The 144,179-nt window shown below is 37.9% G+C and overlaps 5 protein-coding genes across 9 annotated transcripts in view; 3 read left to right on the top strand and 2 right to left on the bottom strand.

Annotated features, from left to right (window-relative positions):
- erh (ERH mRNA splicing and mitosis factor) overlaps positions 1 to 4,207 on the bottom strand; it is a 5,666-nt gene extending 1,459 nt beyond the window's left edge. The window contains exons 1-3 of the mRNA XM_060884154.1: positions 4,063 to 4,207; positions 1,691 to 1,778; positions 1,469 to 1,589 (exon numbers count right to left, since the gene is read on the bottom strand). Coding sequence (XP_060740137.1) covers positions 1,469 to 1,589; positions 1,691 to 1,778; positions 4,063 to 4,065 — 212 coding nt within the window. The 5' untranslated portion in view covers positions 4,066 to 4,207. The remainder of the gene's footprint in view (positions 1 to 1,468; positions 1,590 to 1,690; positions 1,779 to 4,062) is intronic.
- Positions 4,208 to 6,188: 1,981 nt separating this feature from the next.
- kcnf1a (potassium voltage-gated channel, subfamily F, member 1a) lies at positions 6,189 to 8,821 on the top strand. The gene has a single exon (XM_060883245.1). The coding sequence runs from the start codon at positions 6,389 to 6,391 to the stop codon at positions 7,838 to 7,840; it is 1,452 nt and encodes a 483-aa protein (XP_060739228.1). The 5' UTR covers positions 6,189 to 6,388; the 3' UTR covers positions 7,841 to 8,821.
- Positions 8,822 to 32,053: 23,232 nt separating this feature from the next.
- LOC132854388 (rho-associated protein kinase 2-like) lies at positions 32,054 to 74,087 on the bottom strand. Of its 2 annotated transcripts, XM_060882745.1 has the most exons (32): positions 73,674 to 74,083; positions 67,928 to 68,009; positions 67,263 to 67,363; positions 65,360 to 65,497; positions 64,302 to 64,562; positions 62,852 to 62,996; positions 62,272 to 62,410; positions 60,070 to 60,161; positions 58,284 to 58,443; positions 57,504 to 57,594; positions 55,276 to 55,364; positions 55,139 to 55,187; positions 53,922 to 54,057; positions 53,601 to 53,692; positions 52,995 to 53,241; positions 50,544 to 50,650; positions 48,849 to 49,008; positions 47,868 to 48,028; positions 47,255 to 47,439; positions 46,832 to 46,901; positions 46,227 to 46,330; positions 45,597 to 45,783; positions 44,700 to 44,793; positions 44,225 to 44,319; positions 42,281 to 42,469; positions 41,926 to 42,097; positions 40,331 to 40,398; positions 40,155 to 40,243; positions 39,838 to 39,916; positions 38,010 to 38,271; positions 35,754 to 36,012; positions 32,054 to 32,696 (listed from the first exon to the last, which is right to left on the bottom strand). In XM_060882745.1, exons 1-32 carry the CDS (start codon positions 73,770 to 73,772, stop codon positions 32,693 to 32,695), a joined length of 4,206 nt encoding a protein of 1,401 aa, XP_060738728.1. In that variant the 5' UTR covers positions 73,773 to 74,083; the 3' UTR covers positions 32,054 to 32,692. The 2 variants fall into 2 exon arrangements, with proteins under 2 accessions (XP_060738728.1, XP_060738729.1); XM_060882746.1 differs by lacking the exons at positions 32,054 to 32,696; positions 35,754 to 36,012; positions 38,010 to 38,271; ... (1 more) ...; positions 40,155 to 40,243; positions 40,331 to 40,398 and adding an exon at positions 41,450 to 41,718 and having other exon boundaries at positions 73,674 to 74,087.
- A 6,647-nt stretch (positions 74,088 to 80,734) lies between these two features.
- naprt (nicotinate phosphoribosyltransferase) lies at positions 80,735 to 88,913 on the top strand. 3 transcript variants are annotated; one of them, XM_060883981.1, is made up of 14 exons: positions 80,736 to 81,014; positions 81,644 to 81,771; positions 81,894 to 81,976; positions 82,425 to 82,555; positions 84,028 to 84,143; positions 85,986 to 86,179; positions 86,293 to 86,433; positions 86,510 to 86,594; positions 86,684 to 86,764; positions 86,854 to 86,956; positions 87,194 to 87,351; positions 87,849 to 87,956; positions 88,029 to 88,092; positions 88,482 to 88,913. In XM_060883981.1, the coding sequence occupies exons 1-13, from the start codon at positions 80,768 to 80,770 to the stop codon at positions 88,086 to 88,088; spliced, it is 1,635 nt and encodes a 544-aa protein (XP_060739964.1). In that variant the 5' UTR covers positions 80,736 to 80,767; the 3' UTR covers positions 88,089 to 88,092; positions 88,482 to 88,913. The 3 variants fall into 3 exon arrangements, with proteins under 3 accessions (XP_060739965.1, XP_060739964.1, XP_060739963.1); XM_060883982.1 differs by having other exon boundaries at positions 80,735 to 81,014; positions 86,296 to 86,433; positions 88,029 to 88,913; XM_060883980.1 differs by having other exon boundaries at positions 88,029 to 88,913.
- Positions 88,914 to 96,922: 8,009 nt separating this feature from the next.
- On the top strand, positions 96,923 to 99,554 carry hlx1 (H2.0-like homeo box 1 (Drosophila)). 2 transcript variants are annotated; one of them, XM_060884003.1, is made up of 4 exons: positions 96,925 to 97,513; positions 97,839 to 97,994; positions 98,232 to 98,416; positions 98,862 to 99,554. In XM_060884003.1, exons 1-4 carry the CDS (start codon positions 97,078 to 97,080, stop codon positions 99,171 to 99,173), a joined length of 1,089 nt encoding a protein of 362 aa, XP_060739986.1. In that variant the 5' UTR covers positions 96,925 to 97,077; the 3' UTR covers positions 99,174 to 99,554. The 2 variants fall into 2 exon arrangements, with proteins under 2 accessions (XP_060739987.1, XP_060739986.1); XM_060884004.1 differs by lacking the exon at positions 97,839 to 97,994 and having other exon boundaries at positions 96,923 to 97,513.
- Positions 99,555 to 144,179: the final 44,625 nt, after the last annotated feature.

Below are 144,179 nucleotides of genomic sequence, written 5' to 3'. Positions count from 1 at the left end.
CATCAGGGGAAAAGTAGAAGACGTTTAGACTGGAATATCTAATCAGACTAACCCAGTAACCCAACTTAGCAGCATTTCATCTCCTGAAGTGAAGATGAGAGAGAGACACAAACAACTGGGGAGGAGGAAAGAAGAAGAGGGAAGGGAGGAGGAAAAAAAAAAGCTTCACTCCAAGCTTGGAAAAGCATCGCAGTTTGGAGATGTCAGTGGGCTTGATGCGTTTATCTGGCTTTAAGAAAATAAATTATTATTCACGTCAAGACTATTTTGTTTCTATACTTCTTGTCACCTAAATATTATGCCACGATCAAATTTGTTCAATACATCTATATACAAGTATAAGGAAATTAAATATTCAAATTCTTCTTCGGCTCTCAAGCCCAAAGATTTTCATTGTGATGCATTCTATGGCCTTGCTGCTCCACAGAAATGATAACGTAGAGCTAATTTAGGGGAACTTTTTGGTTGATATGGTGACACTTTCAATAAGGAGAAATGTATTTATAGGAGCAGTTTAACATCAGCTAATTGTCAGGAAAGTGTTCAAAGGAATTAAGATTGAACAGAAGACAGGGGTTGACTGAAAAAAGGTCCTTATTGGTACAGTTTCTTTAATAAATGTGTTTTTTTCTCCACAGAAAGAGACAACTTGACATGCACTCATCTTCTGTCCCCTTAGTGAAAATGTATAAGGAGCTCATCTGTACTGCATTGTCAGTGAACGCTACAAAAAGTCCTAGTCTCAGCGCTAACTGTGGAAATTCAGAATTTATTAAACTTTATAATTTCCTGATTAGCTTGATAAAATACTGCTGAAAAATGATTGCTCGGAGTGGCATCGTTGTCAGAAAATGCAGAAAAAAATAGAGCACACAATTCTGGAGAAACAGCTCAAGATTGCTCAAACTACCACATGCACTGACCATAGTTGTGATTTCTCATCATTAGTAATGGACAATAAAAAGATTGGCACACGTAGCCATGTTACAGTTTAGCAAGAGAGAAAAACATTGTACATGGCCAAAAGGTTTCTAGACACCTGACCATCACATCTTCTCTCAAGTGTGTCACTAAACTTGATAGACACAGTTGTTTAAAATGTTACTGTACAAACCCTGTTCCAGCATGACAACACCCCCATGCACAAAGCAGCTCCATGAAGGTTGAAGGGGAAGAACTTGAGTGTCCTGCACAGAGCCCTGACTCTGATTCAACCCCACTGAACACCTCTGGTATGAAATGGAACTGGAGTCTCAACATATCAGAGTCATCTCACTTATGATCATAAATTTGCACAAATCCACACAGCTACAATCCAACATCTAGTGGAGTATCTTCCGGAAAAGAAGAGAAAAGTGGTGCAACAAGCACACGAGGTCATGATGCTCAACATACTACACAATTTATAGTCCTAACTTCAATGCCTCAAAGGAATCCTTCTTTCTTTTACACAAACACAGATACTTACACTAAACAGCTGAGGTCAGCCAGGTCATCAATGAAATCAAACAGCTGGCTGATGTCGTACGTGATGGACGGGCTGTTGGGGTTCATCCTTTTCAGATGCTCCTCATACATCTTACACACTCCTAGAAAATGGGAGGGGAGGATTTTTATTTTTTTTTATTATTATTTAGCAAAGCTAAAAAAAAAAAAGTGCAAAGTACTCATGTAAACTGTCTATACTCACCCTCCATGCACTCGTTCACAGACTCGTAATCGGCGTATGTTCTCCCCTCTGGTCTTTTGGTTGGCTGAACCAGCAGAATTGTGTGAGACTGAAACCCAAAAGACGCAATTGTGTTGAGATTAACAGCCAAAAAGACGCAATTGTGTTGAGATTAACAGCCAAAAGGACGCAATTGTGTTGAGATTAACAGCCAAAAGGACGCAATTGTGTTGAGATTAACAGCCAAAAGGACGCAATTGTGTTGAGATTAACAGCCAAAAGGACGCAATTGTGTTGAGATTAACAGCCAAAAGGACGCAATTGTGTTGAGATTAACAGCCAAAAGACGCAATTGTGTTGAGATTAACAGCCAAAAGACGCAATTGTGTTGAGATTAACAGCCAAAAAGACGCAATTGTGTTGAGATTAACAGCCAAAAAGACGCAATTGTGTTGAGATTAACAGCCAAAAAGACGCAATTGTGTTGAGATTAACAGCCAAAAAGACGCAATTGTGTTGAGATTAACAGCCAAAAAGACGCAATTGTGTTGAGATTAACAGCCAAAAAGACGCAATTGGGTTGAGATTAACAGCCAAAAAGACGCAATTGGGTTGAGATTAACAGCCAAAAAGACGCAATTGGGTTGAGATTAACAGCCAAAAAGACGCAATTGGGTTGAGATTAACAGCCAAAAAGACGCAATTGGGTTGAGATTAACAGCCAAAAAGACGCAATTGGGTTGAGATTAACAGCCAAAAAGACGCAATTGGGTTGAGATTAACAGCCAAAAAGACGCAATTGGGTTGAGATTAACAGCCAAAAAGACGCAATTGGGTTGAGATTAACAGCCAAAAAGACGCAATTGGGTTGAGATTAACAGCCAAAAAGACGCAATTGGGTTGAGATTAACAGCCAAAAAGACGCAATTGGGTTGAGATTAACAGCCAAAAAGACGCAATTGGGTTGAGATTAACAGCCAAAAAGACGCAATTGGGTTGAGATTAACAGCCAAAAAGACGCAATTGGGTTGAGATTAACAGCCAAAAAGACGCAATTGGGTTGAGATTAACAGCCAAAAAGACGCAATTGGGTTGAGATTAACAGCCAAAAAGACGCAATTGTGTTGAGATTAACAGCCAAAAAGACGCAATTGTGTTGAGATTAACAGCCAAAAAGACGCAATTGTGTTGAGATTAACAGCCAAAAAGACGCAATTGTGTTGAGATTAACAGCCAAAAAGACGCAATTGTGTTGAGATTAACAGCCAAAAAGACGCAATTGTGTTGAGATTAACAGCCAAAAAGACGCAATTGTGTTGAGATTAACAGCCAAAAAGACGCAATTGTGTTGAGATTAACAGCCAAAAAGACGCAATTGTGTTGAGATTAACAGCCAAAAAGACGCAATTGTGTTGAGATTAACAGCCAAAAAGACGCAATTGTGTTGAGATTAACAGCCAAAAAGACGCAATTGTGTTGAGATTAACAGCCAAAAGACGCAATTGTGTTGAGATTAACAGCCAAAAGACGCAATTGTGTTGAGATTAACAGCCAAAAAGACGCAATTGTGTTGAGATTAACAGCCAAAAAGACGCAATCGTGTTGAGATTAACAGCCAAAAAGACACAATCGTGTTGAGATTAAAACCCAAAGACACAATTGTGTTGAGATTAAAACCCAAAGACACAATTGTGTTGAGATTAAAACCCAAAGACACAATTGTGTTGAGATTAAAACCCAAAGACACAATCGTGTTGAGATTAAAACCCAAAGACACAATCGTGTTGAGATTAAAACCCAAAGACACAATCATCAGAACCTTGTAGAAAGCTAACTAGATTTAGCTCTGGCTAAATAATAACAATAATTATGATGATAATAATAATAATGCAGTTAGTGTAGGTTTGGTTATTTTACGGCCATGATTTCATCTAAAAACCTAACGAAAGATCACAACAGTGTGTAAAAGTGATTCCTTACAACCGGAAGTAGTGCGCGTAGGAAGTGAACAGGAAGCCATTTGGGATTCTGCCTGGGACTCGGGCTGTTTGTTAGCTAGCTAGCTAACTTGGGAACTAACGTTTATTTTACAGGCTAGTTAGCAACTGAGCATTGATTACTAGCTAACACAGTTTTGTTTACTGTATATTTCAACAACGTGTTAAAAAATAACTCCTAGCCAACATTTAATCCTCTGTGATCTTTACTACGAGCACGTTAATGCTAGCTGGTGGATTGGTGACGGTTAAAGCACGATGCTAATACATTACATGCTAGCTAGCTAAAGTGCACTTGTAAAACAAAAGCATACCGTATTCTCAACTGACACGACAGACAACATCTACACATTATTCTATATAAATAAGAAAATGCAATGCAAACGAAGTACGTACCATGTTTTGACCTAAAAGTGGCGAAGACAAGCGAGACTGTCGTTAGCGCTTGTAGCTCTTTTCTACAACAGCTGCGAATGTATGAACAAAATAAAAGTCTACTTCCGGCGACAACGGAGTTTACTCGGTTTTCAAAATAAAGGTATCGAACAGGCTGGAAAACAGAAAGAAAACTCAGAGAGATTGGCTTGTGAACGGTATTACAAATATTTATTAATTACCATGTTGCCCCATTTTCTTTCTGAATGAAGATATATAGGCTTAAAACATTAATAATATCGTATAGAATTGTAAATGTGTAAACATTTGTTAACAGGGCTGCTGGTGTAAATAGGCAAGTATGGCCAAGCCTCCTGTCTTTTTTAAAGATCACGAGACATCAAATGTGTATTTATATATTTGGCAGCTGTTTTTTTTCCTATTACTTTTTTATTTTTCAATTTTGTCAATTTGTTTAATTATTTTTATTTATTTATTTATTTTTTGCCTTTTTTGTCTATACAACACTGTACAGTCACCCTCCAAAAGTATTGTAACAACAAAGCCTGTTCTTTTACAAAGTTTGTTCTTTGAGATCAAACAATTTATATAAGAATTTAATTTCCTGATGCTTACATCCAGATGAGTTAACAACATGGCACCTTTGCTGGCAGTGAGCAAAGACATAGGAACAGATAAATACCATTTGGTTATAAATAAACAATATATGGTTTCATATCTCTTGCTCTTCAGGAGGTGAAATTCTGCTCAGTTGGGTTTAAGGTCTGACGACTGACTTGTTCAGTCTAAAACCTTTCACTTTTTCCCTGATGACATTCTTTCTTGAATTGACAGTGTGTTTTGGATCATTGTCTTAATGTATGATTATGTTTTCAGGAGATTTCAAAATGTACTGTATATTGTGTATTGTACATATTGTGTATTGTACATATTGTGTATTGTACATTAAATAATAAAATTATCAATGTGGAAACATTTAAGAGTTGAAAAATTGGCTTTAAAATGTCTTATAGTTTGACACATTTTTTATGATGTCATTGATGAGACCTTGTGATATTCTGCATTGCTCAACGGTTCACAATTAATTCTATTTTAGCCTTGTCGTTAAATTTATTAGTGGAATGTTGCTTTTATTTCTTTATTTATTTGTGCATTATCCTATTTTTTTAATGTATGCAATATGATTGAACTGCTGGAACCAAATTCCTTGTGTGTGTCAACACACTTGGCCAATAAATCTGATTCTGATTCAATGTAAGTTGAGAAAAATATGGAAATAAATAAACAATAAGATTAAGAAAATGGTTAATGCAGAATAAACAGAAAGGTTAAATGTTGTCCATGTGTCTATTTTACATTTATTTGCAAATAAACCTCTTTATTTAAACAGGTCATTGAATAGTATTTATTCATCAAATCTGAGAAAGGCATCCTCCCAAAGTCTGTAACCCATGCCAGCTATTTGTCACTAGAGGGAGACTTTTTCTATGTAATGTTGGTGTTGTGCCATGTGCGTAATTGCGCACAGATTCTCTGGTTAAATCCACTGGATCAATTTTACTGGATCAGGTGGTTTAGGGTTCATTCATTCATTCATTTTCTACCGCTTATCCGAACTACCTCGGGTCACGGGGAGCCTGTGCCTATTTCAGGCGTCATCGGGGATCAAGGCAGGATACACCCTGGACGGAGTGCCAACCCATCGCAGGGCACACACACACTCTCATTCACTCACGCAATCACACACTATGGACAATTTTCCAGAAATGCCAATCAACCTACCATGAATGTATTTGGACCGGGGGAGGAAACCGGAGTACCCGGTGGAAACCCCCGATGCACGGGGAGAACATGCAAACTCCGTGGTTTAGGGTTGAATGTAAAAAAAAAATACAAAGTTTTGGGAAAGGAATGCAAGTAAAACGGTTTAAAAATTTTCAATGATAAAGTAGGAAGAAATTCTATAAACAGTAAAGCATCTTATAAAGCAAATTGAAAACCCGCCCGTCTGTACAAAGCTGATCACTGATCATGCTCTCTCTCTCTCTCTCTCTCTCTCTCTCTCTCTCTCTCTCTCTCTCTCTCCCACACACACACACACACACACATACAGTGACATTCATCAGTGTTAGTCCTCTGTATCTCACTGGTTGCTTGTAGCTTTCTTTCTGGCTTCTACGTAAACACTGTGCCGCTCCACACTAAATACGCGAGGGCGTGATGCTGTAATCATGCCATTTGTATAATTTATTTCTTTTTCATTTCGTTCTATATGCGTAAACGCGACTTGGTTTAAACTACAAGGCACTTTCTTGCTGTGTCCGTGATGTGGGCAACGCCGAGGAGGACGCGGTCGGAGGCGAGCGAAGACGCGGAGATTGTGGTGAACGTGGGCGGCGTGAGACACGTCCTGTGCGCCAGCGTGCTTGAGCGCTACCCCGACACGCGCCTCGCGCACCTCGCCGACCGCGCCGCGGAGAGATCGTGCGATCTTTCGCGATTCTGCGACGACTACGACGCGGCGACGCGCGAGTTCTTTTTCGACCGCGACCCGGACGCGTTCAGATCCATTGCCGAGGTGTATCAGTATGGAGAGGTGCACATGGCTAAGGGTACGTGCCCGGTACGCTTCAGCAAGGAGATGGAGTTCTGGGGACTGGACATGGACCTGCTCGACGAGTGCTGCAAGAGCAACCTAAAGGAAGCAGAGGAGGAGCTGTCTGAGATTGCTGAGAAGGTCCGCACCATTCTGGACGACATGGAGGGAAGCCCTTCGAGCGGAAAGTGTAGGGCGTTCCTGTGGAAGCTCATGGAGAAACCGGAGTCATCCTGGGCGGCACGCACCGTAGCCCTTCTCTCGTTTCTCTTTGTGCTCCTTTCGTCTGTGGTGATGTGTGTGGGCACTGTGCCTGAGCTTCATGAGCAGGACATTGATGGAAATCGAGTTGAGAATCCAAGTCTGGAAGCCATAGAAACAGCCTGCATCGTTTGGTTCACGGTGGAGTACGTGTTGCGGTTAGCTGCAGCACCCAACAAATTGCGTTTTGCCATCTCCTTTATGAACGTGGTGGACTTTCTGGCTATTGCGCCTTTCTACCTGCTCTTGGTTCTGTCATACCTCGGCACTGCTGTGTTGCAGCTGGGCACCGTGCAGCAGGCGGTGCAAGCGCTCCGTGTAATGCGTGTTGCACGTGTCTTCAAGCTGGCACGCCACTCCTCAGGCCTGCAGACTCTCACCTACGCACTCAGAAGTAGCTGCAAAGAGCTCGGCCTACTGCTCATGTACATGGGCATAGGCATCTTCTTATTCTCAGCACTTGGCTACACATTGGAGCAAAGCCACCCGGAGACCATGTTCACTAGCATCCCGCAGTCCTTCTGGTGGGCCATCATTACCATGACCACAGTGGGTTATGGTGATATCTACCCCAAGACCACACTGGGTCGGTGTAACGCTGCCGTCAGCTTCCTGTGTGGAGTCATTGCCATTGCTCTACCCATACACCCCATCATCAACAACTTTGTCATCTTTTACAGTAAGCAGCGTGTGCTTGAGACTGCCGCTAAACACGAGATCGAGCTTATGGCACTGCGCTCCAAGGAAGGAGAACCTGTAGAAGCTGCTGGTTTGGAATTACAGAGATCAAGTCCATTGATGGGTGAACAAATGCCCTGGGACTATGCCAATCTTACTTCCCAAGGTGATGGCCACATTCCGTTACTCAAGGACGCTGGACAGAGAACAACATTTCAGAAATGCAACAAACAAGATGGATAACAGACAGACTGGAAGACAGGTTCACTGCTCAGTGCATTCATGGAGCATTTGGACCACAGTTTTCATTTAAAAGTTTTTACTATAATCACGTCTTGCATAGAAATAAGGAATAAGAAGAACAATTTTCCATATAAACCTGAAGTGGAAATTTTTTCCCACTGAAAATCAATCCAGAATTAATGTATTATTTGTTTTAACAAATTTCTAGTGTTAAATACTGTTCAACAAATAACAAATAAAATCGGTGTTAGATTTTAACGTGTCTTCAACTAGCTGATGCACAACAGAATTGTTACGCTTTTATGCTAAGCTCTATGGAGAATAAGACACTTAAAGGTGCCAAAAAAATAAAAAATCAAAGTGCTTCTGTTGTTGTGTAAATTTGTAAATTTCTACATTTTTATTGTTACAAACTATAAATGAAAATAGCGAATACAATTGAAGGGAGAATAAAAATGACAAAATATTGTTTATTTAAAAAAACAATCTTTAATTTCATAAATATTCTAAATATATTATAAATATAGGTTTTATGGCTACAAATTGTGCAAAATTCCGAGTAGATAAAACATAAGGATATTATAATTAAATAATATTTATATACCATCTTCTACCATCTTGTGAATTTCTGTAGTGCATGTATGCTTAACCCTAAATATTAAACAAATACTCAGAACCGCCTTAATTAAGTTATATAAAAATATTTTGTGGAAATACTAATCAAGTGTGTTAGATTTTTTTTTCATGAACCTCATCAATGTTGTCATTGTTGAAACTCCCTGAGGGGAAAAAAATCATTGATTTTCTTGTCAACCTTTGTTCTCTTATTTGACCCATAGCTAAGCACTTAAATGAGTTCAATTGTCCTCAAAGTAATTTATAGACGGTATGTTGCAATTTGCGTAGATGAGTCAGAAATAATAGAAATCTCTTTGAATGCTGAATGTTATGCTTTATGTAATTAAATGCATTTCATGCAGGCTCTTTGGTTTGTGCGTGCGTGTGTGTGTGTGTGTGTGTATACGTGTGTGTGCGTGTGTTTAAAGCCAGGCTTTTATGAGTGTTTAAGATGTGTGACCTGTGTGTGTGTGTGTGTGTGTGAGTGTGTGTGTTGGTTAAGAGAGCGGGTAGCGGTGGTGGGAGGAGGGGATGGGGGGATTTTACATTTTTCAGCAGTGCTTTGAGTGTCTCAGTATGTAAGCCATTTGTCATGTACTGTGAGAAAAGAGCGGAAGAGTAGGCGTGTGTGTGTGTGTGTGTGTGTGTGTGTGTGTGTGTGTGTTTGTGTGTGTGTTGACTAAAGCAAAAAGGCTTAAGTGAGGGTGATGCATGTTGTACTATGTCTCTATGGTATGGATGTGAAGTAAATATGTGTGTGTATGTGTGTGTGTATGTTTGCTTTGTGTGTTCATGCCTGGAGTCTGAGATATGGTACAGAGCTGGCACGTGGGTGGACAGATGAGCAGACACTCCTAATAGCCTGCAATCAGCCCACACCCCTCAGTCTTTTACCACACACACACACACACACACACACACACACACACACACACACACATACCCTTACAACAAACACTGTATGATTAAAGTATTCCTTGCATGCACAAGTTTGCTCTCCACATACAAGTCCTTTCTAGAACTCTTCATTCAGCCAGACACACAACAGACCCACATACTTCAGTAGATAAAAGCCACTGCTCACTTAAAGCTATGATCTAAAAGAAGAACATGCGTCACGCTTTGGACATTCAAAACAAATCTCTTCCTCTGTTTGAATTACACACGGATCAGGATTGGGTTACATACTAGATCAGACTCCACCCACTCTGTGGGTCTCTGGAAGCAGATTCAGCACATGAAATTATACCCTTATCAGAAAAAATACAACGGTTGATTCAAAAGTTCCAGCAGTGACCTTAAAAGGTTTAAAAGTTCCTAAGCACTGCGTTTACACTCTTAAAAAATCTCTGTTCCATCCATTGTTCACCAGGCGGAAGGGTTTCTATTAATATATGACAAGACAACATGAGACAATATAAGACTTATATATAAGACAATATGAGGAAGCAACTTGAGAAGAACCAGACATTCTCCTTCTGTGTAATGTACTACAATCACGGTCCACTTTAATAGGAACACCTATACACCTACGCTTTCATGCAGTTATCTAATCAGCCAATCGAGTGGCAGCAACGCAATGCATAAAATCATGTGCATACAGTAAACATCAAGAGCTTCAGTTATGATTACATCAAGCATGAAAATGAAGAAAAAGTCTATGAAAAGTCCATAAAACTATGGCATGGAGGTTCGTACCAGATGGGCTAGTTTTAGTATTTAAGAAACTGCTGATCTTCTGGGACTTTCCCACACAATAGTCTCTAGAGTTTATACAAAATGGAGTAAAGAGCTCACTGTGCATTTTTTTTTCATATCGAGTGTCTTAATACTTTAAAACATTTCTCTAACCTATTATTTCATCAGTCAGCTCTTTACACAATTCCACTGGACTATAAACTGTTGTAGAAAAGATATTATTCACATTGACATTATTTCTTGTCCGGTGTCACCCAAATGAGGATGAGGTTCACTTCTGAGTCTGGTTCCTCTCAAGGTTCCTTCCTCATATCATCTCAGGGAGTTTTTCCTCACCATCATCACCTCAGCCTTGATCATTATTTGATAGATGTTAGAAATAAATAGTAACTTAATATTAAACTTAAAAATTGTTTTATACGGTTTCTACACTTCTGTAAAGCAACGTCCATTGTTAAAAACTTACACAATAAACTGATACACAAATAAACTGAATTGAAACTGAATTGTACGGGGCACGTTGGCTTAGTGGTTAGCACGTTCGCCGGGTTCAATTCCCACCTCCGCCTTGTGTGTGTGGAGTTTGCATGTTCTCCCCGTGCCTCGGGGGTTTCCTCCGGGTACTCCGGTTTCCTCCCCCGGTCCAAAGACATGCATGGTAGGTTGATTGACATCTCTGGAAAATTGTCCTTAGTGTGTGATTGCGTGAGTGAATGAGAGTGTGTGTGTGCCCTGCGATGGGTTGGCACTCCGTCCAGGGTGTATCCTGCCTTGATGCCCGATGACGCCTGAGATAGGCACAGGCTCCCTGTGACCCGAGGTAGTTCGGATAAGCGGTAGAAGATGAATGAATGAATGAATGAAACTGAATTGTATAGAAATGATAACTCATCAGAACGAGTGCAATCCTATAAACATGCAGTTTGACATATTTTTTATTATTATTTAAAAAACAAACTGTAAAAAACTTCTGACCAATCAGAATCAAGTATTCTGTGTTAAAATAAATTTAAAAAAATTTAAATTATGTTTCTCTCTATCTATCTATCTATCTATCTATCTATCTATCTATCTATCTATCTATCTATCTATCTATCTATCTATCAGAATAATATTTTGGGAAGTCATTATCTCACTATCCTGATGAAAGTAAAAATGGAAACTGGTCATAGAAAACAAGGAGCTCGTTGAGGTTCGATCGTGGTTCAGACCTGATGATGAATCAGATGTTTACATGAAACAGCCGGCGTCTGATTGAAAGGCTGGTCTGCCATGACAGCTGGTGGGGAGACACTAGGCTCTGTCCTTAGCTGAATATAGAATGCCTTTTGCAGTGCTCATAATGCCGCTTGTGCTCGTGCTCCATTAGATTTTTTACTGTGACACATTTCTGTGTATGACAAGTGAAATCTACTTTTGTGTAGCTCGGATCTTATATGTCCATATAGATATGTACACATGTACAAGTCTACCGTGTTCGTTTTTATATGTTCAATATCTTTTATATTCTCTTGAGTGTAAGACACTTGGTTCATGATATCGGTATAGATTTTCATGCCACATTTATTATATAATATTAATATTTTGGCAATTTTTGGGCAATAATTTTTCATAACTTGTATTCAATTCAATTCAATTTATTTGTATAGCACTTTTAGAAAGAAAGAAAGAAATATATATATATAATAATAATAAGAAAAAATAAGAATATAAATAAATAAATAAATAACTCTGTCCAGGGTGTATCCTGTCTTGATGCCCGATGACGACTGAGATAGGCACAGGCTCCCCGTGACCCGAGGAAGTTCGGATAAGCGGTAGAAGATGAATGAATGAATTAATGAATGAATAAATAAATAAATACATACATACATACATTTAAAGTTTAGGAAATATTCTTAAAATATTTATTTAATATTTAAAACACTATATATCTATCCCTAATGAGCAAAGCCGGAGGCAACGGCTGCAAGGAAAAACTCCCTGAGAGGACATGAGGAAAAAACCTTGAAAGGAACCAGATTAAGAAGTGAGCCTCATCCTCATTTGGGTGACACTGGACAGGAAATAATGCCAATGTAAATAATGTAAATCATATAACTTATGATTATAATCAGACATTTTTCTGTCATCTGATTCCATATTGTTACATACAGTATTTTGAACAGTAAATTTCAATAAGATTGGAAATCCCTCCATTGTACAGCATCCATACTATTAACTTAATATGTATACTTATTATTATCTTATATTTTATTATATTATAGATTGTATTGTGAGCAACTGCGACTTAACAATTACTCCAGGGGATTAATAAAGTGTCCTGATTCTGATTATTCCTGATGTGATGAATGATTCTGGTGTTAATATGCTAGTTGGTGTTATATTGACTTTGTTCCTGTGAGAAGTTAGTGCCATGTTGATGTTACGGTGGGACAGCACTAGCAGAGAAACACTGGGGTTTATTAGAAGAAAAAAAATGTAAACCACCTCTTGCATAAGGAGTAAAAGAAGCATAAGGTCCGAGTGAGATTAAAAAAATGATAGATAAATGCTAGTTGGGGAGGTCATGAAGTAGTTTGACTCCTAACCCTAAGGTTGTGGGTTCGAGTCTCGGGCCAGCAATACCACGACTGAAGGTACCCTTGAGCAAGACACCGAACCCCCTAACTGCTTCATGGACGCCGTAGGATAAATGGCTGCCCAGTGCTCCGGGTGTGTGTTCCCGGGGTGTGTGTGTTCACTGCTGTGTGTGTGCACTTTGTATTGGTTAAATGCAGAGAACAAATTCTGAGTATGGGTCATCATACTTAGCTGTATGTCAACACTTACTTACTCACTTATAGATATGAATCTATCACTCGGGGTAGATTTATTTTTCCCCAAACCAGTGAACCCTTTTTTATTCTAAATCCTGTGGTAAAAGTTCTGAGTGAGATTTGATGCTCTGTGCACCTTTTAGTTTCCTACAGTTACACAGCTCGACATAAATGAAGCCTGTAATTCAGCACTGGGTAAGTCGTCTGTGCCAGAGTGATTTCAAGCAGGTCTGTTAGTCAAGAGAAATGTGCTTTTGCTGTCAGATGTGAGCAGAAATGAATTGCGCTCTAACAGGTGTCAATCAGGAGCGCCTCCGCATTGACAGCAACGTTAAAGCCTAATGAAGGAGCTGAAACGTGCGCGCACACGTGACCGCGCGCCCAGACAATGGCAACCCGCTCTAATTTATAAGAGTGAGTTGGCGGATAATGACGGCATTTATGAAACCCGTCTACCTTCCTTCAGTTTCCTAAGAGACTGAGAGAGAGAGAGAGAGAGAGAGAGAGAGAGAGAATGGCAAAGGTTGCAGACTGCAGAAGTCGCTATTAAAGCGTTATTAAAACACGCAAACTTTCCTCATTACAGGTGAGAAGATGAAGATTTTCTCGACTTTTCCCTCCTTAAAGCGGCGGACTGAAGCCTGTGGTTAAATATGGCAGCAAAAAATAATAACACTAATCAAGACCGACCTTTCAGAACCAGGGAGAGAGAAGGAAAAAAGCAGGGAAGTGTTTATAAAAAGAAGATTGCTGCTCTCTCTCTCTCTCTCTCTCTCTCTCTCTCTCTCTCTCTCTCTCTCTCTCTCTCTCTCTCTCTCTCTCTCTCTCTCTCACCCTCCCTTCTTCCCTCCTAACCCCTCTTCTCTCCTACTCTCTCACCCTCTCTCGCTTCTTCTCTCTCTTCCTCCACCTCTTCTCTCTCTCTCTCTCTCTCTCTCTCTCTCTCTCTCTCTCTCACCCCCTTCTTCCCTCCGAACCCCTCTTCTCAACTACTCTCTCACCCTCTCTCGCTTCTTCTCTCTCTTCCTCCACCTCTTCTCTCTCTCTCTCTCTCTCTCTCTCTCTCTCTCTCTCTCTCTCTCTCTCTCATCTGTGAGTAGATGTGAGCAGATGCAGGTACAGAGAGTAGGTAAATTCACCCTCCTCTCTCTCTCTCTCTCTCTCTCTCTCTCACACACACACACACCCTCCCTTCTTCCCTCCTAATCCCTCTTCTCTCCTACTCTCACCCTCTCTCGCTTCTTCTCTCTCTTCCTCCACCTCTTCTCTCTCTCTCTCTCTCTCTCTCTCTCTCTCTCTCTCACACACACACCCTCCCTTCTTCCCTCCTAACCCCTCTTCTCTCCTACTCTCACCCTCTCTCGCTTCTTCTCTCTCTTCCTCCACCTCTTCTCTCTCTCTCTCTCTCTCTCTCTCTCTCTCTCTCTCTCTCTCTCTCTCTCTCTCTCTCTGCTTGTCTGTGAAGAGGCCCAAATGAACACCTCTTTATCCTGCTCTGTTCTCTTACAATCCAGCTATTAAATTCCTTCAGTTTCAACCTTCATATACAGGTGCATCTCAATAAATTAGAACGTCGTGTAAAAGTTCATTTATTTCAGTATTTCAACTCAAATAGTGAAACTCGTTTATTATCTAAATTCAGTACAATACAATATATTGCATTATAGCTATAGAATAGTTTTGGTGCAGATTTATATGTCTTCTCACCTGTAAGAAATTACAGAAATTGCACCCAAATTCCACTCCAAGGAACACATCTAAAAGAGCTCATTCCTAAAAAGGTTTAAGGTTTAGGACTCTAAACGTATAAAGTTGATTCAATTATAAATATGGATACGGCAGCAGGACATTAAGCATCACCACGAACAAAGGGTCTACGTGACTGCGATTACCATTTAAAGTGACCACTTGGTTCATAACAATACCAAGCCAAGGTCCACGTGACTGCGATTACCATTTAAAGTGACCACTTGGTTGATAACAATTGTAACAATACCAAGACAAGGTGTACGTGACCATGATTATCATTTAAAGACAATCAGCTAGACAACAAGGTGTAGCCCAGCCATTTGGGAGACATTCAGTTCTTACACTCAATACACATACCAAAAGGGAAAACTGTATATAATGCTTGAGCAGGATTTGCTCTGGGTTCTTACGGACTCCGATGAACCCAAAGTACGTCATGTATTTTGTCACTGCTATGCTGGAATAAACTTCTTGTTCTTCATTAAGATCTTCAACATCATCGTCTTATTTTTACACTACACATTTTTTATTTCTTACACACTCCATGTTCATCATTTAAACTGTAGCCTACGATAAAGACTTTGAGAAAGAAATCGTAGTTAGCTGTTGAATACCAGAGGCCAAAAATGGAAAATGCTGAATCTGTTTTCTTGTGTCCATGTTCAGCAGTGAATGACATTTCTGCTCTCTGAGATGTTCCAAGTGCTTGTTCATAAGCAAATTTTTATCTTCAACCATTAAGATTCTGGGTAAGGTTATAAACAGAGGGGAAAAACACGTCTCACAGAGTCCTGACTCATTTTATACCAGAGTAGCGTCCAGAATTGACACTATTGAAACCGTCCAACAAACTGAATACACCAATGTGCTGGTAAAAAGGGTTAAAGTAAAACACCAGCTTGAAACACACAAAAAATTTGTGATGTTCTGATGCACATTTATTTGATTGGTGCTGTAGTAAATCCTGTAAGAGGTTATTGGTTGTGTGCCATGCTGACATCACACTGAGAAATTGCTAGCACTGTTATAATGGTGTTAAGTAAAAATCACAGCCACTGACAATACTGACAATAAGTGGATCCGTAACCCATTTAGACTGACAAATGCACCCACGGCTTTCCAACGTTGTATGGAAGAGTCTCTAGAGAATCTCTGAGATGATCGTTGTGTCCTGACCTCAACAACATGCTAGTGTTCAGCAAATCCATTGAAATCTATGACATCATAAGAGTCCTACAGTGCTTGAGACTGTATGGAATCAAACTTAAGTCTAGCAAGTATGTTATTTGGGGATGATTGCATCTTCTGAAGGAAGCAGGGTAGACACTAAGCCAATAAGAGCATTGAGAGAGAAAAGACCCAACTCTGTGGGTCAGTTGAGGACAATTCTTGGCCTCTTTACAGTCCACATTACAGCTTGTTGAAAGAAATGACCTAGACAGGGGTATTTCTACAGGCATTCAACGCTCAAAGTAAAAACTTGCTATGCCATCGAGGCAAACTCTGTTTTGGAACAGACAGAATTCGTTGCAGGAACACGACAACCAGACAGCAACTTGTGTTACCTGAAAGATACAAACAACACATCCTGAAGGAGTTGGATTGTGAAATGGGACATCAAGGGGTTGACAGTACCATGTCATTGGTTAGAGATAGATTCTATTGGCAAAAATGCTGTTGATATTTTGAGTTGCAGCTGTTTTAAATGGCCACATAAAGAGACTAGAGCTACACTTTGTCACTACTTACCCATTTGACATTGTCTCCATCAAAGTTTTGCACCTGAATAAGAGCAAATGAAGTTATGAGTACATTTTGGTTATAGTTGATCACTTCACAAGATTTGCTCAGGCTTATGCTACCATGTCAGTGTCTGCCAAAACTGTAGCAGACAGGATATTTAACGATTATGTGTTGAAATTTGGACCTCCCAAGAGAATCCATCATTAGTTGCCCAGTTGTGGGAAAAAAAAAAAGTTGTGGGATTACAGTGTATAGTGGCTGCTATTGGCCTGCCACTACAACAAGATCACGAATGACCCCATATCATCCACAGGGAAATGAACAAGTTGAAGTTACTCCAAATGTTGAAGAGCCTAACAAAAAAAAAAAAAAACAGAAAACCAAGGAAAGGGAAGACCCAGGTTTTGCACTGAAACCTGTTGCTACCATGTGATTACCTGCCAGTGGAGGTAGAACCCTGTGCACAACCAAAGACAAAGAAGAAAGGGGGGAAATCACTTCCCTGAGTAACAATGATTCAAGCAAAGAGGATGGTGACGATGAAGGACGTGGCTACTACTACTCACCAAGTTCAACAAACAATGAGTTGGAGGATTTACTCTTACCAGTTTACCTGAAAAGGAAAGGAACATAGTTAGTCCGGAAACAACAATAAATTATGTGGAAACACAGACTAAGAGGAAAACCAAACGAGAACCTTATCAAGGAAAAGATGGAACAGCTGGGAAACAATCTGAAAGTGAACCTGTTGAAACTGAGGACATGGATACAATTGAAATGAACAGTGAAGTAGAACAAGAACAGAGATTTCCAAAAAGAGAATGTAGACCACCCAAGGTATTAACATATGATTACTTGAGCATGCCTACATGCCACAGTGTAAAGCATAAGGAAATGGTACCTTCGCAGCACATGATGCATGAGGCATCAAGTTTGATCCAATGGACGTACCCGACACCACAGCCTCTATCCGTGTATGGATATGGACAGTGAACCACACTGAGGTATGAGAGATTAAGAACCTACGAAAAAAAAAGATAAAAATAATATGCAGTTATATACGGAAGCGTATTGCATTCACTTGAGGAAAAAAAATCTACTCTGTTTTTCTGAATTAACGACTTAATTATCTCAAAATTTCATGAATAAAAAGTTTTCTGCTCTGTTTTTCTGAATGAACGACTTAATGTGGATTGCATGGAAGTAAACATGTCCCGCCTTTCAAGTTTAATCCGGTTTTATTTTACTTTACTGTTTATTTTACTGTTCAGACGAAAAGAACATTCTGATCTGCTTGACGTTGCTGTGTTTCTCCAGGATCAGTTGAACCGATATGGTATGCTTCACGGATATAAGACGATGCATCTGAAATGCATTCAGGCTGGCTATGTGGTGACACAAGAGACAATCAGGCAATTGTTGAAAATACTGGATCCCCATGGAGTGCAACTGAGGCGCCGGAATCGTCTTCGGCGACGTTTGTATCATAATCCAGGCCCGAACTTTTTATGGCATGTTGATTCATATGATAAACTCAAACCATATGGGATCTGCATCAATGGTGCAATCGACGGGTTTTCACGAATGGTGATACGGCTACCGTGAAGCATACCATATCGGTTCAACTGATCCTGGAGAAACACAGCAACATCAAGCAGATCAGAATGTTTACTTCCATGCAATCCACATTAAATCGTTAATTCAGAAAAACAGAGCAAAAAACTTTTTATTCATGAAAAATGATCTCATAATTTTGAGATAATTAAGTCGTTAATTCAGAAAAACAGAGTAGATTTTTTTTCCTCAAGTGAATGCAATACGCTTCCGTAGTTATAAGCACATGCCTTTACTGAGAGACTTTGCATTAGATAATGCTAATACATACAGTATGTAAATAGATAATGCGTACATCAACTAGAATCGCGAAACAATGCACTCACCTGTGGAAACACTGTCTTTTTGAAAATAGAGTAGAAATTCCCTTGAGGGTTTTCACCTGAAAAAGAGGAGGGCCAAGTCGCTCAGATAATACACAATTTTTGAGAAAATCTGTGTTCTTTTCACTTTTTAATGATAAATATCTCCAACACCTCAGATGACGATTGCAATGGCAATGATGACATGAGCGTGAAAGTTGCATCGCTGGAAGTTGATTTTCTAGAACCGATTTTCCTTTTTAGCAAAGGAGAGAAAGTTTCATTTTAAAATATTATATGTTAGTATGGAAAGTTTACAAGCAAAAGCAATGCCTCGCACCAGCAGTGGTCTTATGTGGTGGTTTCTGGAGGCCTCTGAACGATTCTGCGTAGCAACCAAAGGGGTATAATTAGTAACTGTGCATCTTCTAGTAATTGCTTGTCTGTAATTGTCTGTGTATATTTTAAGTTGACCTTCGTACTTAGTAAGCTGGCAACTCAGTGTAAATTTATCCTGTGTGCATCAGCTGTGTTCACATCAGGTCCTTAGAATTCAGCCATGATCCCAGGCGCATGAACCGAGATGAAGTGTCACGAAACAATGAAACGAGAACGTCAATGCTCAACTACTAGCTAATGGCTTTATGTTAGATAAATTAAAATTTTTCATTAAATATCAGCTCACCGCTCACAGACTTGTAGACCACCGAGACAGAGAAATATAAAAAAAAGTTTACATTTAAAGATATTCAAGTTATTAATGGACAACTGAGAACAATTTATAAGCGCTAATGTGTCTGGGCTGCGTATGCCTACAGTATGCTGGTCAAGGAGAGCCATGAGGATTGTGAAGGAGAATATTAATGACTCAAAAGCTCTGATGTAGAAGAAGAAGAACAGAAGAATATGTAGAAGGGAAAAGAATCCAAATTGAGATCTGAAATGGTTCCAAAGACAAAAGCTGGTGTGTTGTCTAGGCTTCAGCTCCAAATTTCCAGCTTGACAACAACATCTCAAAAACCCCAAAAATGCAGTTATCAATCAGTTCACGTCAAACATCAAAATGATGAAAAAGTTTGAATGTAACCATGGAATTGTTGTTAGTTAGTACCAGATGGGCTGGTTTGAGTATTTCATAAATCCTCCTTCAGAGCTCCTGAGAATTATACACTCATCTCTAGAGTTTATAGAGAAACATTCAAAGCAAACCATTTGGTAGCAATATCCATGCCATGATCAAAGTAACAAAGATCAGACTTTTTCCTTATTCTAATGTTTGATGTGATGTGGTTGATGTATTAGCTAAGCAGTGCCATTGCTGGGCCCTTGAGCGTGGCCCTTAACCATCAATTGCTCAATTATATAAAAATGAGATAAAAATATATGTTGCTCTGTATAAGTGTATCTGCCAAATGCCATAAATGTAAAATCTGAAGCTCTTTATGTATACGTGCCTGTTTTTATTCATAGTGGGCATCGTAGGCATTATCTTTCTATCAAAAACATTGTAGACGCATCAGAGGTGCTGATAGCTTTCATGGACGGCTTGGACTATTCCCTGCCTGAACACCAGGGGGCCGTTATGTACATTACTGTGTTATGTTCACGCATGTTTGCCCCACCCTATCCTTAATCTGTTACCACCTGTGCACACCTGTTCCTTGTGTCTCAATGATTGTCCTCCCTATATATACCTGCCTAGTGTTCCCTAGTATTTTCCATGTGTATGTACATTTGTTGTTTTTTAATAAACCCCCTTTTTTTATGTTATCCCTGCATTTGGGTCTGATTCCATTCTGTGAAGACACCATTTCCCTGACAGCAGCTTCCGTGCACAGTTTTAGTTTTTAGGCTTCTGTGTAACTCAAGATGTGAAGAATATGAGAGAATGTCATCACATGCAGAGAGTAATCAGTACATGTCAGATGTTCCTGCAACCGTTTTATTTTGCTGCCTCCCTGGTAAGTTTTTGTCTTTTCTTTTTATTCATTTTGGAATGACGTCCTGTTCTTGTCGGTGTCACTGTCAGGCTACAGTTTCTCTATTTGTTGATGATGGATTTTACTGTTCCATGGTACATCGAAGGGGGACATGGTGGCTTAGTGGTTAGCACGTTCGCCTCACACCTCCAGGGTTGGGGGTTTGATTCTCACCTCCGCCTTGTGTGTGTGTGTGTGTGGAGTTTGCTTGTTCTCCCCGTGCCTCGGGGGTTTCCTCCGGGTACTCCGGTTTCCTCCCCCAGTCCAAAGACATGCATGGTAGGTTGATTGGCATCTCTGGAAAATTGTCCCTAGTGTGTGATGCGTGAGTGAATGAGAGTGTGTGTGTGCCCTGTGATGGGTTGGCACTCCGTCCAGGGTGTATCCTGCCTTGATGCCCAATGACGCCTGAGATATAGTTCAGAGAAGCGGTAGAAAATGAATGAATGAATGAATGAATGAATGAATGAATGAATGGTACATCGAATGTAAAGAAAAAAAATTAATAGCTCTGATCGATACCTTTCAAAAAGTGAGACACCATGCATGCTGTGTAGGCTTCAGCAGTCAGATGAAACCAAGAAGATCCTAAAGGAACAGCCTTCAGATCTTCATTTGGGGTTAATCAATATCAGTTCATTGACGACAGCAGTAATTACTTTTGAACACAAAGATTGAATGTGATGGGGTTCCTTCTAAATCAAGCCACACAGTGTGTTTACTTATGCAACCAAGTTATTGTATTTTCTTTCTTTATTATTTTTTCCTTTTTTGCAGGGATTTTTAGCTTAAATCTTATTTGTTTAATTAATTAATTAATTGCATTTTTTTAACACATCAATGCCTGCTGTGTTTTTGTGTCCACGTGTGTAGACTTAATATCCATTACATACTCTGTACCATCCACCCCGTTGACCAACCACGACTGTTGAACAGGCAAGAGGAAAGCAGTGGATGTGTATTTATATTATCCCAATAAGATACTACATGGGATTGATGTGGATGAATCCACTTGGAGACCATGATGATGGCTTGGAACTGCTACCTCCTTCGATGAAAGTTTGATTGCTTTGGCAGGAAAAAAATTGTGTTAAAACTATAAAGAAATTACACTAATGCTCATACACATAAGTTGTGCACTTTTATGACCCAGACTGTTGATGAAGCATGGCCCTCTCATATAGAACCCCAGCATTCACAATCTACATATTTATAATTCCCTTTTTGGTGCCAGTTCCTCCTCCATTATGTTGTCTTATTATTTTTTTGGCCAAGCAGGACTATTTCTGTCTCTTAAAGCTTCACATGCTTCTTTAACGAGTCATTCTGTTCCAACCGAAATGTATGTCGTAATAACAATAAATCCTATAAAAAAGGTAGACATAACAGTTGATGAACATCAAGATTACTAACTGTTAGTTATTTACCAGCCAGCTAATTAACATGCTGCCTTGCCAGCATGCTTGTTCTGTACTTAGGAGCAAAGATATAAATCAGGCAAATGGCCAAGGAAATCACTTCAAGGACATTGTTCTTGCTATCAAGTAAAGTTTCACTGAATGTGACCTCTGACTTTCGGAGGCTGGAAGAGAAAAAAAATGTATTGGTACTATGTGGAGTGAGACAGGCAGCCAAGAATGATTCAAGGGTGATTAGAGGTGAAGCCATTATTTCAACCCTGTGTAGTTCACTTGTGAAGGGAGTAATAATCCTTTCTACAAGGTCATTTGGACGTACCATAAAAGTGTGTAAATGATGCTCTTTAATCTTTAAGATGACATCCTTCTTCCCGTATCTGACTTCAGCACTTCATGCAACGCTTCACTCCTGCATTGGTTTGCGAGTAGTTTATTGTGGCCACATTTCACAACTCCCTGCTGCCTCCTATTGCTTCTCCATACACACCTGATAAATCAGGAAACGTTTAATTAACAAAATTGGCCATGAGTGACGGAAGAATTGGAGGAGAGGCGGTAAGAGAAGCAGGTTCTCGACTCTTGGTAATGAATTGCTGGCCTTTCTCATTTCTTCACCCATGGCTAAGTGTAATAGGGCACTTGCATGCTTTTGGGATACTTTAATGGGTGGAACATTAATTTGTTGATAGTGTTTAGGGACTTATTATAAGGTTCACGTGATCACCTTATTCCCAGTGTCAGCTGTGAGGATCACTGATGTTCTATTTCTATTTTTAAATACAGTCTAAATACAGAAAAATGTAGAAAACTCCAGTTAGGTATGTTTTATTAATTAGAAATTTCCCATATAAAAACTAAACATTTTTATTGGTCACATACATAGTCGTATTCAGTACGCCATTGCAACGAGGTGCGATTTGCAACTGTTTGTATTATAAACATGGAAGACAATGAAATGAAATAAAATAGAATTACGTTTACTGCTTTTAGCAGATGCCCTTATTCAGAGCCTTGCTCAGGGACCTACAACCTACTGGTCACTAGACCAACACCTCAACCACTAGGCTACCACCAACACAACAACAACAAAAAAATTGAGCCAGCCAGGATCAAACCTATCGAACCTAGAATCTTTTGATCCCAATGGCCCCTTAAGTTTAATAAGCATAAGTGTCTAGGGTGAAAGAAGAAAGTGGTGAAAGGTGCAGAAAATAAACACGTGGTCGGCGCAGTCGTGACGTTAGCCATCCTCACCTGCACCATCATGGATACAAAATGGATATGTTTTGTTTCATACTGATTCATGCTACCACTTCTGACTCACACCACAAACTCAAGAATAGATGTCTGTATTAATTTTTTTCTGTGGAGATTAAACCCAATTTTTTTGCTCCTTTTTAATAAGCCATGTTGTCAGTTCACTAACCAGAACAAAGAGTGTAAACAAAATGAAAAATCGGTAATGATAGTCACACTATACAACTGAGCACTGTTGTGTCAATGAGTTGAGGGATTCTGCAATCAGAGTAAATTAAACCCATGTGAACACAGAGAACAGGAAACTTGATTATTGTTATTTTTTGGACAAACATTTTTTTTGTTATTGAATTAAATTCTTGATGGTGGAATATAAAAATCTAAATATATGTGGGGAAAGAGCGTCTCCGAGGTTCTAGAGAGACACAAGCAGTGATTTCTACAACATTTAAATCAATTTTAGAACGATCTCCTGCATTATAATTCACTTGAGTTGGAAATTGACTTAATACACCTCTGTTCATTCAATAATAATAATAATAATAATAATAATAATAATAATAATAATAATAATAATAATAATAATAATAATTTATGATAGAATATGTGTGTATATATGCGTGTGTGTTTTTAGAGCTCATCTCAGATAATATCTGTGAATTCAGTAACTGTTGTGTTCTTTCAGTTGCGGGTTTGGACACTGCATCATTAACATCACACTATGAACTCCAAAGCTTCATTATTGTTTATATCTGAGCTGAATATTCCTTCTCCTACCAGTTTTGTGACTATGGGTTGACTAAAAGTGTGAGAAATCTAATTTGCTGCAGTATGTGGGCAAATAATTAAACCTAGTTCTGTAATCACAATCGAGTGATTTTTCAATCCAATCATATACATAAAATCTTAAATATTTTTATATATGCGTGTAACTTTTAGCTGTCAGTCCTATTGGCTAGACTCATTCTTCTTCGTGGAGATCGGATCTATTAAAAATCACTCTCTGACTCTCACTCATTTTCTACCGCGAACTACCTCGGGTCACGGGGAGCCTGTGCCTATCTCAGGCGTCATCGGGCATCAAGGCAGGATACACCCTGGATGGATGGCCAACCCATCGCAGGGCACACACACACTCTCATTCACTCACGCAATCACACACTAGGGACAATTTTCCAGAGATGCCAATCAACCTACCATGCATGTCTTTGGACCGGGGGAGGAAACCGTAGTACCCGGAGGAAACCCCCGAGGCATGGGGAGAACATGCAAACTCCACACACAAAAGGCGGAGGCGGGAATCAAACCCCCAACCCTGGAGGTGTGAGGCGAACGTGCTAAATCACTAAGCCACCCTGCCCCTCCATTAAGAATCAATTCTTTGTAAATAGAATAATAAGCCTTTATTTTGTCAGATCTACATTACAGCATAGTGAAAGTTTTTCCGCACATATCCCATCTTTGGAGGTTGGGGTAAGAGCGCAGGGTCAGCCATGATACAGCACTCCTGGAGCAGAGAGGGATAAGGGCATTGCTAAAAGGCCCAACATTTGCAGCTTGGCAGTTCTGAGGCTTGAACCCTAATCCTCAACCCAGAGCCTTAACCACTTTAGCCACCACTGCCCTGATATAATAATCAATAATAAAATAATAATCATATTATGAGTTTTTATTAATGCAGTTAAAGAATAGAAATCCACCTCAAAATAGTGAGGTACATACACATAGCACACCTTTTAACATATGGTCTTCAGTGGCAAGACTTTGACAGGAAGGAATTAGTGTAAAGTCTGTAATGAAGTCAGAAATGACGCTGATCTGTTAGTTCCTCAGGAGCTCTTGGTTACACAATTCTACTCGATTATAAACTGTTGAAGAAAGGACATTATTTACATTGACATTATTTCCTGTCCAGTGTCACCCAAATGAGGATGAGGTTCCCTTCTGAGTCTGGTTCCTCTCAAGGTTTCTTCCTCATATCATCTCAGGAACTTTTTCCTTGCCACTGTCACCTCAGTCTTACACCACTCAATATATTACTCAATTACCAATTACTACTTGGTCGAAGACGTGCCTCAGGGTCTAATCACATGGCCGCTCCAAGAGGAAATTCCTAAGGTGAATTCCTGAATTGACGGACCTAGCATTGCCTCGCGAATCAATCCACAGTCTGTCGCTACTGTGGGAACCATCCACAAACGCTTCCCTTTCTGATGCCCGGATCCCTGGCCAATTTGCCCAAGAGTTAGAGAATGGGTAAAGCAAGGTTTACCACTGCTTCCACTCTATGATTTTTCCTCAGAATTCAATAATGACTGGCACCAACAGATAACTGTCAACCTCCTTATGCATTCACCTTAACATCACCATTGGTGTATTTAACAGTGCCCTGCATTAAACCAGGCTTTTATTGATGGCCATATGGTTAATCACCGAGTTCACCAAGGCCTGATGTGTACTCCATTGTATACTCACTGACAAATGGTATGTTTATGCCCAATAGCAAGAATGAAGATCCTGGAAATGCCCTCATTTCTTTTTCAGTAGGTCCTACCTTTTTTAGAGAGCTGGAGTTGGGGAGACATCAGAGATGACATCAGAGGAGAGACGTTGGAGGAGGAAAAGCTGGTTTGGAGAACCATACCTCTGTGCCTGGAAGCTGGGATCAAGTAGGAGGGAAGAGTAGGATAGTAAGAGACTGAAAGTGCAAGGGAAAGGGGAGATTCCTGGACCAGCGATAGCTGTCTCCTAATCCTCCGCCAGCGGAATGGCTTTGTCCAAGCACCGGCTTAATGATCTGAGATTGGAAGCCATTATTTCATACCTGCCGCTAGTTTATAAATAGTGCATTTTTGATTCAGCCAAATGTCTAAGTATTTCAGCCAATTAAATTTTAATTTTGTTAAAATATGATTGCCTATGATGCATTTGCCCTTATATATCAGCAGGAACAATTATTTGGCAGCTCTGCTTACAAGTTTGTTTGTTTTATTGCTATATATTATGACGTTGTTTAAGCGATGGAAGTGTTTGTCTGTAAAAGATGATGTAATGCACATTTAAATAAGTAACTAAAGCAAGAAACCTGTTTGCTAGCTTTCATTGAAGTAACAAATTAACATAACTCCCACAAAATGGCTTTGAAATTTAAATGTTTCTGCATTCACCATACCGTGCATTTTGAAAACCAAATCCGTTGTAGCGCATTACAGTGTAGACGACGTCTGTGCATTTACCAAGGGAGCCATTATTTGTGGCTTAGTCCTTCTAGTACAGATAAAGCAGTATTCTCTATATGGAGTTACATTTAAAACAGCCAGCGTTGAGTTAGTTCTTCTTCAAAAGAATAATGCCTCGGTGACTTATGCAATGCTCAGGCGTGTTCTTTTTGTGGCTGTTTGCTCAAAGTAATTATTATACACACCGTAAAGTGACAGTGTGTTATTTAAGTGATAAGAGATTCACAGTAGCAGTAAGTGGGTTGGGGCTGAAAGAGAAGGTATTTCAAAACTAACTGTGGAGGATTGTTATGAGTCAGAAGTATTACAGAATTTTTTAGACATCTTGAACGTCTGATTTAGGGCTAATGTTTTTCTATCGCAGGTTTATAAAAAAAATTTACTCGATCTAATACATTGTTGTTTACAACGATTATTATAAGTAGAGCGGAGATTTAACAAAAATATAGGACTTGGATTCTCTGTAACATAACAAGCTGCATGTTTTTGATCAGTTATAACAGGAACTGAAATGTTTTCAAGTCTCTCTACAGGATTAAACATCTATAAATGGCTAAATGTATTGTTTTTATAACGTCTCCTTCAATTCAATATTCTTTAAATATTAACTTGTTAGTAATAATACGATTAACCTAAAATTGAACAATGGTATTTATCTCAAGCTAACGTTTATGTTTATTGACGTAAACAACAATACGTATTAAAAATTAATCGCCGGAAAACACATTGTAGCCTCCTAAGCACTAAATGTTCTCTTTTCCTTGCAAAGCAGTGACCCTACACAGAACTATCACACTGCAAATCATGGATCTGTTTAATTACAGACTATCCTTTTGCTTTGATACTAAATCCACAAACTGGGAAATGGCACAGATCCAAAAGCTCTTTTGTTTCTGTTTACCCACACCACAGTTTGTCTCCAGTAAAAATCACTGCTGTCCAGGCTTCACATAAAGGCTGTTGATGTGCCCATAAAGCAGATAGTCAGACAGGACACAAAGTGGCAGAAGATAGCAAAGCATCCAGAGATTGTAGCAGCTCCAGTTGTGTTCCGTGTCATGAAGATTTCAGACCTTCATTGAGATGAGGCCAACCCTGTGAGGATCCTGAGATGTTCCAGCTCAAGTTGTGTTCCACGTCATGACGTTTTCAGACATTCTAAGAGGAGATACTGTACCAACTACATGTGGTCTTTGAGGACAAAAACCCTCTCCTCATTACACAATTGTCAGACTGTATATTTATAATCACACCCTCAAGTGTCACCCAAATGAGGATAAGGTTCCCTTTTGAGTCTGGTTCCTCTCAAGGTTTCTTCCTTTTCTATCTAAGGAAGTTTTTCCTCACCACAGTCACCTCAGTCACCTCATACTTGCTCCTTGCGGATAAATACAAACAAATATTTTGATTATATTACATTTTTTGTATCATGTTTAAGTTCTGTAAAGCTGCTTTGAGACAATCTCCATTGTTAAAAGCACTATATAAATTTAAATTGAATTGAATCGAATAACAAGGTTGTCTGTATGCCATGTGCTACCACTACGACTTCTCACGTGATTAAATACATAGGTATATTGTACTGTAGTTCCACTACATCCACAGATCATTAGATTTCTTTTCTCTCATTTGCTATTCCAACAGAGGATTGGTATGGCACAATTAAGCGCCAAAGCATAGACATTGGACGTTAACAAAATGACACAGACACATACATGCACACACATTACAAAAGGTCTGTAAGGCAAATTGTGGCAATAACTATTACCACAGCAGCTGACATTTTCGAAAATGTTTGGAGAGAACAAGAGAGAGAAGGAGAGAAGGAGAGAGAGAGGGAGAGAACAAGTGAGAGAATGAGAGAGAGAGAGAGAGAGAGAGAGAGAGAGAGAGAGAGAGAGTTTTGTTACTATTTTTTTTAGTTTTTTTACTGTTTCCACAGTAAAATGGCCAAGATTTGTGGCATGAATGGTTGTCATTGTTGATCAGGGTTGAGTATAGAGGATCGTGGAAGCTTTTCAATCCGACTAAGTGAATGGGCCTCGATTTTGTCATGAAGAATACAAGAAAGTGGAAAAAAAAAATTCACACTATGATTTATTGTATATTAAAATAATAAAACCATGTTACAGCAACTTGTAGGTTTCTGAAGTCTGAGCTCAGGAGGTGTTGTGCTGATATAATGGAGTCTCATTAGTAAGGGATGGTGTGTGTTAAAAAGCAAAGCACTAAGCCATGCTGTCATTACAGCTCTGTTTAACTCATGTCAGTCATCTGTGTGTGTGTGTGTGTGTGTGTGTGTGTGTGTGTGTGTGTGTGTGTGTGTGTGAGAGAGAGAGAGAGAGAGAGAGAGAGAGAGAGAGACAGATGCACACTGCCAAAGTAAAAGTGTAGTCAAATGACTAACACCTGACAGGAACCATGTTAGACAAACAAAGAAGGGACACCAACATAGAATGAGAAAAGAAAGATTGAACGAGAAGAATTTACACAAGGGCAAATCAATGAATGTCTGGAGAGCTTTTTTTTGTGCATTCATCTAACAGGGCTCAGGGCATGGTTTCATTTTCATAAGTAACCTAGCCAAGGAATTGGCTGGCTTTAAAAATGCTGTAAATCGCTCACACACTCATATTCATTCTCTCTCTCTCTCTCTCTCTCTCTCTCTCTCTCTCTCTCTCTCTCTCTCTCTCTCTCTCTCTCTCTCTCTCTCTCTCTCTCTCGATATATATACAGTAGTGTGAAAAAGTGTTTGCCCCTTCCTGATTTTAAATTTTTTTGCACGTTTGTCACACTTTAATGTTTCAGATCATCAAACTAATTTAAATATTAGTCAAAGATAACACAAGTAAACACAACATGCAGGTTTTAAATGAAGGTTTTTATTATTAAGGGAACACACAATCCAAACCTACATGGCCCTGTGTGAAAAAGAGTTTGCCCCCTAAACCTAATAACTGGTTGGTCCACCCTTAGCAGCAAAAACTGCAATCAATCGTTTGCGATAACTTGCAACAAGTCTGTTACAGCGCTGTGGAGGAATTTTGGTCTACTCGTCTTTGCAGAATTTTTGTAATTCAGCCACATTGGAGGGTTTTCGAGCATGAACACAAACACTTTTTTGCACAGAGCAATGCAGGTTTGGATTTTGTTTTCCCTTAATAATAAAAACCTTCCTTTAAAAACTGCATGTTGTGTTTACTTGTGTTATCTTTGACTAATAATTAAATTAGTTTGATGATCTGAAACATTAAAGTGTGACAAACGTGCAAAAAAATTCAAAATCAGGAAGGGTGCCAACACTTTTTATATATGTGCATATAAATGTGTATATTTGTGCATATGTGTATATAACTGTGTGTGTTATATAAATATAATCAATTTTGGAAATATTGAGTGAGTGAAATATTTCTAGACATGTATTTGGTACGTGTCTGTAGTAAAGGTGGCTCATGAAGGTGGTATTAGTGTGAAAGTCAAAGCTCTGGAAGTTGATCTGTCTGAGCAGAAGGTACAGATGACGAGGTGACAGAGCTGGACACAATAAAGACCATCTCTCTCTGTAGGATTACAAGTAGAGCTAAATCCCACTGCACTGCTCTCAGCTGGTAGCTGAAATGCATTTTGGGCAACATAAGAAAATATTAACCAAAACAGATATTGGTCCAATATGTCAAGGAAAGAAGTTAAAACCAAAAAAGTCATCATAATATGAATTATTATGCATAAATATTCACAGATGAATTAGAAATAGATTCTAATATATGATACACAAGTCATCCAGGGTGGATTTGTTCTTTCATAACAACTAATGACATTTTTAAGACTGTTGTATTTCTGTGCTGTAGCATCAACTGTGAATGAAAGTCTGGCGCCACCAACTGGTAATAACAGGTTTCTGCTGTAGTAATGGTGCACTTTTCTGTAACTTAGTGTTTATATATATATAAAAATATGGCTTCTTCCTCTTCTGACGTTTAGCAGGATGTTCTATAAGTCTATTTGCAGATTGTATTTATTGTAGAATCCGTTAAGAAACTTCTAAATCGTGAAGAATTTAACGTGTTTAATTCGATTTTCCCCTAATTATAATTTCTTATAAAGTCTCGAGATTAATGATTTAATCGACCAGAAGATTTAGCCTCAAAAAGACAGAAAAACAAACACTTCTATTATTATTGTCTCTCTCTCTCTCTTTCTCTCTCTGTCTTTCTTCTGCTTGTCCTGCCTGCATGCAGCTCTCTCTCTCCCCCCCTCTTTCTCCCCCATTTCTCTCTCTCCCCCTCTCTCTTTCTCCCCCTTTCTCTCTCTCCCCCCTCTCTTTCTCTCTCCCCCTTTTTCTCTCTCTCTTTCTCTGCTCTTTTCTCGGTTTCTCCCCCTCTTTCTCTCTCTTTATACCCCCCTCTCTTTCTCTCTCTTTATATCTCCCCCTCGCTCTTTCTCCCCCTTTCTTTCTCTCTCTTTATATCGCTCCCCCTCTCTCTTCCTCCTCTCTCTCCCCCTCTTTCTCTCTTTATCTCTCTCCCCCTCTCTCTTTCTCTCCCTCTCTCCCCCCACCTTTCTCCCCCCCCCCTCTTTCTCTCTCTTTATATCTCCCCCCTCGCTCTTTCTCCCCCCTTTCTTTCTCTCTCTTTATATCGCTCCCCCTCTCTCTTCCTCCTCTCTCTCCCCCTCTTTCTCTCTCTCCCCCTCTCTCTTTCTCTCCCTCTCTCCCCCCACCTCTTTCTCTTACCCCCCCCTTTCTTTCTCTCTCTTTATATCGCTCCCCCTCTCTCTTCCTCCTCTCTCTCCCCCTCTTTCTCTCTTTATCTCTCTCCCCCTCTCTCTTTCTCTCCCTCTCTCCCCCCACCTCTTTCTCTTTCTCCCCCCTCTCTTTCTCTCTCTTTATATCTCCCCCCATCTCTCCCTCAACTCTCTCTCCCTCCTCTCTCCCTCTCCCCCCTCTCCCCCCCAGTAGGGCAGTAGAGAGGTGGTTGTTCCTTAGCCTCAGTATAGAACGGCACCTGTTTGCTCTCATTACACGGAAAGGTCAGGTGGAACTGAATGTGTGCGCGCGTGCGTGTGTTTGCGGTGGTATTGGATGCTAACGGCTTTTGTTAGCACTTATACTATATACTACATGTCTGTTGTGATTAAGTGGAAAAAAATGTCTTTGTGTGACGCACCATTCAGTTTCCAATTCGTTAAGAAATGAATTCAAATCATTTCCTGTCCCTTTGTAGCTTTGTTGTATTTGTATAGTTTGCCTGGTTGCCCTTAGACAAACTATGCTAACTATGCTATGTTAACTAGATAACTGAATGCAATAAATAACTGAATCATAATAAACACAATCAGCTACAGGAAAGTCTTCAGAACAGAGAGCTTTCTACGTTCGAATATCTCAATTTCTGAATGATTAGATGTATTTTATTGCATCACAGATATTACACAGTGTTAAATGTAACCATAAATGGATAAAAAGCACGATGTCATTCATTAATAAGCTAAATTGAGCAGTTTGTTCGAATTCCATCAGCTGTCTGTTGTTTATGAACCAAGCACCATCACCTCTGTACTGAAAATATCAACGACAAAACTCTTTTCTCTATGGAGGTGCAGGTCGTTTCTGAAAAATCTAAACAAAACAATCAATTGCAGATCTAGAAGCAGTTCGATATAAAGAACATGTTTTAAATTTCCTCACATTAAACTATTTTTGGGAGGAATTTAATGTGTCACGTCGATCATATTTACAGCAAGACTGCAGTTTATTAAAGGAATAAGACAAGACACTCTCATAATTCCAGCATTTATTTTTCTCTATTAAATTCTGTCTCCTGCTTAAATATTTAGTCAAGTGGAATTTTGTTGTTGTCGTTACTCTACTACATACATCACGGGTAAAGAATATCATTTGGATTGCATATTCAGAATGGCATATTTGGCTTTGTACATGGTTCCAGTCATGAACTGACGATGCATAAAGCAAATCTGTGCATTTTACTATATCGGGCTATGGCTGTTTTTTTTTGTTTGTTTTTTCAATATATACCATGTTCTATATCTGAGGCATCAAATCACGTTTAGACTGTAAAAGTATCTAACGAACCCTCATGAGCGTTTTCTTTAGAGACAGAATATACAAATGACTAAACACACACACACACACACACACACACACACACACACACACACACTCACACGCACATTCACACACAGCCACACTGCATAACAAAACACATCATGTCTTAATACTTTGAAACACTTTCACACTATTATTGTTGTAAAAGTTGAATATAAAGGAACAACTTCAGCAGAGTGTTGATTAGCCATGTGACTACGTGTCATCATGACACTTCCTTTGTTTTCTGCATTGTCTGTTGTACTGCAGTGCCTGCTACGTGACGCTGAGTCCAGTCCGGGATCCATCAGGGTTAGCTGTGAAAGCAGAAGCAGAAGGAATTTGTTTAAGATGTGCTTTATGATTAGATTAATACCAACTTTAACATGCTGTATGAAAGCAGTGCAGTCATGCATCAAATGTAGTCTCACACACACACAAACATAAATAAAAAGGCTTCACTTTTGCTCTACAACCAAACTTGACAAAGGTATGGTTAAAACTCATTAAAGGAATAATCCAGATCTCTGTAACTCAGACAGCGTGTGATTACCACAGACAAGAATTTCCACACATTTCACTGTATTCGGTAAAACAGCCACTTAAAGTCAGCTATAATGGCAGGGCAGTCCATAGTTTTTAACACATCCATGTAGTGCAAATTGTAAGTACACCAGAAAATGAAACAGAGATGAACGAAACTTCTGGTAAAGCTGAACTTGTTATATTTTATGACTTTTCCTAGCTGAAGCAATATAAGAAAATATAAACTCTATAATTATTCACACTTTACTTAAATTATTCTTGTTTGTTCAGGAAGAATTATACAGCTTTACAAAGATGATGAATGACATCCTAATGACTGCCCCTGGAGACTTGTGACTTTAAGAGTAAAAAAAAACCTTTTCACGTTTCTTTCACTCGTCCTTAATTTTTCTCTTTTTTTTTTCAAGAAAATGTCAAGTTAATATGGAAATCCTTGTCAGTGCTCCATGCACATTGAAAAAAAGGAAGAAAAAAAAAGACATTACATTAAAATGCACAGGTTTATCACTTTAATATGTCCTGGATATGAACCATGCCATTAACTTAGTAGTATTCCAAAATCGACAAGCTTCTGCTGCAGTGCTGATCTAAGTGCCTGAATTCATCACAGGACAACAAACACACCAAGCTTTAAGCCAAGGCATGGTTAATGAGACACAGTGGTTACCCTTCAGTCTCCCACATCTTCAGAAGTCAAATACATCATCATCATCATCATCATCATCATCATGAAGAGACCATCCCCAGGCCTTCAGGTCAAACTCTATCATGCTGGAACAGGAGTAGGAGCACGTGGGTTATGGAAAGGCTCCTTTCTTTATCTTGCATTATATAATAACTTTTTATTGTTTTATTTCCCCACAAGATTTTTTTTCCCAAGAGATCTAATTCTCTGTGTTACTCTGCGAGGGATTCCAGGGAAGGTCGTTTTATTTGAATGGAACGGGGTTTACTGACACTAAAGAGGTTGTTATAAACTAAACCGGTGTTTAGTTTGAACAAATCCAGATGTTTTGGGATTAATTTTGGTCAGCACAGTGTTTGCAGGTGATGTTAGTGAACTCAGTTCTTACACTTCAGGCTACACAGACAAGCAAACAGAGAGGTGGCGCTGCAGTACGTGGCATACTTACTGTCCAAACACACATAGACAGCGCCACAGAGCGAAGGTGAAAGGTCAGTGGAGTCAGAGGTCAGTGGAGAATGATTCGGAGCATGGGGCCAGAGCTATAAGAAGGTTTGCAGCACAAAGCAAAGAGTGATTCAAATGACACCGATTCAGAACCATCCAATTACCACCATAAACATTGCATTTTGCCAAAATTATTTACAAACGTTTTGTATCATTTACAGTTCAACAATTGCTGTGTTAATAGTTTGGATTAATGTTTTCTGATTTGATTGCAGATGTAAATTTCGGTGATTGAATGTCATGGCAAATCATCTGTACACATCGGGAGAAAAAATTAATTTTAATTTTAAAAGTTCACATCAGATCATTGACATCTGTGCATAGATTTATTTATTTATTTATTTATTTATTTATTTATTTATTTTCAAATGCTCAATTTAAAGTTTACCATGTCTACAGTTTTAGTAAATTTTCTGTTCTAAATAACACAAACTTTAATAAAAACAAAGTTTAAGCTCCCTCGATTAATACACTAAATACCAACAGTCTTGTATGAACTCTGTCAACTTAACCTGATGTAATTAGTATTGGTATTTTCTCTACCATCAAATTTTACACATGAAATTTTGCACATTTGGAGCTTAGAGAAAGTATCACTTTACTTTTTTAAGGTAAATATTGGATGCTCACTGTTGGCTTAATAAGGTGAGATGATGAGAATCTACTCCATATTTTGTTCTGTGAATGTGAAGCATCCAGCCAAGGGTTAATAAGCAGATGCATGAAATTAAGGAACTAATATTTGGTCAAGTAGAAAGCAGTCCACCTCTGAGACATCAAGACGTTACTCAAAACACAGATGATATGAATGAAAGACATTAAAGAAATACTGACATGGATAATGTTCTATAATTCCAGTAAAACATTTTGCATGAAATCAAATTTTTCCCTTTCTTTATTTACTTCTTTCCTCAGACTGGAGACTAGTTTCAGTGATGCAAGTATCACTTGCATAAATGAAGGCAGGCTTCTTTGCAAATTAGATGTCTATGAGGGTAAACACGGGCAAGCCATGTGTATCAGTAATGGAACGACAAATAATGGGTTAATAAAAGCTTTTGTGTCCACGCTGGACGGAGAAGTCCAGGTGATTGCATGCAGACATGATTACCGAGGACCATGAACAATGATCACTATACTGTACTCCTAGGTGTTATCCTGCCCTGTTGTTTGGGGAGAAGTTAAAAACCTCCCCAACCTATCACGTAGTTTCAACAAAAACCTTCGGGATAGTACGCAAACATGAAATCGGTCATGTGAACAGAAAAATGTGAGGAAGAATACATTAAAACATCACAGCCACACAACATGGACTGAAAGAAGTGACACCATGGCTACTCATAGTTAGTTGGATACTAGTTATCGTTTAATATTTCTATTAGTAAAACCTGTTCCTTGACAAAACCTTTTTGCATTAGAGTAGCTCTGAGGCAATGCTTCAAAAACACAGATAATACAAATTTATTGAAGACCGATAGTAAAACAAGAAATAATACATGTACACAGAAAGAAAGAGTTTTAAAATATTTGTAATCGTTGAATGAACGAACAATTTATTATTGATGAATAGGGTATGTTGGGTATTTTAACAGAGTTTGCCAGACACGAGACAGGCTTAACTCATTGGAAGACTCACCTGGGCTTGCTGGAGGGTGGAGGGCCTTTGCTATGCACTCTCATGGCTCCTCTGGTGGTGAGTTTGGGTGAGTTTCGTGGCGAGAGACGGGGTGAGGAAAGCGGTGAGGGTAATGTTATTAAGGAAGGCTCTTGAGGTGCTGCAACACTCTGAGTAGAGGGTTTGCGTGGGATTCTCTTAAGAAGACGATTGATCCATTTCTGCTGCTCAGTTGAAGAGCTAGCCAACAGCAGCAACTCTTTGGCCGTTCCATAGTTCACTGCAAGTGACAAATAACAAGAGTTAAAAAATGCCTTCAAATCCACACGTATTCGACGGTACTGGCTGCACCATCGTGGTTACTTGTTGACATCCACTCCCTGGGCAATAAAATGGATCTGGATTCATACTGAGATTCTCTTAGTTGCATTCTGGCCTTCTGTTAAAACAGCCAGAGAACATAAACATAAAAAAGCTGGCGACAAACTCCTCCTTGGTGAACAGCCACTGTTCTATTTTACGATCAAACTCTTCATAATTATAAGTCAGCAATGTTACCAAAATGTTGTGAAACACACAAAGCCACCCCCTGCTCCCACCTCAGACATTCAATGCTTCAAAAGTTAGTTCCATCCCATAGACCTCTGTTGATATTTTTAACATTCCTTTAAACAAGGAATCCTGACCAATAGACCATAGGGAGGCCTCATGAAACCCTCATGAGGTACACTTTCTGATTAATGCCTGAAATGCTTCAAACTTGGTGACATAACAGCCCTCCCAGCAGACTGGGACCAAGTTTGCAAAAGTCACCTATGCACAGAAGATCCAGGAACACCTGATAAAGTCAGGCTCAACCTGGAACCAGCGATGATCATTCCTTGATGCCGGATTCATCCTTTATGATGGCTTTGAGCCATCCATCACTCATCACATCAGTCACTGTCTGGTGAAAGCAGCAGATGTAACGAGAAGGGTAATGAGACCCTCTGCAGAGGGTCAAACCTTTTACGGCTGTTGGACCAAACAACATAGCAGACCAGGTACTCAGAGAATGTGCATGCCTGCTCAGACATCCTGATGGATATATTTTACAACTCACTTGCTCAGGCCAAAGTATCTTCATGTTTCAAAGCAACAAAACAGTATGGTCCCTGTTCCAAAGTCCAAAGTCATGACACACATTAACATTATGTACTACTCCAGCCAAACTGGATATTCATCACTCTGCATCCGAACCAAACCGATCAACCTCAGATGCCATTGGATCAGTTATACAGACAAACCTTAACCCTGGAACTGTCACCAACACTGGAGCCCCTGAAGGTTCTAATAATGACTGCATGGCTAAACACCCAAACAAACTTGCTAATCCAGCTGTGGTGGTTCTAGACACCAAACGCGAACAGAAGGCCAATAAAGATAAGGCAAGAAAGCCAAAGAAAGGTGAGAGATGCAAAGAAAGCACTCTCTTCCGCAACATCACTAAGCCGAAGGGGATGGTGGTCGACTTCAGGAAATCACACACCACGTTCTTAATACTCAGTATAAGCAGCAAAGAAGTTCAAATGATAAGCAGCTTCAAATTTCTAGTGGTACACATTTCACACAACCTTTCTCGGGCACAGAATATATTCCACATCATTACAAAGGCCCACCTCTATTCTCTGAAGCTGACAAGCACAGAGATGAGGGCAAAAGACCTCTACTCATTCAACTGAAACCCTGACATTGCTGCATTGCAGTGCGATGCGTTTACCTTCTTTGGGAATGAGGCTCCACAAAAATCTTTGGACAACAAAATGCCCACTTCTGTACGGTCTGTAATGCAACTTTCTTATAGCATCTTTTGATACTGTGTGTTGTTACCTGGATGATCAAGAACAATGTTTTTATCTTTTGTTCACGAGTCCCTTATTGTCCCGTGCAGTTAAATTTAAGACCTGGGGGTGTAAACTTTTGAACTTGAACTTTTGAGGTTGATCGGTGTAAATTTTTATTCTTTTGTCTTCTTTGAAACATGTAAATATCTTATGTAGCTTCTTAAGGGCAGTAGTAAAGGAAAAAAAATCTGTTTTTAAATCTGGAGGATTTTTCTGAAGAATAGTTGACCTGTCCTGAACAAATAAGAAGCTCATGAACAACTATATAAAACAGTCGCAGATCATCCAGGTACCAACACACAGTATCCTCTGTGCTCATCTCTGTATGTAGTTTGACTGATTCAAACTTTTATTGGTTTCAAATCACAGCCTAAAACCAATATGGCTTCCTGACCTTTGCAGGGTGCAAGCACTTCCTCCTTGAGGTCTAGGTGGTCTTTGTGGCATTTGACGTGGCAGCGACGGCACTCCACAGCTAGAGGGGGCTTAAAGACGTTCCAGAGGGGACGTGCACATGCCTCACAGTTGGAGGGGAAGTGGTAGAGTGTGGGCACAAGCTCATGGCCTTTGTAAGAGATGTAGGCTGTCCTCTCAGTCGCTGAAAGCTCCACGGCTGCTTCCTGATTCTTACTCTCACCCTCGTTGGCATACAGGATCTAAACAGAATGGACAAAGACGTTAGAGAGAGACAAGGAAGTCCATTGGGCAGACGGCCTTATCCTGAGCGACTTACATTTGATCTCATTTTTTACAACTGAGCAAGTGAGGGTTAAGAGCCTTGCTCAGGGGCCCAGAAGTACCAGGTTGTTGGACCTTGGATTTAAAGTGAGGGTTAAGGGCCTTGCTCAGGAACCCAGCAGTAGCAGCTTGGTAAAGCTGGGATTTGAACTCTTCCGATCAGTAGTCCAACACCTTAATCACTAAGCTACAACATCTCCAAATATCAATAATATATATATATATATACACAAATATATATATATATATATATATATATATATATATATATATATATATATATATATATACACAAATATATAGATACATGCCTATTTACTGTAGATACTATATAGTGTATACTTTTACCAGACAATTTAATAAGAACTCGTTATACTCCTGCTGTTTCATGCAGTCATCCAATCATGTGGCTGTACCACAAGCTCATGTAAAGACAGGTCAAGAGCTTCAGTTCAAAAATCAAACACATAGGGTAAGCTTTTTTAATGCATTTCACACTAGTTGACAAACATATCATGAGTACGACAATGAAAGCAGCCATATTAATTTGATAAAAAAAAAACTCACAAAAAGACAGGGTAAGCATGGCATGTGTGGGACGGCTGGAGATGGGTATGGATTTTGGGACCCTGGACACCACAACACCTCACCTTGATAGCCCGTTGCAACATGACGCTGGCGGGGGTCTATCCTATGCCATGTCCATGAGGGGTATCAGAGGCAGCTTTTCTAATACCTTATTATTAATAGCTGTATCAATATTATTATTATTATTATTATTATTATTATTATTATTATTATTGTTGTTGTTGTTGTTGTTATTAATAACAACAACAATAATAATAATAATATTAATATTGCTATTACTGTTGATATTGTCACCTTCCTCATACCCCTTTTTCCATTTTTTTTTTGTTAAATTTATTTTATTTTTTTTTTGTTGTGTGTGATACTAGTATTATCTTCATCATTATTATTGTCATTATAATAATAATTATTATTATTAAATTTTATATATATAAAATATGTATATATTTGCATAATAATAATAAAAAAAATCAAACACCAGAACTGGAGGCAAAAATGTTGATTCCTTTCTCATTACTCGGCACATCCCAAAGTGGCTTGTACTTCTTTTGGTGACTCCCATAACCAGGGAGTATTTTAACTGAGAATGAGCCAATCATGTAGAACTAATGCAAGATATAAAATCATATAGAGACAGGTGAAAAGCTTTAGTTAATGTTCAAACACCAAAGGTGGGGGCATTAATGTGATATTGTGATTTTGTCCTTGATTTGAATATTTCAGAAATGGCTGATTTCCTGGTTTCAGGGAGCTGATGTTCTCTGGACAACACAGTTTTTACAACTGAGGTGAACAAATAAGGGTGTAACACAAAAGCAACAAGTCCAAAAAGAGATGATGGAATAATAAAACAACAGAAACCTTTACAACATCAAACAACAAACGTCAAACAATACCTGGAAAATGCGAGGGATTTCTTTAACATCTGCACGATATACATCTGTTTGAGTCACAGGTCGGACATGGAAGAGTTTGCTGAGAGAAAACAAAAAGACAAAGATTAAACGACTCAATATTTAGTGCACAGCTCAATTATGGACAACAGTTTGTAGTACGAAAGAATAGCATTCGTTCATATTGTCGTCTTTATTATTCACGTAGCTCTTTGCGCTAATACAGAAATGAATGATATTGACATATAAATACTGATCATTGCATCATGGACCTGGTATTTCTTTTCAATTTTATGTGACAGTGATTTGTGTAGACTTACTCGATGTCCAGGATCATGAACGGTTTGGCCAGATCGCGGTCTTCCCCTGAGTCATAGAACAGGATCTTCTTGCTGCTCATCACCACAAACTACAAAGCACCGATGATACATGTGAATAACATGCACTCAGAGAGGTCAAGAGGATAGAAATACAGGTATAGCTAAGATGTTTTTACCTTTTTATCCCATCCAAACCTCTTGGTGTTCTTGCTTGGAAGAGACAACCAGCCCTCCAGACTAGCATCTGTGATAGACAGGAGAAATGATGTGTGAATTTATGAATCATAACAGGAAGCAGTGACCGGAGAAGGTTTTAACCGATATTCACAATCACAATCTGAGGGAAAAACACATCTGTGAAGGTTTTGTGGAGACGAATCTCCAACTTATACGTCTCAAATGTCATGATTGCGGGTCATGATATTAGATGCGAGGGCTAAAAGCTGATAACTTATTTTTAGTAGCTATTAAACAATGACAAGATTTCTGTTATGATATAATAAGAATAATGTGGTTCAAACTATTAAACACACACACACACATACACACACACTTGAATGTATTCAGAATTTCTAGTTAATAGGTTGATGCTGCGGGGGGCACGGTGGCTTAGTGGTTAGCACGTTCGCCTCACACCTCCAGGGTTGGGGTTCGATTCCCGCCTCCACCTTGTGTGTGTGGAGTTTGCATGTTCTCCCCGTGCCTCGGGGGTTTCCTCCGGGTACTCCGGTTTCCTCCCCGGTCCAAAGACATGCATGGTAGGTTGATTGGCATCTCTGGAAAAATTGTCCCTAGTGTGTGATTGCGTGAGTGAATGAGTGTGTGTGTGCCCTGCGATGGGTTGGCACTCCGTCCAGGGTGTATCCTGCCTTGATGCCCGATGACGCCTGAGATAGGCACAGGCTCCCCGTGACCCGAGGTAGTTCGGATAAGCGGTAGAAGATGAATGAATGAAGAATGAATAAAGGTTGATGCTGCATTTTATCAGGATATCAAACATTATATATACACAGAAATGTTGTCTGTGCATTTGTCAGAAATGTTGATTCAAGCCAAAAAAGACTAAAATGATGGTTCTGTTTTTCTAAACAAACTTTGACACAACAATCCTGTCCTTATTCTGTATACTTTTTGATTCCTTAATCTGTTGACGCGGTACATATTTATAAGGGGCTAAAAATGCCGGAAATATAATAAAAAGTAGATTATAGAATTATGGCCAGATTATAAAATTATGGCCAGTACTTTAACACAAATCTGTTCTAATGTTAGTGGTTGTTAGTCAAGGTGACTGGACATGCAGTGTGATCTTAAAGGCATCTGGTGTGTGTTTGCACACGTGCACATCTCCATGCAGGGTCACCTGCATGTTCAACGTCCGCCGGCCTCTCGCAAGCCAAAGCCAGCCGAGGCTGACCCCTCTCTTCCTCATCGTCCTCTTCCTCACGGTCAGAAAGGAAGAGAGGGTGCACGAGGCTCGGCCGGGTGTCGATACACACCCGCTTGGAGCTTCGCTGGTATGTGAAAGACATGGACTCTGAGGATTGTGTTTGTGTGATGCGCACTGCCGTGCAACCACAGGGACAGGAGAAGAGGTAGAGAGGAAACAGGAAACATCATAGTTAGAGCTTCAGTGTGGCAAGGTAGAAGTTATAAGACGGAAAGAGTCAGAGAGAAAGCTAGACGACCTCGGAAGAAAGAGAAAGGGAGGGAATTGTGAATCATGAGTCTTTTGTGTGTGTGTGTGTGTGTGTGTGTGTGTAGTTCGTACCTGGGTAAGGCTCATCAGTGTCTGGCTCGTTGCTCATACTGCTGACGCTAGTTGTGTCTAAAGAATGGATGCTAAGTGAAGTTAACTGACTCCGCAGACGCTCAATATCACTGTCCTTGCTGTGCAAAGCCATCTGCAGGTCCAGACGTGTCTGCGACTCCTCTGTTATGGTCTACAACAGGAACACACACAAAAACCCCCCACAAGTAATTAAATGAATTCAGAATTTTACTGAACACACAGATGCACAGGAAATGGGCCTTGGATGGTGTTAATGATGCTATTTTATGTTAGTGCAGGTTTGTAAACATATGTATTAAACCATGTATTTGGGTTTATAGATATTTTTACTTACAGCCTGCATCTCAGTGATCTCTTTCTGGTATTTGATGATGGTACTGTTGAGCTTTTCTTTCTCAGATCGCAGTTCCAGCTGCAGCTTCCTGTTTTCCTTCTCCTTCCTCCTCAGAGTGCTGTCATCTACACGGAGAACGCTACGCACTGAATCCTTCCTGTTCATTATCTCTGCTAGCTTGTTAACAGCCTAAACAAGGGAAAGACCCAGTATAGCCGTGAACATACTAGCATTATACATCACAATTAATGAGCAACACACAAACACACACACACACACACACACACTCTTCATCCCAGAGACACACTCTTCACCCCCCCCACACACACTACTCCACAAACACACTCTTCACCCTATACACACTCTTCACCCCCCCACAAACACAATCTTCACTCCCACACACTCTTCACCCCCCCCACACACACTACTCCACAAACACACTCTTCACCCTATACACACTCCTCACCCCCCCCCCCCACAAACACACTCTTCACCCTATACACACTCTTCGCCCCCCCCACAAACACACTCTTCACCCCCCACACACACTCTTCACCCCAGACGCACACACTCTACACCCCACACACACACACTCTACACCCCCACACACACCCTTCACCCCCACACAGTCTCTTCTCCCCACACACACTCTACAACCCCATACACACACTTTACACCCCACAGAAACTCTTCACCCCCCCACACACACACTCTTCACCCCACACACACTCTTCTCCTCACACACTCTTCACCCTAGACACCCCTCACACACTCTCTTCACCCCTCACACACATTCTTCACCACAGACACCCCTCACACACACTCTTTACCCCACACTCTTTTCATCCCTGACACACACTCATCACCCCACACACACACTCTACACCGCCACACACACACACACACTCTTCACCCCCACACACTCTCTTCTCCCCACACACACTCTACACCCCACACACACACTTTACACCCTACACACTCTCTTCACCCCACACACACTCTTCACCCCACACACACTCTTCACCCCACACACACTCTTCTCCTCACACACACACACACTCTACACCCTAGACACCCCTCACACACATTCTTCACCACAGACACCCCTCACACACACACTCTTTACCCCACACTCTTTTCATCCCAGACACACACCCATCACCCTAGTTACACACTCTTCACCCAACACTCTCTCACACACACTCTCCCCCCACACACCCATAACCCCAGACACACACACACACTCTTCACCCCAGACACCCCTCACACACACACTCTTCACCCTAGACACATTCTCTTCACCCCAGACACACACTCTTCATTCCAGACACCCCTCACACACACTTTTACCCCAGACACACACATTTGCACATTCACTCAATTTCTGTTTTGCACACCACATTTCAATACCACATCCGACTTCTAAGTGTAACTGTAACTTCAGGTGTTCAGATTTCTATATTTTTGCACAATGAACTGTACATTATACAGTATTCACACTGGTCAGCACTACTTTGTGTATTTGACCTGTAGTGTCTAGGACAACAGTCTTTAGCTTTGTGTTGGTTATGTAGCACTCTGGTCCTGGAAAACGTTGTTTCATTAGACTATGTACTGCTTCAGCCCTATATGGTTGAATTAACAATAAAAGCTTCTTGACTCTTGAAGGTTTTTACCACATTGTTGGTTAAACTGGTCCCAACATGATCTCAGCAGGAACACAGACAAGAGTAAAACCATTTCTACATGTTTTTAAAAGTTTTTGTCTGTAGTGAATTTTTGATGTATTTATAATAGAGCTAGAAATCACAATACTCCTTTATCAAAGACTGACACTGACTGGTCACTTGAACTGAATGGGTTTAATCCAAACCTCAGTAAATCTGTTATTGTTGGTTCAGATAAATCTGCCCCGTGTATGTCGAGGGTATAAATCATGCCCACCTGGATCTTAAGTGTTCGCTCAGTCTGAAGTTGCTTCTCAAAGGACAGTTTCATGGTGTCAACCTGCTTCTCTTCCTCTTTGGCTTTTTCCAGCTCTGTTTGGCAGAAGAAACATTAACATTATCCGATAACATTAATTATCCTTTAATACACATTCTAACACTTCTATTGTGTGTGGTTTTCTTCCCATTTTACCACAAACTCTGAGGATAAAATGACTAAACCGTACTTTTCCTCGTCACTTAACTGGAATCGCTAAAGTGCCGTTTCATATTTTGTATTATTTTGTCTTTTAGCTTAAAACGTCGGGTTGTTATGGTGGAATTATGTTCCTTAAAAGGTATAAAGATACATACAAACCACCAAAGAACATCTGTGTATTTGTTCTGTACTATTTGAAGAACATTTATAGAAATAAACACAAGTAGAAAAGTAAAAAGAAGAGAATATATGTTGGAAAAACTGCTGCACTCACGCTGTTGAAGGTCTTTGAGTTGGTTATTGAGTTCCTCTTTCTCACTGGCCAGGTTGGCTACGTCCACGGTCAGAGTGCGGTTAGACTCCTCGAGCTACACACAAACACACACACACACACACACACACACACACACACACACACACACACACACACACACACACACCAAAGACAGGTCCAAATCAGTTCCTTCATTTAATTCAATAAAGTTTTCAACTTTTCTTTTCTCCTCCTTTGCTGCACTAGCGTTTAAGTTGTTTGAGTCTTTTATAGTGTCAGAAAGTGAAGCATTTGGGACTAATTCAAGTCAGATGAACCATCAGAGTCATCAGTCATTTCAATTGCAACAGCAAAGAAAAACTGCAAAACCTCATAAATAGCTGGTATTCTGTGTCTCTATCATTTCCTCTGACGCCACCGCATCCACCACATGACTGCTAACCGAGAACAAAACAGATGGTTTATATCACGCTGTTAACAACCCTGAGTTAATTTATTTCTACTTAAACAGCATATAAGTGGTTTGTCTTCTACTTTGCTCCACCCGTAAGGACCTGGGAAAACCTGGGGCTGTTCAGCTGGAAAGTCGGGTGTTTCCATTATCAGCATTCAGACCTTCACCGTTTCAGCAGGAACAACATGACACTATGTTCTTGTTCAGTCCCAAAAAAAAAAGATTTGCTTGTGAAAACATCTTGACTATATTTACTTTTCATGAGCAAATCTTTCTTGACAGGATTATTACAAAACAAATATGATTGCTAAACTTATATCTTGAGATTTGTTCACATGTTATGCTTCTGATTGTCTTGTTTTATTTACAGAACTATTCGACGCATTTATTGGAATAAAAGAACCGATTGATCTAAGACGCCATTATCTCTCTCTTTGTCTCACCGAACTGATAGTGTTATCCTTTTCACTGAGCTCCTGCTGGTGTCTGGCCATCATGTCTTTGATCTCCAGCTCTTTCATGATCTTCTCTTTCTCCAGGTCTGAGTACTGCTCCTCAGCAATGGAGCGTGCCAGCTGCTCCGAGTCGGCCTTCGTCAGGCTCGCCTCCAGCTGTGCGGCCAGAGAATCTCTGCACCAAAACCAACCAGCATTTTACCAACTTTCTGATCAAAACCCAGTGGGCTAGATTCATTAACTCACTGTACTCTATATTGTATAGACATATACTGTATATTTATATTTTTACACACATTGTGCTGTATATAAAACCAGCACATTCTTTTTACATCTTGTACAGACCCTATATATGCTAATCTTCAGACCAGACCAGTTCTACAAACATGATATTTACTGTAAGACTTATCTGAAGATATAGAAGGTATCGGAGGTTAGAGGAGCAGATAGATAATGACTGTAGATGATTCTCTAATCTTGTGGTCAGAATTTGTTGAAAATTCTTGTACAGATTTACCTACAAACATGATATGATCCTGATTCATGGCCAAATTTATGGCCCAAATATGATGACACGTCTCAAGAAATACAAAGACAAAGAAGTACGTATAATCACACCTCTCCTCCTGAAGGTCTTCTAGTCTCCGCTGAGCGTCCTGGTAGAGTTTAGTCTTTTCATCACGGTCTTCTTTCAGCTCTAGGATCTGAGTCTTGTATAGTTTCTGCAAGCACAAAGGAGACATTAGAGACAGCTGTAGTGTAACAGTCCAGTTATTTGATATACTTTTAAGTATGTTATATAAGTAGTTCATTTGGTTTACCACAGAACACTGGATTCTGATTGGTCATTCTCATTGGTTTAAAAATAATAATAATAATAATAATAATAATAATAATAATAATAATAATAATAATAAATATAAATATAAATATAAATATAAATATAAGGAATGCACTCATTCTGATAAGTTACCATTTCTATACAATTCAATTCCACTGAATTTATTTGTCTAGCGCTTTTAACAATTGTCATTGTCTCAACTTAGGTATAGAAACAGAATAAAAATTGAAAAGTTTAAATTTAAGTTACCAAGGTTCAACTTAAACAGACTAAACACTCATATGTAAGCGCACACTTCGAATAATAGCAGCATTTTTCATTCAGGCTAATTTTAAATAAAAGCGTTACAACCTAAAGAGGACACAAAACATGCCAAACATACTGCGAAATACTGTTCTGCCTCCAGCTGCTCCTTTAACTCATTCAGATGAGTGTCAGCTATTTCTCTCTCCCTGATTGGACAATAAGACAAAAAACTCCTGTTAGCACATTTACCAGTAAGCTACCAGTGTGACTTGCTGAGTAATAACATTTCGCATAAAAAACAAACTAGAATTGAAAATATATTATCATTTAATCACTTAAAATAAATCTGCATTCACACTTATGTCCATGGCAAGGGATTCTGTGTCGAAGATAAGAAGAAGCTCCGAATTTAAATTTTTTATTTTAGTCTTTTGGTTTTATTGGAAATTACTCTGACACTAAACATGTCATGACTAAATGTAAGCTAATGAAAAAGTTTATGTTTTGGTCAAACTATTATTTCACACACACAAACACACACACACACACACACACACACCTGCGTAGCTCCTGGTTCTGTTTCTCAATGCTGAGTTTGAGCTCCAGCAGGTGGTTGAGTTCTTGTTTGAGTTGTTTCTCAGAGATGCGTAACATACTGACTTCCTGCTTCTGAGCCTTCAGATCAGCTTGGGACAGATTCCGCCGCTGCGTTTCCTGCTCCACTCTCACAGTCAGCAAATCCACCTGCATTCACACACACACACACACACAATTATTAAGGCTCCGTTGACTATTTTTAAGACTCTAAATTAATACTATAGTGTATATTAGCTGACACCGATTCCTCTGTCACTTTGCAATAACATTACGTTACCAACCAAACTCTTCCAACCAAGTAAAGCAAGCAGATGAATGCATGTCATCCAAAAAAACACACAAAATGACACATTTTGATGCAAAATGACTGGTGACAAAACTGTGCATTTTTGTTATAAATTGCACAACCTTTATAATTTCATTGTCAAAAAATTTCTAAATCTTTAAAACAATTTAGCCCTGATCATTAGCAGCCATCACACTGAAAGTATGAAAACACAGGAAATGATCCGAGCTGTAAGAGCTATAGTCAGACAGACAGACAGACAGACAGACAGACAGACAGACAGACAGACCTCCTCTGTAAGCTTGTTCTTGTGTGAGAGCAGCTCGTGGAGCTCATGCTGTGCCTGCTTATAATCACAGTCCAGGGCCGAGTGATGTTTCTCCATCTGCATCAGCTTACTCTCCAGCTGCTGTTTAGCCGAGCGCTCGTCCTGTAGCTTACGCTCCATGTCTGACACACAGACACACGTTATTTTACCATTAAAAAGCACCAACGGCCTTCACACTGCGCATGCCACTCACTTACTGCTCTACTGAAACATTTATTCAACAATTTCAGTCACATGCCCCCACATCCACATGATTTCTAATGAATTCCTTTTTTATTCGTCAGTTTTCAGATTCTGTTGAACCTTTCTGAGGTAAAATTCTGTGAAATCTGACAGTAGCATCTTTATTTCTATGTATTGTATCCTGAGGCTTGTACAGCTGTTACAATGCGTATTGAATTGTTCAGAGAACAGAGAACAGCTGTATATATTACAGCTATATATTATATTATTAATACAAAGAATACAGTGCGATGATGTCATATCATGACTCTTATATTATTCATACATTTTAATGTAAGTTTTTTTACAGAAGCCTTGAAACAAAAATAAATAAACATGAACCTGTGGAGATATTTGTGCTTTTTATCTTAGCATTCGAGCTATCAACTAGCTGACTGAGCTCGATTGTTAAGCCTTTTTACAGTTTTTAGAGTATGATAGCTCAGTATTAAACTTAAGATGTCACTTCAGTGCGATTGCTTGTTGTGTTAAATAAATCTAAGAGCTAGATAGTTAATAATGTAGCTTGAAAACTTTATGAGTCAGTGATTTATATAGTGATGATAATGGAGGTGGTGTTTACCTCAGCATGCATGAGTCATTTATGAAACATTTTAAAAAGCATTAACTCAAGTAGTTTTTCGTGTTATTAACTTCGTTCACTCCAGTGAATTTTTATAGCAGTGCATTTATTCAAATCAATGTGTTGTGATTTTTTACCTCTCAGCACTTCAGACTTGGCCTCTTCGATAGACTGGTTGAGTTTGCTGTGGTCAGCAAGTCGGGTTTTGGCGGCATTGTGCTCCTCTACCTCTTGCTCTAATCGCTGCTGAACAGATTTGAGTTTGAAGGTAAGGTCGATCTCTTGCTGACTCCTTACCTGTATACAGAGAACGACACAGTTAACACACACATGCACATACACACACACTCACACACACAGAGCACATATACACAGAGCAGCCTAACTACCACTACAACACCTTAATGTAGACACACACACACACACACAGTACATATACACAGAGCAGCCTGATTATCACTACAACATTTTGATGTAGACACACACACACACACAGAGTACATCTACACAGAGCAGCTTGATTATCACTACAACACCTTGATGTAGATACACACACACACACACACACACACAGAGTACATATACACAGAGCAGCCTAACTACCACTACAACACCTTAATGTAGACACACAGTACATATACACAGAGCAGCCTGATTATCACTACAACACCTTGATGTAGATACACACACACACACACACAGAGTACATACACACAGAGCAGCTTCATTATCACTACAACACCTTGATGTAGATACACACACACACACACACACAGAGTACATATACACAGAGCAGCCTAACTACCACTACAACACCTTAATGTAGACACACAGTACATATACACAGAGCAGCCTGATTATCACTACAACACCTTGATGTAGATACACACACACACACACACACACACACACACACACACACACACACACACAGAGTACATATACACAGAGCAGCCTGATTATCACTACAACACCTTGATGTAGATGCACACACACAGAGTACATATACACAGAGCAGCCTGATTATCACTACAACACCTTGATGTAGACACACACACACACACACACACACACACACACAGTGTACATATACAGAGAGTAGCCTCATTATCACTACAACACCTTGATGTACACACACACACACACAGAGTACATATACACAGAACAGCCTGATTATCACTACAACACCTTGATGTAGATACACACACACAGAGTACATATACACAGAGCAGCCTGATTATCACTACAACACCTTGATGTAGACACACACACACACACACACACACACACACAGTACATATACACAGAGCAGCCTGATTATCACTACAACACCTTGATGTAGATACACACACACACACACACACACACAGAGTACATATACACAGAGCAGCCTGATTATCACTACAACACCTTGATGTAGACACACACACACACACACACACACACACACACACAGTACATATACACAGAGCAGCCTGATTATCACTACAACACCTTGATGTACACACACACAGAGTACATATACACAGAACAGCCTGATTATCACTACAACACCTTGATGTAGATACACACACACACACACACACACACACACAGTGTACATATACACAGAGCAGCCTGATTATCACTACAATACCTTGATGTAGATACACACACACACAGAGTACATATACACAGAGCAGCCTGATTATCACTACAACAAATTAATGTAGACACACACACACACACACACACACACAAACACAGAATACATATAAACAGAGAAGCCTGACTACCTCTACAAGGCTTTAATGTAGATGTACACACACACACACACACACACATACACACACCTTCTCCAAATCAGTCAGTTCCTCCTGTAGCTGTCTCTTCTCTCCTTCAGCCTTAGAAAGCAAGTTCTTCGCTTGCTTCAGCTCTTCCTCCAGCCCCGAGACACGAACTGAAAGAGCAAAAAAGAGAAACTTAATAGATACATGAAAAAATTCTCCAGCCTTTGAGACGTAACATCAGCTACCTGACACAGGACTGGGCACCCAAAATAGCAGTGTTTACTCTCCACACGAGACACTCCACCCAAACACAACAGCACTACACAGTAGGAACAAGGGCCCAGTGTGTGTGTGTCACAGAAAAAGGGAAAGAGGAGGAACACATTACACACTCATTTCTACACACCAGCCAAAGCACACTGTTACAGTCATGTGGCTTATTCACATCCAACCACCTCTACATTTATACTCACATATCCCTTTATTTTATTGTTCAATCTCTTTTACCAAATCACTCCCTGCTTCCTTCTCCCAAACTCAATGTTTCCAACATATTCCTTCACTTTATCACTCTATACAGCTTTCCCTTTAATTCTCTTTCTCACTCTTACGCCTTTCCTAACTCAGTGCCCCCTTTCTCATTCCTCAGCTACCTTTCATTCCCTCACTCACCAACAATCTGCAACTCCCCAATATCTCCTCTGATCTATTTCCAAGTTGTTTATTTTCAATTACTGCATCACTCTCAAATCACCTTTCTGACTATTTATTTCACTCAAATACTTAGTCACTCCACCATACTGACTCCCTCACTCAATACCTCATTCAATCCCTCACTCAATACCTCATTCACTCCCTCACTCAATACCTCATTCACTCCCCTACTCTATACCTCATTCAATCCCTCACTCAATACCTCATTCACTCCCTCACTCAATACCTCATTCAAGCTCTCACTCAATACCTCATTCACTCCCTCACTCGATACCTCATTCACTCCCTCACTCAATACCTCATTCACTCCCCTACTCTATACCTCATTCACTCCCCCACTCAATACCTCATGCACTCCCCCACTCAATACCACATTCACTCCCTCACTCACGCTCTCACTTAATACCTCATTCACCCCCCACTCAATACCTCATTCACTCCCTCACTCAATACCTCATTCACTCTCTCACTCAATACCTCATTCACTCTCCAACTCTATACCTCATGCACTTCCCCACTCAATACCTCATGCACTTCCCCACTCAATACCTCATGCACTCCCCCACTCAATACCTCATTCACTCCCTCACTCACGCTCTCACTCAGAACCTCATTCACCCCTCACTCAATACCTCATTCACTCCCTCACTCAATACCTCATTCATTCCCTCATTCACTCCCTCACTCAATACCTCATTCACTCCCTCACTCACGCTCTCACTCAGAACCTCATTCACCCCTCACTCAATACCTCATTCACTCCCTCACTCAATACCTCATTCACTCCCTCACTCAATACCTCATTCATTCCCTCATTCACTCCCTCACTCAATACCTCATTCACTCTCTCACTCAATACCTCATTCACCCCCCACTCAATACCTCATTCACTCCCTCACTTAATACCTCATTCACTCCCTCACTCAAACCTTATTCACTCTCTCAACTAATACCTCATTCACTCCCCCATTCAATACCTCATTCACTCCCTCACTGAATACCTCATTCACTCCCACACTCAGTACCTCATTCACACCCTTACCCCCACTCAATACCTCATTCACTTCCTCACCCCTCAATTAATACTTCATTCACTCCCTCACCCCCCACGCACCACCTCATTAACTCAATTCCTCATTCACACTTACTTAATCCCTTCCTTACTCATTTCCTCACTCCCCACCCCTAATATATTTATATGCTTTTTACACTTTTGCTTACTTAGAGCTTCTTTCCTATTCTTCCTCATCTATACCCCATTCTCACCCACTTAATTTCTCCTAAATCATTCCTAAACTCACTTAATCCCTCCATTATTCACCCTTCCCTTACCTCATTAACCCTGCTTCCTACCCTCCCTCACTCAGTCCACTCTCTTCATGGTTCAATCCTCCCACTCTCTTTACACTCTTAGTCAGTTTGCTCTCAATCCCTCATTTCAAACTCAATCCTTAATCCTTCAATTTTGCCTCTTTCACATAAAAAAACCTTTGCTTTAATCCCTGATTCTGTACAACGTTTATCATTTCATCCTCCATATCTACCTCACCTCCACCTCATCCTCAGTACATCTTACTCAAAAACACAGGAACTAGCCTACTCACACTCTTCTTATCTCACTCTTCCCTACACTCCCTACTATTCCTCCTTGTCCTCCCTTTGTCACAGCCCTCAATCGTTTCCTCCTTTAAACACATGCCATTGAGTGAAGAACCCTAAAACTACTTTAGTACCAAAATCCCCTGCTTGCTTCCTCATCCACACCCTCACAGTCTCCCTAACGACTTATTCCTCCGTCACCTTGCAGGTCTGTGATGGTCTCGGAGCTGAGACTGTGCTCCCTCTTCTCAGTCTCTAGTGCACTCTGAAGGCTGAGGTTGTGCTGCTCCAGGCCGAGGCGGCTGCTCTCCAGCTGGGCCAGTCGCTCCTGCAGCTCCCTGAGTAAAATCTCCAGCTGCTGTGCTTGTCTCGCTGCCTCGGCCTGAGCTTTTTTCACCCGGCCTGACTCCTCCACCTCGGCCTGCAGCTTTGCGTTCACTTCCTCCAGCTACAGATGAAAAGCAAACAGTAGAGGAGAGAAGGAGTGGAGTGCATTAATAAGAACCTGTGATTTTCCATGCAGCTCGAACTTCCGTCGGAGCTGCATTTATAGAAACTGACCAATCAGCATCAAGAATTGAAAAGAGTCGTTAAAATTCTCAGAAACACCAATGCTGACAGATTTCAGATCACATCAGCACAGACCACAGGACCATGAATTAGACTTCTAGTGTTCCACCCAACCAAATAAGCAGTGTACCGGTGTTATACCAGTAAGTCACACTTACATCTACACAAACACGGAGCCGTTCGTGTGTTAATAATAGTTCATGTATGTTCCTGGAAAATCTTTCAGCACACACTGACCTGTCTCTCTAGATGGATATTTTTCTCATTGGAAATTTGTGAGTTAACGCTCTTCTTCTTCAGTTCAGCCAGCTGCTCCTTCAAGCTGCTCACTGCAAAACACAGAGTATCAGCCGAGTTCGCACCGTATAAGTGTGTAAAAACATGAAGTATATAGGTTTGACTGCTAGCGAGTGGACGTCAGCTAACGATACTCTCACCGTGATGAGCAAACAAGCAGTCAACAGTCAGTAAACGGTCGACTTAGTGCTTAGTATTTAATGCTCATGTGACAGTAATGGGCTTTAAACTATAGTCCGTGTTGCTTAAATACATTCTCACCTTCATTTTCTAAGCTGCGTTTTCGCTCCACTTCCAGTTCAGCCTTCCTCAGGCTCTCTGTGTTCTGGTGCTGCAGCAGGGCCTTCTCTCTCTCCAGTTTCCTCAGAGAATCCTCTGCTCTGTGCCTCGCATTCATCTACACAAAAAGATTCAATTACTTCAAAACTTTACAAAATACAGAGCAGCTCATTTACAGTAAGGGACAAATGATACCACCAAAACTCAGCTGTGTCTTAGACAGGTGGATAAAACACAACCAAACCCAATCTGCTTTCACTGTCGGTTTCATTTACAGCACTTAGACTGTAGTTATAAACCGAGAGCTCGTGGCATTCCTCAGTAAGCGGCAGACATTCCTCACTCTTATGACACTTTCTGGTCATGAGCGAGCACTAAACTCCAGAACACAGAATAACACTACACAGATGTTTCCTTGTTTTTTTTTTTTTTTTCCGGACAATGACATTTTGGTACAACTATGTCATCCAACACTTCCATTTATTATAAAGCCTGACTATTTCTTACTGCTCATCAGTTTTTTACTGCTGTTTTATTACTTTAAAAGTTCTTTTCAGGTGTTAAAACTAAACTCCTGTGGATTTCAAATTCTACTAACATACAGAGAAAAACTTCCGAGTCCTAACTAGAGTTAAATAATAAGGCATTTGGTAGAAACTATCATCTATTGCAACTTACATTTATAGAACTGAGGGTTAAGAGCTTTGCTTAGGGGCCCAGGAGAGGAAACTTGGTGGACCTGGGATTCAAACTCACAACCTTATGATTAGTAGATCAACACCTTAACCACTGAGCTACTACTTCCTATCAAAAGCTCTAAAAATCCGTCACAGCACAAAGCATAAGTCCAAAGTAAATCAGCTGGGCGCAGGCAACATGTAGACCAAACAACACCAGTGGGAGTTGAGTTCATGAACACCACATATTACACATTATACAGCACTGCTAAGCTGCCAGTGTTGAGCCTTTAAGCAAGACCCTTAACCTAACGTCCAAATGCTTCCTCACAGAGATCTTCAACGAGCACTTGCTTCGGCTGTATGCTAATCGTTTGTACTGTATGTTAACTAAGGAAACTGCTCTAGGTTCAGATTTCACACTTACAGATTACACATTTTAGTAGTAAATGCAGTAGTATGAGTGAGTCGTGGTTAGGTTTACAATTCTTTTGCTGAATAATAGTTTGAACATCCTTTTACCTCCTCCTCAAGATCCTTGGACAGTTTATCTAGTCGCTCGTTTGCATTTCTGTTGAAAAAAAGGCCATATCAGCAGATCATTTTAAAGTTTCATTTACAGTATTAACCTGTATGTGTGTGTGTGTGTGTTTGTATACCTGCATTTGCTTTCCAGATCATCCTTAGCTTGCTTCTCATGCTTGTACTTCTCTTCTATCTTAATCAGTTTCCTTTGCACGTCGTCAGTCTAAAGAGAAACAGAAAGGTGGTAAACAAAAGTATTTGTTAGGCGGAAGATCCAGGCGTAAATGCAGATATGCGTTAGTGTTGACATGACAGTAATATGTTTAACTTTCCCAAATAAGAATCAGAAGCTCATCAATCCATTTTGAATAATCTGGTTAAAAAAAGGAGCAAATTATACATGTAGATACAATATACAGCCAAAGGTTTGTGGACCATCACGTCTAAATTTGTTTAGAGAGATTTATCCCATCTTTGCTGTTATATTAACCCTTGTATGATGTTCGGGTCTGTGGGACCCATATTCAAAAACATCAATAGTTTTGAAAAACTTTCCACTCATAACTTGATTAAATTTGATTTTCTTTTTTTTATTACATTTTATTAAAAAAACAGCAAAAAACGAGTAGCACTTTAATTAAAAAATGTGATGTAATAAAGCTAAAGGGCAAATATTAACCATATATCGTCGCTGTCAGGCGGAATCCTCGTATCTCCAAAACCGTTATTTTTCAGGAAATTAAAAAAACGCCGTACCTTATCTGCAGTGCACAGGGTTTAGTCCACGTTGCAGTGGATTGTCTTGCGCTAAATTCCTGTCCTCAGACGAGCACCAGAACTAGCGGGGGTCAAGATTTTTTTTTCTTTAAGCCCAGTGTTTTGAAGACATTTACCTCAGAAGACGTGTTGATTCGTTGCGACTCTTCTTGAGGAGAAATATGCCGTGAAGCTCTCTCACGGAGTGAGGAAGAGGTGGACAGTTGAAGTGTCCAATGGAGTTATGAGATTTGCGCTCAAGCTATTTTCAAGACTTTAGATTGGTTAATAACGTAAAAATAACAGACCCACGTGGGGACTGACCAATAGCATCGATATGTGAAAAAATATGAAATTGACAAAATTTGGACATACGAGGTTTCCGCCCAACAGCGATGATATGCTGTTTATATTGCTTGTAATTGGATGAAGTAAACATCTGTAGAGTATTTTAACATCAAAATTTTGATTGTGTTGAATTAAAAACCCAAAAATGCAGCGGGTCAAACAGACCCACCAACACTGGCTGAGTAACAAAAATATGAACAACATACAAGGGTTAAGTTTCACTCTTTTCTTCTAGAAGGTTCTCCATTAGATGTTGGATTTGTAGCGATTCATTCAGCTGCAAGAGCAATAGTGAGATCAGATTCTGATGTTGGGATGTTAAGGAGACTCCAGTTCCAGTTCATCCTAAAGGTGTTCAGTGGGGTTGAGCCAGATTCCGGGCAATCGAGTTCTTCCACTTTCTTCAACCTTCATGTCTTCATGGAGCTGCTTTGTGCACTGTAACATTGTCATGCCGGCACAGGGTTCGGGCCTCTTAGTTCCAGTGAAGGGAAATTGTAATGTCGACAAATATCTGGCCATATAGTTTATCTGCACACGTACAGTTAAAAAGTCTTACTAGAAACACCTGCTGCTTATATAAAGTGGCTTTAATCTCCAGGGTAAAAAGTTCAAAGGTGTAAAATCCAGAATTTTAGGAAATGCTCCCAGAAAACAGAGCTCTAGTGTTCAAAAATTTCCTGGGACTATTAGCAAAAAAGCAAGCTATAACACACATAAACATTTGGTTTCCATTAAAGTCATTACAAATGCATTACTGAAATAAACCCTGCACATGAAATTCCGTCAGATAATCACCCTGTATTTCAGCAGCAGAAAGTTTATCTCGCTCACTTTTAGTTCACTAGTAAGCTAGTTTACTTTCACCAGGACTTCTGGGTTAAACTGCACAAAATTTATAAACGTATATGTGTGTAGGGAATCATGTGAGCATCTCAGTTATTGAATAAATTCAACAAACACAATTCAGGGTTACTTAAATCTCATGGATGTGACATAAAATACAAAGTAAGAGTCCAGAATTTACGCGGAATTTACGCGGAATTTACGGAATTACCAGCATAATGTTCACGACTTTTTCCCCCCACAGTAAAAGTGTCTAAGACAGAGTTTATATGCTCTCAGACCACTGCCTTTAAACACAAACACCTGAAGCCTTTAAGACCAAAAAATCAGTACTTCCCAAACATACAGTATGTAAGTATTATAATTACTTTTTATGCACGAACTGTACATGTACATAGACAAAAACACACACCTCAGATCTCTCCGAATAGTCGTCTTTTTCTAATAAATCGTCAATACAGACGTCAGACTCGTCTCCAACTTTTTCTTTCTTTCTCATCAACCTGAGAGAAATCAGAAAAAAGTGAGTGGGTTAGGAGAACAGATGGAGAAAGTATAGTGGGAAATGTATACGAATGAATGCAGTAGTCTTTTTTTTTTTTTTAGCTAACTTCTTTAAAACATAAACAGTCCACTTCCTGTCTCCTGCCTCTATCACTTTTCTAATACAAGCACTCACTGGTCCTGTTGTTTGTGTAGATATTTGAGTCCTGACAGTGGAAGAAACCTGGAGCATATTAAACGAACGTTTGTATTTTATGTAGTGAATCTATGTCAGGATGTCAAATTTGAATGTACTTTGATGAAAACTGATGCCATATAAAAAGTAAATACAGCAAAGAACGGGGAAAAAAGCTGCTATAGGACTCTGTTGCTAAATAAATGTGTGTCTAAATAACTACGGCGGCTATGCTGAGGAAAACATCCGTTAGCGAAAGTGGTAGCCAGTTAGGTGAGATTTATTTTATTTAGTTAGTTTGTTTATCGTTTATCGTTCCCTAAATTTTCATTCCGCGATAATCCGCAATAACATTTAGTGTGCTGAAGTATTGTTTTTGCTTTCTTTTTTTTAGAACATTGTAAAGTAATATGTAGTATACGTTGACGCCTATGAATATACGTATATACAGAGGGAGAGAGAGAAAGAAAGAGAGAGAGAGAGAGAGAGAGAGAGAGAGAGAGAGAGACTTACTGGTCCTCCCTGTAGTAGGTAAATCCAACAAAAGGCAGCTGGTTGCCTACAAAGGCACGAGGAGGTGGGAAAGTCTCCACGTCCCCTTTATCATCCTCGATATCATCAAAATTGCTTGTGTCGATGTCACTTCTCAACTCAGGCACCACTGGAGCCATGGCTGAGTGAAAGAGAGAGAGAGAGAGAGAGAGAGAGAGAGAGGGAGAGAGAGAGAGAGAGAGAGAGAGAGAGAGAGAGAGAGAGAGAGAGAGAAAATAAGATCAAAATGCAAAGACCTCCTTTTTCCTAGAGGTGTGTGCATGTGTGTGCGTGTGTGTGCATGTGTATGTGTGTGTTTCTGAAAGGATCAGTGTGTGTTCCACACAAAGCGGACAGTGTAGTTAGCAGGAAGGAGTGGCGTCCGCTGCGGACCCTTTCTCCCTGTTCACCTCGCTACAGTAGCACACAACTTGGCTCACACGCTCACACACCTTCTCACTCTTTCTCCTACACACACACACAAACAGACACACACAGCGTGCATTTTACAAGAAAACACACAAGTGCCATAGCTCCAATCCTACTCTTTTTACACAGAATTTTATTATGTATCGGTTTCAAAAAGTTACACAATTTTCCCCTTACTTCAGCCAGTTTTGGTTTGGAGTCGACGTTCTTCACTGGAGCTCTGAGACCAATATAATATAAAAGGTACGTTCAAGGTAATGGAAGTCTATTTAACGTGACATTCTTCTCCACAATCACACGCACAATCTTCATATACTTATTTCAGATGATGCTGTTTCGTAACATCTCTGCTGTCACTGTGTGCTGAATGACACCCAGAGGTCCAAAAAGAGAGAGAGAGAGAGAGAGAGAGAGGGAGAGAGAGAGAGAGAGAGAGAGAGAGAGAGAGAGAGAGGGAGAGAGGGAGAGAGAGAGAGAGAGAGAGAGAGGGAGAGAGAGAGAGAGAGAGAGAGAGAGAGAGAGAGAGAAGAGGTGGAGGAAGAGAGAGAAGAAGCAAGAGAGGGTGAGACTGTAGGAGAGAGGAGGGGGAAGGAGGGAGGGTTAGAGAGAGAGAGAGAGAGAGAGAGACAGAGAGAAGGGGGAGGAAGAGAGAGGAGGAGGGAGAGAGTGAGAGTGAAGGAGATGGGGATTGAGAATTGAGGAGAGGAGAGGAGAGGACAGGACAGGACAGGAGAGGAGAGGACAGGAGAGGAGAGGACAGGAGAGGAGAGGACAGGAGAGGCGGAGAGAGAGAAAGATTTTGGGGAAGGAGGGAGAGTGAAAGTGAAGGAGAGTTGGGGAGTTGAGAGAAAGACAGAAAGAGAGAGAGAGAGAGAGCGGCCCCACAGCAGTGGTTTTGCATCACTCCTCTCATTAGAAACTCCACATACGCCGCAATATCCACCCAGAAAATCTATCCAAAAATGAACACTACACAACAAACACTACACAACAAACACCAACACACTCCACTGCAAAGCTTCTCAACATTATAACACAAAAAAACAGAAATGATTATATTACACAAATGTTAGACATGTAACACATGAATGATATTTAAGAGAAGAATCCTGGCCTCTTTTAGCAAACGTTTCACACCAGCGTTCCCTCAACACTCTATTACACTGCTGTTATCATTATCACCTTATTACAGCAATAAGGTTCTTGCAAACTATATGATAAACATCGAAGGATCTGATCTCACTCCAGACACATGAAAACTAATTGTACATATTTATCAAGCTGTATATTATATCATTGTATATGTTCTAAATGCTGAGTGGACAAACACAACTCTTACTATCTCGTATGGTGTCGAAGGTCCATTGGTCGTTCTTGAAGAAGGGATGACGTTTGATTTCCTCCACTCCTGTCCGGCCAAGCCTCACCTCCCTGGACATATCAAAGTACAAATCAACACACTACAAATGTACACAGAGCAAAACCAAACCAGATAACCCCCCACTCCCACCACACACACACACACACACAAACACTCACACACACACACACAGTTCCTACATTGACAGGTCTGTAGATCTGTTTGTGTGCTTGTAACTAATATCCAGCTGCTAAAGAAAGTGAGCGACAAGCAATGCAGTGAGAGACAAGCCTGCATACAAGCACACACACACACACACAGCTCCCCTCCCTGGGGTACTAAGAACCAAGCTGCCACGTGTGGTTCATTCCAGCTGAAGCCAGAAACCAAAGGGAGGGCAATGGCACTGGTGTGTGTGTGTATGTATATATCTATATATATATATATATATATATATACATATATACATACATATATATATGTGTGTGTGTGTGTGTGTATATGTGTGTGTGTGTGTGTGTGTGTGTGTGTGTGCGTTTGTGTGTGCTTATATGTGTGTGTGTTTATATGTGTGTGTGTACAGACCCAACACAGCTTTTCATAGTAACTTAGTAACAGCTTTACATACTAACAAATAGGAATATCAGAAAGGAAACAGTAGCTGAAACACGAAGGGGCTCGAGAGTGAACGATTGAAGTGCAAGAGACGGCCCGCTGATGCCACACCTGACTTCATGTGCATCATGACAGCATCAGATCAGTTTCCGAAGCTTCAAGCATCATTATAATACCACAATCAACACCATCGTGATATTCATTTTGCACATCACTAACTATTTAATGATGTCAGTACTGCAGACAACAACTGACATCACCAACACCAGAATCCAGGATTTCTTCTAAATCGATCATTATGGCAGTTGCTCATCTGGTTCCATGGGTTTATCCTACTGAATTTACTAGAGTTAACTAATTCATAGAAATGTTCCATAAACATACAGGAACAAAGCAGGAACTATTGAGTAGTTATGTGGGTTAATTACTATAAAATAATAATTCATTGATCAGTAGATATATTTCATGCTTGCTGACTGATTAATTACTGATCACATTGACAACAATTCCCAATAACTGAAAAATAAGGAGGGGCACGGTGGCTTAGTGTTTAGCACGTTCGCCTCACACCTCCAGGGTTGGGGGTTCGATTCCCGCCTCCTCCTTGTGTGTGTGGAGTTTGCATGTTCTCCCCATGCCTCGGGGGTTTCCTCCGGGTACTCCGGTTTCCTCCCCCGGTCCAAAGACATGCATGGTAGGTTGATTGGCATCTCTGGAAAATTGTCCGTAGTGTGTGATTGCGTGAGTGAATGAGATTGTGTGTGTACCCTGCAATGGGTTGGCACTCCATCCAGGGTGTATCCTGCCTTGATGCCCGATGACGCCTGAGATCACTGTCTAAATGCCTGTCTCTCACAGGCACAGGCTCCCCGTGACCCGAGTTAGTTCGGATAAGCGGTAGAAAATGAGTGAGTGAGTGAGTTAAAAATAAGGTACTGTACCCTTCCTTCTAGCTGGGGTCGTACCCTCATCTTTTATTCACAAATACAGTGCACACTTTGACGCAAAAATAGTAAATAATTAGACTATAATTAAAATAGTGCTTATTTTTATTATTCTGATTATTTATTATAAGATAATATTTATTATTCTTATATATATATATATATATATATATATATATATATATATATATATATATATATATATTGAATTTTTAATTACATTTCTTTTTTCTATTTATCTAATATTTAAATGAAAATTATTTACAACACATTTGAAAAGTATGTTAATGAAGAGGATTTGTTTCTCTTCTATTTCTCTTTTTGGACCTAGGATTAGTTACTATTTACTGTATGTAATAATTAACTTATCCAAAAGTACTTAATTAATTATCTAGCGCTCCACATTTGTTAATAATAGTAACCTAAGTGATGGAAAAACTACTCATTTGTTCCTACACAGTTACCTATGAGTCATGTTACTGTATTATAAAGTGTCGCTCTGTTTTGTATGAATTTGGAAAATTTCAGATGTCAATAAATTTCCTGTCAGTGGAATCCTTTACTCTTTGTCTTTACTTGGTATAAGTGAAGAATGAGAGGTCACATTATCACTCTTTCTCACCTGTCAGTCAAAAAGGCACAGATAAGGTCTTTGGCCTCTTTAGACATTTCCATGTCATCTGGAAAGTTCAGACTGTTTCTGTGATCCATGATCTTGCCATAAGTTCCCACTAGTGACTCAGCATAAAATGGTGTTTCACCTGCAGCAAAACAAAACATTTGTGAAGAGAAGAGAAGAAACAAGATGTGAAGAGACAAGAAGAGAAGAGACGAAAAGAGACGAGAAGAGGAAGACAAGAAGAGAGGAGACGAGACTAGAGAAGACAAGACGAGACAAGAAGAGAACAAAAGAGAAGAGACGAGAAGAGACGAGAGGAGACGAGAAGAGTATAGATGAGAGGAGTAGAGAAGAGACAAGAAGAAACAAAAAGAAGAGAAGAGATGAGAAAAGGCAAGAAGAGACGAGAAGAGACGAGATTAGACGAGAGGAGACGAAACAAAAAGAGAAGAGATGAGAAGAGACAAGGAGAGATAAGACCAGAAGAGATACATCCAGAAGATATGAGACCAGATGAAAAGACAATAGAAGAGAAAAGAAAAAAGAGAAGAGAAAAGAAGAAAAGAGATAAGGGGCTACTTACCTATCATCAGCTCATAAAGAAACACCCCCACAGACCACCAATCACACTCTCGTCCGTAATGACCAGTTCCACCTTGTGACATCAGAACCTCTGGAGAAATATAATCTGGAGTTCCAACAGCTGTGTCGCATCGAACCATCCCAGACTGTGCGTGCGTACACACACACACACACACACACACACACACACACACACACACACACAAATAAAGAAGTAAATTACATTTCTGTTAAATTATGACACCTAAATGTATAAGGGTCTTGTTCCATAATAGAATAAACTTCACTGGATATTTTTAATGGCTATCTCAATGTAGTGTTGCACACACACACACACACACACACACACACACACGCGCACATATACACACACACACACACATATATATGTGTTATATATGTTTTAATAACTGTTTTTAATAAGTTGGACTGTGTATGGTCGTGTTTGGAGCCAATTCAATTTTAATATAAATTTTCTATTAATTAACTATATTATTCTGCCCAGAAGGATACAGTAAATCACATAAAAACCCTTCGGTAAGCAGAAAAGCATCTCAGCGCACACACACAACATCAAACCATGCACTGGAGGTGCTACAACAGCAGAAGACGAGGTTATCATGGCACCAGACTCAAACTGAACCAATACAGACTTAGTCATGGAAGGTCTTAGTTCTGTTGAACACCATCGTCTCATACATCTGTAATTACACTGGATTATTACAAATGGTTCCTTTTATATTTTATTTCCTTAAACACCCTGAAATTAATTTCTAGCTAATGACTCTGTGAATGTAATAGACTGCAGACCAATCTGGGGATGAATTTTTTTATCATCCTTGTGCCCAGTGTTTATATAAAAGTCACCCATTTATAGTGCATTAAATCTGCTTTCCACAAGATGGCAGAAAGGGAAAGCCAAACAAATTGAGTTTTATTTTATTCAAGCTTTTAATTTATTAAATGTGACTTTTATTCCTCTTCTTTCCAAAGCAAGCCTAATAAATATATGTATTTATTTATAAATAGATAATTGTAAATATATAAGTTAATGTACTTTATTTTAACTTTATATATGTTTAAAAGAAGTTGAAGCAGCTAGTTATTAGATATAACTGAATGAATGAATGAATGAATGAATGAATTCTGTCAACATGTCACACACAGAGCAGTAGAGTCCCATGTTAACAAATGCAGCTGTTCTTGTGTCTTTTCTGCTCACAAGAACTGCATTTATATTTATGGAATTTGGCAGGCGTCCTTATCCAGAGCAACTTACATGTTATCTCATATAACTGAGTAATTGAGGGTTAAGGGCCTTGCTCAGGGGCCAGTGGTGGCAGCTTGGTGGACCTGGTATTTCAGTAGTCCAACACCTTAGCCACCTTATTAAAAAACTCTTACATATCTGTTTTATTCTCAGTCATGACGCTCTACACAAACATGCTCACCTTGTCCATCTTCATGCATGTACCGAAATCGGCAAGTTTAAGATGGCCACTGTGGTCCAGCAGCATGTTTTCAGGTTTGATGTCTCTGTGGATGAAGCCCATGGAATGAATGGCATCCAGTGCCAGCACCACCTCAGCTGTGTAGAAGCGTGTCCATTCCTCAGGCATGTCGTAATTCATGGTAAGAGTTACTAAATCTCCACCTGCCATGAACTCCATCACCAAGTAGAGGTGGCGCTCGTCTTGAAAGGCACAGCACAGCTATACACAAAGAAACCAAAGCTTATTATGAATCACCCTTCTTTATGTCTCTTCTTTATTTCTATTCTCCTTAGTATGATAATAATCACACAGAAAGACACGTTCACAGATTTGGCGATTCTTTCAAATACGTAGTACTTAAATACAAGTTTTAATCATGTATTATAAAAATATGTAGTCATTGTTACTGATATAATTACTCCAATGTAACCAAAATATCAAACCATCAACTCACTTTGGAAAAAAAAAATAAGAACGGAATTATTTGTCAAAAAAGTACTGCGCGGTATATAACTGAACATCACACCTATATGTGGTTCATCCACAGACAGTGTTTCCCAAACCCTGTTCCAACATGACAATGCTCCTGTGCACAAATCTAAAGGTTATAGGGTTGGAGTGAAGAAACCAGTCGTGTAATTAATCAGTTATTTATTTATTCTGTTGGGTTAAAACAATTAATTACAAGGACTTTTATTTTCATTGTTTATTCATATAGCTAACAATCAAGAAATTGTTTCCTGATTTTCTGCTTTATAAAGTCTTGGCTGATTCCCACCCACTGCAACTAGCTCAGGAAGGTAAATGCTAATGCATGTTTCCACTGAGATGTGAAGCAAACGCTGCTGTTCAGACTGCATCACATTGCAATGCTCACCCCTTCCCAATGTATTTGATTGATAGGGAGAGACAGTATTCTATCCCTCCTACTCAGAGACCATAACATGTGTGCATGTATTTCTGTATGTATGTGTGTGTAAAACATAGTGTGCAGATGTTGTATACTTTCATTCTACCTGCACTATCCAGGGGCTGTTTGAGAAGGCCATGATGTCCCGCTCCTCCCAGAAGAAGGCAGAGTCTGAGCGCTTGATCATCTCAAACTTGCTGAGCTTCTTCATAGCATACACTTTCTTAGAGATCTTGTGCCGCACCTAATCGTAGCAGATGCACAGTTAGTTCAATGTACGAATCAATCTGGTCCATATGCCATCGTAAGGCCAAATTATCACCAGAATGGTGTAGAGAATTTTTTTTATTTAAAGGGAATTAATGACAGGAAAACATTCAAAGACCTATGGGACAGAGTTACACCAAATCGATGTCTTTGTAGACATTATAAACTCTGAGTATAATCATTATTCATCTACTGCACGATAATCACTCCACTACACTGTGGTTCTCTGATTATCAACTAATTCTGAGATTGTGAATGCTTTGATTGATTAATGGTAACCAACGGCAACAACAATTTTAAATCCAGTAATGAAAAAAAAGACCTTTTTCAAGGTATTATCTATCTAAAGTCAACATACGTATCAGCCCCAAAAAATATCTTCCTGTCGTATGTTAATCATATGCTGAAATATAGCATTTTCTAAATAAATAAATAAATAGATAAATAAATAAATAAACAAACTCAATTATATTCATTACTACAGATTGATTTTATTACACAGTATTATTACACACTAATTATCTAGCACTGTAAGTTAATATAATATTGTTGTTGAATCTGATGGTTAATATTAATAAGTGTAAGACCAATACACCAATACACCAAGTGTAAGAATATCAAGTGTAAGACCAATACACTGTATGCTGTGAGTGAACCAGAACAGCCTTTTCCACTAATATCTAGTTGTCAGTTTATTTTGCTAAAAAAATAAAAATAACATCACAAATACCTTTAAATTCTCGTACACCTAAGCTACAGAACTATGTTTATATTAATGATCATATTATAATGAATGAGGTATTGGTACAGTATGAGGTATGAGGGTTATACGCCAATGGAATCCTTTGAGTATGACTATCATAAATATCCTTGAGGCTTCAGTGCATCATGTTCTTTGTGGGATTTCTAGAAGTGCTTGAAGACTATTGTTCATTATATTATAATAATATTACTAAATTCTGGATAGATAAATGTGATCTGTTAATGAGAGAACTGTGTTAATGAGAATCCTAAATCTTACCCATGAGAAATATTTTAAAATAAATATCAGTATATCATAATGGTACCATATTGTCTACATATTCATTCGTTTAAAATCTTTTGGGCAATTTTTTTTTGTAAGAATGATGTGTATACAACATTCCAAATCTTTCAACAGTTGCCAAAAATATGCTTGATGTTTAGAATCTGATGCATGTGTTCTATAGTGTCACCTTATAATATGATGCTTTTGGTGTTAATTATAAAATAGAAAATATATAAAATATATTTTGATATGTATTATTTATCGAAATATATATTTTTAAACTGTTCAGCTTTCTTCCTTAAACTATTGAGTTTTATTTAAAAAGCAGTCAAGAAAATATAACCGTTCTAATTTCTACATATATTCTAACATAACTGTGTCAGTTAAGCAAACATATATATCCAACCCACACGCTCCGGCAATCTCTGGACATGTACAAACTCGTGCAGGCTAAGAAGAATTACCAAAACCAAACAAAAAATACATTACCACAACCACTGCTTAAAGGCAAAAAGCACATAGAAAAAAAAGGAAAGAAAAAAGAAAAAAAAACACCTTCACCTTTCCCGTATTTATCTTTTCTTTTCTTTTCTTTTCTTTTCTTCTCTCTCTCTCTCTCTCTCTCTCTCTCTCTCTCTCTCTCTCTCTCTCTCTCTCTCTCTCTCACACACACACACACACACACACACGTCTACAGAGTTCAGCACATACTCACCAATTGCACCGCTCCATAGGCTCCTTTGCCGATTAATTTGATACGGTCGAAATCATCCGGCCGTACCTGCAGTTCCCTCAGACGGTTTACAGCCTTTTCATCTACACAACAGTCCACAAAAACTTAAAGCTTTCTTACTGACACAACTATGTGTTCAGAAATGTCTAAAAGATATTAAATGACATGTCAAGAATTCTTTAATATTTATTGCAAATCTGCATGTGACATCACAAACACTTCGGATTGAATTTTTTTTTTATTTTAAAAGAAAAGTGATCTCAGAGAACAGGATTGAGTTTTAATATATTGTTTAGGGGATTATTAATCTTGAAAAGTCTAGATTGGGCAACATTCCATGCTTTTCCAACATTCACGTTAAATCAAATGTTCTGATCTACATACACTCTCCTGAACTGACATTTTTCACTCAGTATTACAACTTGTACATTAACAATCTCTAAAGATTTACATTTATATACATTGGAACTTTTTGGAAATTTTTATTCAAATCACTAATTTTCTAGCTGACAATTAAAGCACCAAACTTGTCTTGGCTGATCAACTTTGGGTGGGTGAGTGGAAACTGTGTCACTTTAATGTGTACCTATTCCTTTAACCGCAGTGCTCTTAGATAATAGTTGTACTGTTTGTTTAAATGCGCTTACATCTGTTTAGGAAGGCATCAATGTTTTTGTTCTTCCTCAGCGCAGAGTGATTCAGGTCAAGGGCCAATGCATTTATAGAATCCTGCACAAATTGAGAAGAAAAATCATTAGAAACCATTAGAAATGCATCTCTGATCAGGACAATCTACATGCAACTCCAAGGCATGAGCAAGCTTTAAGACAACATGCTACATTTAGCTTCAGTTTAGACATGTAGGAAGTAACGCTGGGGATTTTGTTTTGCAAACTAATTGTGGTTAAAGATGAATATACATCTAATACAAAGCTAAAAATGGAAGCTGAGTTCTAAATTCTAAGAGACGTACTGTTTACGAGTGTGACATTCGACCAACTACGATAAGGAAATGTGATGGAGATATAGATATGCTAATAAAGTAGATAATGTTGTTACACATGATTTCCATATTGTACTGGTTGGGCATTCCTTGATATCTGCTGCAGTTTTTTTCTAATGGATTTAAAAAAAACAAAAACATATGCTAACACAAATATTCACATGAAGAGTCCCATCATTTTACCAAAATGTTAGGTTAAAGGATTAGGTTGTGCATTCTGCATGCTACAGAGGTGCCACTAAAGGTATGCACAGAAAAATAAGCAGAAACCAAAAGTGTTATGAGGTGAACAAAGTTCTTCTGGAACGAATATGTGACATATGTAACCTGCACTCTTCTCTGAAGTCTTTCTATTAGATTTTTAAGCATAGCTTTGGGGATTTGTGGTAATTTAGCCACAAGAACATTAGTGAGCTCGGCTGCTGTCGATCGAGGATGCCTGTGGTGCAGTCAGTGCTCCAGTTCCTCCCAATGATGTTCAGTGGGGTTGAGGTCAGTGCTCTGAGTGGGACTGAGTTCTTCCACGGTTAACCTTGCAGACCATCTCTTCATGGACCTCGCAGGGTCCTTTGTGCAAAGGGGCATTGTCCTACTGGAGCAGGTTTAGTTCCAGTGAAGGGAAATTTTAATGATACAGCATACTGTGGATAATTGCATGCTTCCAGATTTGTTATCAGTTGGAGAAAGAACCACATACCATGGTGAGGTGTCCACATACGTCTGGCGGATGGTAGGAGTGTAGCAGGTCAAGTTTGGTGAAGCAGGTCAAGTTTGGTAAAGATGGACGCTCTTTGTAACAACTCAAAACTGGTAGCGTTAAGTAGCATTGACTAGTTGTTCCAGACCATGAATTTTATAAAGAATTTAATTCATAATGTCCTGTAGAGTGAGGTTTGAATGTGGTTTTCCGCTTATCCCCTTGCCTGATATGCACCCGATGGTAGGTGTTGTCCATTTCAGGTCTGGTAAAGATGGAGTCTCCCTGTACAGCCCAAAAGTGGTGGACATAAGTGGCAATGGATAGTGGTTTCGGACCATGACTTTTTTAAGACCTCGATAATCTTTTCATGGGCAAAGGCCTGCATCGTTCTTGCCCACAAAAACCCTGTGCCAGTGGGGCAAGTGGAAGGAAAGTCAAAGCGAGGGCTTTGATGATGTTTTTGCCGATAGCTGCCTGCTCAGTGTCACAGAGTAAAAAGTTTTGACCTATGGGAAGACAAGTGCCTGGAAGCAGGTCAATGGTACAGTCATGTGGATAGTGTAAAGATCAAGTTGTGACCCCCTGCTTGCTGAAGTCTGCATTGAGATTGTACAGGAAGTCTGCATTGTGATTATACTCGGGATGAAAATAAAGACACTCCACTTCCACTTCTAGGATAGTGCCAGTGGACCAGTCAGTATATGGGTTTTTGAGAAGTTGTGAAAGGAGTGACCAAGAATAATGGGGAATACTGTATTAGAACGAACTTTAACTCCTGTACATCAGCGTCCTGCCATCCTGATGGTGGCAAGATGTAGGAATGAGGTTAGGTGTCTTAGCTTTCTCTTGGCCAGGGGTGTTCCATCCAAGGCTGTTATCATCAGAGAAGAGAGGGTGTCAAATGGAATCTAAAGGTTCTTCACTAGGTAAGAGTCCATGAAGTTAACCAGCCACAGAAGAGTCCAGCAAGGCCTGGACTTGTCTTTTTGGTAAGAACAGTCAGGTCAGAGAGGTCCAAGTATTACCAAGCTGCATTCTTTTAGAGGGTGTTGGAACGGTTGTAATCTTAATGATCTCTCACCAGGAGCTGGGCAAACTCATGCCTTGGTGGTTGCTGCTTGATGAGGTGAGAATGAAGACTTGCATTTCTGAGAGCTAAAAAAAACAGAGCTAAATATATGTCCAAATGAGTCATTAAACTCACCTTTAACCACCCCAACAACCCACATGTTCACTGCTTGTTACTTTGTCAAACAACGGATCATCATTCATCATACAAACAGGAGGCAATAAAACAAATTTATTCAGCTCTGCCTTTTAGCTTCATGTGATGCTTTTTTGTCCCAGTTTACTTCTAACTTTTTCAAAAGCACACACCTACACTCATTAAGTCTACAAATGAGTTGTAGTGTGATGACCATGTGCACACACACACACACACACACACACACACACACAAGCAGGAAGTGGTATATGATTCAGCACGCTGGTGGTTATCTCTCTTCTGAATTTGAGGATATAACCTCAACTTCCTGAATGTTATTTTCCCCTTTAACAACAGAAGACATGAAGAAGGGGCTTGGAGGATTTCTGGAGTAAGTATGATCAAGTCTGATCCTGGCTTTAAATATCAGAATTATTAAAGATGATCTGTTTGGAATCTGTTTCACTGGCCTGGTGATGTAATAATTTAAGTGAAATACTAATACAAATACTAAAAAAACATTTTCAATCATCATCATTGATTAGTCATATCACTTGTGTTTGAGTCTGATATGATCCAGCTGTTTTGGGGATCCCCACTTAATCCCAAGACAGCTTTGTTATATAAACAACTGGCTCTTCTCAATCCCATGGCACAGAGGCTCTACTCCAAGGCGTTCCTTGATTTTTAGGTATAACTGTATTAAACGAGCAAAACAACTGAGCACCTCTAACAGTAGATTTTGTAGCTGTAGAAAATGGTCACACACGAGTATCACTAATTTTTAAGTCAGAGCTAAAAATGCTTTAGGATTTAGGAAACTCTTTTTGTGGACTTTTTTCTCTCCCACAAACACAAGCGTTAAACCTTCTGAAATTCTTCAGCAGAAAATACATAAAGTAAACATAAGGTGCTGAGCAAAAAAAAAAATACAAATTAAAAAAAGCATTTGAGACTCATAGTGAAAGATTCAAGCAGTTATAGTTATTGACATATCCAATACAAAAATAACAAACTATATATATATACGTATATATATATATATATATATATATATATATATATATATATATATATATATATATATATATATATATACGTATATATATATATTTATGCAATATATTGCATTTTGCTACATTTTCCATGCAAAATTGATATTTTTAATAAAGATGTGCGAATGTGTTTTTGCTCCATATATTTTTCAAATTATGTTTTTATAGAATAGGATTTGTTCACCTGCAATAAATTTGAGGAGGTGAATCTGTTGTTCTATGTTTTCAGGTAAAAAAAAGTATTTTTCCATGTGACTTATTTGACCTACTTGTGAATTATTTTCTATAATTTCCACTGTCGCACGTGCTCAATGGTGTTGCTTTAATGACTATAAGTCAGGATTTGAATATAGACAAAAATCTTTATACTAAAGAGAAGCTCCTGTTTCACCAGCACAGTCTGGCACTGACACTGTAACACTATCACCTTTTTAACAGTGAGGATGTGTTAGTTACTTAAGAGTGCACCAGTAATAAAGGAACTACGGAAAACAATTAGAAGACACGAATGAGATCAGTATTTCATTTAAGGTATGTTCAGGTGGAATATAAATTCCTATCCTCTTATTTAAACATACTACATTCACAGGGAGTGTTTTCATATGCCACAATATTTCAAAATAAACCAAATGTATTGATAAGAAAAAACAAAATGTCTCTACTGATTTTGCCACAAGATTCAAGCTAGGTGACTGTCACGTGACCTGATACTTATTTTCATTTCTTTTTTCATATAACCAAAACATTGGTCAACATGTGTTGCAAAGCAAATGAACCTGCAGAGAACATATGTCAGATATTTTAATGACAAACCTTCTTATCAGATTGTAAATATTTTTCCTAGTAAATATTTTTCCTAATACGGTTCCACAGAAAGGCCATTATTAGAGAGTAAAATACTAAATTTTAATGAAGTGTCTTAGAACACATGACATTTATATAAACCTGAGATGGTATAAGCCATTAGAAACACCCGTAGCTAAAAAGCGCATAAGTATGCGATTAAGGATAGGATCAGGAAGTGAGGTAAATATGTTTGGGTTTGGATGATCTATTTTCCTGGTGCATTTGACAACAAATCCGTTTTTCCCGATTTAAGACAAATATGAGTTTTCACATACACACCCTACTGGCCTATGTCTTTAGAAATTCTGGCTAATTTGAATGATTAGCTGGAGCTTGAATGCAAACTGAAAACAATTTAGTTGGCTCCAACACAGGCTTGTTCTACAACTTCCCTTCTTTCTACATTACATCAAACGCACTGACATGAAATACCTAGAGGGATAATTATGATGAAACAAAGCTATTTGATCATCAAATAAAGTATTAAGGAGTATTCCTGACCTCCAAGTGTTTTTCCTTCTTTAACTTACCCACATCAGGGCTTGTCTATCAGCTAATTGTGTCTGAGAAGGATAAACAAAGAAATGTGTAGGACAGAGCTATCCAGGACCTCAGAGCAGGCTTTGTTTTAAAACACACAGACACTGATTGGAAATAGAGCACTTCAAGACAGGCACATTCTTGAGGAGAAGGGTGTGTTCCTTAACACACTAAGATTATATCACACAAAAGCAGATAAGATCCAAAACCATCAGCTTGGCCATTTAACTTGGCATTTCTGCTTGTTTACAGTACTAATTTGTTATTTACAACTGTTTTTTGGGGGTTTTTTTTGCTTCTGCTTATTCGCAAATTAAACAGATATTCAGTTTCATGTTTTTAGAGATGTTGTAATGTAAGATGAAGACTGTAGCTGGGATAATTCACAGAAATGCTGGTGTGGGCAGCCCTGTTAGACTGGTTTAAGGATTTTGCTCTCTCTGGCTGCCCTTTCTTTCTTTCTTTTTTTTTTTTTTTTTAAAAACTAGCTCAAGGCTCCAGAAAGTCACTACAAAGCAAACACATTAATAACATTCTACACTACACCCCTTTACTTAAGCTAGTCTGAGCTTAAGATTTATTCCTTTCTGATTCATAACTCACGTTCAGGAAAGAAAAAAAAAAAACAAAAATAAAAATAAATAAATAAATAAAATAATAATAATAATAATAATAATAATAATAGTAATAATAATTATTATATATATATATATATATATATATATATATATATATATATATATATATATATATATATATATATATATATATATAAAATGAGTAATTAAATGTAGGGGATTAGGAGCACAATTCCTTGAATGAGAAACATTATTTCACAATTTAAAAATGTCCAGCTGTCTTGACTTCAGTGTCCCGGATGAATGAGAACCTTCTGATACTCCCTGTACCTTTAAAGCATGGACAGATAGTAGACATGTGGTACCATATCATAAGTCTTCAAATAGTTAATCACAGCAAACAACACATACGATAGAGTGTTAAAGCAGCAACACACTAATATCTCAAAGCCGCACGTTCTTCTTACCAACAAACTCGCCAAATTGAGGTCTGATCGCTGGTCACTGATCATGGACTCCAACATTTTCAGCTGAGACTCGAGTCTTTTCTCCGCTCCGGGCGTCATAGTGCACGTTAAAGGAGGACAAAATCAGCACAGACATGAGACAGAGAGGGAAAGAGCGATCCGTGGTGATCCCGGGGCTTAAAACTTTCCAAAGGAAGTCAAAATCCAAAGATCCAAATACATGTCACCTGAAACAGTCAGGCAAAACTGTTCTGCTGGTGTAGTTCTGAGAAAAACACACGATCTGTATAGCAAAGTCACGTCTTCCCCCCCTAGTCCCGGTCTGGGACGGAAACAACAGCGCCGTGCGCACGAGTTCACCTTTTTTTTTGGAGACTGACGCGTAAAATGTGCTCAGGTCGCCTCTGTGTGTGCGTGTGTGTGTGCGTATGTGTCTGTATGTGTGTGTATGTGTGTGTAGCGCCGTATTGTGGCTCCTTGCTGAGCTAAAGGCGGAATTCCTGCTCTCTGACCTCACATGACGCTTTTAGCGCACATTGCCGAAGTGCGCTACAAATAAACGCTTACAAAGTCTGGGTTAAATAAAGACAATTACATATATACATTTACACTCTTCTGTATTGTATTTTGACATACATATACACATAGTCTACACATTTTACCTTCACATGTATTTTTTTTATTGCTAAAATGTGTAGACTATTTTAATGAAGCATTGCCTTAGGCCTTTACTGTACTTACATTACACATTTTTACACATACATTACTTACATTATTTATTTGTAGCATAATTATATATATATATATATATATATATATATATATATATATATATATATATATATATATATATATATATATATATATATATATATAACATCACATTATATGGCCAAAGGTATGTGGACACCTGAACATCAAACCTGTATGTTATTCTTCCCGAAACTTTTGCCACAAAGTTGGAACCACACAATTGTGTAAGAATGTCTTTGTATGTGGTCGTATTACAGTTTCCTTTCAGTGTAACTAAGAGGACTATACCTGTTCCAGCATGACAATACCCATGGGCATAGTCATGGGTTATGGGCACAAAGTTCTCCTGACCCCCAGGCCTCCTTACCGTAATGGGACCAGGCCTCCTTACTGTAATGGCTGAAGGGATTCTCACACAACGGAAAAATCTTGATTTCACCAAAATACGTTTCTGCAAACAGCTGTGATGTTGCAAAAGTTTAACCTATTTTACTGCATAATATCTAGAATGCACAAGCAGTAAATCATATCTATAACATTTAGTTCATCAATACATCAATAAAATTCAAATTGTCCTTTTCTACTTTACATTTTGGAGACCTTACTTAACAGAATTCAGACTGTGAAGAAAATAAAGTATCACAGTAAACACATATCACTTATGTTGATAACATTTCATTGGTATAGAAATATTACTGGTTTTGGAAGGGCCTGACTTCTACAGTTTTTGGTTGAATGTGTTTTTGTTCTAAAAGTAGACCATTTTATGCTCATTCAGTTCATAAAGTTTTAATAATAACTTCATCCTAAATGATGCTCAACTGATCTGAATTCAAAACAATGATTGAAAAAAAAATGGATTTACCAAATCAACAAACAAGACAATGTTACACTTAGTTACATATATTTTTCAACAATTCTCAACACTAGAGCTAACATTTTAATATACATATCAAACATACTATATCAGGTTTTGTGTAATTATTATAGCCTAGCTATTATCAACAGGCTAAAGAGCAGTAGCTTAGTAGCTAGATATAACTTAGCTGCAAAAATTGCTATTAGCTTACTATTTTATTGCCTCATTTATTTCTTTGCAAATTATTTAGGTATTTAGTTACAAGTTATCATAAAAATGTATATGATGACTCTTAATTTTAGTGTAAATCAAAGTAGCAATGTGCTATGTCAATATTTCAAAGCTAGCTGCTAAGCTAATTCACTGAAGAAAGTAAATTTTATATTAGCAAACAAGTTCATGTTAGCTTAGCAACAGTTAAGCTAGCATTATTGTAGCAATGCTAAAAACCAAGGATTTGTTTAAAATACATGTAATAAATAGTCTATTGCAACAGCTTCATAATGCTTTACTCTCAGATTATGGAAAACTAAAACAAAAAACAGACCCTGTTTCACACTGAGGGTCGATTTTTTATGCTACATGCATGTAATTGAAACACAAACAACATTGAAACTTTATATGCAGGATGTTACTGAATATAAATATATTTCTGGCTTGAACAGACAACACAATGTAAGTGGATTATTCCCAGGGGAAGCAACAAAAAGCTGGAGAATTTTTCTTTTATCTGATATGGCACAAACATGCTTGAGTATGAAGCTCAGCAGACAACAAAGATCATGTTCAATAACATGAATATGCAACATACATTATTAACTGCCTGGAAAGGGTCACAGCTTAAAAGTCCACAACAAATAGAATATAAAACATTTTTTTTTAAAAGGACACAGTGACAACAATGAAAGCAACAAAAACACATTTTTACGTGTTCATTTTCCCAAAGCTAACATTCAGATATTGTTAACAGAAGAACATGCTTTAATTCAGTAACATGTAGAGCATGAAGTTAACCCCTTAACCACTAGGCTACCACATCCCCCATGAACAGAGGCACATCTCATCTCATGAATATCCTTCCACAGCATCTCACTGTGGTTGAGCTCTGGACTTTGACTTGGCTGTTAATCATTTCTTCTTTACTTATTTAGTCGATTTGCTGATGTGTTTGAGATCTTTGTCTTGTTGCAAGACTCAGTTTTGACCCAGATGAAATTGCTGGACAAATGGTCAACACATATTTTGGTTTAAAGTTGAGTTCATGGTTGTCTCAATGACCGCAAGTTTTCCAAGGTTATTCTGATTCTGCTGTCTTAAACATAAACATTTTTGTCCTTACAAAAGCTTGTAGGTCACATTATGTAGCTCTGTGGGATTTCCTTATATCTCTGAGCATTAAATACTCTGACCCTGGGCTGAACTACTTGGACACCCACTCCTGGGAAGACTGGCTGTCTTTATCCTTCTCACTGTAAAATCTTTTATTTCAAATAGTATGGAGACGGCTTCATAACGCTTCCCAGATTGATGAGCAGCGACAGTTGTTTTTCTTGGCATGACGCAGACACACAAGTGCTCCAGAACAGCAAACCACTATATTTTGTGCTTTTATAGCGCTAATAACCCTTCTTTATGGTTAGCTAATTAGGCACATTAGTAACACCTGACTGCTACGAAGGGTTATTCGTACTTATTTATTTCCACCTTGTTTCTGAAACTTGGTCATTTTACTTACTTTACTTTTCATTTTAATATCTGTCTTTTTTAATGTTTATTCATAAAGGTAGTGATGACCAGACAGCTATTATTTAAGCCCTAAAACATCGATTAGAGGGTGTACAATTTTGGCACTGAATATATTTGGCTAATGTAGCTAACTATAGAGGTCTTTTTCCATAAACACTTGCTAATGGAATTAAAAATATCAACAATATAGCACAAATGTAAGTTTACAATAATTCTAACTACAGTTATATCCAAAGATATTTCTGATTTTAGATTGTGTGAAATTTCTGGGAAGTTTTAGTTTATATAATGTTAATAATCAGTAACATTCCAGGCTTGTTAAAAACATGTTACAGTAAATTAAACTTATCTTTAGCCAAATTAAAGAATACGGTTTGCCATAAGCACACCGGGCCAGTGGTGGCTCAAGCGGTTAAGGCTCTGGGTTGTTGATCAGAGGATGAGCTGAAGCACTGGCAAGCTGCCACAGTTGGGCCCTTGAGCAAGGCCCCTAACCCTCTCCGCTCCAGGGATGCTGTATCATGGCTGACCTTGCGCTCTGACCACAACCTACAAAGTTAGGATGCTGTAAAATTTATGTGACAAAAATAAAGACTTCTTCTTCTGTACAATATTCTTAAAGCTTCTAATCATTGAATAAACCAATGCAGTGTTTAATTAACCAATGCAAAATGATCAACGTAAATTCAACATAGGATTACTAAAGAAAAGGTATAAAAGGTCCTTGTTTTCAAAAACAAGTGTTAATTTATTCAATTAAATTTTATTTAAATAGAACTTTTTACAATGGCTATTGTCATAAAGCAGCTTTAGAGAAATAAATTTGATATGTTAAATTTATCCCAAACAATCAAGCCAGAGGCGATGATGGTGAGGAAAGATTCCCTGAGACAACACAAGGAAAAGACCTTAAGAGGAACCAAAATCAAGAGAAAACCCATCTTCTTCTGGGTGACACCGAAGAGAGCGAGTATAAATAATTCCCTTTTATAACTGAGTTATAACCCTAGTTATCATGAAGTCTACAATTTACATACTGCTAAACATATCTGGCTTTTTATTCGAACAATCTGCTATACACTCCGAACAACCTTTTTTTTTTTTATTTTTATCACCATGACCCTTTTGGTTGATCTGATATTCAGCTTTATTGCTATACAGTAGCACTTTTAAGAATGAACATTATCACAAAGCAGCAGTACAGAATTATTGTTTTGCTATAATGATATTATTTAACATGTACAGCTCCAGTGAAACAAAGCCTGAATCATAATGTTCTAATACAATAAATCTCACCAGATAAAATCTCAAAGCGTGTTTAAAGAAGTGTAATTACTTATGTATGCCACTGCCAAATGACCTTGTGCTGGCATAGTCATGTGATGTCATCAGTAAGCGTCATAGCAGCTGTCGACACAGTCATCCTCTCATTTGTGGATTTGTACTTTAGGTTAGGACTAAACACTGAGCTCTGCCGCAGGGAGCTGTCTATTTATGCACGGGAATATTTTTAAAGGTACTCATGTGTCAAAATGCGTTGCAGTACATACATATAATAGAGCGGAAAGCTTAAGGCAGGTCACTGCAGAATCCTGAGCCTACACCCACTTCAGGAATGTACATAATGATAGAAATTATTACAGCTGTTTATTGGGAAACAGGATTAGACTAATTAAACCCGGTCTAAGATTGACAACAGCAAAACTTCATGTAAGACTGTACTTATTATTATTATTATTATTATTATTATTATTATTATTATTATTATTATTATGGCAAAATATAATAATATCATTATAATAATCATCGAGCTATAATAATGTTCTTTGAAGCCGAAGCTCAACACTATACAGTATAGACTCTACATAGAGATGAAATGTTTTTACATAACATCTTTTACTTTTCATTCATTCTAGTAAAATGTGTATAACGGCATATGAGGTTATGCTTTGTGAAGAATAAGACAGCAGGATTAAAAAGAGACATAGATAGCAATCTCAAACACATTGAGAGTGAAATGGTAGTTCCCACATGTCATATTACCTCCCAGTTCCAGTAGAGTATCAATGCCAAGCTCATTTCAGACTCACAAGTCCCTTCTAGTGACATATAATTAATATCAGCCTTATTATATAAGTTATAAGCCTGATATATTACTTCCCCCTCCTTTATCGTCTCCTACATAAACATCATTCATTATTTTTTATTTTTTCCATACACACACTCTTCGATAACCCTTCTGTTTTAATGGAACCTGTAAATAATGAGCATGGATAATGTCCAACTTCCACTATAAGTACAATATCAATGTACTCTACTGGAGTATCTATAATCTTTCTTATCTCACAGAGAGTGCATTGTGCTGACCTCTCCAGAGATGATTAGTTGTGGCTCTGTAAACTTTTACCTGCATGTTATCGAACCAGATGTGCTTATGTAGCTTTTTCCAACCGATTGGTGTTTAATAACGTCGTTCCTGAGAACCGTACAAAGCTTCTTCAGATTGTTTTGATGCCTGATCGTGTGTGAATTCTTCCCAAACATTGGTGACATCTTTTATAATGACAAAAGATGTGTTTGGCGTAATTATTTTACGCATGAATCCTTTTACCTTTTTAATTTAGTTGTTTTTTAAAAATAAGAATATGCTTTTTTTTTGTTCATTTTTCTAAGTACAAACACAGGTTTATAAGCACTGTAAAAATATTAATTACCAAAAACAAAAGTTTCAGGATGCTTATTTCCTGTTTCTGTATAGCTGAGATGTATGGGTGTATGACTGTAACACTGTCTTTTAGCTAAACTCTGTTATTAGCAAGGTCTAGTGAGTGATAACATTTAATATTGACATACAACCATTGGGGTCCGAAGTTCTGAGATACTACTGAAGATGGATTTTTTTTCAAGATTTAAGACAGATTATGCACTATATCTAGGTTTCTATTTAAATGCAAACGAACGTGTGATTTTTTTGATATTACCTCCTTTGTGTACAAAAGGTCAGAATTTCCTCCTGACTAAACTTTTCTATTGAAGTATGTGTTCAGACACTCTTTTATATTAGATTTGACTATAGGTTTTGTCACGAATACGTCGAGTCTATGCCAAGAGTGCACACTGCCAAATACTAAGAAACTATTCTTCATGTAAATATTCAAAAGATCCTACTTTCCATTCAAGTTGTTGTCAGTAATGTTATTTGTAATGATCATTAATGCATAAATAAAATCCTAGACCTTTGTATCGCACTGAATAAGCTCTCATTTCTTCTTCCAGCATTCATTCAATAAAAGAAAATCTTTCTTCCAACCAAGTGGATATATTTCATTTGCTTAGGATAAAACATAAGGTTGGTAGGCTGGTGTTCTACATCACAGCACAAAGCCTTTAAATCCATTAAAATGATCCTAACTTTGTTCTGCTTTTGGGGAAAATCTGCCCAAAACACTTGCTTACTCTTGTCTGCAAGTCACAAAGGTACATTTATGATATGATTCTTGTATTCTGGTTCTTATGATCTACATTCATGAAGTTGTTTGTCTTGGGAAAGGGGAGACAAAAGCAATTGCAGCATCAGCACAAATATAATCACATATCTGTAGCTGGGACAGCAGAATATAAGAGTGGAGTTAAGACGCATGGATATACAGAATGTTCACAGAGTTCCTGTGTGCTTGTGGACTACGTTTCCGGTCGTAGGCGTGGAATAAGTTAGTGAGGACTTCGTCAAGCGAACATGGCGACAGTGACGGGTGAGACATGCGCCACCCAGGAGACCTCTGTGCGCCACCGAGTGTCACCACTGCTCACGGATTTGTACCAGTTCACTATGGCATATGCCTACTGGAGAGCTGGCAGGCACAATGAACACGCCGTGTTCGAGCTGTTTTTTCGAGATAATCCGTTTAACGGCGGGTTCTCACTTTTTGCAGGACTGAGCGACTGTGTGCAATTTCTGCGCGACTTTTGTTTCACACCTGAAGGTTAGTTGTATCGCATTGTACTTATGCTTAAGCTTGGAAAGATAAAATCCCCATGCTTTGACGAGACTTTTCACAGCGAGATCACTTCCTGAGGGTTTCTGGAATGTTGCGCAATAGACGGCTTTACAAACTGCACTAAAACACGTGGAGCGCGAGCGCGCGCGCCTGATCTCAGGCGTTATTGTGTTAAAGTTTTTTCCTAAAGTTTTTTTTTTCTTAACATCCATGAGCTTTCATACAACACTAAAGCCAAGAGTCGTGCATGTGTGTGTTTGTGCATACTTTCTAACATCTTGAATCAATGTATGACCTTCAGTACATTCCTTGGGTTTGTTTATACCAGAGCAGGAGCCAACGTTCAAAAATATTCAATATAATCATATGACTTTATGTTCTCACAAAGAACATACGTTTGCATCCTCAGGCAAATGTTTCCTTATGTTTTCCAATGAAAGGAATTTTAGGAGTACATAGTGTCTTGTTACCTGTTTGATATTTTTAAAATCAGTACTTTATTAGTCAGTATTTAAGAATTCCAGATTTATGGTCTATGCAATTACTGGTTTATTCAGAAATGAATTATAAATTGAGCATTACAGTTGTGTAAATATTTGTTTTGTGTTATACAGATGTGGAGTACTTGCGCACTGTGTTACCCTCAAACACGCACCCTGATTTCTTCACCTACCTGAAAACGTTAGACTCATCCGGCGTGTCTGTCAGTGCCGTAGCTGAGGGCACCGTCGTTTTTGCCCAAGTATGTGCAGAACTCCCACCCATCATCCATCACCCACACACCCATACACCCATCAGCTATAATAACTTCTGATGGTAGAATGGTGAAAAAGTAATGGTGACCTATTATGTATTATTATGTAGGTTCCACTTTTGGAGGTGTCTGGCCCACTGGCTGTTGTTCAGCTGCTGGAAACCAGCCTTCTCTGTTTGGTCAACTATGCCAGGTGTTGTTGTTATTGTGATGATGATGATGATGATGATTGATGTTGATGTTGTTAATAATAGTTGCTTTAATTACTTTTAGAAGCTATTTTTCTATATTGTTTACTGAAGCCCAAAATGCAAGCGATATAAATGTGCTAAAATGGATAGATACGTACATGTCAGAAAGTAAAGTACGATTTAAACGTAAAACTCAATGCAATGCAATTAATTATTAATCTTATTAGATTTTAAAAGTATTAAATGATAACATACATACATTATTATGAATGTAAAAATTAACATACATTTGACCTTGAATTCATTCATATTTTTCACAAATAATAACAACACTTTGTTACTATTAAATGATAGCAGCGTTTAACATTGTATATGTTTGGCTGTCAAGAAAACATTTTGTGTTGTTCGTTTCGATGTTCACCGTCTCTCCAACCCTTTGTGTTCTCTCAGTCTCGTGTGCACAAATGCTGCACGGTTTCGTCTCGCTGCAGGTCCCAAGCTGCGACTTATGGAGATGGGTCTGAGGAGAGCTCAGGGACCTGATGGAGGCCTAACTGCTTCTCACTACACATATATTGGAGGTATATAACACAAATACGTACACAATAGTACACACATAGCAGCTTTTCTTATTTTACAGTAATTACTATATAATATACTTTAAAATGAATAAATAAATAATGAGCTGTAGTGTCATAAATGTAGTGATAGAGCACCTGTATAGAGGCTCATTCATGGAGTTATCTAATCAGGCAGTTGTGTGACTGAAGTGAAATCCAAAAAAGTGAATCAGAAACTGCTGCACTGCTGGGAATTTAAAAAAAAAAGCATTCTCTATAGTTTACTCTATAGAGTTCAGAGTAAAGTGGCCAGATTTGTTTGAGCTGCTAGGATAATAACTAAAATAATTTAAAAAAAAATAAGAACTTTTTATAAATGTAATGAGCAGAAAAGCATCTCAGAATGAAGAAAAAATAGAAAATTTGGATAGGCTACAACAGTAGAAGACTGCACTGGGGTCAACTCCTGTCAGCAAAGAACAGGCTATCGTGACCACAGGCTTAACCAAACTGAATAGATGAACATTAGAAAAAAATTACCAAATGATTTTCCAGTTTTTTCCACATGATAGATTCTCATATTATTGCTTGACATGTCTGATTGGATTTTGTGTAATATCAAGAGAATGTTGTGCAGACACAACAACAACAATTTGTGCAGACACTCAAACCAGCCCAAATAGTACCAACAACCCTGCCATGGTTAAACTCCCCGAGATCACACGCTTCAAAATTCTGATGTTTAATGTGAGATTAACTGAAGCTCTTATTTACCTCTTGCCCTGTACCTGCATGACTTTACATTGTCTGATTGGATAAGTGCATGAATAAACAGGTGTTTAGATGTTCTTGTTAATGTGACCAGTAAGTGTCACAATTTATTAATTGCCATCAAGCAATACCTGTAAAATCAGTCACCACTATCATTGCGTGTCCTGTTCCTGTCAGAGAAAGTATTCTCTACATTGACAAACTCGAAATTGATAGAAACGGCATCATTAATGAGGCAAATGTCACTACATGGCCAAAAGCATGTGAATACCTGACCATCATGCCCATATTCGCCTTATATTCCATTCCACCCATTCTAAAGTTGGTCCCCACTTTGCTGGAAGACTTTCCACTAGATCTTGGAACATAGTTATAGGATTATCTAAATATAGGAATCGAGCCACAAGACCATTATTGTTATCAGTATTGATGTCTTTCTTGTAAACATTGGTTAATTATTCCTTCATGGACCTCAGTTGGTACACGGGGGCATTGTCATGCTGGAACAGTGAAGGTAAATCTTAATTCTACAGAATACACCGACATTCTACACAATTGTGTGGATTTATCTTTGGGGCAACAGTTAGGTGAAAGAATCATATATGGGGAGATGCTGAAGTGTCCAAAAAACCTATAGTCCACATTATGTACCATTTCATCAAGTCTATTATTGTTGGGATTGTGGAAGCAAATGTACTTTCCATTTTTCTTTCTGGCCTTAGGTTTTGACTTAACAAGTAATGCTCTGGCTGGGCGTCTCTTTGGAATTCCAGTGGCAGGCACCATTGCACATTCTTATGTCACATCATTCACCTCTCTTGAGGAGGTGTGTCCAAAGGTGCGTCATTACATGGAAGAACGTTAACATAACAGAAGCTGATTTTGTGACTAAGCCAACATCATTAACAGCTTGAATAAACTGCTTTAAAGTGGTGGTTCACAAACTTTTTTTTAGTCACCCTGCTAATCAAAAAAGACCACCATGCTGTGCGAAAGCTTTAGGCACCTTTTTTTTTTTTAATGAAAAAGTATTGGTACATGTGTGACACTCCCTTGTGGTCAGTAGGAAATGAGGAGATTGCAGGCAGGTTTGGGGTAACTAAAAAAAGTGAATGTTATTTTTGAATTTAGTGCCATGCTCTAAGGTTCACAATGAGATATCCTTGCTACTGATCACTGAAACAATAAACACCATTTAGTACCCCATAGGTGCAGGTCCTTATCTCCATACCTGACAATACCCACTGACATCTAGGCAGTATTACAGAAGGATTCTTTCCATGAGGCATTGGAACATTGGAAATTGTTAAACCTCAAATAACAGTTAGTGATTAACGGTGTCACAAGCAAACTCCACATGGTAGGAGTAAGGTTATCACAATCCACTGTTTGTACAGGACTATGAGAGCAGAAATATAGAGGCCATGCTACAAACATAGACTCAAAGCAGTATGAATATTAAGGCCAGATTGGAATTCACAAAGAAATGCAGGGATGAGTTACAAAACTTGATCCAATAGGGATGCGGTAACCTAATGGCTATGATGTCAGACTACTAATTGTCAGGGTGTGAGTTCAAATCCCCGGTCCACCAAGCTACCACTGCTGGGCCCCTAAACAAGGCCATTAACCCACAGTTGTATGAAGTTCCTCTGGATAAGGATGTCTGACAAATGCTGTAAATGTAAAATGGTTTACTAATCTTGATGATGTAACTCATGATGGTAGCAAAAGACTGAATTTAAGAGTCTACAGAACCATTAATCTGTCTGAGTGTTTACTGAGAAATGCATCCAGTCTAATTGAGAAGAACTTAAATCATGTAGCAAGACAAGGACCCAATGACGAAAAAGAAGAGGTAAAAGATTTAGAAGGACCAAGTCTATGCATCCAAACAGGGCATGTGGTAGGTGAGTGGTTAAGGTCTTGGACTTCTGATTGGAAGGTTGTGAGGTTGAATCCCAAGTCTGCCAATGCCTGCTGCCTGAGGAAGTCTCCTAACCCTCGATTGTTTAGTTCACTCTGGAATACGGTGTCTGCCAAATGCTTTCAGTTTTAAGTGTAGTTTACTATAATTTATTTTAACACTTTCTGTTTCTTTATACTTTATATTTTTGCTCATGTAAATATATGGTGGTCTGCCAGGAGTGTGCCATGTTCTAAGTATAGATTTAAGAATTATGAAATGAAAGCTGAAATTCTGATCTATCACCTCATGTTCATCATTTGATCTCAAACCCAAATGTCTTCAGTGTATAGAAAGAAAAAAAATTGGCCTTGATGCTCTCATACTATTGGAGAGAGCATACGGTTTGATAGCAGAAATCCATCAGATGCAGATCTTTCTCCCAGACCCTCCGTCCATTCACAAACCATATACCATTCACACCATACATTGTATTGTTACCTGCTCTATATAGTATTTTGCAGGCATCTTTAATTCACAGTATGCCTAAGACTTTTGCACTGTACTTAGTTTGCCATATTTGACACCATTCAGGTAAGTTTTAGTGGACTGTATCATATAAAACCAACCTTTACAGCCCTTCACTTATACTGAGGCTGAAGGCTAAAATCATGAATACACATTAACTACTGAATGTATCACTGAAAGCATTAAATCAGCAGTTCACATTAACTTTCGATATGTAATGTCTTTTGATTTTAATTTTCACAACAGACACTGATGCCCTTGAGAGGCGGTGATCCCGTTGAGCTTGTCCCACTGGTAAAGGACTGGTTAGGACGTGTATGTCAGTTACTGGGAGCTAATCCTCAGCAGGTGCGTGAGGGAGAGCTTGCTGCTTTTCTCTCCTATGCCATTGCTTATCCTTGTAACTTCCTCCCTGTGATCGACAGCTACAATGTCAGCAGGTAACACAATGTCCTGTTTCTTCAAGTAAGATAGTTTCATTTATTTCAATGTGTCATTCAATATGATGCGTAAAAGAGTATGAAACGTCTACGTGTATTTCTTTTTGTTGCAGTAGCGGCTTACCGAGTTTCTGTGCTGTTGCCCTGGTGCTTTGTGAGCTCCAGTATCAGCCTCTGGGTGTAAGGCTAGATAGTGGAGATCTCTGTAGTCAATCTGTGGAAGTGCGTAATGTTTTCAGACAGTGCAGCAAGCAGTAAGTTTTGTCTTTTATAACTATTATAAATGTTTAATGGCCTCTGGTACTCAGTAGTTGATCTTTCTCCTACTAGCTTCTCAGTTACAGCATTTGAGTCACTCATCATCGTTGGTACGAACAGCATTTCTGAAAAAAGTCTTTCCGAGCTCAAGAAGAGAGTAAGAGATTCCCTTATACAGTAGAAGAAATATTACATAATATCCAATTATATCATGCTAGCTTTTAGTAAATGTTTTTTCCGACTCAGGATAATGAGATTGATGTAGTGGGAGTTGGAACCCACCTCGTTACGTGCATGAGTCATCCCTCACTCGGTTGTGTATATAAGGTAACCACTGAAGATTTCTAGAACATAGTAGTAAATTCATCTAGATGCAATCTAAGGAATAAAGCATAGATGCGATTTTCTCTCATTAGTTAGTAGAGGTTGGAGGTCGGCCTAGGATGAAGTTGAGCGAGGACCCAGAGAAAAGCACGCTGCCAGGCAAAAAGGCAATCTACAGACTGCTGGACACTGATGGTAAGGACGCTTGTCAACCTCCTTACTGTTGCAATCTGTCCCTTTTAATCCAATGAACCCAATTGGGCTTTTTTATTTCATCAGCGTATCCCTGAATATGTTTAATAATTAAAAAGACATTTATTAAGATTAATTAAGTTAGTGAAATAGCTTAAAATAGAATTGGGTCTAAGATCTATAATACTATTGTAGTGTATGTCTGCTAGTTACTTCCTTCCTTTTGTTTACCCTCTTCAGGTCATCCTCAAATGGATCTCATATACCTGTCAGAGGAACCTGCTCCAAAGGTGGGAGAGCCCGTGACATGTCATCCTTTAGGATCGGTCAAGGCTGTCCAATCAATCACACCTGCCCATGTAACAAGCCTACGCTTAGAGGTCTTTTCCCAAGGAAATGTAAGATCTACCCTTTAGATTATGTGAATGCTTTATTTCTAAAGACCCTTCATGAATTTGTTCCCTCACACACTATTCCATGTCTTTAGTCTCACCGATTTCTATCATTAATTAAATATCTTAATAAAAAGTTGATGATGAGTTGTTCAAAGGAAAGGATGGCAAAGGCTTGGAATGTGAAGAGACCAGTATCTTAGTGTCAAACTAGAGAACAGACTTCCTTGTGGGAAGGTTATATCTAATAATCTTTTGACTGTTACGTGGTTAGAAAAGTGACATGTACTGAATTTGTAGATACCTAAATCTTGCCTTTGTCAAGGAATTTTCCATAATGTTCAGATTCCTAAAGCAACTAGAAATGCAGACAACGAAGGCAGACTTTTTCACTAAATTTGCACTGTGTGCTTTCCGAAATAATCATGTCAGGATGTTTCTGAAACAAAAACATCTGACAACAAAACGTCAGACCCGAATGTTCTTCTATGCTGTATTTCCAGATTATGCATCCTCTGAGCAGTGCCTACGAGAGTCGAGTACATGCACAGACCTCCGTTCAGGCCTTGAATGCGCAGCACAAAAAACTAGAGGGACCAGAGTCTTACACAGTGAGTCTTTAACATATCTACAATTAACACCAAAAGTATTCTTTATTCAATCTGTGTATTTGTCTTTCACAGGTTGCCGTGTCAGAGAGAATTCATTCTCTCGTATCCGACATTAGAAGAGGAAACAGCTAACAAGGTGATTTCCTGTTATTGAACCTAAAGTCACCAAGCACAGACTGTTTTGTATTGAATATCTTTTTCCAGTTGTACTCTACTACTATTACGAGTCTGTGCATATGTATGTTTTTTGAATATGTTGAACATCCTTATATTCTAATAAGAATACGATTATGCTAATAAGAAATAAACTGACTTCTTTTTTGCATTTGAATAAATTAGGTAATGAGTTCTTTGGTACAGTATTCTAAAGACTGCTATTGGTGGATTAGTGGTTAGCCAGTTTGCCTCACACCTTGGGTTGGGGGTTTGATTCCCACCCTGCCTGTGGGTTTTGGTACTCTGGGTTCTTCCCCTAAGTACAAAGACATGTATTGTTGGCTGATTGATATCTTTAATAATCCATAGTGGGTGCCCTGCAATGGACTGGTACCCTGTCTAGGATGTCCTCTGCTTTGATTCTTGAGTTCCCTGGCATGGGCTCAGAAAATGGATGGATAGCTGGAAATCACACTTTATTTCATATGACTGTATATATTGAGTTTTTGGTCTGTATGATTAAATTACATTAACACGAGAACATTCAAAACACTGAATTAAAAGCTTAATAAACCTTTTTTATTACACAGCCACATAGGTTTTAGTGAACATGTACATTTTTGTGCACAAGTTCACAAATAGTTGAATTTATAATGTCATGCCGCTGCTTTAGTGTAAATACAGAGGTTTTAATGATCTAACTGTAAAGTTACTGGAATACTTGAATCTTTACATTACGTATTGTGTGATCTACCCATGACCGAGGATTCTCCATTAAAAAACTTCTCCCTGAAGCAAAAATTTTTATCGTGTTGTGTTTTTTTGTGCTACTTCTTTTCCAGATTTTTATTGCAGGTGCGAACAAGCCCCAATGTAGGCTATAATTTTCTCCCTGTTAATAGATTGGCAGGTGACAACCCAGTTGTGGTCTGTTGTGTAATATGGTAACTAAACAACACTTTAAATTTGATTCCTTGAACTTAGAACTCATTAAAGATGTTTGAAACAATCATCTCTGCCAGTCCCTGATTTCTAAAGACAACCTTTTGTGATCAGGTTGTGCTTAAGATACATTTTCCATTTATGACACTGGGCAGACATCTGTATCCAGAGCTACAGACATTTATCTTATTGCGACAACTGAGTAGTTGAGTGCTCAAGGGCCCAGAAGTGGCAGATGGTGATCCTGGAAGTAGAACCTTCCAAGCTATAGTCCAACATTTTAAACACTGAGCTTAAACACTGTCCAAATGGTTTCACCATAATCTATGTGAAATCACTAACATGGCTTACTTGACCCGTCTCATTGGTGAAGTGAAGTAGGTGCTTGTGTCTAATGATACGACTTCTATGTTGCTATAGAGTTCTGGATATGCTTTTGTTGCACTTGTTCTACAGTTTATGATCTTTGACTCTGATAAGAGATAATCAAAGACAGTCTGGTGTGGGTGAAAGATTTTTAGTCTAATGAATTTGTAGCTGGATTGATTCCATCTGTTTAGCCAGTTTAGTTTGGCTTTCAGTAAACTCAGGTGTAGTTTGGTTGGAATGAAGACCCACATCAGCCCTTTCTGGGAAAGATCGGGCTGCTCTGGTGTAAATAATCATGAAGTAAAGACAGCTATGACGTTTCTGGTTGTAGAAAATGGCCAAATTGGAGAAAACATAAAACTGGTGATTTACCCTACACAACCCCTTATAGGTATTTTGATGTTTCATTGAGGGTTGCCTGTTAATGCTAATGGCTAATATCAAGTTTGCTATATTTCCTTCTGCCTTTTCAAACAATTCCTACTTTTGGATTTTGGACATTGCTCAAACATAAGCACACTGACATCCTTTTGTTTTATTACATATTAATCAAAGAAATTAGCTACGTGTTTAATTAGTTTTTTCTTTAATAATACTAATTATTAATAAGTCCCTTGACCATATTCTCTAAAGAGACAGAAACTTTTGAATGTTATTTGGTGGGTAGAATTGTAAATGTTCGGACAATAAGCAGCATTAGCACCTAGCATAAGAAAAAGAAGACAATGTCCTGTAGTTACGACCTGCTGCCTGTAGATGGCGGACAAAGTGCACTAATACCAACAACACAATGAACTCTGAAAATAAAATATATGTAACCATTATTTCCTCATTTTTTTGAGGCAATAAAAACTGCAATAGTCTCAATATGATAAAATGAATATCAAAGTCAGAAAATTATATTATCAAAAAATGGATGTTGGCAAATTTCACTTAGTGCTTATTTACATCATTCCACAGCACCAAAAGTGTACAAACAGAAATATGAATTTGCAATTTACACCACATAAAGGGATTTGCACACTTTAGGAAATATTTTCTTGAAATGTATTGGTGTCACAATAATGACATAAAGTTCTTATTGGGGTATTAGGTTGCACGGTATGTACAAACACACACACCGAGCCTCTTTAAACTGATTAATGACATCCAGCTGCAACCCTGCACATCAACCTCAGAAGCCCCAATATGGGGAAATGAGGCACTTGCTGGCTGGAAGTTTTGACAAATAGGGAAATGGCAGTTGGTGAAGAAAAATGATAGATAGGTTTAGAATGTTCTATATATATACACACACATCCCACAGATGCTTGAATGGATTGAAATCTGGAGAATTTGGAGGCCAAGTCGGCACCTCAAACTCGTTGTTGTGCTCCTCAAACTATTCCTGAACCATTTTTGATTTGTGGCAGGGTGCATTATCCTGCTAAAAAAGGCCACAGCCATCAGGGAATACCGTTTCCATGGAAGGGTGTACAGTACATGGTAGGTGTCAAAGTAACAACCACATGGATGGCATGACACAAAGTTGCCCAAAGCATCTATTGGTTGCTATTTGACCCTGTCGCCAGTTCACTACTTTTCCTTCCTTGGACCACTTTTGATAGATACTGACCACTGCAGACTGGGAACCCTGGACCGTCTTGCCATCACAATATGCCACTTGTCAAACTCACTCAAATCTTTACACTTGCCCATTATTTATCTTTATGAGATACTGCTTCATAAGACTTTCTTCTGTAATGCTTCAGGAATGGTGCTTTTATTTTGAAGATTGACGTACTTTAACCCAGCAAATCTCATCTTTTTCCACCCAATAAAAGAGGTCTGTTGGGCTGGTTGAGATTTGATAAGAAGCTTGAGAAAATATCACTTGGAAAGTTTCAGAAAAATTTGCAACCCAACACCATCTCAAAATCCACTAAAAACTCTCCCCTCTGAACTGTGGGTTCTGATATCTTTCTATCATTCTAGCAATTTTATTTTATCAAGTCTGAGGTGACGGTGGTGAGGAAAAACTCCTTGAGATGATATGAGGAAGAAACCTCGAGAGGAACCAGACTAATGTCAATATGAATAATGTCCTTTTTACAACCTTTAGTTTATATTCGAGTGGAATTGTGTAACCAAGAGCTCCTGAGGAACTAACAGGTCAGCATCAATTCTGACTTCATTACAGACTTTACACTATTTCCTTCTTGTTGAAGTCTTCAAATGTTCATTAATGAAGACCCGAGAACAAAGATGACCCACGCAATGGCAGAGACTAGAGACATGAGATGCTCCAACCAGGGGTAGGGCATCAGGATAGATCAGGTAGGTCCGTAAAGAAGAATCGTTCACAATGGGAACTAAGAACACTGGAAGCTCTGGAGTGGCATGTTTACTGTAGCTCAACAGAGACAAGTCATCATAGTCAGCATTAAGTTTATCAGCAATTTGCGCTACTGTAGCTCTTTTGTGGAATCAGATCAGGTCTGCTAGTCTTCACTCATGCATCATTGAGCCTTGAGCTCCCATGACCCTCTTGCCATTTCACCAGTCGTACTCACACATGCCCATTTTTCCTGCTTCCAACACATAAACTTCAATAATAATTAACCTTCTTCAGCTCAATTCTCAGTGGTTTTCACGTTATGTCTGACAGAAGAACATTTTGCCTTACAATAATAATTGTCCAGTATATCATATACACACTGTCCCATAACGCTGTGCCTTTTGGCAGAAAAGCATTAGATTTATTTCAGCTTTTTTGTTATAAAACAAGATCTTGACAGGCATGGAGTGTTTTTAATAAAATCCCAATTTGGCAATACAAAATCCAAAACTATTCCTCCACTCTAGAAAAAAACACTCTCCTGTGTTAATTTTTTGTGCTTTCTGCACTTCCCATTTCTGACCACTAGGTGTAATAATAGCTCTGTGGAAGCTAAATGGGACCGTGAGCTCCCTGCTCTGAGATTCTTCAGCATCTAGAAGCGTGAGAAAATAAACTGGAAATCAGATTATATCTGTCAAATAACATCCTTTTTTACTTTTGACCGCTCACAAGAAGCAATTAATTAGTTATATATATATATATATATATATATATATATATATATATATATATATATATATATATATATATATATATATATATATATATATATAAATACAGTCAAAGAGACAGACAGACAGATTGTATTTTGTATGAACATTAACTACAAATCGCAGTATCAAACCATCACTGCACAATATGTAAGTAACAGTAGCTGCATAAAAGGGGATTAAATAAAATAAAATCTAAAAAATCTAAAATTAAATGATAGTAAAATTAAGTACACTATAAAGGTTTTTGCATAATAAGAAGTACACTGAATGGCATTAGAGCATTACTGTTAAATGGTGTTTGTTAAATGATGCAGTAATGAGTTTTATGTACATTAAATGGTGGTAGGTAAAGACTGCTTTTAATTCATGCATGTAGGTGTGTGGTGGAATTTAAACAGATATAACAAAATGTTGTGCTATCATCGTTCACTGTCTTTTTAATTTGTCTACGTGGCTTACTTCCATTACAACAATTAATAAGGACTATGAGCCCTAAACGCTAATCCTCCAAAGCTCTAGAGACTCTGGTTTGCCTCAACAGTGATTGCCTTCGGTAAACAAGTGCACAATCAATCATTGTGCACTCACAGAAAAGAACACGGCCTAATCAGGACAGTTAGAGCTCGTTTTTTGCGCATGGGCAAAGCCCACTGGGGTGCACTTGCGGAGAGTGCTGAAGATTTACGCATTAGCGGGATCACTGCCAGGATACACTGGGAGCAGAAACAGTAATGGTTTGTTATTATGACCTTTTCGCGTTTCCATTAGTCCTGGTCTTATTTAGCAGTGAGAGCTGCAGCGTTCACTGAATTTGATTTAGCCATGTGTACATTGACCAAAAGAGAAATTAGCCAGCCTGGGTTCCTTTACACAAATGGCACGACTTCAACCTTTGCCGCCGCTTTAGTGTAAATACGGAGGTTTTAATGGCCAGCACTGTAGCTTCCATTAAAGGAAGCTCTTTTGTTGTTTAACGAGCAGGTCGACTGAGGCGAGTGTCAGTTAGACCGACTCTCAGATGTCCGTCTACTGTTTAGGGAAACGGCGCGCGCAGTTACACAAATACACTGCGTTACATAGCGCAAAAGAACTTGTTAGTGTTTCTAGGTCGAGTAAATACTTAGCCTATTACTTAGTACTTACTATTATACTTAGTATGATAATGTTATTCTGTAACACGTTGATTTATCATTCAAATGGTTGAAATGCGCGCACTTTCCGCACTTTACGCACCAATAATGAAATATTAAAATCAATTTACATGAATCGATATTTATTTGTTAATGAATGAATTAATTTATTATATTATATTATATTACATTATATTTTATTATATTATATTATTCATTTATTTCATTATTTTGAAAACAAGTGAAAATAATGAAATAAATCATTAAAAAAGTTTTTTCAGTATTTATCCTTGCTCTTTCATTGCAGGCAAGCTGCTTACCCACTGCCCTTAAGAACTTGTCAACTTTAGGAAATATAAAGTAAAAGCAATGGACTCGAAATTATGCAGGGATATTTGAATACGTACATGTACTACACTACTCCCTCTTTAAAAACGTTCAAATGACTTACTTCAAAAACTAGAGTTTTACATATCCACTGTCAGAATTCAGAACTTACAGAGTTGTGGTGGATTATAGAGGGATCACAGAATGTGAAACAGATGTGAAAGAATAAGGACGAACAAACATAACTAAAAATACGAGAGAATCAGAGATAGCAGAATTTGGTAAAAATTCTAAAATAAATAAATAAATAAAATACAGATGGAAGCAAGGAAGATTAAACAGAAGCAACTATTCAGTAAGGAAGGATAACATACACATAACATAGCATCTTACGCACTGTGCATTATGTTTATGCTCAAAAAAGCTTTCTGTAATTGTCGTATGATAGTCTATTTTTATTATTATTATTATTATTATTATTATTATTATTATTATTATTATTATTATTATTATTATTATTACATTCTCGTTCTATGTTAAACTTCATAGCCTATTGCCATCAGCTTACACACTTATAGAAAACATGCTTACATGCCACATGGGCGCATTGGTGGGCTTGGTGAAATAAGCGACCTACATTCATATAAAGACAAAACGAAATATACATTAATCTTTAGAATTCGTTAGATCGTAATTTTGCGTAAGATTTTGTTAAATGGTTTAACAGCCCATTAGCGGTTTTACGCAAAACCAAAAGGAAAATCCAGATGGCATCTGTAGGGAGTTGATGTATGCTACATAATCGAGATAGAATGTTGATATTGGGATTTTTTGCACGTAGCTGTATTATGAAAAAAAAAGGCTCACATGTATTGGATGTAGTTAAAGACTGAAAACAAGATGTCTGGTGCAGAAATATAAATAGTCAGTTTCAGCAATATTAACTGACTTTATCTTCACTTTTAACATAAGCACGAGTAATTAAATGTAATTGCCATATGGATTTATTTTGTGTCTTAAGAGCACTGAGCATATTATAACGAATAAATAATAATAATAAAAAAACGGTTTAAAATGCATTCAGACGCATACTGTCCAGATTGTAAACATACTGGAATAGAAATACAAACATGGTATAAACAGAATCAGGTGCTAGAGAACAATGTGTCACAAAATCAACCCAAAAAAAAAATTCAATAGCATTTTTTATAATGTTTGTTTATTTGTTTGATTGGTTGGTTACCTGACTAAATGCCAAAATATGAATAAAATGACTCAAATTAGTTGAAGTTTTATTTCAGGGCTACATGCTTTCTGTGCTACAGTAATAAAATTAACGTGCGTGTTTCGGCATGCTAAGGCACTTCTTCTACATCCTTTTCCATGGATTGTTTTGACTGTAAGATCCAGGGTAAACATTACATTTCATCTCTAAATTTAAACCGGAAAAGTGTCACTCTGAAGCGTTGTGGTAAGAGCTAGTCAGGGTCATAGACCTTTCCGGCATAATAAATCAGCCATAATGAACGCCTCAAAAGGAAGATAGAAGCAGAGTGACGCATTTGTTAAAACATCTCATGAATAACTGGTAATCTTATTTTAAATCTGACGTGCACGTAGGATGCGTAATAACCAGCATGTATGGCATGAATCGGATCACTTTCATTCACATCACAGTAAATCACAGTAAAAGAATCATTTCAATGGTTATTTAATATGATTTTGAAACAGAATAATGTTTTATGTACGTAAATGATGTATCAGTAACAACAACAACGACGATGATGATGATGATGATGATGATGATAAAAGAATAATAATAAATTTATATAATAATAATAATAATAATAATAATAATAATAATAATAATAATAAATAAAATAAAAAATATAATAATAATAATAATAATAATAATAATAATAATAATAATAATTCAATAGATTTCCATCGAGCACATAATAGAGAGTGATGGGTTGCACTAGGGTTGTAGCCTACATATGGATGAAGTATCGCTTCTGATGTTAATTGTGTTTTCGTTTTAGTGGAGAATAGATTTCCTTTGTTTATTATAAGCATAGAGACGGATTTGCGTCACCATGCAACTTGCAGGTTGAGATAAAGTTGCACAAATATTGAAAAAAGGAAGTGCTAACAGTCATTATAAAGTCCCCCCTCCTCGCTCCGGAGGAAATATGGACCTCCGCTGTACCCTAAAATACTGACATCTTCTATTTTGGGATAAATCTAGCAGGAATATCCGCTCATTTAGGCTTGAATCAGAGCCCTTAAAAACAGGATGGCCTGCATCGAGAAACTCCTGTTTTCTAATCTCACTGGGCCAACAAGGAACCGAGTGCTAAAAAAGATTTTCTTCTAGTCAATAACCAAGCATTTGAATTTATTGGTGAGTTTTGATCATATCACTTTACATTATTACGTTTTATTACGTCATAATAAGTCAGATGATGGTCAAGTTTGTTAAGAACATAACAAACAACACATAAAGTAAGGTGATGTCGTTACTTCGTACACACACACACACACACACACACACAAAATGACTGTATAGATTATATATATATATATATATATATATATATATATATATATATATATATATATATATATATATATATATATATATATATATATATATAATGCCATTGGTTATGTACTATGTCACTGATTAAAGGAAATGAGTAACCCAAGAAATAACATAATGCAACAGCAGAGGGTTGTATCACATTAGAATTCGAGGTCCCTCGATAGAAATCGATAGCAATGATGAAATCCGGTGGTAATTCTGATGGCAACACTTACTGCCTTCATCAGCTGTATTTCTTTCCCAGGCCTTAACTAAAGCATTAAGGGGAAGTGGAAGGCTTTCTGAATCTCCATTGGCCAAGACTGAACCAATCAGCATCTCTGAAGAAACTTCTGCGTAGAACTTCTTGGACCACATATTGGGATTTCATACTTGTGAACATTTCTGGAGTGTAGAGAAAGCGATGCACGTCATTAAATAAAGCTCTACTTAATTAAGGCTATACTTAATGTCGTGATTTGTTATATACATAAAGATACAGGCGATCTAAAAGAGGAGGATGTATACAGCCGGGCTGAATCCCCTTTACGCGTCAAATTTTAGTCTCTGGTCCGCCTATTGTTCGGGTGGGTTTGCAATGGACACAGTAAAGAAGCCGTCGTTTTGCATTGCTGACATACTACATTTTGGAGACAATGAAAACGTCGCTGGGTCTTCAGCGCTGGTCACACATATGGGAGCAAGGGCTCAAGTTCATTCCACGGCGTCTCCGCTTCGTCCATCTCCGTTAGCGCCGGACGCAGCCGTGTTCGGTGGAAGAGTGAGTGCAGCGTCTGCCTACCACAGACATGGAATACACTTGACCTCTGTGGCCAGAACAACATTCTTTTCTCAATCAGTACCTCCACTTTCTAGCAAAGATCTCAAGTTCGGCATCGATCGGATATTGTCTGCAGAATTCGAACCAAAATCAAAAGAATCGTCATCATTACGAGGTAAACACCAAATTACGCAAAGATTTCTTTATTTTTATAGTATCAACAAATATTATGATAAATGCCCAATAATGCATAGGCATATTAATGTAAAATGCGGTGTTAAATAGAGGGGTGCTCACGTTTGGGTTCAATTCTAATCAGTCTTATAAGTCACCAAAACTCAGAACGTTGCTGGAGAACTTTTCTTAAACACTTTTGTTGTCTGTAGAATAAACCCAAAAAAATGAGTCCCAAAAGATATGTAAAGATTTATTATTATACATTTGACCTTGCTTATAAAATAACTATATATATATCACATAACTGTGTTTTCTGCATACAGATCACACGTCTGTTGTTAGCTCGAATCGCCAGTCAGTGTCCGTGCAGCCGAACGCAAGTCAGTACTTCGTCTCCATAGACCCGGGGATGAGCGACGCATCCTCCATTATAAGTTCCTCCAGACAATCAGGGCATCAGTATCAGGACACTTTCCCAGGTAGTGTGGCACTCCCCTGTCAATTCTCAGTACTAATACTTTGCACTGTTAAAGCAAGAAATATCATCTAGGATATATGTAGCTGTGGCATCACCTATACGACGGTATAGATCGTTTCCATGTACATAATATAGCCTATTATAATGTATATGTATATAAAAATATAAATTACATAGCCTATATATTTGAAAACTGATGCAATGCAAGCAACCATATATGCTGTTTGACTCTATACAGGGCCCTATGCAGTTCTCACCAAAGACACAATGCCACAGACATACAAAAGAAAAAGGTCCTGGTCCAGAGCCGTGTTCTCCAACCTACAAAGGAAGGGTCTTGAAAAACGCTTTGAAATTCAGAAATACGTCACTAAACCAGACAGAAAACAACTTGCTGCGATGCTGGGCCTTACGGACGCTCAGGTAGGATGGTGTTTAAAAAAAATGTGTGTGTGTGTGTGTGTGTGTGTGTGTGTGTGTGTGTGCGCGCTTGCGCTTGCGCTACAGGAGACACAGGAAGCACACGATGCGCAGATAAAATAAAAATACTGAAAAGCGTTTGCTTCTCAGTTGCGAAACACATATTCATGAGGAAATGAAAGTCAATTATAACGACTTTTGTAAATGATGAAAGGTCATAGAAGATAACCGAGTCTCTGTTAAATGTTAAGTGTTATAATTAAACATTAATACAGCACATAGTGTGGAATTTCAGTACAAACACTGATAATTATGTCATGTTTTACGCAACGTCTCCATGTTGGAGACGTGCAGCGCGGAATATAGTATATTATTTAAATTGCAAAGCTTTACAATTGATTGTTATTTCCATTTGGAGAAATTTATTTAACAATATCCTTATCTCCAGGTCAAAGTGTGGTTTCAGAACCGTCGAATGAAATGGAGACATTCCAAGGAGGCCCAAGCGCAAAAGGACAAAGAGAAGGAACAGTCAGATAAAGCCGAGACCGAGTCCGAGCCGAAAGCGCGTGACGAGTCAGAATGCGATACCGAGCAAAGCGATTCCGACTTCGAAGATGAAGCAGAACAGAAAAGAGATACGAATATTTCAGAACCCAGTAAACATAGCGTTATCATCACCGGGCCTGTAGGCACAGACATCATACCTGCAACAAATACCGTGACAGAGACGACAGCATCCTCACAAACACCGTTTTGAACTTTGATGGAAAAATCACAGATCGTGAATCAAATAACCACTAAGATCCACTCAAACCCAATAAGCGTTTTAAACGCGGTTCAGCCAGTAAGTTGGTCCTGGTCAGTCGTACCTGGGACACTTGAAAAGTAAATCTATCCGGTGATGTCACTGACTTGTTCCTGTATAAGGGGAAATTTCAATCTTGTGAATATTTTTCATCTTGTGAATTTGATCATTGTGAATATTCATCTGAACCACTTTTTGTTCGCCTTATGACCTCTGGGAATTTACTCAATGTAAATGTTATCTTAAAAGTTCATGAACCTGACTGTATTATATTTTCTTAGTAGGTATTTGCACTGAAGATGTAAATAAAAGTTTAGTTTTTTTCTTACTTGATACCTGGCTTTAAATAATTTATGTGCATTATTATTATTATTATTATTATTATTATTATTATTATTATTATTATTAGTAGTAGTAGTAGTAGTAGTAGTAGTATTAAGTGAAGTGAATGTCACAGAGAATTTTTGGAATGTTATTAAAGGAAGATACATTTTTAGAAATACTCCATTCAGAAAGCTCTGGTTTTACCTGCAGAAAGAGAAGAAAGTGAGACATCAGTATCAACAAAAGAACTGTAACAAATCCTCTGAGTTGCTTTGAACAACCTACCATCTAATTTGCTTATAAAAGTGCTTGGTGATGAACGATAGAGAATTTGTTTTTAGAATGCTATCGCAAAAAAGCCAACATGTCTTCACAGTGAATACAGATTTGATTTTGTTTTTATTTTGTTATATAGACATTTACATTCTGTTGTTCTAAAAGTACAGATTGTCTTTACATGTGACCTTATATATACATACATATATATACATACATATATATATATATGTATGTATATATATGTATGTATATATAAGGTCATAAGTGCATGATAAGATTAAAAGTGAGTATTGTAGTTTTTGGCCTGGACGACCCTTTTGCTCTGAGAAATGTTAGTTGAGAAAATTTGGCATCTAACAATAAACAGAGAGTGACCAGCTAAGATTTATAGTTTGTGTACATTTACTGGCTCCAGATATCAGCAACAGAAATGAATCCAGGCTCAGATTCGCAAATGAAAGCGGAGTCCATAAATGGACTCCGTTTGACTCTGTGACAATCACCAAAGACAGGTCATAATGTTGTAGCTGTGTATACAGTTAGGTCCAATGTTGTTTAATGTCACTTTCCATAAAACAGCCTGTTTGTGAATAAGTAAACTGTAATACACAGTCATATTATATGAAATAAATACAAATTAGAATTGCTAAGAGATGGGACATATAGATAAATGAATATATATGAGCATGTGCAGGCATATATATTTATACACACGTGCATGTGTGTGTGTATGTGTGTGTGTATGTGTGAGACTGCATATGTCCCTTTGCAGTTCTCCTTTGTAGTTATCTTTATTGTATTGATAAACAGTCTAATAGTTCAATGACTATCATGAATCTCCCTGACCTTGTATAATCTATTTTCCAGAGTTGGCTGTGAACCCAATTAGTGTATGTAAAACTAAACATATTCTCAATGATAACTGTAAATTTGTAACATTTTTGACAATAATGAAATCAAGACATTCAAAATGAGATTACATTTTCAATAGGATGACATTCTCTCTCTCACTCTCTCTCTCTGGGAGTGTGTGCATGTCTGTCTGTCTATTCGTCATGGGTGTAGGTGAGTCGTTAAAGTTGGCAGGAACCCATTACAGAGAGATTATACTGAGCTTACATAAATTATTTGAAAAACCAACACCTTCAGCTCTAACAACAACCTATCCATCAAGTAATTTCAATAAGAACAGGTAATATATTTGCTTCTGGACAACACATCTGAAGCACATATAAACATAAGCAACACACGGACACATACCGTACCGGCTGACCTACAGACATACATATTCTAACAGCTGCCTCAGTAAATGAATCCACACAGCTGAATAAAATGCATTCTCACACTAGTATATTTGGACTCAATAAAGTCAAATAAAAGAAAGGTTCGAGTTAGATAGCAAAAATCTATGGGACTGATTTGTATATTCTTTTAGTAGTGATTGGTACTGTAGATGGACTCTAACCTAATAGACTGAGCCAAATCTATACCTGTTTTACCCTCCATTAAATGCCTACCTGAACGCAGGGGCATTTTAGATAGTGTGAACTTTGTTAGGAACATATACTTACCACTCCTAATGAAATCTAATCTATGCTGTGCGTAAGAAATGCGAGTTTTTAAGTGTAAACAAGGAAGTTTATTCTAAGTGAACCTTCTAAAACTAAAAACTGCATTATATTACTTGAGATACACTATACAGTTTGTTTCCACTAAAAAGACAGAATGAAATTGGCTAACCATGTGTGTAAAACAATGTAACAACGTCTTGCACATTTGGGCCACGCATGAGTGTTTTTCCATTCACCTCACTAAATTGCTATGAGCATCTTAGGAATAGCACAAAGCATAAAGAGTGATGGAGAACATCTCTATAAAGGAGAGCTCTGTTGGGGAAACGGTTTCTTTCGTGAATGACTTCACCAAAGATCACCAGAAGCACACTCTACCATAGGGTCTACTTTTTTCTTCTCCGGAAAGAGGGATGACCTCTTGAGATCACCAGTTTTTCCGCTTAAGGCCACATATTGAATTCCACTTCAGCGTTTACATTTCCCACCCCCACTCCCTACCTGCCCCCTTTCCATTCAGTGCACTGACACTTTGTACATAAAAAGCCACGATGTATTTTACTGGCTTAATGCTACAAGCATGCAATGGCACATCATTATTATACGACTAACAAATCGCATTCCTTCTCTTATAGATGATAATGCTGAATTATGTTTTAGCAACCTGCAATTAACGCTGAATCATTTTCCGTGGAAAATGTGTTCTAAAGCCATTTTATCAGTGAATGCCTTGTACTATTTCCTGCCTTTCTAATACTCCCATAACTGATATAGTCAGCAGGTGAGTCTTACATTATTATCCCTTATACAGCTATGGGCTGCAAACCTAAAATAACAATACCACACGAATGCTTAGAATTGTATTATAGATTCCGATCACTGAAGTGCCTTAAAACTTTTTTTAATGGTCAGAATGGGAGAAAGTCTATCTGTTTATATTTAGTGCCATTTTCCACCATTAAAGTAGCTTTTTGAGTGGCCCTGTAACCCAAGCAGGACAATGAAGGAGCTGAACAGCTTAACAGATTTCCTGTCTAAACTTAAACATTTTGAAAAAGCAGCTGCTTCAAATAAATTACTACACTGTGTGTTTTGCTTCAAAACACATAAGGTCATGTATTATCTCATCCAAGTGAATGACTCTGTTAGATTGGAGCATTAAAAAAAAGTAATAAATATAAACTCCTGTTTATACATACATATATATATATATATATATATATATATATATATATATATATATATATATATATATATATATATATATAGAGTCTTCCCTTGCTTTTATTTCAATAACCTGCCAGAATAATGAAATAACACTGACAGTAGAAAACGTTTTCTTGTACTATTTATATTAAATAATAGACGAGATTTTAAGGATCGATACTTTTTGATCGATACAAAAACAGAAAAAGGCTTATTCAGTGTAAATAAAAAAAAATTACAAACCCTAGAATTCAGTACAGTATTAGATTTCTTGCTTGTGGCTTGACCCTTTGAAAATGAAAGTGCAGTAAACTGTTTTACTGCATCACTGCATTTGGCAAGAATGTGTTTAGAAAGTAAATATTTAGTCGAAACATTTCACCATTAGTAGATCAAGTCACATATTTAGTCAGGATTTATAGAAAGTTTGTATTTCTAGTGATGAGATTTTCAACAGTGAGCTATGATAGAGGATAGTCACTGTATATATACTGTATATATATATATATATATATATATATATATATATGTATATATATATATATATATATATAGTATATTGTGGCAGTAATGAAACTGGTCCCAAACTAACTTGATCTACACATGCTCATGTTTGAAAACTGAGCTGCACGAACAGGAACCAGATTCTGAAAAAGTCAGTTTATTGAGTGCTTTCGTAACATAGTTTCCAAGCAACTTAGCTTTGCTTTCTGAAAACCAAGCCGTTGCCAACTAGTAGGGGAAAAAATAAAAAAGAGGCTAAGAGGCATCTATGGTTAACTTTAAGGATGTGTTTCTCTTGGACGACTGTCCGTGCAGCCATAAACCAAGGGAGACATTTTCATACTCTACATTTTTCATGGTTTCGCTCCTAGTTTCCTCCCTTCCTTTCTCACTCCACCTTGGATCCAGTTACCTTCTGCTGCATTGCCTGGTAGACCACAGACGATGGGGCATCAGCTTCTTGTGAAACTCCGTTTGTGAGACCCCCCTACCACATGCTGTGGCCTCCATCTTTGGATGGAGCCTCGTTGTCCTTGGACCACTCTCTGACTGAGTGAACCCAATGAGACTTTACCACCTGAGTGCTGACTGCTGAAGAATCCTTTCATCGCCCACCCCATGTTAAAGTAATGCCTTGTGTGCACACTTAACTATCATTACGGTTTGTTATAGATACTAATCTAAAGGCTCCCAAGGCCTTTCACCCTCATTTTTATGTGGCAATAAACAGCCCATATTTGACATCCTGAATCTTTTGGAAAACTAAGCAGTGGTTTTCAGTTTTGTGGTATATCATCATTTGTGTGAACTGCTTTTAGTTTATTATTAATTTGAGCTTAGTGATCCTCCATATAAGATTTATCGTACGCCCTGTCTGGCTCCACAGCAAATGTATTTGCAGACGTTTACACCAGTGATTACAACCACAGCCCACTGTGATGAAAAAAAAACAAAACAAAAATACTGCCATCAAAGGTGGAACTAAATTACATTTAGTTTGCTTTCTACGTATAATTATTTGTGTATGACTTTTGAATTTAGAGCTGTGTTTATGGTAACTGCAGTGATCTTGCAGTCAAACCACAGACTATCCATGAATTATATTACCTTAGAAATCATTTTATTTTGTGAATATATATAAAAAAACAACTAGAACTAAAACTAGAGCCCTTGAAACTGTCCCTGTGTTTTGCTAAGAGCTAAACAGCTATCTGCATCATCTGTAGCCACATGTCTTTTGCCATAGAAGAAACATTGCTTCCTTGTGTAAGATTTGAGAATTTCATATCCTCATTTTCACTTTATCATGACCTACAGATGATTTTCATTTAAGAAGGGGTGAAGAGGGGTAAAATACAAAAAACAGCGCAAATACGGTCAAATCCTATAAACATAACGGCATACAATCACTATTTATAACAATGCCACTGATCAGAATCATCACTACCTTCTATGACTGTTTGGTATTTAAGCACAAACAACTGCCTCTTGAATATGTGAAGATTTTTTTTTAAATATTTTTAAATGACTTAAATTTAAATAAAATAATTAATCCACATAGCATATTATATGACATTATATGATATTATATAAAGCTCTTGGTTAAAAAGTCCCAAGAATGGATTCTAAGCCACTGATTCATTCCTAGACTGGTCATTTTGTGTGTGTGTGTGTCTGTGTGTGTGTGTGTTTGTGTGTGTGTGTGTACGTGTGTGTGTGTGTGTGTGTGTGTGTGTGTGTGTGTGCTTAACTTTTGACTTTGCTTAAAACATTTCTTAATAAATAACAAACCAATCTGCTAACTGAAGCAAATTCTTTATATGTGTAATTGGTCTCTAAAAGAAAGTTGAACCAGCCACATTGGTCGTCCGTTACCACAGAAACTGCCATCCACATGCAGAGGAAAAGAAGGTGAGTGATTTTTAGAAAGCAGTTTGGTTTCACATCTTCTCACAAATTCCTCATTTGAGAGAGTGAAACACGACGCATGTGAGGATTCGGCTGTGCTGCCGGACAGTAACGTTGTCTGCTTTCTCAAGTTTTTACCAATTCCACTTGTGTCCCTTTAGTATATTAGAGTATTCGTTTTTATTGTACTGAAAAGGTTTAAGAGTAAAGTATTTACAAACACCTAGTTTTCACCCAGTCTTAGTGCCTCATACCCTATGGGTGTGTGAGGTCAGAGTTCACTTCCTCCAGGGTATGTTTAGGAATCGTTGACTCTGTGCAGCTGCACTGATCATCTGTGTGTTGATGACTATAAAACCTACAAAGCATGGCTCTGACCAGCTGCTTCTCTCTGCTTAAGGTACTATTCTTTCTGCCAGGTAACAAGTTTTACATAACTTTGCAATGAGGTGTTTCACCTGTTGAAACGAACCTTTAAATGCGTTTTATTTAAATGCACTTATATACAGGCAGAACAAAAAATAAACAAATATAAATAACACTGCTGTTAGAAACGTGCGAATAGTTTTCTTTCACTCCCTGTGTGCACTCCTCCTTCACACCCACTGCCCTCCATTATCTCTTATTGTCTCTGTCCTCTGACATATGTTTGAGCTCTTACACGCAACATTTATCATCTAATCACTACAACCTCAAGGTCTTGACCTATAGCATGCTGACCATGAACTCTCTTTCTCTTTACTTAGATTAATTCTTACCTCAACTTAGTACAGATTCACTGTTTAAGAACTCAAACGATACGACTAAGGAAGCACTAAGGTTAGTGGCTGCGTTACTGTATTGCTTCGACACTCCAGGTATTTATTTGACAAGGGAGATATTTTAGTGGAATTCCCCTATTCCCACAGACACAGAGCAGCATGTCTGTGGTGTCATATGGGCTGCTTAGATTGCAGGGAGGGTATACTTCCCTGAACCTCTTCTGACCTCTCGCACACACAAACAAACACAAACAGTACTCCTGCTTGTCCCAAATCCAATTAGTTTATCTTGTGTCGGACACACCGATGTACAGAGGCAGCTAGTCTTCACACACCTTTTCATAACAAAGATTTGTAACATTCAAATAAGTGTGAAGGTGCTGTTGTGATTGATCATTAGCTTAAACATACAAGCATCTGGTTTCCATCAGACATAAAGACATGCAACAGTTTCTTTGAGGTTTGTGTTAAGGTCATTAAAAATGTATATTTTATTAGAAAAACATTTAGCTATTACCGAAAATTGACCACAGATAATTCGGATAAATTATGCTAAAATAATTTCGTTAAATATAAATATATGCATGCCTTACATTGTACGCATGATCTTACATGGTGAATGGTGAAGTCAGTAATGTGTGAGATTTCTCTTGGTTTATATGACAGTGACTGTCAAGTCCAGCAATGATTTTACTATATACTTGAATGATGTTACTTTATATCGGTTGTTCAATCATTACTGCAATATGGAATTTCTTTCTTGTTGTTTCTCTAGAAATAATCTGGTGAAGATGGCTGACATTTCTCTTGATTCCCAATCCACCGTAATAAAATAAAAATAGAAAATTGGGCTGCCTTTAATATTTTTTAAAAACTTTGTCTATGCATACATATACTTGCCTATAGAAAGGTAACATTGAATAAATTTGTGATTCCTTTTTATTAGAATGTGTAAATAAATTCATTACAATTGCAGTGCTTTACACTACGAATAAAATGATGTTCATTGTATCTCTAGTTCAGATTAATTCATTTACTTTGCAATAATAAAGATGCAGAAGTAAAAATGCACAAAAATCTGGAACTCAGAAATGTAGAACTAGGATGAAGATTAGTGCTGCAAAATGCAACGTAGACATCAAATAATTATAATAAATAGAAAAGTATCAATAACAATAATAATAATAATAATAATAATAATAATAATTATTATTATTATTATTATTATTATTATTATTATTATTGTTTATTGCATTTTTAACATTAATAAATTTTTTACAATTAAGCATGTCAATGCATAAATTATTATTATTATTATTGTTATTATTATTATTATTCGATTATTATTGTTATTTAATATAACAACAACAACAACAACAACAACAACAACAATAATAATAATAATAATAATAATAATAATAATAATAATAATAATAATTTATCCATTGAAATATTGAAATTTAAATATTATCAACTGAATATTAAAAATAGTATTTTGTGTATTACATTATTTAACTTTGGCTAAACATAGATTTGTGAATGTTCTGTCTTATATGTACCATGAAACTGAAACTTCAGTGAAAAGTCTGTCTTCACACACAGAACCTTATTTGAGTTTTTGGGCTGGGGGTGTGTTGGGTATCAGAGTAGACATGATGGACTTGTCAGCTAAGCCTTTACCTCATAATTCACTAAGGCACTCCATGAGCTACCATGGCCCTAAGTTAGACTTGAACCATAACAGAGATAGACTGCTGTTGATAATGACCAGCCAACAGCAAATGTAATGAAATTCTGTGAAGCCTGGTCAGATATTAATGGAGCTGCTTTAACACTGGTGGACATTTCATTATTAGGACAGATTAAGTGAATGTCTTTATAGCCCATCTTTCAAAACTCTACTGCACAAATATTTTCAGTACATCCAGTTACCAGTTTTGGCCCAGTAACTCCAGAGTTCACCAAAAAACCTCTATCTACTGCATCTGTAGACAGACATTAATAGTTAGTAACTCTGACCTGTTACCTTGTGCTGGTAAACACAATAAAAAAGAACGCTAATCTATACAGTAGCTTTAGATTAGATTAAACACAGGATTAATTCTATATTAAGAAATGATTAAAATGTCGGTCAAAATATTTTAGATTTGTTAAACTCATTATTATTATTACATTATTTATTCTTTCACTATTGTTTAACTATAACCATGTTGTGGATCATCTACAATTAATGAGGCCAGGCGGATGTTAGTCCAAAAACAACTGTCACTGAAAGAAAAAGAAAAGAAGTCTATAACATTTGGCTACATTTTGCTATTACATTAACAGAAATGTTTTGAATGAAGATTAACATTAAACATTGTACATGGGGGAGGTAGGAAAGGTAGTTTACATTCTCAACAGAGTAGTCTTGATAACAGGCCAAGAGAAATATGAGCCGTTTAAAATGTGTGCATTAACATTATTTATTGTTCTCCTACTCTGCTCGAGTACTCTTCACAGTTGCCCTTTTTCAGGCCCTGAGACAAATGACAGGTCCCACTTCAAGAACGGATGGGAGTGAAAAATCATTCACAGTTGGTAATCGCTTAAAACAGCACTATATTTACAGACTAATAAGTGCAAAGCGTTCCAGGCCATTCCCTCCCTCTGACTGGGATTCGGGATTTTGGAGAAAAAAAAAATCTCAGAGATTTACGTCAATTTTGGAAAAGCTTTCATTTGGAATAAGGCGCTGGTTGTTGAGGAGGAGGAGGAGGAGGAGGAAAGGAAACAAAGGGAGGTTGAGGTGGGTGATTTGCGTATGTTTTGAAGTCTCCCACACATTTTAAGCAATTTATGTACAAATGGAATGACCCTGGAATTAATGAGCTTCAGCACAGATGAGGTCAAATCAGCTTTTCTTTTGAACACCACTCTTCCTCTGTGTCTATTCTCTGACCCTCGCCGTCGCTCAAAATTCCACGATAAAAGACTGGAAAAGAACGTCAAAAATCTTGCCATCTCATTGACACTTTCTGCCAATTCATTGGGGCATATTTTACTGTGAGCATTCCGAGTGGCTATAAACAGAACTTGATGAATGACTAAGGGGTAGACTGAGAAGCCAAGGGTCACTTTCTTTACTCCAAATTGCAGACTGCCTTGTTGATGTTATACACATTTCTCTCTCCAGGGTTTTTTTTTTTTTCTCTTCAGTAGTGTAAATCTTATCTATTGTATGTGTATATTATCTAAACAGTGCCATGTTACTAAATAAACCCATTTCTTTAATTGCATACAAAATCACAAACTTTGACACTGACGAACTAATGCAGAAGATATAAAATAAATCTTTTATTTTTTTAAATATTTGGAAGAATTTGGAGTACCAACAATGCGCAAGTCTTAATTTACCCAATGAACTGTAATGAAGCTTTTATGTATCGTATAAATTATTATAAAACGCATTAGACCGTACAAAACTAAATCAAACCAATATTTGCTGTGATCACCATTTAGAATCATTCTTTAGTTTTTGTAGTTTAATATGTAGTTTATTTTGTAGTGCATTATTATTATCTGTACTAATCTGTAGTTTATTTTGTAGTACATAATGTAGGGAGATTAAATACTATTTATGCTATGATTATAATTTAAAATAGAATGAAAATAGGGGTGGCCTGTGGGGATCATTGTCTTCTCCCAGCTCCATGGTCCCTGGTTTGAACCTAAGCTTGGTTTATGGTTGGGAACGCTAAATTATGTCAAAGTATGAGTTAGTGTGTAAATTGAAATGAGTGCATGAACAGTGCCATGAATTGGACTGGCATCCCAACCCGGGTTGAAATCTTTAAAGCACCAAAGCTTTACCGGTTTAGCTCTAAATTCCCATTGACCCTGATAAGGATAAGTTCGTTAATGAAGATGAATTAATGTATGAATTTATGACTGAGTAAATGTGTAAAACTGAAGGAAACCCAAATGTAGGCCAGGTTGTTTTTCATATACTTATCAAATCTTTGCTTACGTACGAATGACACAATATAAATGTTGTTTCCAGGTGTTTCAAAATATTAGCCTCCTTTGCTAACTTAGCTAGCACTAAATTGGCACTGGCTGATGGTGAATAGTTTTATTGAATGCTATGGTTTACATCAGTCTTTATTTAAATGGATATACAGTATATTAACTAAGGGCCAACGATATATTTTTATGTTTTTTAATATATACTGTATATATACTGGCAAAAATATTGTTCAATATTAATTACACAGCACATCTCAAACTCCATGCATGTTTGTTCTTGCAAGGTTTCTTGCCAAGAATGTACTGTACTTACCTTGTCCATTCTTTGTGTTCTTGGTGTTGAAATACACCCCATGTGAAATGGCACACAGACAGAAATCTAAGCTCAAGATTGAACAAGGGACCCTGGAGCTAAGATGCAACACTGCTACCCACTGCATAATGGTGCCACCATGGGGGGAGCAATAAATTGATAAATTGTCTGTGAAACTGGACTTATAATGCAGTCATGAAGTCATTTAGCCACAGTTGAAGAACTTCCTTGGGTCTACCTGATGATGGAAATTCCCCACCATTTAACCATATTTTGTAATTCATCATGAACCATGATGCAGGTGAGATGTTACTTGAAGTGTAAACATGTCAGCATGGTGTTAGATGGTATTGCAGACCTACTGTTCAGTTATAGTTATAGTCCCATTTTAATTAAATGGAGTCCTTTTCAGAATCTGTGACATTCTTTGAAGGCAATTGTCTTTGGAGACCTTTGCTTTTTAGTTCCAGGTGGATCCTGACCTTACAATCAGTTTTTCCCCCACAACCATAAACCTACTGAACTCATGGAGAGACATGGATGTCTCGCTAATACTTCAGTGTCTGTCATCACCTTGCAGTTCTGCTCCAATCTGTACGTTCTGTCACATCTTTTCTACATAATTATATAATTATAAATGTATATAACTTTAAATGTATTGCTTACACTAGTTTACCTCTATGTATGTATACTATCAGTATATATGCTGTATATCATCTTGATTACTGTTGTACATACAATGTACATTATGCACACCTACTGTACAGACTTAATAATATTTCTTTTGAAACATATTGTATATACAACTAGCACATATTCTTATGCACATACTATCTGCCATAGCTTTATTTATTAGTTGTATCTACCTGTAGCTGTACCTAAACATCTACATGGACTTGTTCATTTGCACAGTTTCTACTATTTGCATGTCTGGTAGATGCTAAACTGAATTTTGTTGCACTGTACCTGTACTATGCAATGACAATAAAGTTATCTATCTATCAATAAAGTATCTATCTATCTATCTATCTATCTATCTATCTATCTATCTATCTATCTATCTATCTATCTATCTATCTACAATGCTTTTTATAGCTATTGTTAGCTATGTTTGTCTTTTCAAATGCTTTGCTAATCTTAGCAGTGAGTTAAAATGTCAGTTTAATAATGAATTTTAATGACTATTAACTATTAATTAAACCACAGGAAAAAAAAACAATGTTAATTACTATACTGAACCAGAGAATAAAGTTGAATAAATAACCAGTACATTAGTGGAAAAAGAGACTAGTATTAGCATGGTGATGGTTTTAGATAAACATACCCTTCACCCTAAACATAAATGTCACATATACATAAGCTGCTTTGAAATTGTAAATATTTTAATAGGAATAAACAGCATGTATTTTCTGATAAATAAACTCTTCATGACTCCATCTTTGGACAAGATATAGACATTTACTAACATGCCTCGTCTATATGTGCTTGTTGTAGTTAGATGGATAACATTTATTTTATATTAAATGCAATTAATAAAATATATGTGGCAGCTTGACCAAAAAGCCATCTTTATTAGATTTTATGTTTATTGCTATTCTAAAATGTTTGACAACCCAAGATTTTGGAACCATTAAAAATGATCCTGTAAAAGCAGGAAAAGAAAAAAAAAAGTTCACAGTTCTGCTTTAACTGTTGCTGCTTTTGCTGACTGTTTTCTATGCCCTCCTCCATCCACAAGCTTTAAATATACATTAAGCATGTTTCCCCTTAAATTAATATTTGAGTCAAGGTAATTGTTAAGTGTCACTTTTACACTATGGAAAATTATGATATAATGCACATTAATCTGCCTGTCTAATAGAGTAATAATGGTTCATGCCAAATTATGTGAATTTTATTAATCTATGTTCCGATAATTAGTGTTTTACTATGAGAAGGAAAATAATGACAACATTTTCCACTAGGACCTTTAAACTAATACATTTCACCAACGAATAAAAGCTCCACCTTTCAAATCTTTTATATAATACTGGTGCATTTTATCATTTTGTCACATATTTTGTCACAGTCTCACTTTTAGAACTAATATATAAATCCGTTTTACCTAATTACGGGTTCTTAATTTAGCAAAACTGCTGTAGTGACATTTATAGTATTTTGACCAGAAATTGAATTGAAAAAAAAATCCTGCAAATGAATAAAGCCTATAATGATGAAGGAACGAGAAAGAGAGTTAGGCTCTTAGCATATATGACATCTTACAGACATTTCCTAATCTAGGCAGTATTTTATCTTATTTGCATGAGAGCTCTCTGAGCAGTGTTTAAGTTGATTTATGGGTTAATCAGTGTGGCAGATGTCTATATAAATCTGAACCTTCTGCCATTAAAGCCATTACATTTTTCAGCCACTTTCAAAAATAAGCTACAAGATGATGTCAGTGAGGTGCTCTGAGATTAAGCAGTTCTGCAAAGTTCTTCGCTGATGTTTCCAAGGGAACACCTTGATGGCTATAATTACTGTCATGTTAGAAGAGCGATGAGAGATACCAGAGGTCCAAATAAAATGTAAAATGGTTTTGATATAATAGATGTGTATCTCTTTGTTTATAAATTCCCCAGACCATCTGCTGCTCATCTCAAGGGCTGAGTGGGGCTTTACTTGGCTTTGTTTGCTTAAGTATTTCAGTCTGGACCACTGTTGCAGTGTGAAGGGTTGTAATTAGAGAAGTGAACATCACCTACATTTTACTGTTACTGAGATTCACTCCAATAACTAGACAGACTTAACACATGTCAAGCTTGTTATGTATGATGTGTCCCTGCCCACCCATTAGGCCTATAGTTAACCGCGTACAGTATATACCCCATCATGGCAGAATGGAAGGAAAGTTAGGGATTTGGCGGACATGGGGCATGTCTCTGTGTTAAAAATACCGTGCTTTAATCTTCACATATTGACTTTTGGATTGCTCTAAGCTAAGTTGCTTAAAATACTTTCAATAAAAATAACATAGCTAGCTTGTATATTATTTCAATTGCATTGGTTGAATACATTTTTGTTCCTTCTTCATGAAAAGCAATGCTATTGTATATCTTGAATATATATCCTAATATTCAAGTTTATTTACTTAGATAAAGTGACAAAATACATGACAACCTCCACAGGTTTTACATTCTATATATACAGTAAATACAACATATGTCTATAATAGATAGATAGATGGCTTTCTAGCCTTCTACACAGTTCTTTTACACTTCTAAATAATTGCATGTGTTCCCTAGCCCTGAGTCCCGTAACAGTACTTTGTTTAAAATTTTCCAAGCTTCTCCCTTTATTGCTTCATGGAACAGTGTCCAATAAAAAAAGGAAATCTAGTAACACAGTTTGTGTTACACAGTAAATTATGTCATATATAACCAGAGCCTGTAAAGGAAAAGGTAAAGTACTTTAACTCTAATTAATAATAGAAGTAATTTGTGTTGTATGTGTAGTTTTACTGTATATTTGTGTGTTTGGAGCCTATGGTCTTGGATAGGGCCTGAAAAACCCATGGAGCAGCTCTGCTATTACAATTCCTGCATACAGTATGATTTATTGCCTGTCTTCATAAACACCATATTATTTTTAATAAATGCACTCTAATGCTAATTCCCATTACACAGCTCACTAAGCCAGGCATCCAGGAAAAGCAATTTTTTTCTTTGTAGTTGCCAAGTGGGGATGAAAAAAAGGAATCATTTCTTAACTTTCACAAAACATAGATTGGCATGTAGCTATGTTTAAACATGCTTTACAGTGGCATGACACATCTGCTGTAACTGTAGCAAGCACTGCTCATTTCCATGCACCTGCCACATTACAAACGGTGGCCAAGACACAATCTGTATTACAGCAGAATATTTGTTCCTGATAGTTTTAGAATCTTGATCACAGTTTTTTATCATATTGTATTGTACAACATTTTTTTTCTTTTATTCTTCAAGCTTTTCTATTTGTTTTTAACCATAATCTTTAAAATTGCTGATACCTGGATGTCAGGTTCACTGAGATTCCCAGTTTTTCCATCAACCCTCACCAACACTTGTGAATGTGAATTGGGCCCCATGGTCAGTCCCGAAGACCATGACTGTTGTGGCATTTGTATTGGCATGAGCTCACTGTCGAGATGTCAGGTACATTAGCCTGGGCAGAAATGGAGCAGATTCAAGATTGGGGTTAAGGTGAATGCTTGCTCACCTGAGTCCACTAGAGCTGTTGCCTTTCCTTTTTCATTAAACTGGCCAGTAACAAAGCTATGATGCTAAACCTTTGAATGAAGCAATGGTAAAAATTTGGAAAGGCCAGGAAATGTTGCAGCCTGTTTACTGTATTGAGGAATGGCCACTTGCTGACTGTAGACAGTCTGTGAACACCTCTTCTGGTCCAATGATGTACCTCAGAAATGCCACTTGCACACAAGGAAGTGTTCACATTCACAATCTCCCTTGACATAAAGCAGGTGGTCAAAGAGACATGAAAGTACCTGTTTGACATGTTGGGTCTGTTTTGCATGGTTAGGGGAATATGTCAAGGAGTCCTTGGCATAGATGATGACAGATTTCTTCAGAATATCCCACATGTCAGTGAAGCATTGGTGTTGAAGGTCATTTTCCACTTGTACCATTCTTGAATGAAGACCAGGTTAAAGTGCTGTGGAATTTGAGTATTATCGAACACTTTTTCATATCTGTTCAAGGGCTGCTGCTACGGGGTAAGAGCATAGTGGTACTTAAATGTGGCTAGATTTAGACCTTTATAATTGACACATGGCTGTAAGTCACCCCCTTTCATCTCCTTGAAGAAAAAGCCAGTGGAGGTGGGAAATTTGGAGGAGCTATGTACCCCTATTATATGGCTTCATCAATGCACTCTTTCATGGTTAGGGTTTCTTTGGTTGACAGGAGAAGCTTGATGGCACAATCATATGTGCAGAGAGGTGGGAACTGCCGGTTTAGTGAACAGCTTGCAGAATTTCTGATGGTCATTCTGATGGTCATTTTCTTTCTGCATGGCTTGTTCTTCTGGGATCTCATTGTTGCTTGATGATAGTTTGATGGAGAGTGGGATGACCAACACATGATTTCACACATTCTCCAGCATATCTTAGGGTGTATATAATGGGACACTGTGCTGCTAGGTGTTTGGGACTGCCACAGGTTAAACACTCTAGTGTTCCATGTAGTTTCACTTAATTAAGTAAACTTAATTTGGTCCAGTTTAATAGGTTGTATGGTATGGTTCTTGGAAATGGGGAAAACGTTCCCCCTTGTGATCCTCTAAGTGAATTCTCTAAATGAATATACTTTAATGTTGATTAAATAATTGACTAATACCTGGTCATCACAGCATGCAAGCTCATTGAGAAAATCAGCATTGAGCCCTTGGCAAAAGGTAACTTTAAGTGTTGGGTCACGAGGTAGTTCGGATAAGCGGTAGAAGATGAATGAATGAATGAATGAAGTGTTGTGTCATTCTATCTGCTGCCTGCTGCCAATGTGCATAGTCTGAGTATAAATTCTGTAAAGCTTACATTAAGGTAGAGACACTACTCAGTGTCCTTTTTTCAGGTAAATGGCTGAACACATGTTGGAACAGGAAGCAATCATTTGAGGCTATGTGTTCTCTTCCTTAGGACTATGCAGCAGTGTCCCAGGCCAGTGCTTTTTCAGTAGCCAGGTTTATGAACCGAGTAATCTTCATGCACTCCTGGACCTCATCTTGCCCTGCAAAGTGAACATTGTAACATAAATCCCTTGCATCCAGACTGGTTACCTGAATACTTCTCAGGTCACACTATAAGCATTGAGCTCATCTACAAGATGTGCAGGTCAATCTGCTGCTTGCTGCTGCTCTCCATCAATGCGGCCCTTTGCTGCTAGTGTTCTGTGCAGGGAGACAGGTTTTAATTAAGTGTTGAAATAAATTGTGAGCTGTAATTGGTTTTGATTGGGTATTTTGCACAACTTTGCTGGTCAACTGATCCAGACGTATTGAAAAAAATGCAACAGATTTAAGAAGGCTTACTTCTCATATAAATAAATCTACAGTGTCACAATGATAAATGTCAAGACATTAAAAAGAAGAAATCTCTTTCTCAATGATTTTGGGATACACAATTACACCAACATCAACAACAACTAGACCACTGGTAGGTAAAAAATGGTAGGTATCATAAAACTGTAAAATTTACAGGTGCCTGTGTCTATTACAGTAGGTGTAGCTTAATGGACTATTGTGGCAGATCATTGGTGCAGGAATCATAGGTAATAAACTGCCATATTGATGAACGAAGCTGGATTGGCCGGACATGCAGGCTGTGTGTGAAGGGCTGGTGTTGGAGCATGCACAACAATGTTGTCCAGATAAATCACTAATACTGCTCCATAGATTTTCTGGAAACAACTGGGGGCTCAGCTGAGGCCAAATACTACTCTTGCATAGTGGAATACACTGGCATGTATGACAAATTCAGTAGGATTGGCAAGCTGATTTTGAGCAAGTATGCTTAGTTAATTGCCCCTGAATTACACATGAAAAATAGGCATGGTTGGTATGATTTTTATTTAAAATGAACTGAATATTTGTTCATTGATTGAAAAAAATTTGGCTGATGAGAACCTGTTTAATATTTATTACCAAATATGCAGTACATGCAAATACATGTAAAACTTTTTTGGCTTTCATTCAATTAAAGAGGTCTAAGAAAATTTGTATTGTGTGATTTGCACTGTCATGGGTCAGCACTTTGCACACTACTGGGCCTGATACCAAAAACTACTTTAGCTTAAAGTTATAACATACGCCTGCAACTCCTCCCCCAGAAACCCCGTTATTTCACCTCCATAATATTCTTACCTATTTTTACTTGAGGATATTTTTAGCGTGTGTTCAATAGAGAATCATTTTCTTGGAAAGAGGGTGCCATTTTACCTAGAAGACATTTCCTTAGGCTTCCTGCACCGTTTGGATTTCACAGAATTCCTCTGTGTGCAAATGCACCTCTTGACTTCATTTGCGGTGGACCATAAAAGGGCAACAAACGAAATAACCATTGTAATTTGGCTCTTCTTTTTTCCCCAATTGAATATCTAACTTAATTTACTTTAATTTATGAATTGTTCCGTGTTTTAGATTGTGTCTTTCATGTCATTAAAATGAAAAATCCAGGCGTCACATAATTTTTTTTCATTAACTTCAAATAAATATTCTATTTACACTTGATAATGCAATCTTCTTATAACGTTGGTGATTTAGAGTCCATCCAAGCCATTAAGGTTTACATTAGTGAGTCAGGAGATCAGAAGTTCTTGACAGATAGGAAATTTAAAGAATAACTGTTTTTTTCTTGTAAAAAGTATAGTAAAACGTACAATACAAACTTAGTACAATAAATTTAAATGTAATTAATGTTTAATCTGATTCAGTGTCATACCTAAAATTCCTAAAAAATCGAAATATGGTCACTTTGTTCAAGACTGACTCTTTGGATGCCCTTTGAGCTGAACAAATCCCTAACTGGCAACCTCTAACTGTATCTTCCACTTTATTGATCATATCATACCATTGGTTACTAATATGGGCCACTCAATGTTGTTTAATGGCCACTAAATTACCTAGTAACATTTTTTCTAATGGGGATATCAACCAAAACGTATATTAAAGTCTATTGTGCTGTAAATAATTATAAAAAAGTTTATTTTCATAGGCTATAAAAAATTGGCACTATGTCAACGTGTCTCTGTCTGTGCTTATTTTAATGTACTGACGAATCTATTCAGGATATAATTTTTCTCAGTTCTGTACAAAGCTATTGCGCCTGATAAGTATAAGACGTCCTTTCTTGTGTCTTTCAGCTTTGCATACCACTTTTTATTGACCTCTTTAACATATTTCATTTCTAGTACTTTATTAATAAATGGCGTCCTAATATTTGTTGCTTTCTTGACAAATATTAACGTCTAAGGCATGGGAGGGAAAAAAACCTACATTGTATACTGCCCAGTGCTGGCCAGAAAGAATCTCTAATGACTGTGACTGTTCTCTTTAGAGAGCAATATCTATAAACATTTATTTATTGTAATGACAGACATTTGTGCAGAAGTAGGCCTTAGAGCATGTGACTTCATAAGTCATCTGCACATCAATAAAAATTTAAATTCCAGTTTTCAGGAGTGATGAGAACACTCCCAAAGGGGGCTTCTCTGGGGCTTGGCCCACCATTTTGCCAGTTGGCACTCTTTTTAGAGGTCTGTGTTTTCTGAAATAACAGAGGATCTAAGGCCCATTACTCTATATTTGGAATATTGTAAAGAGGTAAGTGGAAGCCAGTGGAACATTTTGTAAATCTTGAGTCACCCCAAACCACCAAGAGGACGATAAATGTGTTGGTCTCTCCAACAGGATATCCCCTTTGCCTCACTTACCATGGTCATAATGAGAATAACAGAGGGGGCATTATTTTTCCTCAGTAGTTCAGGAAGGTGATAAAGGGCTCTCAGATCCTTTCACATGGTGCAGTGGTATATACACATTAATTCACATAGACACAACTACATCTCTTCTTATTACAGAACATTTTCCCCTTCACTTTACAGTGTAGAGACATAAGTATATATCCATCAAATATTGGGAACTATGTGAGTTAAAGGATTAGTGTCTTTGTAAAAGTGGACATGGGGAAAGGATAACCAGACATAGTTGGCAGCCTCTTTACAACCTAAAATAAAATAATATAATTGAATATTTGCTATACGTCTGTACTTGTCCTTATTTCTTAATTTCCTTTCCTTTTTTTTTTTTTTTTTTTTTGCTAAATGTGGTACAGTTTTGTTTCCTATTTATTTGTATTACTAAATTGTATTGCTTCTGGTAGCATTATTTATTTATTTATTTATTTTTAAATTTGTTGCAAAACACTCATAAATAATAATTTTGCCTATGGGATGTGGGATTATGTTACTTTCTTGGCAAGACTGTTGATGAAATATGTCACTGACCATTTGTTAAAATGATTACCAGACATGACTAAAACGTCTTTGATGCACAAAACTGTCAAGTGATTTCTAAAGCATTTAGTGAACGTTTTGTTCGGTTTCTTGCTCCATACAAGTGCATAAGTAATTATTAAACACCCAGGACAACATGCATTTGTATATTTTAGAAAGATGTTCAGCAAATATCAGTTTGCTTTATGCGGTTATGTCTGTAGAAAATATAATGACGTTATTTACAAGTAATCGTCTTTTTATTTGAATATAGTCTGTAAGCATATCGTGGTCAGTGTAATAGGTTCTTTAGTCCAAGATAACAAAACAGGAAGTAATGACAATGTGTCATTTCCAGACTAAGGAAGTTTGTCATCCATGGTAGTATTAATACAGTTATTTGGAGAACAGATGGAACAATTAATGTGATATAATGTTTATCAGAATTGTAGTGCATACGGCCAGTCTTTGTGACTTTATAAAGTGTCCCACATTCAAATACCGATAGCTATGTGAAGTAATCTAATAATTGTAATAGTGGTTGTTTTTAAAAGGAACCCCCCCCCCCCCCCTTACTTGTAAATCTGTACCAAATTTGAGGAAGTAGTAACCGTTTTTACACAGTGAGAAACTAAGACATAACCAGCTGCCTAATCTAAAATGAGGGGTTTCGGTTCTTGTTAAGAATACCTTGCAACATCATCGACAGCCTGTTAAATGTAAAGAGCATACCATACCATAACAGTTGCAACACAGACACAAACCACAGATGTGTTAATAAATTAATAATATATTTATTTTTATACAAAATTACCCAAAAATGGGAACTGATTGATTTTATCCAATTTGCCAAACCTAAATATACCAATACTAAATATACCAATGTCACATGAGCCCAAGTGGTTAATCTTGTTTTCATCATAGCAGCTAGAAGATAATAAAATGTGATTAAAAAAATACATCTAATTGTGCAGTATTTATAATCGCCTTTGGATTGCAACCATTTGGGCCAACCAAGCAATCTATCTATCCTTATATGATGAAATGCAGGCACTCTCCCCAATAATATTCTTTAAATGCTTTAAATGCAAAAGTGTTTTTGCAGAGAAAACGTCAAGAAAATGTCATTGGAGATAAGAGAACAGTCCTCCTCTGGTTCAGGGCTTATTCGGCTGATCGTAATCAGCTTGCAGTGGTAAATTGTCACTTACTCTTTTCATACTAACGTAAGGTTGGGTGTTCCTCAGCAACATTTATCTGTTAAGCTGAGGAAGCAATAAAAGATCTTTGTGTGATTACTGATTCTGGACTTTTATTTGAAGCACATGTAGATAATATTACAAGGATAATATTTTTTCATCTAAGCAACATTGCTAAGAAAAGAAATATAATGCAGAAATTCTAGACCACATCTTATCCACACTGCATTGGGTTCCAGTCAAATTTTCCATTGATTCTGAAATACTTGTTTTGACCTATAAATCAATGAATGGTCTCAGGCTACATTACCTCAGAAAATGTCTGGTCTGAAGTAGGGATGCTCTGCAACATTGGCGGTTCTAAAATTTTTCTGTAACAGGGGCCATTAAGGGGCCACATGTTTCATTCAGGGGCCAAGTACAGGTACATTCAGGTGCATTCAAGCACACAAAATAATTTATTCAGTACGGTGCAAATACATTTCGGCAGTCATTCCTTTTTTAAATGTTTGGGGGTGGAATTGCATCTGTGATCGTTGTGAAAAATTCTCCGGTTGCTCTTCTCGTCGACGATTGATGTAACGGGGGCCAATCAGGGGCCAATCAGATTTCAGCAGGGGCCAGGGCCCCTGTGGCCCCGCCTCTAGAACCGCCCCTGCTCTGCAATACCTATTTCAATCAAAATGTGCAGGCTCTTTGTTGGTATCTCAAATAGTATTGGGTACAGCAGGGGCATTATTGTTTGCATTAACCCAAAATACAAGAAGACACAGGCAAACAGAATGAAGCTAGTCTTTAAAAAGTTCATGCTGGGATGGACAATGGCCCAAAGCTGGAGAAAAAGAGTCAAGAGTAAAAGTCACCTATAAGACTTTCTATAAAGACACATAATACTTTCTATAAAGAGTATGTATCTTCTTATCCTATACTCCCTCTAAATGGCCTCATTGAAAGAGAAGGTGCTTGAAGTCACATTGTACTTTAACTGGGTTACTAAATCTGTTGAGTGTTCTATATATTCAGCCTTTTGTAACGCGTTAGCTTTGGAGTCATCCAAATATGACTGCATTTGAATCTTAATGAGTCTCCATTGAATAGTTAAACACCAGAAAAAAACAGCCAAACTGAACTCTGAACATTCCTGATGTGTTTGCTGTGTGGTGATCTAGTAGTAAAAAGTCACCAGGCTTTGTGTCAATTAATTAAAATCCAAATGTCGAACCTCTAATGTTGCCAAAACCCTGCCTGACTACTGAAGAGACTTTCTTAGTGTTGTGTGGGCCTAAAAATTTAACTTAGACTATTACCAGGTAGAAATAGAAGTAGAAGAGACACAACAAAACAAACCCAAACCTCTATATCTCCCATGGGTTTTAGGAAATTTAATAGGATGCCACAAGATGTCACAAATGCGCCAGGCAATTTGCAGCATGGTATGGAAAAACGGACGAGAGGTATGAATATGTAAGTTTTTTATTGATGTTCTTGATGAGTTTGTTCTGAGACCTTAATAGCATCATAAACACATAGTCTACAAAAATGGGGAGGAGAAAAACCCAGAATATCTGCCTAAACAACATAGCTTAAGTCATGGAATATCTATGAGCTCAAATCCTTCCTTGGAGAACTTGGCTAATTTATTTTGATGATTTTTAAAGTGAAAAGAAATAAACACAACTGACCCAGCAAATTGTTTAAAGAATAAAATAAAAAGCAATATTTTCTGAAATTGTTAATGCAAAGTTATATTATTATTATTATTATTATTATTATTATTATTATTATTATTATTATTATTATTATTATTATTATTTAGTTATTTAGTTATTTAGTTATTTATTTATTATTACAAAATCAAAAAATATTAATTATGGCATGTGCAAACTTTTAGACACAATTAATTTGTTGTGCTTTAACTGACTCAGTAGGTTTTGTTATTTTCGTCAAGTCTTTAGGAATATTCTCATCAGAGCAAATTCAAACGTTCTACTAACACTTAACACTCATGGTTACCTCTATGCAACTGACTGAGGATCTGAAAATGAAGCTAATTGATGCCTACAGAGCAGAGGAAGGATATAAAAAGATACCGATGCATTTCTAGCTCACAGTTTCCACTGTCTGACATGTCATTATGAAATGGCATTTAAGGGGAACTGTGGAAATCATGGCAAGACCTGGAAGACCAAGAAAACTTTCAAATAGTGCTGCCTGTATGACGGGCATTCAAATATACCAAAATTGCACTGGATTCAGATGAGAATTGGAAAAACTGATTAGCTTCAAGTTGGTAATCGTCCATGGTTTTTGATTTGGGAGTTTTTGATTGTTTGTAAAATTCCATCATTGATTGATTTACTAATGTATTCTGTCACTGATGCTACATATTTGTGGATATTGGTGTTAGCATTTGTAGTTGTTGCATTTTTAGACTATGCCCGTCTGTACAACCAACACATCCCTGCAGCATTGACTCAGATCTGGTCTCACATGCATTAAACTCTCAGTAGATTTCATTTGATTCAGAACCCATATGTATGTATGTTGAAAGCATAAAAAAAGAGTGATCAGTAGACTGAAGATACATTGAACGGAATTGCTGAATCTTAGCAACAATGATTGCTGATTTTGGGAGCCAGTTTTTTGCTAATGTTTTTTTTTTTTCTTCTCATTTTCCTTCTGTGATGGAACACACAGTCACAACAATGATGTTGACAAATTCTCTTGGGAGAATCCTGAAGAATTGTGGATCAGGTGACCAGTGGCAAGTAATATGTGCTACGTTTGTGCACCACATGTTGTTGCAAAATATGCAGATATCCTATCCTTTGTTTTGAGTGATGCAGCTGTTCCATTCACAATGCAACATGGTAAATCAGTTTTGATGGTTTGCAGAATATGGCCTAGTGCCATGATGCCAAGTTTATTGATGTAAAATGAAAATGTTACACAATATAAATATCATCATACTTTTCTTCATGTTGTTTTGTTATTCAGAGTCTCAGTTTGTCATGTTATTCATTCAGGGAGTGTATATTTGCAAGTAGGAGCCTGAGCATGGATAGGCTACTGTATGAGGCTGCATCCTTAGCTTAGCATGGAGGTGCGCTCTCTTTTACTCCAGTTCTGTTTGTTCACACAGGCAACTCTTCCACCATATGCATGGCTTAGTCCCAGGAAATGTCTTTGACAAAAAGGCTGCATCTGCGTCTCTAGGGAAAGCAGTCTGGCTCTGGCTGAATGCAAATTCAATGTCCAGCAGGGTGACTCTGTCATTTCAGTTGTCTACATATGCAGGCTGATATATAATATTGCAAATTAGCCACAGAATAACAAAAGATAGCACCCCTTGGCAAGACCTAACTGAGCTGCTTATGACATTTGGCAGACGCCCTTATCCATACATTTACTTCATTTATACAGCTGAGAAATTGAGGGTTAAGGGTCTTGCTCAGGGGCCCAGGAGTAGCAACTTGGTGGCCCTGAAACTCAAACTCACAACCTTCTGATCGGTAGTCCAACAGCTTAACCAATGAGCTAGCTACCGCTTACCTACTTACTGTACTGTAGCTGCTTCTACCATCCTGGAACCATTGCAACTCTAAGTTACTGTAAGTAACACACATTTTTATTGGCGAGGTTTGTCAAAATAGCACAGTGCTATTAACCAGTGAAATCAGATCCCATTGTATCTGTCTTTTTTCCATTACAGTAATGAACACCATTACAGTGAGCACAATGAGAAAGTTTTACTATTTGCACTTGGTCTGCAGGTCAAATGATTTCTTTTGTTTGGGACATGATATCCACTTATCATCCACAAGTATTCTGGGAATCTTGCCTGTATGGCGTGTGCTTCACATGCAGCCCTGCAGACCTATGTTAATTAAGAATTATTATTACTAGCTTTAATTGAAAAAGAAATGAAAATGCTTCAAGTGAAAGAAATGTTATACACCACTTGAGCACTTCAAGGATTGAATTTACAGACATTTGGACAAGTTGGCTTGACCTACTTGTCCTTTGAGATGAAAGAACACTCAGTTTAGAAGTGTGTGTGTGTGTGTTGTCTTTTCCTTTGAGGTTGTTTCACATTTTTATGTCTAGATGTACAGCACTTTAGTCAACTTTGATTGTGTAAAATTTGCTCTAGAAATAAAATAAACTTGAAACACAGGTTCTTAATGCCTCGTTAGCAGGTTATACTATATATTAACTGAATTGACTTGATGCTTTATTGCAGTTAATTTCCCTGCCAGTTTAATAATTTAAAAAAAAATTTTTTGTACAGAAATATTTGTATAAAATACATATCTGTTGTATTTTGTATTCACAAACAGCAAGGTAGTGTTAAGGTGGAGCTGCTAGAGCAACCCTCTGAGGAAAAAAGAATAGTGAATATAAGCATCAGTTTCATCAGCTTCCGTTGATTAGGCTTACAAACAGGGTTGCCAGGTTCGGCATCATGTTCATATTCAAATGTGCACCACCAAAAGAAACTATTACCTTTTTCTTTTCCTAAATGTTGGTATGATTTCCTATTTTTAAGTGCAATCTGCCAGGAATTTTGTAAAGGGAAACCTGGCAATCGATCCTACAAGCTTCCGCAAGCAGGCCAATGTTCCGAATTTACTGTAAGTAAATCCTCAGACCTGTTTAATCCTGAAGCTCTCTGATTTTTCAATCCTAATAATGTATTCATATTTGCTTGAATTCCTAATATTCTCAAACACATTGGTGTACATACAGTAATGGTAGAAATTCAACAGTTCAATAGACTTATACATTAATGCATTTCACACAAAATAATTTACTTTAATTTGTGAAGTATATCTCTTCCATTATCAACATCTCTGAGACTTTTTCTTATAAACTGATGGCCTCTACTGGAGCTGCAGCAATTGACAAAGACAGCTCAATCATTTCCACCCATCCTTAAGCTGCCAGACCCAGCTGGCTTTGACATTAACACTAGACCATGACTGACAGAGGCCCTGGCCTTGGGTTGGATCCCAGGGGTCTCTAAAGTACATTCAGCTCTCCTTTTGCCTGTTGATTTACTGTTCTCAGTGGCCACACGTTGATCCATTTCCCCTCTCAGTTTGCTCACAGGGCAGCCTGAAAAACTGTCTCCCAGCAATATTTTTGCTTTATGATTTCCGAAGGAGCTGATAAAGAAAAAACAAGCCTTCTTTTTTGCACCTGTTTCAGTTAATGTGCACTCCAGGCCAGACCGGCTGCTCTAGGCAACTGGGGAATAAGGGGAAGGCCAGCATGTCACAGGCCTCAATATGGATCTTCTATTTTCCTTCTACCCAGGCCTGATCTGGCTTCAGCAGCAGGGTGTGTCAGTTTAATGTGACGGTCAAACTGAGGCCCCAACCCGAGCTTTGCTGCACGTGCAGCATTAACATATGTGGTGAGTATTTGTGTAACATGGTCCACAACATGGAGCTGACATTCATAAGGCAAATGTGAGGAAATTTATGTTGCTTTTTAAGGGCAACATGCAGATGTGGCTCTGCGAAAGCCTGTGTGAAACATTTGGGGAACATTTGAGAAGTTTTTCCCAGTCATAATCCTCATAAGAGGTACAGTTTTGACCCCCTATATTTTTAGCTGTAATTCTATTATAGGGGCCATATTCAGTATTATTGACTCAACGTATGTGTATTTAAATATCCGAATCTTTTTTTAATGCGAACAAATGTGCATATTTGTTTATTTGTATAATATTTTTTTACCTTTAAATAAATTACACCATCTTGAATGATATATATGTGGGGTGTATAGTAATACAAAGAAAATAGCTTTTTATTTGTTGCAAAAAGACTTTATTTAACACCTATATACTTTATCATTTATGTTTCTTTTATGTCACTTTAACTAAAAAAAATGTCTATGGTTTTGCTATGACCCCATGTTGACCCTTGCACTGTTTAAAAATCCCAAACTAATGTTGGACATCCAGAAGAACAAAAATCAATTACAGATCTCTATATTCTCACTTTGCTAATACAAATCTGATAGCATGGCTGAATTTTCATAAATACATAAAATTAGCTTTTTGGTGTATTTCGGAAAGCCGCTATAAAGTATTTGGTCCAAATCTGAACGTTCACTTTAAAAGAACAGAGTGGTAAAGGCCAAAATCAATATTGAATGTAAATATTCTAGGAGTTATAAGAGTTAAAAGTACCTGTTTTTTACCCATGATTTATGTAGTGATCCAACTGGCAAATTAAATGTTTTACAGTATTTTTGATATGATTGTGCCGTTTATTTACACCTCTCAAACTGACAAGGTATTAGCCAGCAGATACAAAAGCCAATATACCAGTTGGATCCTATTCACATTATTAATGCTAATGTGTAAAGGGCAAAAGAAAGAAGAGAAGGTTTTTCTAAGACTGAAACACTAACAAAAGGTGCTCAAAATAGCTTCAAATAAAGACACCCACCCAGCTACAGCGATTGCTACTTCCTCAGCTTTTCCAGTTCATGGATGGCTGTGTGAGTTAAAACAACGTGGTTAATGGAGACCTTGCCTGCCCCAGGGACTAATTAAAATCACATGACTTCCTCTTAGGCTTCCATGAAAATAACTGTATTACAATGGACTGTGTTATTAATATCAGCTTTGGGAAAGTCAGGGCTCCACTCAATGCATGACCAAACTCAGAAGAATGCATAGAATCTCAGAGAGAGAGAAAGAGAGAGAAAGAGAGAGAAAGAGAGAGAGAGAGAGAGAGAGAGAGAGAGAGAGAGAGAGAGAGAGAGAGAGAGAGAATTTTTGGACAAAGATCTGTATGCTGTATACAGAGCATGTGTTTGGCCTGGGAAAGCTCTTGACATGGTCACATTTTGAAATTCTCTAATACATGTTAATTTAATACATGTCTATTACAAGCTGTGAAAACTACTAGTGTTCCTGAACTGAAATATGCACAGAAGTTAAATCATATCATTTTAAAATTCTGTGATCCTCAAAAGTAAAAGAAAAGGGTGAAAATCACACTTAAAATTCTATATTCGATTACTGAACCAATAGGTGTAGGCAATATAACAAAAATATCCCATCACAGACACAATAAACCAACATGAGATAACAATAAATGATAGATTACACTGATATGGAAAAAAATCGTTTGCACATGTTTGGGTGGATGGTGGGGATTTGGGATAAATGTGTTGTGATGTATCTTATTTCTCTTTATGTTGCCACTGGATGCTTGAATTTCCTGTAGGATCAGCATGTACAGTAGTATCTATCTATCTATCTATCTATCTATCTATCTATCTATCTATCTATCTATCTATCATAACATATACTGTATTTTTGCAAAGAAACTATGAAGTATGATTTTTTTTTTAAATATTTTTAAATTAAACAACTATAAAGTAGCTGTGCATTATAGATTGCTACAGAGTTAGTGTTAAATTCTTTTCCGGTGACACAACAAAATATTAGATTTTTTCATGGGTGCTTATAACTGTAAGTACTAAATTAAGTGAACAGTGAAGAAGTAGGCCTTTGTGCTAAGACAGTCGGTGACTCAGATGTTTGTATAGCCAGGGGAAGTAAATTCCACCACCTGGGTGCCAGAGGAAGAAATGCAGAGAAATGCTTGATGCATCTTTTACCATGAGAGATGGTGGAACATGATACAGACCAGGGTTTGCTAGACAATGTAGGAAAAGATGAAAAATGCATTATATATCAGGATTCTGAATATGTTGCAATGGAAGCTGTGTAGGGGCAGACCTACCAGTCCAGTCTCAAAATGACAAGCTACTGACCAAGCACCTGAGTGGCCTCTGTGAAGAGAAATAGCTGGTGTCCTTCTGAAGTTCTAGAAAAGAACTGCATCTGTGAATATGTTTAGTTAAGTGAAGCAAGAGTAAAGGTAGGTTGCCCAGAACTACTACAGGATTGCATGTAGTGACAGATGGTGAACTCTGACATCAGTTTTAGTTTACTTCAGTTTTAGTTTCAGCCGCCATCCAGATCCAGCCATAGATCCAAGCAGTAAAATGAGTGTGTGAGGGATGAAAGAAGAGGACGCAGTGTGTCATCAGCGTAGCAGTAGCATGAAAATCCAATTGAGTATATGACATTACCTGACAGATGTAGTGTAGACCCAGAATATAAGAGGACCTAGCACTGAGCCTTGTGGGACACCAGTGAAAAATCAGCATGGAGCACATTTGGAACCCCTCAATGTCACCCTATATGATCCTCCCTTTAGATCCCACAAATTTTCCAGACTGTAATTTTTTCGAACTTCTGATTGAAAACCATTTTTGGCAAAGATCCCACAAGTGCTGTTGTTGATGTTAGTACCTCAATAAATCTGGAGAAGTAATCTATCACCAACAGATACTCTGATACCTAAATACTTTGGACCATGGTCTCTCTGGAAATTCTGTAGGAATCATTGTCTCTTTGTGATCGTTGAAAAAATAATATTGATGTGAATAAAAGACAAGGGACAATGGAAACTAAGACCCTGTATGTACTTAATTCCTTTTTTTATGTTAAGTTTAGTCAGTATCATTTATTGTTATCTAGTAGTTCAGACATAATATTTTTTGTTATCCATTCTTATCCTAGGTAACTGATGTTAATCAATAAAAAAAATCATTCAGCTTACATTATGGCCCTTCAAAAGCTCACAACATTTTTGATGTGGCCAGGGCAGAATTTGAGTTTAAGAATTTTTAAACTCAAGTACATTGGGTCAGCCATGATATAGCACCCCTGGAGCAGAGAGGCTTAAGTGTCACCTACATACGTTAAGTGCGACAACATACCTACAAAATTTAGGTATAGGACTTAGTTCTTGCTCTGTAACTTTACTTACTTACACTGAATTGACATTCACTCTGAATTTTACTCAAATGAAACCAACTCTTGATCCTATAATTTTTTACATTAAAAGTTTACCAGGTATCCAGTATATCACAGAGTTACTGTAAACTAATGCACCATAGCTTCGTTGTTCAGCTTCAGTTTCCTTGTCGTGCCTCTTGATTTGATATCTCATTAATATTATGCCACCCAAAAAGTATTTACTGCCTTGTCGGACCACCCCCATTAAAATGTTCTTGGGGCACCAGAGTAATGAACAAATATATAAAGGATAAAATAGTGGGCAATAAAATACACAGGTGGAAAATACATAAATTCCATAGAGCTCATTTAAAAATCCTCTGTCTTCAAATGAAACTGTCATGGTGCCTGTCAGTGGCCTGAATAGGCCTATAAGAGAGCAGCTGTATTTCCAGCAGGGATATTTCATCACCTTCAGAAGAAAAAGAGGCCCACCTCTTAGTTATGTACCATCTGAACTCATCTCATCAGCATCTTAGGTTTTGTATTAGCAGTTCCTTTTCAAGTTTTGCTAGTTCTTTGGACAGTAATGAATTCCTCCTTCTGACAGAATATGATTTAAAAATGTTCCCTGCTTCTTTATGTATCTGGAGCATTTTTATCAGTGCTTTAATATACCTTTTAAAACGTCTCCAAGGTTTTCTTGTAATAATATTGTAATAATATGATATTGTAATAATAATATTGTCCAAGTCATATTTTACAAGGATGTACATTTTGGACAATGGGTCTGTACTCTATCAAATAACTGCAATACTTGTTGATTAGGTTTTTTTTTCTGGTTCACAGGATGTGTTACGAATGGCCTCTCGTGGCCATTTGTTCAAACTGTTGTTCTAGTTAATGTATTTCTTTTCTTCTTTTTATTATCTTCATTATTTTGCAAGTCTATAGTATCCGGGCATTCACTGAAACAGGAAGATGAGTCGTAATGCAGAAAGTCAATAGAGCAGGCATGGATGATGAATCAGAGAGATTTGAAGGCAAAAGAAATCACAAAAATAGAAAACATATCATTAGGCATGACAGAAGCTTGAAGTGGGCTTAATGTGGTAAGGTGTAGTTCATCTTATGATCAAACTTTGATTGCTAAAAGGGAGACCAGACATTTATACAGATTCATGGCACCCCGGGACATCAAAATGTCAAACTGACCCTCCACTCCTCCAGGAATAAAGTGTTCATATGAGGGGTAGCACGTGGGGTGACAAAATTCACATGCAGTTAAAAAGGTGATTAGAATGTTAATCACATCCTTTGTTTACATGGACCCAGCGATATATTAAGTTAAAATTCAGGTTATATCAGCATGTATGGTTTCCAACACATAATATACTGTAATTTTATTTGCCTGTATGCATCATGGTTCACATGGTCACATTATTACCATGTCCCCACAACCAAATGTGGTAGTGTATTAAATACAGGGATGTGAATACACAAACTTGTATTTCTTGCTTATATACTAATACGAACATAGAAAACCCATTAACTGTATAATCTCAGCCCTCTTATTGGCAAATAAATAAATTGTAATGTGACAAACAAGAGTTACATTGAATTTTCACTGAACAATTTGAACTGACAAATTGGCTTGAAACACAGCTATATATTTTCCTTATCCTGATTCCTGCCAAGAGTAGTGCAGCAGCATTCAAATATTTTTCAACTCTTATTTGAATAGTAATAAAACCTATAACTGTGGTTTCAAAGTTTATTGCCAGCATGGTCTAACATTGAAAAGGGTAGTAAATTGTTTGCCAGTTGCAATCTGGCACAAGAGAGCAACCAGAGCAGGTTGTTCTCAGTAACCTTCATATAAACCAAATGCAACTAAACCTTGCATGCCACAGTGAGTGGAACAAATGAACTTGTCAATCAAAGCGTTTGATAATAATTCATTTGAATCAATGAACAACATCACCTTAATATATAAAATCATGCTGATACTGTGTGGTTAATTCAGGTAAGGTTCACATCAAACAAAGGAAAATCAAAAGCAAGAAAAAGTGTGATATGTGTAGGCTGGTTTGGGTATTTCATTATCTGGAAATTTCATACAGAACAGTTTCTACAGTTTACATAGAATGGTGCAAAGAAAAACATCTTGTGAATGGAGGACATGTAGGATGGAAACCTTGTTGATTACGGGGATCAAAGGAGAACTAGGCTGAGTTGAACTGACAGGAAGTGCATGGTAACTTAATAAGCACTCTACAACATCTTTGAGCACAATAGCATCTCCGAAGGCACACCTCATTGGACAGTTGCAGACTTAGAAAAGACAAGGTGATTTTTTTTTTGTCTAATCTAATCTCTAATTGTTCAGTTTGTGCAAGCCTGCTATAATAGACTCAGCTTCTTGTTCTTGGAAGACAGAGTGGAACATGATGTGGTCGAACAGTCCGATTTTTTATTTATTTATCTAATATTTCATTTCCTGTTTGGTCAGTTTTTGGTCATATTCCTACAGTATGTTACCAGCGTCCTAAGCAGTTTATCAGGTATCAAATATTTTCCTAGTAACTCCTGTGCAGTTGTTGAATTCCAATAGCCTATTTTTATTTGAAGATGTTTTTTCAAGGTTCAGGTCCTGTAGCGTATGTTAACTATTTATATTACTAAATTTCTTTCTTAGCTGCATAGATTATACAAGAGACTTTGAATTGTGGAGATCATGTGTGAATGGCTTTATCATTTCTATATTCCTTTACAATCTTTTACACTATAAATAATTCCACAAAAGAATGGACTGAGCACTAAATCAGCCACTTTCAGCCTGATGCTCAATGACACTAACAGACGGCTCCTCAGGAATGCACCGAAGCAGCACTTCCAATATGAAGTTCCCATATGGCGTAGATTAGTATCTGGAGACAGGTAAAGCTCTGATATCATATGTTATATTTTTCCAAGGATATCAAAACATTTTATTTTAACTGAGAGTCATACATGTTTAAATATGCAAGAAATAGTGACATCTTTTGCAGTAGATTGGCAACAGTAAGCTCAAGGGAAAAGGAATTTCTATACCTACAGTCCCAGCAAGGCAAATTCATTGGTTTTGCAGTAGAATGATGGCATTTGGTTTTGAGATAAAAGGCCATTGAGAACATATCATATTTTTGTTAAAAACTGTGAATGAGCAAAAAATATTGGGACAGGTGTTAACAAGTGTTTTTTGTTACCCATGTGTGTCCTATTGGATTGTGTGTTTAAACAATAAGATATACGTCCAACAAGATTACAGATGCTACATAGAGTCTAATCTAGTTTTAGTGTTTAGTTTTAAGACTGCTCTTAAAAAACATTAGCCAACATGAAGATCAGAGAGCTGTCTATCAGAGAAAAGAAAGCCATTTTAAAGCTAAGGGACAATTACCTAGAGGTTTAAATTTGGAAATGTGGAAAGACAAGGACCTGGGGAGCTTGAGTTTGACCACTAAGGAGTTGTTGATGATCCTGATGCTAAATTGATATAAAAATCAGGAACAGAGTTTCTTGAAATCAGTTTTGATTCAAATGTCTTTAGAGGAGAGCCAGACATTTTACCCTGGCTGGCAACTAGCTGGGGTATGCTATTCGGTCTGGTATGTTAGTACCCAGAGAGATCCCAAAAAGGGGACCTAGCAGTGGCAGAGGTTCAGCATTGCCATTTGGCGGCTCATCTTCCTTAGTTGGGATTGTAAAATATAGTAAATGTAAATTACTGGTGAAGAAGGAGAAGGTGGACCACAGAGCCAGCTACCTCTCCCAGATTTCCCTGTCCCAGATATCTCCCACAGGGTGGGGTGATGGGAGTAGGTAACTGGGTGGCTCTTGCGGTTGATTGGAAGGCAAGTGCTCTGCTAAGCTGCCACAGTTGGGCCTCTTAGCAAGGCCCTTAAATATTGAGGCTGTTCCTTACTTGTGAGGTTTTGTAAGAGAAAGCTCATAATTTTTTGAGGTGTCAACAAAGTTAAAAAATTTTTAGTTCTTTAAAAATTCTAGCCAGGAAAGGCCTGTTCCCTTAACTCCAACAACATTTTCTAGTTTAACAAGCAAAATAATCATATAAGTGGCATCAAAAACTCCAAGGTCAAGCAACACCAGCAAGAAGACACAACCTTGATCGGTAGTAGGTCATTTATCACTTAAACCTGCACTGAGATGGGCACAATGATGAAGCCTAAGTCCTAATGATTTTATGAATGTTATTCCTATGTAGGAATTAGCATAACTGCTGTACTACAATGCTTTTCTATTATCTTGAAGATAAAGGGGAGGATTGAACCAGAAGCATGATGACTGAAGAATCAGGAGACTAAGACTACAGTGAGGAAAATAAGTATTTGAACACCCTGCTATTTTGCAAGTTCTCCCACTTAGAAATCATGGAGGGGTCTGAAATTGTCGTCATAGGTGCATGTCCACTGTGAGAGACATAATCTAAAAAAAAATCCAGAAATCACAATGTATGATTTTTTAACTATTTATTTGTATGATACAGCTGCAAATAAGTATTTGAACACCTGAGAAAATCAAGGTTAATATTTGGTACAGTAGATTTTGTTTGCAATTACAGAGGTCAAACGTTTCCTGTAGTTTTTCACCAGGTTTGCACGCACTGCAGGAGGGATTTTGGCCCACTCCTCCACACAGATCTTCTCTAGATCAGTCAGATTTCTGGCCTGTCGCTGAGAAACACGGAGTTTGAGCTCCCTCCAAAGATTCTCTATTGGGTTTAGGTCTGGAGACTGGCTAGGTCACGCCAGAACCTTGATATGCTTCTTACAGAGCCACTCCTTGGTTGTCCTGGCTGTGTGCTTCGGGTCATTGTCATGTTGGAAGACCCAGCCTCGACCCATCTTCAATGCTCTAACTGAGGGAAGGAGGTTGTTCCCCAAAATCTCGCAATACATGGCCACGGTCATCCTCTCCTTAATACAATGCAGTCCCCCTGTCCCATGTGCAGAAAAACACCCCCAAAGCATGATGCTACATCATTCTTCTTCCTCCAAACACGTTTAGTGGAATTATGACCAAAAAGTTCTATTTTGGTCTCATCTGACCACATGACTTTCTCCCATGACTCGTCTGGATCATCCAAATGGTCATTGGCAAACTTAAGATGGGCCTGGACATGTGCTGGTTTAAGCAGGGGAACCTTCCGTGCCATGCATGATTTCAAACCATGACGTCTTAGTGTATTACCAACAGTAACCTTGGAAATGGTGGTCCCAGCTCTTTTCAGGTCATTGACCAGCTCCTCCCGTGTAGTTCTGGGCTGATTTCTCACCTTTCTTAGGATCATTGAGACCCCACAAGGTGAGATCTTGCATGGAGCCCCAGTCCGAAGGAGACTGACAGTCATGTTTAGCTTCTTCCATTTTCTAATGATTGCTCCAACAGTGGACCTTTTTTCACCAAGCTGCTTGGCCATTTCCCCGTAGCCCTTTCCAGCCTTGTGGAGGTGTACAATTTTGTCTCTAGTGTCTTTGGACAGCTCTTTGGTCTTGGCCATGTTAGTAGTTGGATTCTTACTGATTGTATGGGGTGGACAGGTGTCTTTATGCAGCTAACGACCTCAAACAGGTGCATCTAATTTAGGATAATAAATGGAGTGGAGGTGGACATTTTAAAGGCAGACTAACAGGTCTTTGAGGGTCAGAATTCTAGCTGATAGACAGGTGTTCAAATACTTATTTGCAGCTGTATCATACAAATAAATAGTTAACAAATCATACATTGTGATTTCTGGATTTTTTTTTTAGATTATGTCTCTCACAGTGGACATGCACCTACGATGACAATTTCAGACCCCTCCATGATTTCCAAGTGGGAGAACTTGCAAAATAGCAGGGTGTTCAAATACTTATTTTCCTCACTGTAAGTGCTTATACTAGCACCACATGTAGTTGGATGTAAGTTTTCTGATTACACAATAATCAGCCACACTGACTTCACTCAAAAAGTGTAGGATATTTGTAGGTACCTGTAGCAAACGTGCAATTCAACGGGATGAATACAGACTCACCATTACCAGATAAGGGTCAAAAAGTGCTCTTTATTTTAAATCTTAAGGTAAGGGTAAAGTGTGGGGTGTATACATGTTTAGTGTACAGTGTTTAGTGCTGAGGTCTGTGAGTGCTAAACCTTGGTGTCTGACCATGTTTCTTTGCAGAAGTTGGCTAAAGCTAAGGACCGCATCCTGCCTTTTGGGCCTTAATGCTATGTCCATTAACCTCTGAAAGGTGGCAGGGGCTGGTACCGCCAGTAACTACCGGCAGTGGTGAAGGCAGTCATGGGTTTGGGTGTTGAAGCCCCCCCAGGTGGCTGCCCAGTGTATACGAGAGGGACAGGTCCATCAAGGGGAGAGTCTTGGTGTGGGAGACGACCAAGTGGCCGCAGCTTAGCAGAATCTCACCCTTCAATGTGTCACATAGGGATCATAAAGCTAGTGCCTTCAAAACTAATTGCATAAATATATATATAGTATATAGTATAAATTCAACTGAGGGAACAAAATTATCACTTTGGCACACTTGTTTTCCATCTTGGAGGGGTCCTGAGTACTAGGGATGGGTGCTAAAACAAGATGTTTTTTCTTACTTCTAGAGAGGCCATGACATGTCCATTATTAACTTTTACTCTTGCCATCTTGAACATAAAATAATGATGAACCCAATCAGATTGTGCTGCATTAATATGGGGTATATATCCAAGTCTCCAATCATCACAACCATGGATTACTGTTGACTTTTTTAAATGCTCTGGAACTCAGTCTGACATTTTCCCAATCTGGCTGCCAATAACGTTGACCTAATTTTATACATGTAATGGGATCCTTTTTCCTTTTACCTTTCTAAATTATGGCAGAAACCAGCAAAACCAAGTAATGATCATAATCCCTCACTGTTTTTAGTACAGGCTGATTCCTTTAGGTAAAGCATTAAAAGCTATGGCAATGTGCTATGGAAAGAAGTTAAGTCTGCACTGGATGCCTGGTCCTGGTCATTCATGTGGATATTACTTACAATGTTGCTGACAAAGAACACCCCTGTTGATCTGGCCCCAATCCCAATTAAACATCTGTGGGATTTGGTTGACAAACAAGTTCATCATACCTACCTTACAACTTACTAGACTTACATCTGCTGCTAAAGACTGGATCAGACAACACAGCACACCTTCAGTGGTTGTGAAATGTGGAATCCGTGTTTCGACAGGTCAGAGCGGTTTTGGTGGCACAAGGGGGACCACCACAATAATATTGAATTGGTTTTAATATTCTGGCTGTTACTATATATATTCATGTCCTGACCCTTCCTATTTATATTCTAGAATTGGCAAGCCCGTTTAGCTTCCTGCAAATTTGCCAGTTCCCAAATCGTGTCGCTATAGTAAAGTGGTTTTCATATAGTGAAATGGCTCTGTGTAAACTTAGAAATATTTACTGTGACCATGGGCTATTTCACCTCTATCACGAGATAGTGTCTCCCCAAACAGACACATTGGTTCTGATGATCAGATGGTGCCAGCTCAGCTCTACTGTAATGCACATGTGGAATGGGAGGAGAGAGAAGTAAGAAGACACTGCTTGGATTGAATGATTGCCTCAGCTGTCCCTCTCTTCCAGGCATACTCTGGGATATAAAAGATGGCATTCTCAGAAGAAGGTAAGCAGACAGTGATTAAGAACTGGCACAGGTATTTCTTCTTCTAATCATTCAAGCTTGAAGGAGCTTGTATGAGCATTTTAGCATCCACCCTCTTGATCCAAGGAATTTGTTGCTTCCCCGAGATTCTCCGGATGGCCCCATCCAGAGCAGTCCCATGAGTCAACCCCACAGAGCTTGTCCGACTGACCCCACAGAACTTGATCAGGTGACTGACTACTTAGAGTCAATCTTTCACTATACCTTAGATATTGTAGCTTTACTTAAAAGGAAAGTAATTAAAGAGAAACTTGGGTTAGGGTTAGGGTAAGTTCAACCACAGCTTTGAACTTCTCTCCATTGTTTTTACCACACAAAACTGGGCAAACAAGTTCTTTTTCTTATGCCCCATTACTGAAATGGCTCTGGTGCTCCCTTATTAATAAGGTGAGTCAGAAGGCTGGCAACTTTCAAAAATTAAGCACAAACCTATGATAATAACCAGCCCCAGGAACCGCCTCACCCAATTTTTGTCTGGGTCTCAGGCGGGCAACAATTAATGTTTCCATCTCAAACTGCAAACTTCTTTGGATTTGCTGTGAGTCCTTCCTGTCTAAAAGATCTCATGATTGTTCTCACATATCGTAAATACATATGAATTGGGTGGGCAGAGTGTTCTGTCCATAAAACATTAAAACTTTGCTGGGGCACCAAACAAACCAAACAGAAAAGATTTAAACTGGTGTAACCCAAACAGACTGGAAAATTTCTTTTATTTTTGTGAAACTGCAGACAAGGGAATCTGCCAATACCTCTTGTAGCACTGCCTTCCTCACACTCTAGTACTCCAGTTTCACATGTGATGATAGCTGCTGTGCACAGTTGGAGAAAGACCAAGAGGATGAGGCATAGATCCCACTTTTTCTGGCCATCTTCAGGCTGTACTCTAACAGGAGTCACCAATAAGGCAGTACCGTATTTGGCTGCCCTCATAATCCATAATCCTAATAAAATAAGGACCTTAGACATAGAGTGACTAGCATGTCTGGAACTCGGTTGGCAATGACCCAAACCCTACTTGTTCCAGAGCAGAAGCTCTTACAAGTTTAAAGCTGAATATAAAACAGGAGTTGCTGTAGCACTCTTGTACAGTAGCACTCTATTTCTATTGCAAATTCTGGATAGGGAAACTTCTGATAAAGTTGGGAATCCTCAGCACATTTATAAGAGAATTTTCTCACTCTGGAGTACTTACATTCCCATTTAAAAGGGATAGTTTATGACACATTATCTCTACCTGTATTATTTCTCAAACTTTCACATTTTTGAAATTTGCTTGGATTTGTAAAATTAAATGCATAATTATCTCCTCATTTTTTTTCTTAAGTATAGAAGGCAGTACCAAGATGAGAGGCACTGCTCTCCTCTGACATCATATGAGACTTGGTATGAACTTCATCTTTTTTGTTGATCATGATCATTTTTAACAGGAACTGGGACTTTCTTTGCACGTTTGGTGAATGTCTTTTTATATATGACAATCAAAAGTTCATTTCAGCAGCCCATGAAAAAACAAATTCATTATCTCTGCGTCAACATAACAAATCTTCCTCATGCTACACTAATTGCAGCCACATTTACGATAAGGAGAAAGCAAGTATGTAGTATTACTTACAGTACCACCAACTCTCTGAAAGTCTAGGGAAACTTATCATTCGACTATTAATTAAATGGTAGATGTTACATAGCACCTCTGATGAAGGTTTGAGTGAATTGACAGAAAACAATAAAATTATTTTCAGGATTTTTATACTTAAATTCAATTCTATTTATTTTTACCTTTGAACTGGATGCTATTAATCAATAAATTAATTAAGTTTTTAAAAAAATAATAAAATACCAATTATTATTACGTATTAATTAAACGTACTAAATGTAACACCTTGTTTTCTGAATTAACAAACAAAAAGATTGCAATTTAATAAACACATTCAACAAAAATTTCAATTTCAAAATGCCTAGATAACTAACTTAGTAACATAACTACAAACAACAAGAAGTCATGTCCCTAGTATAAATACACTGGTGGATAAAAAGAAAACAGCGAAACTCCATGCCTGGAACAAAAGAAACCAAATTGAAGTAGGACAACTAGTTAATGTCTGATATCAATAGATTGTCCTCACCCAACTAACTATTAAGATGGCTTGTAAGGTAGCTAGCATTCAATAATCATTTAACATTGCTAGCTAACATTATGGAGCTAGTTATGTTGTTGCCAACTTCATACATTTGGCTTGTGATGTGGTACTATACCAACACGACCATAAATATCTGGGCAGCTTTTCTGTACATCACCGCAATTCTGTATATGAGATGATGGAGCAATCAAGATTTTTAGTTTCACTAAAATATTACATTCTTGCATTATAAGTGTTTAGGAATTACAAGCATTTTTTGGCCAAGCGTGGCCCAATTCCTTGTTATTTCATGGCAGATAAAAGGTCTGGGCTTGATTCCAAGAGTTCTCACTCACTCACTCACTCACTCATTTTCTACCGCTTATCCGAACTACCTTGGGTCACAGGGAGCCTGTGCCTATCTCAGGCGTCATCGGGCATCAAGGCAGGATACACCCTGGACGGAGTGCCAACCCATCGCAGGGCGCACACACACACACTCATTCACTCAAACAATCACACACTACGGACAATCTTCCAGAGATGCCAATCAACCTACCATGCATGTCGTTGGACCGAGGGAGGAAACCGGAGTACCCGGAGGAAACCCCCGAGGCACGGGGAGAACATGCAAACTCCACACACATAAGGCGGAGTCGGGAATCGAACCCCCAACCCTTCGAGGTGTGAGGCGAACGTGCTAACCACTAAGCCACCGTGCCCCCCTGATTCCAAGAGTTGAATTTACATTTATTAGCTGTTTATAGCAACTATCAATATTCAGTCCTATCAGAGAAAGTAGTTGTTACTGAGTCAGCAATTTGGTACAATTTTTAGAAGAAGGAATCCACTAGTGAGCTCAACAACACCAAAAGGCTTCAGAGAAGAGGGAAGATAACTAAATGGATTTGATTACATTTACGACATTTGACAGATGCCCATATTCAGACTGAGGTACAAAAGTGTTTTGAAGTCTCTAACGATGAATTCATCAATACTGGTTCACTAGGACACAGACTAAGGTAACAGTCAGTCTAAAACTTTGTTAGAAGGAAATACAGCATTTTTCAATATAGTTTAATTATTTTTGTGGCGCGTTTAACAATAGTCTTTGTCACAAAGCAACTTTTTACTGAAAAAAAAAAAATTAAACATACCAGTTGTGTCTGGTGTACTATTAAAATAAATCTACACCAGACAAACACTCCCCAACACACACACACACACACACACACACACACACACACACAATAAGAATAGTTTTATGCCAGATTTGAAAGTGATGAGAATTGTCTTCAGTTTCTATTCTGCATTTTTCTTTTCCAAGTGAAATACATCAAGCTGTGAGGCATAGAAAAAAAAAATATTGTGAACTAAAAGTTATATCAAAACCATGTGGCTTCAACAAGAGTCTCACCTCAACTTTGCACGTACTCTCAGAGGAACAGAGAACATTATAAGCTATTCAGTTAATATCATTGGGCACTAACAGACTTTTTTGCCATTTTAATATGCCTACATTTTGCAGGCATATCCTGTGGTCCATCAGGAACAGCCTTAGTTTCAATTTAGTGTCTCCCAAAAGACCTTCACTTCCTTTTTCTAGTGTAAATTGCATAATGCTCCCCCTTTACTGCACACTTAGCTGAAAAAGCAGGGAAACCAAGAGATAAGAGATACAATATTTTGATTTCAATAACAAAGAGCAAAACATCTCTGATTTATAATTTTCTCCTTTAAAGATTATATTCTTTTATAACCATAGTTTCATTTTGTTATTATTATTTTTTTTCTTCTTTAACGGTAAACCTTCAACCATAACCATATTAGAAAGTAATGGAAATATTTCCAATCATATATTTTTGATAGTTCTTTGCTGTTAATAAGAATTAATTTATATCAATACTTATTATTTGTGCAGGCCTTTTTATAATTAGAGGTTTAGCTGAGATTAGAATAGCACAGCATTATTAGAACACTGTTTTTAATACTGATTATAACTAATAATAATTAAAAGCCAACATCATGTACATGAATTTATAATATTGCAGATGCTTCACAAAAATACAAATTATTTTACTTAAATGCTTCGTGATTAAGCAAGATACATAAATGCATATTTATTGATTTTATTACTGCTTATTTAAGTGTTGTGCATCTACAGTTCTATACATCTGAACTAGCATTACAAAGCATATTTTAATGCCTGTTAAAATACCATCTGGCAGTAAATTGAATACTCTCTCAGGGATCTTACGTACATTTAAAGAACGCCGTTGAAGAGCCCATCCGTGGCACATAGCGAACTGCGGCAGCCAGACTGAGCCTGTATGGCAACTCCCCTGCTGGAGCAGAGCCTAAGGCTTAATTAACATAGCAAGCATTACAAGGATGACATTAAATAATCACCAATGCTTTAATGACATGCTAGTTCCTGCATTTCAGCAACACTGAATTTGTAACCATATCCAGGCCAGCTGCCCCTTCTGGGAGGTCACTATGTTGAACTTGACCTTTTTGAAGTACAAATGCTGGAGCAGCAACCACACAGAGGGTAAAACAATTCAGTAAGTGATTAAGTATATCATCATTTACTTCTTCCATGCTCAAGAAAAAACTTTTCCTTATTTTTCCCCTACGAATAAAATCTATTGAGACTTGAGACTTTTTAAATGCATTGCCAAAATATCCACACACTCAATATACGTATATATATATATATATATATATACGTATATATATATATACGTATATATATATATATATATATATATATATATATATATATATATATATATATATACATATATATACATATATGTATATGTATATATAATATATATGTAATATAATGTAGTATATATAATATCTAATGCAGTATATTATAATGTTAACTCTTTTGCTGTTAAACTGTTTTGTTTATATTGTACATTGATTACATTTGTCTATAATGCAAAGTATAATCTTTAAGACACCATTGATAATGGTTATTTCCTAATTGGATCTAATTAAAATAACTATGAACCAACCGGTGATGCATCATGATTGTATACACATTAAACAGTGTGTCCCATGAGTGGTTCAGCGATTAGCCTCGAACTCAAAAGACCATTGGCTCAAGTTTCCCCAAGGGAGTTGCCTCCACCCTCTTTAAAACAGTCCCCTAATGTTCTAATTACACTGTGAGTGCCTTCCCTATGGGAGTACGTCATTCCAAAATCATCTGGCAAGTCACTGCTGAGAAATGTTATCTGGGGTTGTGGGCAAACTTGATTATTAAACCAATGAGGACTAGCAAGCTTGAATAGTTTTAAATTCAAAATAATATTGTGCTGATTTTATGCTTTGTGCTGATGCACCCACTATATTCAGGTAGTGTTTCTTTGTGCCTGTTTATTCCAGTCACTCTTTGTAATGTCTTCCTAAAGCCAATCTTGCACAGAGGCAAATGGAGTGATTATTATTTACATTTTCTCCAAACAGTAGGTGATGCCAATTAGCACCATCTTTAGGTCTTGCATTTAGCTTCCACTGAGTATCTTTTAATGTCATATCTATTAAAATATCATAATTTCTGACCTAATAGCTACTCGTTACATTCAGATGATAACTCTAAGAAACACTGAGCTCAATTAGTACATTTTCATTGTATTCTTTCCTAGTTTTATTTTGCCAAATAATGCACAAAATGATTTCATAGTCTTGTTTGGCAGAAAATTCATGTAAGGCCACATTCATCATGATGGGTCCAGTAAACCTCCCCTTGACCCTCCTTTGTAATCAATCTGGACTAATTCCACATAATGTCTGTAAGTTTCCTAATAAAGCACTTGGATTCAAACAGAGCTGTTATTATGATGTGCTTAAAGATGCATGGCTCTGCAGCTTGTCTGGAAACAAGATGGCAAATGTGCTACAAGCTGAAAGATTAGATGGGGCCAGGGGGATAATTATACCGTTTTGTCAGACATTGTTGATATAAATATGACCAAATTCCTCGTTTTTGCTCCCCCATCTCGTTCTTGCTCTCTCACGCACACACACAGTCATTAATTTGTTTAATCATCATGTCCAACAGGTGGTGGGCAAATGTAGGGGCAAACTGATACTCTGTTTCCTGAAAACAGACAAAAGCAGTGATTACATACAATTTTCTATCCTTAGTCCACCTTTTGTTCCTCTGCTGCCGTTGATCAGATTTGCTCTTTTTTTATGAAATATTAGGACAAGATTGAACTATTTAGTCATCAATTACATATGCAAAGTTATATTTAACAACTATGTTCAGACATTTTTTAAGTGCGTGTGTGTGTGTGTGTGTGTGTGTGTGTGTGTGTGTGTGTGTGTGTGTGTGTGTGTGTGTGTTTAGTTACAAATTTTGCACTTGAATTGAGTTAACCCTGAGGACAAACATGTCTGGCCAGAATAACACTGACAGTGAAGTAATACTGGCAGTTGCATCCACAATGTTGCCTTGCGCCAAGTTTGGTCTAAGCAGCTGTTAATAGTACAAGTACAAAACACTCTGCAGTCAGATACACTAAAAATAATGGCTTTTTGAATGTAACCTAATTTGCCTAATGTGTTACATGTGATATCATCAGTTACATTATGTCATCTTAATTACACTGAATTAACTAGATCTAATCCCAGATTTTCTAATCTCCATATTTTACTTAAACGCTATCTATATTTATTTATGTTCATTTTATCTCAATATAATTTATTAAAAGGTTTGCAAATACTTTTAGTGAAAGCAATTAATAGTTATGACAATGAAAAGGTGCTATTTAATAAAGTAAAGTAACACATGCTTAATACTTACACTGGCCAAACGTTCATGACAGGATGAACAACTTCATAACAAATAAATTGTTTGCTTATTAGACCAGAACTCATCGTCTGAAGACGGCAAACAAATCTGAAAGGCAAACTGATAACGAGACTAAGACAGGCAATAAGTCCAGGTTATTGGCTAATAGGCAAAACAAGGCTAGGATATTAAAAGAATTAGAAGAATGTGTTTTGGTCAAAACTGAAACAGTAGTCATGAATAAAGAAAGAATGCCAGTAGCTGCAGTAAGACTTAGCAAAGAAACTGGTGTGAGACAGGTGTGCTTAATCAGTACTTAGAAAATTGTGAATGGAT

This window comes from Tachysurus vachellii, chromosome 12 (assembly GCF_030014155.1).
Source record: "Tachysurus vachellii isolate PV-2020 chromosome 12, HZAU_Pvac_v1, whole genome shotgun sequence".
Classification (NCBI taxonomy): Eukaryota; Metazoa; Chordata; class Actinopteri; order Siluriformes; family Bagridae; genus Tachysurus; species Tachysurus vachellii.
Note: the sequence above shows the minus strand (reverse complement) of the source record. Positions and strands in the feature narration are given on the sequence as shown.

Coding starts and splice junctions, on each gene's coding strand:
- kcnf1a (XM_060883245.1), top strand. CDS start 6,389: ATGTGGGCAACGCCGAGGAGGACGCGGTCGGAGGCGAGCGAAGACGCG.
- LOC132854388 (XM_060882745.1), bottom strand. CDS start 73,772: ATGACGCCCGGAGCGGAGAAAAGACTCGAGTCTCAGCTGAAAATGTTG. Junction 55,365..57,503: donor ACTATTCGGAGAGATCTGAG/GTGTGTGTTTTT, acceptor GTTTCTCTTTAG/ACTGACGACGTGCAAAGGAA. Junction 45,784..46,226: donor GAAGACCTTCAGGAGGAGAG/GTGTGATTATAC, acceptor GTTTTGGTGCAG/AGATTCTCTGGCCGCACAGC.
- naprt (XM_060883981.1), top strand. CDS start 80,768: ATGGCGACAGTGACGGGTGAGACATGCGCCACCCAGGAGACCTCTGTG. Junction 84,144..85,985: donor TTGAGGAGGTGTGTCCAAAG/GTGCGTCATTAC, acceptor TTTTCACAACAG/ACACTGATGCCCTTGAGAGG. Junction 86,957..87,193: donor CAGACTGCTGGACACTGATG/GTAAGGACGCTT, acceptor TACCCTCTTCAG/GTCATCCTCAAATGGATCTC.
- hlx1 (XM_060884003.1), top strand. CDS start 97,078: ATGTATACAGCCGGGCTGAATCCCCTTTACGCGTCAAATTTTAGTCTC. Junction 97,514..97,838: donor AGAATCGTCATCATTACGAG/GTAAACACCAAA, acceptor TTCTGCATACAG/ATCACACGTCTGTTGTTAGC. Junction 98,417..98,861: donor TGGGCCTTACGGACGCTCAG/GTAGGATGGTGT, acceptor CCTTATCTCCAG/GTCAAAGTGTGGTTTCAGAA.